Source organism: Heteronotia binoei, chromosome 1 (assembly GCF_032191835.1).
Source record: "Heteronotia binoei isolate CCM8104 ecotype False Entrance Well chromosome 1, APGP_CSIRO_Hbin_v1, whole genome shotgun sequence".
Taxonomy (NCBI): domain Eukaryota; kingdom Metazoa; phylum Chordata; class Lepidosauria; order Squamata; family Gekkonidae; genus Heteronotia; species Heteronotia binoei.
In genome coordinates, this window is record NC_083223.1 from 281,091,865 (window position 1) to 281,232,853 (window position 140,989).

Sequence of the window (140,989 nt, forward strand, 5' to 3'; positions counted from 1 at the left end):
GTTGTCCTTGAAAGGGCAGCTGCTGTGAGAGCCCTCTCCAGCCCCACCCACCTCACAGGGTGTTTGTTGTGGGGGAGGAAGGTAAAGGCGATTGTAGGCCGCTCTGAGACTCTGTCCTTGAAAGGGCAGCTGCTGTGAGAGCCCTCTCAGCCCCACCCGCCTCACAGGGTGTCTGTTGTGGGGGAGAAAGGGAAAGGAGATTGTAGGCCGCTATGAGACTTTGTCCTTGAAAGGGCAGCTTCTGGGAGTGCCCTCTCAGCCCCACCCACCTCACAGGGTGTCTCTTGTGGGGAGGAAGGGAAAGGAGATTGTAGACCACTCTGAGACTCTGTCCTTGAAAGGGCAGCTTCTGGGAGAGCCCTCTCAGCCTCACCCCCCTCATAGGGTGTCTGCTGTGGGGGAGGAAGCGAAAGGAGATTGTGAGTCGCTCTGCGTCTCTGAGATTCAGAGTGAAGGGCAGGGGTATAAATCCAATGTCATCTTTTTCTTCTAAGAAAACTCACGTTCCTGCGGATACACACAGATGGGGCGTCAATTAAGCCAGCCCGGGTCTCTTTTTATATTTATCAAAGCGTTTGCTCTTTAATTCCTATTTCCTGTCTCGCCGCTGACACCACTTCCAAAAGCACCGTCTGTGGAGAACTGCACAAAACATCTTCCGGGTGTTCCCTCAGGAAGGAAGGAAAAAAAGGGGGGGGGGGATCGCATCAAGAGAGAGCCGGTCCTGGAGGCTCCTCTTCATCAGAGTCAAACTCCACATTCTCGTCTTTCACCCACTTCCCGGAGCTCTCTTGGATCCATCCGGAGCTGCAGGAGGAAAAGCTCATGTCACTGATCATTGGCCTCTAGTGATCTATCTGCCCGGTAGGTTTCTCTCCCACCCTTCCTTGGTGAGGCAAATACAGAATTTCCTTCCCTCGTTTTATTTTAACAACCCTGTTGCGGAGAGAGAGAGTAACAGGGCGTATTTGCATGCCCGAGTGGCCCAAAATCTGGCACAGGGCGCACACAAACAAAAATCTGCCTTCTACTGGTCCATCAAAGTCAGTATTGTCTGCTCAGACTGGCAGCAGCTCTCCAGGGTCTCAAGCTGAGGTCTTTCCCATCACCTACTGCCTGGTCCTTGTAACTGGAGATGCCGGGGATTGAACCTGGGACCTTCTGCATGCCAAGCAGAGGCTCTGCCACTGAGCTATGGCCTCTCTCTATGGCTCTCCAGAGTCTCAGGCAGAGGTCTTTCCCATCACCTCCTGCCTGGTCCTTTTAGCTGGAGATGCCGGGGATTGAACCTGGGGTCTTCTGCATGCCGAGCAGATGCTCTGCCACTGAGCTATGGCCCCTCTCCAGGGTCTCAGGCTGAGGTCTTTCCCATCACCTCCTGCCTGGTCCTTTAACTGGAGATACTGGGGATTGAACTTGGGACCTTCTGCATGCCAAGCAGAGGCTCTGCCACTGAGCTATGGCCCCTCTCCAGGGTCTCAGGCAGAGGTTTTTTCCATCATTTTCTGCCTGGTCCTTGTAAGTGGAGATGCCGGGGATTGAACTTGGGACCTTCTGCATGCCAAGCAGAGGCTCTGCCGCTGAGCTATGACCCTTCTCTGTGGCTCTCCAGGGTCTCAGGCCAAGGTCTTTCCCATCACCTACTATTTGGCCCTTTTTAACTGGGAGATGCCGGGGATTGAACCTGGGACCTTCTGCATGGCAAGCCCCAGACCCTAGCTCTGAGCCACAGCTGGAAAGCAAGAACTCTCTTGGTTCTAATCCACCCTGATGGTTTTCTGCTCTTCAGACCCAGGTACGCCTGCCCACCTACCTTTTCAACCGCAGATAATGTTCCAGGGCCTGCCGCTTCTCCGGAGTGAGGTCTTCAGGCTCTGAAGCGGGCGTCGGGATGGAAGAGGCCTTCCCTTTGGGCGTCTTCTTGCACCTCCGAGAAGTTTCTTTCTGCAAACCTGGGATGGAGAGAGCGCCGGGTAAGAGGCCGGCTTCCCCCTGCAACAGCACAGCCCACGAGGTTCCGCCTGGAGCCGAGAGATATGCCAAACATGCCGCCGATTCCCTTGGCCCCTCTGATGTGCTCCTGCTCCTCCAGTCTCCGTGCAAAAGCAGGGCTTTTTTTGTGACAGGAACTTTGAGTCCTGACTAGTACTTAAGAGGGGAGACCACCAAGAAGTCCCTGCTGGTGAACCTCCAGATGGCTCCTGATTATTAAGTCTCTTGTCATAGGCAGGTTTCCTCTTGCCACAGGAGGTGGTGACAGCTGCAAGCATAGCCAGCTTCAAGAGGGGATTGGATAAAAATATGGAGCAGAGGTCCATCAGTGGCTATTAGCCACAGCATATTGTTGGAACTCTCTGTCTGGGGCAGTGATGCTCTGTATTCTTGGTGCTTGTGGGGGGTACAGTGGGAGGGCTTCTAGTGTCCTGGCCCCACTGGTGGACCTCCTGATAACACCTGGGTGTTTTTGGTCACTGTGTGACACAGAGTGTTGGGCTGGATGGGCCATTGGCCTGATGCCAAAAAACACACAAGGTCTAAAGGGAACACTCTGTCTGGGGCACTGATGCTCTGGCGTCTTGATGCTTGGGGGGGGGCAAGAGTGGGAGGGCTTCTGGAGTTCTGGCCCTGCTGGCGGACCTCCTGGTGGCCTCTGGGTTTTGGCCACTGTGGGAACAGAGTGTTGGACTGGATGGGCCACTGGCCTGATCCAACATGGCTTCTCTTATGTTCTTATGTCTGCAGCAGTGATGCTCTGTATTCTTGGTGCTTGGGGGGCAAGAGTGGGAGGACTTCTAGTATCCTGTCCCCACTGATGGACCTTCTGATAGTACCTGGGTTTTGGCCACTGTAGGATGCAGCCATTGGCCTGATCCAACATGGCTCCTCTTATGTTCTTATGTGACACAGAGTGTTGGACTGGATGGGCCATTGGCCTGATCCAACATGGCTTCTCTTATGTTCTTATGTCTGCGGCAGTGATGCTCTGTCTTCTGGGTGCTTGGGGGGCAAGAGTGGGAGGGCTTCTAGAATTCTGGCCCCACTGGTGGACCTCCTGGTGGCCCCTGGGATTTGGTCACTGTGTGACACAGAGTGTTGGACTGGATGAGCCATTGGCCTGATCCAACAAGGCTTCTCTTATGTTCTTAAGAGCAGATGTCCATTAATGGCTATTAGTCACAAGGTACAGTTGGAACACTCTGATAGGAGCAGTGATGCTCTGACTTCTTGGGGCTTGGGGGTTCACAGTGGGAGGGCTTCTGAAGTTCTGGCCCCACTGAGAGCACCTGAGTTTTGGCCACTGTGTGACACAGAGTCTTGGACTGCATGGGCCACTGGCCTGGTCCAACATGGCTTCTCTTGTTCTGAAACGAAGAAACCTATTTATTTATTTAATTTTTGCCCTTGCCTTTCTCCACCATGCAGACCCAAAGTGCCTTATGTCAGGCGTGGCCAAGGGTAGCTCTCCAGATGTTTTTTTTTGCCTACAACTCCCATCAGCCCCAGCCATCCTGGCTGGGGTTGATGGAAGTTGTAGGCAAAAAACATCTGGAGAGCTACCCTTGGCCGCCCCTGCCTTATTTCATTCACCTCTCCTCCAGTTTATCCTCACAACAGCCCCATGAAGTAGGCAGAGGGTCACCCTGTGAGCTTCCATGGCGCAAGTGAGTATTTGAACCTGGGGCCCCCAGATACCAGCCCCAACTCACTCAACCAGTACACCACACTGGCTCTCCAGCTGACCGAGAGAGCTGCCAGATTTTATTCGGAACCGAATTGTGGCTGCCGACAGGCAGATGGCGTCCCCTCTTCCCCAGCCAGTTTGCAGTAGTGGTTAAGTGTGCGGACTCTTAACTGGGAGAACCAGGTTTGAATCACCACTCCTCCCCTTGCAGCTGCTGGAATGGCCTTTTGTCAGCCATAGCTCTCGCAGGAGTTGTCCTTGAAAGTGCAGCTGCTGTCAGAGCTCTCTCAGCCCCACCTACCTCACAGGGTGTCACTTATGGGGGGAGAAAATAAAGAAGATTGTAAAGCCAGTTGGTGTAGTGGTTAAGTGTATGGACTCTTATCTGGGAGAACGGGGTTTGATTCCCCACTCCTCCACTTGCAGCTGCTGGATGGCCTTGGGACAGCCATAACTCTCATAGGAGTTGTCCTTGAAAGGACAGCTTCTGTCAGAGCTCTCTCAGCCCCACCTACCTCACAGGGTGTCAGTTGTGGGAGAAGAAGATAAAGAAGATTGTAAAGCCAGTTTGGTGTAGTGGTGAAGTGTGTGGACTCTTATCTGGGAGAACGGGGTTTGATTCCCCACTCCTCCACTTGCACCTGCTGGAATGGCCTTGGGACAGCCATAGCTCTCATAGGAGTTGTCCTTGAAAGGACAGCTTCTGTCAGAGCTCTCTCAGCCCCACCTACCTCACAGGGTGTCAGTTGTGGGGGAAGAAGATAAAGAAGATTGTAAAGCCAGTTTGGTGTAGTGGTGAAGTGTGTGGACTCTTATCTGGGAGAACCGGGTTTGATTCTCCACTCCTCCACTTGCAGCTGCTGCAATGGCCTTGGGTCAGCCATAGCTCTCTTATCTGGGAGAACCGGGTTTGATTCCCCACTCCTCCACTTGCACCTGCTGGAATGGCCTTGGGTCAGCCAGAGCTCTCTTATCTGGGAGAACTGGGTTTGATTCCCCACTCCTCCACTTGCAGCTGCTGGAATGGCCTTGGGTCAGCCATAGCTCTCTTATCTGGGAGAACGGGGCTTGATTTCCCACTCCTCCACTTGCAGCTGCTGCAATGGCCTTGGGTCAGCCATAGCTCTGGCAGAGGTTGTCCTTGAAAAGGCCAGCTTCTGTCAGAGCTCTCTCAGCCGCATCCACCTCACCTCTGTTGTGGGGGGAGAAGATATAGGAGATTGTAAGCCACTCTGAGACTCTGATTCAGAGAGAAGGGTGGGATATAAATCTGCGGTCTTCTTCAGTTTTCACTCACTTGTGGCTGTGTGAGCCAATCCGGGCAGATGTGCGCTGGAAGTGGCGTCCACCCCGATGGGTCCGTCTCTGTCCCTCTGAGTTGCACTGCTAGGTTTGCACAGCTCCGCTCCCTCTGGGGCTCTGACGTCAGGACTGGTCCCTGAACAGCCCAAGCCAGGATCACTTCCTGCAGACCTATCCCAAATGGCACATCAAAAATAGAGGAAGCTACAGGCTGTGTTGCCGTGGAGACAGCAACAGCATCCCTATATCCCACATGGGCCAACAGACCATTTAAACCAGGGGTGTCAAACATGCAGCCTGGGGGCCGAATCAGGCCCCCCAGAGGGCTCCTATCAGACCCTCGAGCAACTGGCTGTCATCTGCTTCCTTCTCCCTCTCTTTTGCTTCCTTCTGCATGCTTTGCCAGGCTTGCTCAATGGCACAGGGGCTACAGAGCAAAGTCTCTATTTTCTCCATTGGCTGAGGCTCCTCCCTTGGGGAGAGGAATAGCTTGCTTTGCCAGGCTTGCTCAATCGCACAGGAGCTACAGAGCAAAACCTCTATGTTCTCCATTGGCTGAGGCTCCTCTCTTGGGGAGGAAGGGGGGGGGAAGGAGAGCTTGCTTTGCCAGGCTCCCTCAATCGCATAGCAGAGCTACTGAGCCAAGCCTCTCTTCCTTCTATTGGCTGAGGCTTCTCCCTCTCCTGGTTCCCTGGGGAAAGAAGGAAAGAGCCAGAGCTTCCTTTGCCCAGTCCTCTAGATCCCATGGGAGAAATAATAATAATAATAATAATAATAATAATAATAATAATAATAATAATACAAAGAAATACAAAGAAAGCACCTTTAAGACCAACGAGTGCTAACGTTTTAAGCATATTTTAAGTTTTTAGAAAACAAAATATTTAATTGTGTTTGTCTGTGTCCTTTATAAAGTTTATATCTCTGCTACCTGATCTTAAATAGATACACACATGGCCCGGCCCGGCCCAACCCAATATGGCCCGGCCCAACCAGGTCTCATTTACATCAGATCCAGCCCTCATAGCAAATGAATTTGACACCCCTGATTTAAACATTTATTTATTAACACATTTATATCTTGCCTTTCCTGACGGTTCACTGGGCTGCTCCACATTCTCGTTTCCTGTTTCTTCCTTGCTGCGGTTCCGCACTGCATGCCTTTTGCTTCCTCTAGCCGTCGTTTCGGCATTACATCGATTTATGCCTGCCATTAAAACCTGCAGTTTAAACCCGCGGGGAGGATCTGCTGGACATACACTGATGTAATGCTGAATTGGCCACTAGAGGCAGCAAAGCACGCACAGAACAGAACGCCTCCCCGCCCCCCCACCAAGAAACAGGACCTTCCGTTGTGAGCTAAATGAGCCCTCAAAAATAAATAAATAAATAGGAACGCTTCATGAATTTGCATGTCATCCTTGCGCTGGGGCCATGCTAATCTTCTCTGTATCGTTCCAGTTTTTAGCATACGTGGTGCCAAAGCGAGCACACGAGCTAAATGAGAATGCGGAAAGGCCCAATAAGAGTTAAAAATATCTTTCGTTGAGACCAAAAATAAAACTGCCGCCCAACATCTGTTCCCTCCCTAACCCCTGAAAACAGCTGTCTCCAATCTTTTTGGCACCAGGGACCGGTTTGGCACCAGAAACCAGGGGGATGGTTTTGGGATGATATAACTGTGCAATTTATTTCGATTAGTTTGGTGTGGTGGTTAAGTGTGAAGGCTCTTATCTGTGAGAACCGGGTTTGATTTCCCACTCCTCCACTGCTGGAATGGCCTTGGGTCAGCCATAGCTCTCGTAGGAGTTGTCCTTGAAAGGGCAGCTGCTGGGAAAGCTCTCTCGGCCCCACTCACCTCACAGGGTGTCTGTTGTGGGGGAGGAAGGCAAAGGAAATTGTGAGCCACTCTGAGACTCTGGCATTTGGAGTGGAGGGCAGGATATAAATCCAGCAGCTGCTTTAGCTGCTGATTAAATAAGAGCCCTGTGGCCGTGGCGCAGAGTGTTAAAGCTGCAGAACTGCAGTCCTAAGCTCTGCTCATGACCTGAGTTCGATCCCCGGCGGAAGCTGGGTTTTCAGGTAGTCGGCTCGAGGTCAACTCAGCCTTCCATCCTTCCGAGGTTGGTCCAAGGAGTCCCCAGTTTGCTGGGGGGAAAGCTTAGTAGAGGACTGGGGAAGGCAATGGCAAACCACCCCTTAAAAAGTCTGCCGTGAAAACGTTGTGAAAGCACCGTCACCCCAGAGTCGGAAACAACTGGTGCTTGCACAGGGGACCTTTCCTTTCCTTTATTACTTATCTGTCAGAACGTCTATTGTTCATTTTGATTGTTTTATCATGTTGGAAGCTGCCCTGAGCCCACTATGGGAAAGGGCGGCCTACAAATCTACAGAAATAAATAATGTTGTCTTATTATAATAATTATTACTACATTGTAATATATAATGAAATAACTATACAACTCACGGACTGGTTGCTAACAGGCCACGGACCGGTACCGGTCCACGGACCAGGGCTTGGGGACTCCTGCCTTAAAAGACACCTGCTATTCAAACCTCTTTGGCTGTACCGTTCCCATAAATGGGCCTCCTGCTCAGCTCTCCTGAGAAAGGCACCTGTTCCGTCGACAGCAGCTGTTGTACGGCGCGGTTTTCAGCAAAGCATTCTGGGCTATTTTCTTGGTCTGCAGGAGCAAAGGAGCAGGGCCCGGGGCAGCCTAGAAAAAGGAAACACAGCGGCCACGATCCGGCATGGAAATTAACCCCTCTGGAATGCCCCAGGTCCGTACTGGACAGCAGGGCTGATTCTATCAAAGCGAACTGGAACACAGACGGGGGGCGGGCCCTTCTGGGGCCAGAGTGGAGCAAGAAATCACAGCGGCATGAACAGCCCCAAAGTCATCCCTATACAAAGAATCATAGAGTTGGAAGGGGTCCCTCATGGTCATCTAGTCTTACAAGGTGATGCATGGGATAGAGAAGGTAAAGAAAGAAGTCCTTTTCTCCCTTTCTCACAATACAAGAACTTGTGGACATTCAATGAAACGGCTGAGCAGTCGGATTAGAGCTGATAAAAGGAAGCCCTTCTTCACCCAAAGGGTGATTGACACATGGAATTCACTGCAAGCATCGACAACTTCAAGAAGGGTTTGGATAAGCATCTGGAGCAGAGGTCCATCAGTGGCTCTTAGCTACAGCTTATCGTTGGAACTCTCTGTCTGGGGCAGTGATGCTCTGTATTCTTGGTGCTGGGGGGGGGCACAATGGGAGGGCTTCTAGTGTCCTGGTCCCACTGATGGACCTCCTGATGGCACCTGGGTTTTTTGGCCACTGTGTGACACAGAGTGTTGGACTGGATGGGCCACTGGCCTGATTCAACATGGCTTCTCTTCTGTTCTTATGTCTGGGGCAGTGATGCTTTGTATTCTTGGTGCTTGGGGGAGCACAGTGGGAGGGCTTATAGGGTCCTGGTCCCACTGATGGATCTCCTGATGGCGCCTGGGTTTTTTTGGCCACTGTGTGACACAGAGTGTTGGAATGGATGGGCCACTGGCCTGATCCAACATGGCTTCTCTTATGTTCTTATGTGACACAGAGTATTGGACTGGAGGGGCCACTGGCCTGATCCAACATGGCTTCTCTTATGTTCTTCTGTGACACAGAGTGTTGGACTGGAGGGGCCACTGGCCTGATCCAACATGGCTTCTCTTATGTTCTTCTGTGACACAGAGTGTTGGACTGGAGGGGCCACTGGCCTGATCCAACATGGCTTCTCTTAAGTTCTTATGTGACACAGAGTGTTGGACTGGAGGGGCCATTGGCCTGATCCAACATGGCTTCTCTTATGTTCTTATGTGACACAGAGTGTTGGACTGGATGGGCCACTGGCCTGATCCAACATGGCTTCTCTTATGTTCTTCTGTGACACAGAGTGTTGGACTGGAGGGGCCACTGGCCTGATCCAACATGGCTTCTCTTCTGTTCTTATGTGACACAGAGTGTTGGACTGGAGGGGCCATTGGCCTGATCCAACAGGGCTTCTCTTCTGTTCTTATGAGACACAGAGTGTTGGACTGGAGGGGCCACTGGCCTGATCCAACATGGCTTCTCTTATGTTCTTCTGTGACACAGAGTGTTGGACTGGAGGGGCCATTGGCCTGATCCAACATGGCTTCTCTTAGTCCAATCCCAAGCACCATGCAGGAAATTCACAAGCACTTCCCCCTAAGGATCCCCGTTGCTGTCCGATAGCCATCTAGCTGCTGTTGAAAAACCTCCAAGGAAGGAGAGCCCACCACCTCCCGAGGAGGAAGCCTGTTCCACTGAGGAACCACTGTAACGGTCAGGAAGTTCTTCCTGATGTTTAGCCAGAAACTCTTTTAAGTTCAACCTGCTGGTTCTGGTCCTACATGAAGCTGCCTTCTACTGAATCAGACCCCCCTGGGTCCATCAAAGTCAGTATCTTCTACTCAAATTGGCAGCAGCTCTCCAGGGTCTCAAGCAGGAGTCCATCTCTTCACTCACTGCCAGATGCCGGGGATTGAACCTGGGACCTTCTGCATGCCAAGCAGATGCTCTGCCACTGAGCCACGGCCCCTCACCAAAACATGAAGCTGACTTCTACTGGATCAGACCATTGGTCCATCAAGATGAACATATAAACATATGAAGCTGCCTTCTACTGAATTAGACCCTGGGTCCATCAAAGTCAGTCTTGCCTTTTCAGACTGGCAGTGGCTCTCCAGGTCCTTGAGGTTTTTCACACCTACTTGCCTGGACCCTTTCTAGTTGGAGATGCCGGGGATTGAACGTGGGACCTTCTGCTTACCAAGCAGATGCTCTGCCACTGAGCCACAGTCCCTCCGCATGGTGAGGGGTCTGGAGACCAAGTCCTATGAGGAAAGTTAAAGAAGCTGGGCATGTTTAGCCTGGAGATGAGGCGGCTGAGAGGTGATAGGATCACCCTCTTCAAGTACTTGAAGGGCTGTCCTATAGAGGATGGTGTGGAATTGTTTTCTGTGGCCTCAGAAGGTAGGACCAGAACCAAGGTTGGACCTCCTTGGGAGGTGGTGGGCTCTCCTTCCTTGGAGGTTTTTATGCAGAGGCTAGATGCCATCTGACAGCAATGAGGATCCCGTGAATTTAGGGGGAGGTATTTGTGAATTTCGTTCATTGTGCTATTAAATCAGAAGAGTTTCTGGCTCAACATTAGGAAGAACTTCCTGACCGTTAGAGCGGTCCCTCAGTGGAACAGGCTTCCTCGGGAGGTGGTGGGCTCTCCTTCCTTGGAGGCTTTTAAGCAGAGGCTAGATGGCCATCTGACAGCAATGAGGATCCTGTGAATTTAGGGGGAGATATTTGTGAGTTTCCTGCATTGTGCAGGGGGGTGATACCCCTGGAGGTCCCTTCCAACTCCATAATTCTATGATTCTAAGATCTGCTTGGACCGGCAGCGGCTCTCCAAGGCCTTAGGTCCTTCACATTGTCTGGTACTTTGACCTGGAGATGCCGGGGATTGAACTTGGGATCCTCTCCGTGCCAAGGAGATGCTCTGCTCGTGGCCACAGCTTCCCCCTGCCTTTCTGACAGTGACTCAGCTGTAAAATATTTGGGAACATCAGGAAGTGTCTAAGACCCACCTGGGCGCCTCTTTCCTCTGCCTGGAGGTAGGCCTGGTGCTGGCGTTTCTGTACTTCGTTCTCAAGGGAACGTTTCTTCCCGTAGAACTTCTGCAAGCCTAGCAAAAAAAAAAAAAAAGAGAGAGGAGGAGGGAGAAAGACGCTGGAGGAGGACGCCGGATCACGTGCAGTTCTGGGTTCTAATCTCTGCTCAGCCAAGGACTTTGCCATTGCCCTCAGGAGGTCAAGTGTGGGCACAGGGTTTCAGAAGACTTACTAGCCAGGTGCTTCTTTCCAGATCGATGGACGGCGAGCATGTCAAGAGTGTCAAACACGGGCCTGTGGAAGCACATGGTGCAGGCGTACCTGTAAGGAGGGGGAAAGAGCAAAGGGAAGATAACTTAGAAGCTACCCTCGTGATACCGCAGCGATCCCCTCCCAATTCCCTTCCTAATAATCCCCAGCATAGCGCTGGCCTTTTTTTAATTGCAGTCGCACACTGTCTCGACATTTTCAATGAGCTCTCTACCATGTCTCCAAGATCTCTTTCTTGGTCAGTTATTGAATATATTTACAGTTAGGATTTTTGGCCGCGCTGGGCATGGCTTTGCACTTGGCCACGCTGAGCCTCAGTTGCCACACTGACGCCCAATCGTCCAGCCTAGACAGATCCCTCTGGAAACTGCTCAGCATTCGGGTTAGAACGGATGAAACGAAGTCCTTCTTCACCCAAAGGGTGATTAACATGTGGAATTCACTGCCATAGGAGGTGGTGGTGGCTACAAGCATAGCCAGCTTCAGGAGGGGATTGGATAAAAATGTGGAGCAGAGGTCCATCAGTGGCTGTTAGCCTCAAGGTCTAGAGGGAACACTGTCTGGGGCAAGTGAAGCTTTGTCTTCTTGGTGCTTGGGGGGCACAGTGTGAGGGCTTCTAGTGCCCTGGCCCCACTGATGGACCTCCTGATGGCACCTGGGTTTTTTGGCCACTGTGTGACACAGAGTGTTGGACTGGATGGGCCACTGGCCTGATCCAACATGGCTTCTCTCATGTTCTTATGTGACACAGAGTGTTGGACTGGAGGGGCCACTGGCCTGATCCAACATGGCTTCTCTTATGTTCTTATGTGACACAAAGTGTTGGACTGGATGGTCCATTGGCCTGATCCAACATGGCTTCTCTTATGTTCTTATGTGACACAGAGTGTTGGACTGGATGGGCCATTGGCCTGATCCAACATGGCTTCTCTCATGTTCTTATGTGACACAGAGTGTTGGACTGGAGGGGCCACTGGCTTGATCCAACATGGCTTCTCTTATGTTCTTATGTGACACAGAGTGTTGGACTGGATGGGCCATTGGCCTGATCCAATATGGCTTCTCTTCTGCTCTTATGTGTGACACAGAGTGCTGGACTGGAGGGGCCACTGGCCTGATCCAACATGGCTTCTCTTATGTTCTTATGTGACACAGAGTGTTGGACTGGAAAGGGCCATTGGCCTGATCCAACAGGGCTTCTCTTATGTTCTTATGTGACACAGAGTGTTGGACTGGATGGGCCATTGGCCTGATCCAATATGGCTTGTCATGTTCTTATGAGACATAGAGTGTTGGACTGGAGGGGCCATTGGCCTGATCCAACATGGCTTGTCATGTTCTTATGAGACACAGAGTGTTGGACTGGAGGGGCCATTGGCCTGATCCAACATGGCTTCTTTTATGTTCTTATGTGACAGAGTGTTGGACTGGAGGGGCCATTGGCTTGATCCAACAGGGCTTCTCTTATGTTCTTATGTGACACAGAGTGTTGGACTGGATGGGCTATTGGCCTGATCCAACATGGCTTCTCTCATGTTCTTATGTGACACAGAGTGTTGGACTGGATGGGGTATTGGCCTGATCCAACATGGCTTCTCTCATGTTCTTATATGACACAGAGTGTTGGACTGGAAGGGCCATTGGCCTGATCCAACATGGCTTCTCTTATGTTCTTATGTGACCCAGAGTGTTGGACTGGAGGGGCCATTGGCCTGATCCAACAGGGCTTCTCTTATGTTCGTATGAGACACAGAGTGTTGGACTGGGTGGGCCATTGGCCTGATCCAACATGGCTTCTCTTATGTTTATTTATTTTTATTTATTTATTTATTTAAGATTTATATCCCGCCCTTCCCACGAGTGGCTCAGGGCGGCTTCCAGTAGTAGATCCAGCAAAATTACAATATTTAAACATATAAAGGGATCAGCATTTAAAACAGATAAAAACAGATAAAACCATAGTTATCAATAAACATTAATAAATATTTCAACTGTATATAAAAGAAATCCGGCAAGTTACGTTAAAATTCTCAAGCTAGGTATAGGCTAGCCGGAAGAGGGTCGTCTTACAGGCCCTGCGGAACTGAACAAGGTCCCGCAGGGCCCTCACCTCTTCCGGCAGTTCTTACGTGACACAGAATGTTGGACTGGAGGGGCCATTGGCCTGATCCAATATGGCTTCTCTTATGTTCTTATGGAGCGCCCTGAACAACAAAACGTTGTCTGCTCTGACCTGCCATCTCTCAGAAGCAAGGCTTCGTCTTCCGGGATGTAATGAGCCAGAAGATCAGCAACTCTTCTTTTCTAGAAAAAAAGAAGAGGAGTAGAAAAGTGAATGTAATGCTCCTGAAGAACAATATTTCTCAAATCCCGAGAGACCCCCTTTGGACCATTTCCACACATGTAGATGACGCATATGAAGCTGCCTGAAAACTCAGACCATTAGTCCTGTCTGCTCTCCGCAGGGGTCTTCCACTTCAGCTCCTACCTGATCCTTTTGGCTGGAGATGCTGGGGATCAAACCTGGGACTTTCTGTGTGCCAAGCAGAGGCTCTACCACTGAACCATGGCCCTTCCCCACCCTTGGTGTCCAGAGGTCAGTATGGTCTACTCAGACTGGCAGCAGCTCCCCAGGGCCTCAGGCAAAGAACGTTCTTTTTCACAACACTTCCTGCCTGGTTCTTTTTAACTGGAGATGCTGGGGATTGAACCTGGGACCTTCTGCATGCCAAACAGACGCTCTGCCACTGAGCTATGGCCCCTCTCCATGGCTCTCCAGAGTCTTAGGCTGAGGTCTTTCCCATCACCTCCCGCCTGGTCCTTTTAACTGGGAGATGCCGGGGATTGAACCTGGGACCTTTTGCATGCCAAGCAGACGCTCTGCCACTGAGCTATGGCCCCTCTCCATGACTCTCCAGAGTCTTAGGCTGAGGTCTTTCCCATCACCTTCTGCCTGGTCCTTTGAACTGGAGATGCTGGGGATTGAACCTGGGACCTTTTGCATGCCAAGCAGACGCTCTGCCACTGAGCTATGGCCCCTCTCCATGACTCTCCAGAGTCTTAGGCTGAGGTCTTTCCCATCACCTTCTGCCTGGTCCTTTGAACTGGAGATGACTGGGATTGAACCTGGGACCTTCCGCATGCCAAGCAGAGGCTCTGCCACTGAGCTATGGCCCCTCTCCATGGCTCTCCAGAGTCTCAGGCTGAGGTCTTTCCCATCACCTCCTGCCTGGTCCTTTTAACTGGGAGATACTGGGGATTGAACCTGGGACCTTCTGCATGCCAAGCAGAGGCTCTGCCACTGAGCTATGGCCCCTCTCCATGGCTCTCCAGGGTCTCAGGCTGAGGTCTTTCCCATCACCTTCTGCCTGGTTCTTTTTAACTGGAGATGCTGGGGATTGAACCTGGGACCTTCTGCATGCCAAACAGAGGCTCTGCCACTAAGGTATGGCCCCTCTCCATGGCTCTCAGGCTGAGGTCTTTTCCACCACCTCCTGCCTGGTCTTTTTAACTGGGAGATGCCGGGGATTGAACCTGGGACCACGATCGAGTCCCCCCACCCCGGCAAGGCACCCATTTTCTCCAGGGGAACCCCTCCCTGTAGTCTGGAGACCAGTTTTAATTCCGGGAGATCTTCAGGGTGTCCCTTCCCCCAAGAAAAACTAATGTGATGCAGTGGTTAAGTGTGTCAGACTAGACAGTGGAGGCCAAATCTGGTTAAGGTAAGAGCCTCATAGAATAAACGTCAGATGTTTGAGAGAAGGAAGGAAGGAAGGAAGGAAGGAAGGAAGGAAGGAAGGAAGGAAGGAAGGAAGGAAGGAAGGAAGGAAGGAAGGAAGGGAGGAAGGGAGGAAGGGAGGAAGGGAGGAAGGGAGGGAGGGAGGGAGGGAGGGAGGGAGGAAGGAAGGAAGGAAGGAAGGAAGGAAGGAAGGAAGGAAGGAAGGAAGGAAGGAAGGAAGGAAGGAAGGAAGGAAGGAAGAGAGAGATGAGGAGAGAGTGGCGAAAAGAATGCAACTTTAAATGCATTCTCCAAGCCACCAGCTAGCTTGGCTTGGGTTCTAAAGAGAGAACTGCCTTCTCCAAACCAACTAATGGGGTAGTGGGGGCTTTGAGAGCCACACAATAAGTGTGAAAGGGCCACATGTGGCTCCCAAGCCACAGTTTGCCCACCCCTGTGGTGGTATCTGGGAGACCCAGGTTCGAATCCCAAGGAAGCTCACTGGGCGGCTTTGACCCGTCCCACCTTCTCGGCCTGGTCTACCTCCTGGGGTTGTTGTGAGGCTAAGAATGGAGGTGAGAGGAGGGGATTTCCTGCTGGAGGTTTGGGGCTGGAGCCCGGGTAAGGAAAGGACTTCCACCTGAGCCCGACTCCAAGGCAACCCTTTCTTCCAGGGGAAATTATCTCTGCAGGGCAGGGCTCAGTTGCCATTCCGGGAGATCTCTGGGCTCCACCTGGAGGTTGACAACACTACAGGGAGAAGCTCTTCCTGAGCCCCAGCTAGAGTTGCCAATCCCCAGGTGGGGGCAGGGGATCCCTTGGAGGCCCTCCCCCCACTTCAGGGTCATCAGAAGGCTGGAGGGGGGAGGGAAATGTCTGCTGAGACCGATTCCCATAGGGGATAATGGAGAATTGATCCACGGGTATCTGGGGCTCAGGGGAGGGGGGCTATTTTTTCAGGTAGAGGCAGCAAATTTTGAGGTAGAAGCATAGCATAGCTCTCCTCAAAACACCCTCCAATTTTCAAAAAGACTGGACCAGGGGGTCTAATTCTCTGAGCCCCCAAAGGAGGCGCCCCTCGCCTTCATTATTTCCAATGGAGGGAAGGCATTTCAAAGGCGCGAGGTCCTTTTCAATGTGCCCGCCAGAGCTCCCTTTGGAGTTCAATTGTGCTTGTCACACCCTTGCTCCTGGCTCCACCCCCCAAAGTCTCCTGGCTCCACCCCCAAAGTCTCCTGGCTCCATCCCCAAAGTCTCCTGGCTCTACCCCCAAAGTCCCCAGATATTTCTTGCATTGGATTTGGCAACCCTAGCCGCGGCAGCTTCTGAAGGTTTCAAGGGGTGCCCTTGCATCTCCAGGACCCCCCCCCCCCCATGCACCTGCCCATGCCGCTCACCTTGAGCACACTGAGCTGGCTGGAGTCGTCTCCTTCCCTCTTGAACGACATCCTTGCCTTCCTCTTGCACTGGTGGGTATGCCCGCCCGCCAGGACTACGACTCCCGGCATGCCCCTGGCACCACGCCCCTTCCCACCACCAATCAGGCCGCGCACACTACATTTCCCAGAGTGCCCTTGGGGAGAAAGGCATGGGAAACAGGGCTGAGTTTCCCAGCACGCTCCTGGCTAAGCCGCTCAAAGCGTTTCCCGGCGTGCTTCGCGACCAATAGCGCACGCTGATTTGCTAGAAAGTCTGCCCGCTGAGACTACATGTCCCAGAATGCTGTTGGTGTCCTCTTTGCTTTGATCTGGGGGCTGTTTTCGCAGGGTGCGTTGGGGATTCCCCAGTTTTGGGGGGCGAGGCGGGGCGGGAAGGCTGCACGTGAAACCGTTTGGCAATTCATTTGGATTTCCAGAGCTGGGTAATGGAGTGCAACCTAGGAGTTAGGGTTGCCAAGTCCAATTCGAGAAATATCTGGGGACTTTGGGGGTGGAGCCGGGAGACTTTGGGGGTGGAGCCAGGAGCAGGGGTGTGGCAAGCAGAATTGAACTCCAAAGGGAGTTCTGGCCATCACATTGAAAGGGACCACAATCCTTTTAAATGCTTTCTCTCCATTGGAAATAATGAAGGATAGGGGCACCTTATTTTGGGGCTCATAGAATTGGACCCCCTGGTCCAATCCTTTTGAAACTTGGAGGGTGTTTTGAGGAGAAGCATTGGATGCTATGCTGCAAATTTGGTGCCTCTACCTCAAAAAAACAGAGTCCCAGATAACCGTGGATCAATTCTCCATTATACCCCATAAGACTTGGCCTCTACTGGGAACAATGGAGTGCCCACTGCCCAGCAGACATTTCCCTCCCCCCTCGCTTTCTGATAACTCTGAAGTGGGGGGAGAGCCTCCAAATAGGGGGGGCGGGGTCCTCTGTTTCCACCTGGGGATTGGCAACCGTATTCTGATCTGGAGACTTCCCCCAAAATGCATTGTTGACTCTCCAGAGGAACTGGTTGGCCCCTGTGTGAGACAAGAGGCTGGACTAGATGGACCCTCCCTGGTCTGACCCAGCAGGGCTCTTCTGAGGTTCTTCTCAGGGGAAGGCCTCGGCCTCTCTGCCCTGTTGTTGGCCCTCCAGAGGGACTGGCTGGCCCCTGTGTGAGACAGGAGGCTGGACTAGATGGACCCTCCCTGGTCTGACCCAGCAGGGCTCTTCTGATGCTCTTCTCAGGGGAAGGCCTCAGCCTCTCTGCCCTGTTGTTGGCCCTCCAGAAGAACTGGCTGGCCACTGTGTGAGACAGGAGGCTGGACTAGATGGACCCTCACTGGTCTGACCCAGCGGAGCTCTTCTGATGTTCTTCTCAGGGGAAGGCCTCAGCCTCTCTGCCCTGTTGTTGGCCCTCCAGAGGAACTGGCTGGCCCCTGTGTGAGACAGGAGGCTGGACTAGATGGACCCTCCCTGGTCTGACCCAGCAGGGCTCTTCTGATGTTCTTCTCAGGGGAAGGCCTCAGCCTCTCTGCCCTGTTGTTGGCCCTCCAGAGGGACTGGCTGGCCCCTGTGTGAGACAGGAGGCTGGACTAGATGGACCCTCCCTGGTCTGACCCAGCAGGGCTCTTCTGATGTTCTTCCCAGGGGAAGGCCTCGGCCTCTCTGCCCTGTTGTTGGCCCTCCAGAGGAACTGGCTGGCCACTGTGTGAGACAGGAGGCTGGACTAGATGGACCCTCCTGGGTCTGACCCAGCAGGGCTCTTCTGATGCTCTTCTCAGGGGAAGGCCTTGGCCTCTCTGCCCTGTTGTTGGCCCGCCAGAGGAATGTAATGTGTTACATGTTTGAGCCCACCCCAGGGAGGTCGGGGTATAAATCGAATTAAACACAAACATAAATCAAACCCCTGAGAAACCTCTGCCCTCATTTTAACCCAGAGACTGAACAACAAAAGCATTACAACAGGCTCTCTATTTATTGCACTTCACTCCCAGGATAACTAACGGGATTTAGTCCATGGATATCAGTCTGCTTTATATTCCTTTTCGTTGTTGTTTCAGGCCAGTCAACACAAACTAACAATCACCAGACCCCCACCTTGTGATTCTTCTAATCTGCTCAAACACAGTTCCGTGACTCTGCATACTAACCAGTGTTCCCTCTAAACTGAGTCAGCGTGAGCTCGCTCACAGATTTTTAGCCTCCGGCTCAGATTTTTAGCCTCCAGCTTAGCTCAGGAAAGATGACCCCAGAGCGTTCTGATTTATGTAGCAGCTCACAACTTTCACACCAGTAGCTCACAACTTTAATGTTAGTGTGGCAGGAGGCTAAAATTATAGCTCACAAAGTAGCTTTTTTTGCTCACAAGACTCCGTAGCTTAGAGGGAACGTTGATACTAACTCACTGCCCTCTTTCTCTATATTTAGGACTGCTGGCCATTCCATACTATTGTCTGATGAAGTGTGCTTCGAGCACACAGAAGCTGACGTTCTGAATACAACTTTGTTGGTCTTAAGAGAGCCAGTTAGGTGCAGTGGTGAAGTGTGTGGACTCTTTATCTGGGAGAACCGGGTTTGATTCCTTACTACTCCACTTGCACCTGTTGGAATGGCCTTGGGTCAGCCATAACTCTGGCAGAGGTTGTCCTTGAAAGGGCAGCTGCTGGGAGAGTCCTCTCAGCCCCACCCACCTCACAGGGTGTCTGTTGTGGGGGAGGAAGGGAAAGGAGATTGTGAGCCACTCTGAGACAAGAGTAGTCCAAGTGGAGGGCAGAATATAAATCCAATGTCTTCTTCTTCTTCTTCTAACTGGACTCTTGCTTTCTTTGCAGTAAAACAGCTCCTTTGAGAACAAAGTGTAGAACCAAATTGTATTCTGGGTATAAGCTTTTCAGAAGTGTGCATGCACATGAAAGCTTATTTGCAGGATTAAACTGGGTTGACTTGGTTTGAAAGGGGCCCCTAGACTGCAGCAGAGAGGCTGTTTACCTGACACAAGAAGCCTCTTTGCCATTTTGCCAGGGGAGCCACGCCCCTTGCACCTTGGACTACAATTCCCAGCATGCCTTTGGGGGCATCCCCCCCCCTCCCTTCTCCCCTCCCCCTCTCCTTGGCACTGACTGTGAAATGTTGGAGGCAGCCCTGAGGCGGCTTCCAAAGCAAAATCCCTAAACCCGGACCGCCATCCACACGAGAAGGACCATGAAAATCTATCTGGTGGATTGCATCCCTCTCGCTCTCTCCCCTTTAAAGACGTTCACTAGCTTGGGGTTTTTTTTTTGCCCGTCAGGACTACGACTCCCGTCATCCTTTGCAAGAGGCCGGTTGTGCAGCGTGCATGCTGGGAAATGTAGTTTCCGCGCTGTTGTTTTCTTCCTTTCCCCCCCGCCTGGATTTGAGCGGGTGGGCGGCGCGTCTATACTTTCAAACTGCATTAACCTGTAAGTCGGAGAGAGAGGGAATTGCTCACGTTGCGCAGAGCTGCAGCAAGCAAATGGGAAGGAAAGGCTCTGTGCAAAACACAGACTACAACTCCCACGAGCCGTTGCGCGAGGGCGGGGCCCCGAGTCGGCAGGGTGCTGTTCAACTGTCTACCCGAGAATCGCAGCAGTTGGGTTCTAACTGCTAGATTCTTTTTTTTTTTTGCAGGCTGGTCTTTGCAAGAGAATTTCCTAGTCTGGCTTTGGAAGGAAGACGGGCGGAGAGACTGGCCTAGGGGGAGAAAGAGGATCCTTTGGGGGGGGGGGGGGTCCGCCACCGACCTCTGAGAGACGGGGCAGCCCCTCTGCTGGGCTTTCCTTTTTGGAAAGGGGCGAGCCAGCGTCAGGGACAGATCAGGGAGGCTGAGGGGTGGGGGGAGAGAACTTGGGGGTGGGGTTTGCAAGGAGGGAAGAGGCTGGAGGGAGGTGGCCCTAGAGATGGGGACCTGCACTGGTGGCAGAAGTGGGATCACCCCATAGAGGTCACCCTCCAGCTGTCAAGGTAAAGGGGGGGCACGGCAGCTTTTAAAGGGGGAGATGTCTTCCCCTTCAAAGCAAGGCTCCCCTGGGGGGGCGGGTCTCCTTCAAGGGAGCAGGACCCGATCCTACGGCAGCCTGGTGAAATCCCTGAGCTCTCCGGCGCGGGAGAGGCGCATCGAGCACTGCTTGGAACCCGGGGACACCTTGCCGGGGCTGGCGGTGAAGTACGGGGTCACGGTGAGTCTCCTGGGGCGACTGTGCTAGTTAAAGTGGGGGTGCTGTGGAGGGGGGGGGGTATTGGGGCTGGCTGCAGACCAGGGGGACTGAATTGAGCAGCTGTGGATTAAAAAGGTAATGTTATGTGTGTTAGAGACATCGGCACGCAGCTCTGGAATCTGGGGGAAGAACTGACCAGAGCAAAATAGGATTCAATATGTGACTTCCAGGGTAGAGTTACTTCTGGCTTGGAGACCCTGCACCTATTTTACCTCTTCTGTGCTGGAGCGTGAACCCAAGATGTGTGAAATGTCGTTACTTTATTTATACTCCATCATTCTCCTCAGTGGAGACCCATATTCCCTCTAAACAATGTTCCCTCTACGCTGCAAAAATTCTACTTTGTGAGCTACTGGCATTACGGTTGTCAGCGACTGCATCTACTAGTGTGCTCTGGGGTCACATCCTTCCTGAGCTAAGACAAAAATGTGTGAGCTGGAGGGTAAAAATCTGTGAGCTAGCTCACGCTAACTCAGCTTCGAGGGGACACTGGTGCGGACCCAAGGTGGCTTCCATCCTTCACCTCTCTTCCGTTTTATCCTCACAGCAATGCTAGGTGACTGTGTGACTGCGACCCAGGGGGGATTCGAACCCAGTTCTCCCAGATCCTAGTCTGACACTTGAACCACTACGCCGTACTGGCTCACAAGATGGCGGTGCCATTGGGCTCGTGCAGAGAATCGGCTGTAACCTTCTGGGGTTTAAAAATCCCGACGCTTGCTAGAGAAAGGGTTTGACCTTTCAAGGAGTGAGTTCCGCACGGGAGACGAATGTCAATGGGGGCTGTGTGAACACAACACTTGAAGCGGCTGACAATTTGCGGGTAAAACGAGTTAGAACAGGTTGCCCAAAGGAGGCAAATTACCAAATCATGTGACACTGAAGTCAGCGATAACTTTTGGAAAGCCGCTTTCACCTCCTTTGTGCAATCTGTCCCCAGCCGTAGGTCTTTCGTCCTGGCGTCTGTTTCTCTTTTCCTTTTGAAACAATTACGTTTGGACACCAGCAATATCGGAGCTTTCGCTCTCTGTTTCTCCTCGGTCGGAACGGAGACTCCTCTTTCCGTCATCTAGCCGAGGCTTTGCCGCGGCAATTGTGTTTAAAATGATTCCGTGGCTGTTTTTTTTTTTAGGAACGATGACTTGGCAGGGTTTGAAGTTGTCATTTTTGTACTTGATCCAGGATGGGGGAAAGGAGGTATTTCTTCTGGCTTTGGATTCTATCACTTGCCGAGTTGGCTAGAGGAGGTCGTACCACCGGCCCCGAGGTGAAGAAGACTTCACAAACCGAGAGAAATGCCAGCTAGATTAGATTTCGGCAACACTGTCAAGGCCAACGAGGTTTCCAGAGTATATGTTTTTGAAAGTAAAAGCACCCGTCGTTAGGGTTGCCAAGTCCAATTCAAGAAATATCTGGGGACTTTGGGGGTGGAGCCAGGAGACTTTGGGGGAGGAGCCAGGAGCAAGGGTGTGACAAGCATCATTGAACTCCAAAGGGAGTTCTGGCCATCACATTGAAAGGGACCGCATGCAGTTTTAAATGTCTTTCTTCCATAGGAAATAATGAAGGATAGGGTCACCTTTTTGGGGGGCTCATAGAATTGGACCCCCTGGTCCAATCCTTTTGAAACTTGGGGAGTATTTTGGGGGGAGGCATTGAATGCTATGCTGAAAATTTGGTGCTTCTACCTCAAAACACAGACCGCCCAGAGCCTCATATACCCGCAGATCAATTCTCCATTATTTCTATGGGAATCATTTTCCATAGGGAATAATGGAGTGCCCAGCAGACATTTCCCTCCCCTCCTTCTGCTTTCTGACGTTCTTCTCAGGGGAAGGCCTCAGCCTCTCTGTCCTGTTGTTGGCCCTCCAGAGGAACTGGCTGGCCACTGTGTGAGACAGGAGGCTGGACTAGATGGACCCTCTGTGGTCTGACCCAGCAGGGCTCTTCTGATGCTCTTCTCAGGGGAAGACCTCGGCCTCTCTGCCCTGTTGTTGACCCTCCAGAGGAACTGGCTGGCCCCTGTGTGAGACAGGAGGCTGGACTAGATGGACCCTCCCTGGTCTGACCTAGCAGGGCTCTTCTGATGTCCTTCTCAGGGGAAGGCCTTGGCCTCTCTGCCCAGTTGTTGGCCCTCCAGAGGAACTGGCTGGCCACTGTGTGAGACAGGAGGCTGGACTAGATGGACCCTCCCTGGTCTGACCCAGCAGGGCTCTTCTGATGCTCTTCTCAGGGGAAGACCTCGGCCTCTCTGCCCTGTTGTTGGCCCTCCAGAGGAACTGGCTGGCCACTGTGTGAGACAGGAGGCTGGACTAGATGGACCCTCCCTGGTCTGACCCAGCAGGGCTCCTCTGTTGTTCTTCTCAGGGGAAGGCCTCGGCCTCTCTGCCCTGTTGTTGGCCCTCCAGAGGAACTGGTTGGCCACTGTGTGAGACAGGAGGCTGGACTAGATGGACCCTCCCTGGTCTGACCCAGCAGGGCTCCTCTGTTGTTCTTCTCAGGGGAAGGCCTCGGCCTCTCTGCCCTGTTGTTGGCCCTCCAGAGGAACTGGTTGGCCACTGTGTGAGACAGGAGGCTGGACTAGATGGACCCTCCCTGGTCTGATCCAGCAGGGCTCTTCTGAGGCTCTTCTTAGTGCTATTATTAGTTTTGCCACGACAGACTAAAGTGTCCCCTCCTCTAAAATTAGGGGAGGGGAAGGGTTTGCATTGATGGAGAGTTAGACAGACGTATAGATGAACGGTCCAGCTAAGCTACTAGCCATGATACCATAATGGAGCCTCCACGTTCAGAGTTGGGTTGTTCAGTCCACCACGGCCTCCGGGGGGGAGTTGGCAACTCTACTCTGCACCATAGAGTCTTCCCTCCTAAATTGCTAGAGCGTCCGGCAAAACCATAGTTTTCTCGGAAGCTCCTAGAGCGGCGCAATGGCCTCACTGCATTAATTCACTGCTTAACTACGTCACAGGGATGTGTTGGGTGTTCCTTCTAAGTGGAGTTAGTTGTGAGCCTTTTTTAGCCTTTGTCTTAGCTCAGGAAGGTCGGCCTCAGAGCAAACTGATCTATGCAGCAGCTCCCAATTTTAATGCCTGCAGGCTCACAAAGGAAATTTTTTGCTCACAAGACTCAAGCAGCATAGAGGGAAGACTGGATGAATCCAGGCCTTGAATTCAGGAGGAGCTCACAGCTCTTGAACCTTTCGGAGGGTTCCCCCTGGAGCCGGTTTGGTGTCGTGGTGAAGTGTGCGGACTCTTATCTGGGAGAACCGGGTTCGATTCCCCGCTCCTCCCCTTGCAGCTGCTGGAATGGCCTTGGGTCAGCCAGAGTTCTCTTATCTGGGAGAACCAGGTTTGATTCCCCACTTCTCCACTTGCAGCTGCTGGAATGGCCTTGGGTCAGCCAGAGCTCTCTTATCTGGGAGAACCGGGTTCGATTTCCCGCTCCTCCCCTTGCAGCCGCTGGAATGGCCTTGGGTCAGCCAGAGCTCTCCTAGGAGTTGTCCTTGAAAGGGCAGTTGCTGTGAGAGTCCCCTCAGCCCCACCCAACTCACAGGGTGTCTGTTGTGGTGGGAGGAGATAAAGGAGATTGTAAGCCACTCTGAGTCTCTGATTCAGAGAGAAGGGCGGGGTATAAATCTGCAATTCTTCTTCTTCCTCCCCACCTACCTACCCTGTCCATCGACTAGTAGGTGCAGCTGCATAACAATCCCTGGATTAGGAGAGCGGGCAGCCAGCCAGCCACCAGGGGCTTTGCCACACCCTCAGCAGCCCTCATTAACCCCGAGAGAAGCCCGCACCACTCTTTCTCCACTTCTTATGTGATTTGGGGCAGGGGGGTGGCTTGCTGACCTTTTGACTGCAGGGGAGGGCGGCCCAGGAGAACCCCAGGCGAGCGAGGCCTGCTTGGACTGGCTGGATCTCTAGCCAGCCCAAGCAGGCCTCGCTCGCCCGGGGCTCTCCTTTCTTGTATCGGGTTGCTTTCGGCAGGCGGCAGGGTGGCCTATGCTAATGAGTGACGCTAATGAGTTCCGCCTCCTAATTTTCCTACAAAACGATTCCCGGATGTGTCCCCGCCATTGGTTCTGCTTCGGACGCTTGCAGCCACGAGGGCTGAACACGCGTGCTTTTGAAACATTAAAAATAAGTTTCTGGGGGAACGGAGCTGTGCCGCCCTGGGCAGCCTTGCTGACGGCCCCCTCCCTCCCGTTTTGATTCCCTTCCAGACGGAGCAGATCAAGCGGGCGAACCGGCTGTACACCAACGACTCCATCTTCTTGAAGAAGAGCCTCTATATCCCGGTGCCGATGGAGCCCCCAGGGCTGGCCAATGGGCTGGACCTGGAAGAGGAGGAGGAGAAGGCGGAGGGAGGCGGAGAGGAGGTGGCGGGCAGCCGGCCCGAGGAGGCCAAGCCGCAGAAGCCCCAGCGGAAGAACGGGGCCTCAGCCCCCGCCCCCAAGCACGACCTCTCGGCCGCCGACTTCCTCTTCAAGCTGGACTCTGAGATCCGCCGCTCCAAGCAGGTGGCCACCAAGAAACTACGGGAAGGAGAGGCTGCGTGAGTCTCCCTCTTGCCTTTCCCCGCAGCTCCCGGGGCTCACGTTCGTTTCCTTATTTAGGATCCCGTCTTTCTCCCTTCCTCTGCCTCGTCTTCTCAGCGACCGTGGGAGGAAGGTGGAGGCCGAGAGCCTGGGACTGGCCCAAGGTCACCCAGCAGGCCAGCCAGCCACCAGGGGCTTTGCCACACCTCCAGCAGCCCTCATTAACCCCTTGAAAGGGCAGCTTCTGGGAGAGCCCTCTCGGCCCCACCCACCTCACAGAGTGTCTGTTGGGAGGCGAAGAGATAAAGGAGTTTGTGAGCCGCTCTGAGTCTCTGATTCAGAGAGAAGGGTGGGGTATAAATCTACGGTCTTCTTCTTTCTTGCTTGCTTAATATTAGAGCCCTATAGAATAAATGTCAGATGTTTGAGAGCTGCAAGACATGAACATCGGATGTTTGAGGGGAGGGAGGGAAGGAAGGAAGGAAAATAGATGGGGGAAGGATGGGGGGAGAGGTGGAAAGAAAGCAACTTTAACTTTCAATGCATTCTCCAAGCCACCGGCTGGCTCGGAGAAGTGATTTAAAGAGAGAAATGCCATCTCCAAGCCGGCCAGCGGGACGGTGGAGCTTCAAGAGCCGCACAATATGTGTGAAAGAGCCACGTGTGGTTTGGCCACCCCTGCTTTTGACCATTTATACCACAGCTGGGCACCCCAACTGAGGAAGGATACGTATGTAAGGACTAAATAGGTTTAGTATATGTATCGGGATAGGAGACCGATATCCTTGTTAAGCCCCGGGAAGATTTTTGATCTGAGTATTGTAATAATTTGTAATTTGACAATTTCCCTTTCTAGCGTGTCATCATATATAACTCTCATGTAGCCACTGTTTGAGGTGAAGAAGAAGAAGAACGACAAAGACCGTAGATTTATACCCCGCCCTTCTCTCTGAATCAGAATCTCAGAGCGGGTTACAATCTCCTTTCCCTTCCTCCCCTGCAACAGACACTGCGTGAGGTAGGTGGGACTGATGGAAGCTGCCCTTTCAAGGACAACTCTGTGAGAGCAATGGCTGACCCAAGGCCCTTCCAGCGGCAGAGGAGTGGGGAATCACACCTGGTTCTCCCGGAGAAGAGTCCGCGCACTTCACCACTACACCAAACTGGCTCTCTGGTGATGTTGTTGCAGGTCCATCCCTCTGACCCCGACAGTGATTTATCTGGTGGAGTACCAAATCTGGAGTATCTGGACCCATCAAATTCACACGTAATCATGTTCTTCCCATTCCTGCTACTACATTGAAAAGGAGTCTAGGGTTCCCTGCCTGGATTTTGAGTTCTCGAGGAGAGCCAGTTTGGTGTAGCGGTTAAATGTGCAGACTCTTACGCGGGAGAACCGGGTTTGATTCCTCATGCACCTGCTGGAGTGACCTTGGGTGAGTCATGACTCCCTCAGAGCTGTTCCTCTCACGAGCAGTTTCTGTCCGAGCTCTCTCAGCCCCACCTGCCTGACAGGCGTCTGTTGTGGGGAGGGGAATGTGATTGCAAGCTGCTCTCTGAGACTCCTTTGGGTAGCGAAGGGTGGGGGTATAAACCCAATCTCTTCTTCTTGAGTATGCCATTGAAACAGCTAGGGTTGCCACGTCCAATTCAAGAAATATCTGGGTACTTTGGGGGTGGAGTCAGGAGACATTCAGGCGGAGCCAGGAACAAGGGTGTGGCAAGCATAATAGAACTCCAAGGGAGTTCTGGCCATCACATTTAAAGGGACAGCACACCTTTTTAAATGTCTTCCTTCCATAGGAAATAATGAAGGATAGGGGCACCTTCTTTTGGGGCTCATAGAATTGGACCTCCTGGTCCAATCATTTTGAACCTTGGGGGGTACTTTGGGGAGAGGCACTGGATACTATACTGAAAATTTGGTGCCTCTACCTCAAAAAACAGCTCCCCCAGAGCCCCCAAAACCTCCAGATCAATTCCCCATTATACTTATGAGAATAGATCTCCTCATAGGGAATAATGAAGTGCTCAGCAGACGTCCCCCCCGTTTCTGGCGAGTCTGAAGCAGGGGACAGGCTTCCTCGGGAGGTGGTGGGCTCTCCTTCCTTGGAGGTTTTTCAACAGACCCTAGATGGCCACCTGACAGCAATGAGGTCATCTCACAGAGGTCTGGGAGGAGCAGAGCAGAGCAGCTCTGATAGCTGAGACAGCTGGAGAAATTGCTGAGAATTTCTGAGTTTTGAAGGACTACATTCTAAGGTTTGTGGGGCTGCCTAAAATTCTAAGGTGTGATAGCTGGGGAACTGCTCTTTGTTTGGTTGACTGCTCTTTGTTTGGTTGACTGCCTTAAGGGTGAAAGAGATTGAGAGTGATTGCTGCTGATTGAGAGTGATTGCTGAGGAGTGCCCTGCTCCACCTCTTTGCATTTTAAGCTGCGCCTTGCCAAAGGCTGAGCACATCTCACAGAGGTCTGGGAGGAGCAGAGCAGAGCAGCTCTGATAGCTGAGACAGCTGGAGAAATTGCTGAGAATTTCTGAGTTTTGAAGGACTACATTCTAAGGTTTGTGGGGCTGCCTAAAATTCTAAGGTGTGATAGCTGGGGAACTGCTCTTTGTTTGGTTGACTGCTCTTTGTTTGGTTGACTGCCTTAAGGGTGAAAGAGATTGAGAGTGATTGCTGCTGATTGAGAGTGATTGCTGAGGAGTGCCCTGCTCCACCTCTTTGCATTTTAAGCTGCGCCTTGCCAAAGGCGCGAGCCTTTGGCGCGAGCCGAAGGGCGAGAGCTAAAGGGCTCTTGGCCTGTGGCTCTTCGCCTAGGGGCTCTCTAAGGAGCAGGAACCCAGATCCCTGGCTTCTTTGTTCTCCAAATAAGGTAAGTTCCCAATAAGGTAAGTTTAGGTAAGTTGACCCGCCAGAAGGGGAGCCACTTAAACAGCATTTAAAGAGGACTGTATATTTTAATATATATATATATACAATGAAGATAGAATGCCAGCAGGGGGTTGGGGGCTTTCCAGTGTTTTGCACTGAGTGTCACATGTATGACTATCTGCCCAAAGGACAGAAGTCTTGGGTGTGTGCTCGATGCAAGGAGCTCCTGGTCCTCAGGGAACGAGTTCGTACCCTTGAGGCCGAGGTGACTGCCCTGGAGAAGCAGAGACGGTCAGTTAGGCACTTGGGGAAGACTCTCGGGGGCGTATTAGATGAGCCCCGCTCTGAACGTAGCAGCCCCGTTGCTGCCAGAGAGCGTGAGGGTCGAGAGGGAACAGGGCACCGTGCTGAGGATAAGGGGAATGCGCCCTCAGAAGGGACCTCTTCTTCGGTCGGTGAGCGGGAATCCTTTCGCGCCAAGGAACCATCCCTGAGCAGGGGGAGAGGGGGGGTATTGGTAGTTGGTGATTCGATCATTAGGCAAGTAGACAGCCGGGTGGCGAAACCGCGTACTGACCGTATGGTGACTTGCCTGCCTGGTGCGAAGGTAGCGGACATTACGCGTGTAGTAGATAGACTGATAGACAGTGCTGGGGAGGAGCCTGTGGTCGTGGTGCATGTTGGCACCAACGATGTGGGGAAATGCAGTCGTGAGGTCCTGGAGGAAAAATTTAGGCTGCTAGGCGGGAGACTTAAGGCCAGGACCTCCAAGGTAGCCTTCTCGGAAGTGCTACCTGTTCCACGTGCAGGGCAGGAGAGACAGGCACAAATTAGAAGTCTCAATGTGTGGATGAGACGATGGTGTAAGGAGGAAGGGTTTAAGTTTGTTAGGCACTGGGATGCTTTCTGGAACAAGCCGGAACTGTACAAAAGAGACGGTCTCCACTTGTCTCCGGATGGAACCAGGCCTGCTGGCGCTTAAAATCAAAAAGGTGGCAGAGCAGTTTTTAAACTAAATCTTGGGGGAAAGCCGACAGGAGATGAAATGTCTCTGGTTCGGGAGGACTCGTCTCAAAGAGATGAAGGGTTAGCTGCTATTTTTCTACCGGGTAACGGACCAGAGTTGTCCACTGTGAAGGTGACAAACAATATGGACTGTCTGCCAGAGTCTCGAGGCAGCAGGAGGAAGGTGGCGGGCCTAGCTCGCCTGGGAAATTATAGATGTTTGTATGCAAATGCTAGAAGTGTTCAAAGTAAAATTGGTGAATTGGAATGTTTAGTGTTGGGAGAAAACATAGACATTGTGGGAATTTCAGAAACTTGGTGGAATGAGGAGAATCAGTGGGACACGGTGATTCCTGGATATAAGCTATATCGGAAGGATAGGGAGGGAAGGGTTGGAGGTGGGGTGGCTCTGTATGTCAGAGAGGATATACGGTCCAGTAAGGCTGAGATCAGAGAATTAGATTCACTTTTAGAAATGCTTTGGGTTGAAATAGAGGGCCCAAAAGGAAATTTAACTATGGGAGTTTGTTATCGCCCACCAAATCAAAAGAGAGAGGACGATTATAATATGATGGAAGGCTTAAAGATAGCGGCTAAACGTAAAAACTGTGTTGTAATAGGTGATTTTAACTACCCGCAGATTGATTGGGTCAATATGTGTTCTGGTCGAGAGAAAGAGATTGAGTTTCTTGATGCTCTCAATGACTGTGCTATGGAGCAGATGGTCTCAGAACCTACAGGGGTGGGGCGATCCTGGATTTGGTCCTAAGTAATGCCCAAGACTTGGTGAGAGATGTAAAAGTGATTGCGCCGCTTGGGAGCAGTGACCATAATGTTATTGATTTCACCGTTTGTATAAATAGGGAGTTGTCCAAAAAGACCACCACAACCACGTTTAAACTTTAAAAGGGGTAAATACACTGAGATGAGGAGGCATGTGAGGAAGAAACTGAAAGGAAAGGTACATACGGTCAAAACCCTTGAGAAAGCTTGGACGCTATTTAAAACTATAATCCTAGAAGCTCAGATAAAATACATACCACAAGTTAGGAAAGGCACAAACAGGCATAAGAAAAGGCCTGCGTGGTTAACAAATAAAGTAATGGAAGCTGTAAAAGGTAAGAAGGACTCCTTTAAGCGGTGGAAAACCAGTCCAAGTGAGATTAGTAAAAGGGAACACAGGCTGTGGCAAATCAAATGCAAGACTGTGATCAGGCAGGCAAAAAGGGACTATGAGGAGCATATTGCAAAAAACATAAAGACCAACAATAAAACTTTCTTCAAATATATTAGAAGTAGGAAACCAGCCAGGGAGGCAGTGGGGCCCTTGGATGACCATGGGGTAAAAGGATTACTGAAGGAGGATAGGGAAATGGCTGAAAAGCTAAATGAATTTTTTGCCTCCGTCTTCACTGTAGAAGACGAGAACTTTTTGCCCGCCCCAGAACCACTAATTTTGGAAGGGGGTGTTGAAAGACCTGAGTCAGATTGAGGTGACAAATGAGGAGGTCCTACAACTGATAGACAAATTAAAAACTAATAAGTCACCGGGTCCGGATGGCATACATCCGAGAGTTCTGAAGGAACTCAAAGTTGAACTTGTGGATCTTCTAACAAAAATCTGTAATCTTTCATTGAAATCTGCCTCCATTCCTGAGGACTGGAAGGTAGCAAATGTCACCCCCATCTTTAAAAAAGGTTCCAGAGGAGATCCGGGAAACTACAGGCCAGTCAGTCTGACTTCAATACCGGGAAAGTTGGTAGAAACCATTATCAAGGACAGAATGAGTAGGCACATTGATGAACACGGGTTATTGAGGAAGACTCAGCATGGGTTCTGCAAGGGAAGATCTTGCCTCACTAACCTGTTGCATTTCTTTGAGGGGGTGAACAAACATGTGGACAAAGGAGACCCGATAGATGTTGTTTACCTTGACTTCCAGAAAGCTTTTGATAAAGTTCCTCATCAAAGGCTCCTTAGAAAGCTTGAGAATCATGGAGTAAAAGGACAGGTCCTCTTGTGGATCAAAAACTGGCTGAGTAATAGGAAGCAGAGAGTGAGTATAAATGGGCAGTCTTCGCAGTGGAGGACGGTAAGCAGTGGGGTGCCGCAGGGCTCGGTACTGGGTCCCATGCTTTTTAACTTGTTCATAAATGATTTAGAGTTCGGAGTGAGCAGTGAAGTGGCCAAGTTTGCGGATGACACTAAATTGTTCAGGGTGGTGAGAACCAGAGAGGATTGTGAGGAACTCCAAAGGGATCTGTTGAGGCTGGGTGAGTGGGCGTCAACGTGGCAGATGCGGTTCAATGTGGCCAAGTGCAAAGTAATGCACATTGGGGCTAAGAATCCCAGCTACAAATACAAGTTGATGGGGGTGTGAACTGGCAGAGACTGATCAAGAGAGAGATCTTGGGGTCATGATAGATAACTCACTGAAAGTGTCAAGACAGTGTGCGTTTGCAATAAAAAAGGCCAATGCCATGCTGGGAATTATTAGGAAGGGAATTGAAAACAAATCAGCCAGTATCATAATGCCCCTGTATAAATCGATGGTGCGGTCTCATTTGGAGTACTGTGTGCAGTTCTGGTCGCCGCACCTCAAAAAGGATATTATAGCTTTAGAGAAGGTGCAGAGAAGGGCAACTAGAATGATTAAAGGGCTGGAGCACTTTCCCTATGAAGAAAGGTTGAAACACTTGGGACTCTTTAGCTTGGAGAAACGTCGACTGCGGGGTGACATGATAGAAGTTTACAAGATAATGCATGGAATGGAGAAAGTAGAGAAAGAAGTACTTTTCTCCCTTTCTCACAATACAAGAACTCGTGGGCATTCGATGAAATTGCTGAGCAGACAGGTTAAGACGGATAAAAGGAAGTACTTCTTCACCCAAAGGGTGATTAACATGTGGAATTCACTGCCACAGGAGGTGGTGGCGGCCACAAGTATAGCCACCTTCAAGAGGGTTTAGATAAAAATATGGAGCACAGGTCCATCAGTGGCTATTAGCCACAGTGTATGGAGCACAGGTCCATCAGTGGCTATTAGCCACAGTGTATGGAGCACAGGTCCATCAGTGGCTATTAGCCACAGTGTATGTGTGTATATAACATTTTTTGCCACTGTGTGACACAGAGTGTTGGACTTGATGGGCCGTTGGCCTGATCCAACATGGCTTCTCTTATGTTCTTATGTTCTAATGAGGATCCTGTGAATTTAGGGGGAGGTATTTGTGAGTTTCCTGCATTGTGCAGGGGGTTGGACTAGATGACCCTGGAGGTCCCTTCCAACTCTAGGATTCTATGACTGTTAAGAGCGGTTCCTCAGTGGAACAGGCTTCCTCCTCGGGAGGTGGTGGGCTCTCCTTCCTTGGAGGTTTTTCAACAGAGGCTAGATGGCCATCTGACAGCAATGTGGATCCTGTGAATTTAGGGGAGGTGTTTGTGAGTTTCCTGCCTTGTGCAGGGGGCTGGACTAGATGACCCTGGAGGTCCCTTCAACTCTTAGGATTCTATGACTGTTAAGAGTGGTTCCTCAGTGGAACAGGCTTCCTCCTCGGGAGGTGGTGGGCTCTCCTTCCTTGGAGCTTTCCAAACAGAGGCTAGGTGGCCATCTGACAGCAATGAAGATCCTATGAATTTAGGGGAAGGTGTTTGGCTCTCCTTCCTTGGAGATTTTTCAACAGAGGCTAGATGGCCATCTGACAGCAAAGCGGATCCTGTGAATTAGGCAGATCACGAGAAGGTGGGTAGGAAGGGTTGCATCGGTGCTTAGTTCTCCTGGCTCTTTCTTACACACCCAGGGAGATGTTGATCGCCAATTTGGGTCAGGAAGGAATTTTCCTCCAGGCCGGATCAGCCCACAAATGCTGGAAGTTGTGTGCTTTCCTCTGGACATAGAGCAGTTGTCACTGGGGGAGTGAGAAAGTAGCATTGTGCAGGGGGTTGGGCAGATGACCCTTAAGGTCCCTTCCAGCTCTATATTTCTGGGTTTCTCCATATTGTCTCTCAGAGAGTACAAAAGGCCCTGAAAGACTAGCAGGGCTGCCCTTCTTCCCTCCTCCGCCCATTGATCCAGGCTGTGACGTCTTCAAAGCGAAGAGAAGGGAGGAATTTGCTGCATATTCTCTTTAGACGGCTCACACAAGTGAGCCAAGCTGCATGCTCATATTTTGATATAGGTAATGCCTGGATACTCTGGAGATGTCGGTGGTGGAGGCTTCTGCAAGCAGCGTAGACACTCCTGGGTAGCGTTGGGGTAATTGGATCACCCACCCTGTTCCTTGCTTCATTAATGTTCTTTTTACAGCTGAGAAAACAAAACCTATAATTTGGAAGGGCTCAGAGTGGGCTAAAGTGTAGAGGACTGGGGAAGGCGAGGGCAAACCACCCCGTAAAGAGTCTGCCAAGAAAACATCGTGCTGTGACGTCAACCCGTGGGTCAGTAACGACTCTGTGCTTGCAAAGGGGACTGCCTTTACCTTTGAAGAAGAAGAATTGTAGATTTATACCCCGCTCGTCTCCCTGAATCAGAAACTCAGAGCAGCTTACAATCTCCTATGTCTTCTCCCCCCACAACAGACACCCTGTGAGGTGGGTGGGGCTGGAGAGGGCTCTCACAGCAGCTGCCCTTTCAAGGACAACCTCTGCCAGAGCTATGGCTGACCCAAGGCCATTCCAGCAGCTGCAAGTGGAGGAGTGGGGAATCAAACCTGGTTCTCCCAGATAAGAGAGCTCTGGCTGACCCAAGGCTATTCCAGCAGCTGCAAGTGGAGGAGTGGGGAATCAAGCCTGGTTCTCCCAGAGAAGAGAGCTATGGCTGACCCAAGGCCATTCCAGCAGCTGCAAGTGGAGGAGGGGGGGAATCGAGCCCGGTTCTCCCAGAGAAGAGAGCTATGGCTGACCCAAGGCCATTCCAGCAGCTGCAAGTGGAGGAGTGGGGAATCAAGCCCGGTTCTCCCAGAGAAGAGAGCTATGGCTGACCCAAGGCCATTCCAGCAGCTGCAAGTGGAGGAGTGGGGAATCAAGCCCGGCTCTCCCAGAGAGAGAGCTATGGCTGACCCAAGGCCATTCCAGCAGCTGCAAGTGGAGGAGTGGGGAATCAAATCCGGTTCTCCCAGATAAGAGTCCGCGCACTTATCCACTTCACCAGACTGGCTCTCAAAAGGTACGTGGGGCTGAGAGAGCTCTCAAAGCAGCTGCCCTTTCAAGGACAACCTCTGCCAGAGCTATGGCTGACCCAAGGCCATCCCAGCAGCTGCAAGTGGAGGAGTGGGGAATCAAACCTGGTTCTCCCAGATAAGTGTCCGCGCACACTTGACTACTACACTTTGTAGTGGGGAAACAGAACGAGGTCTGCTGATTTTATGGCATGCGGTTTTTAGCAGGACTTGATTTCTTAGACTTAGACTCAGGACTTAGAGCATATGGTCTTTGGAGTTGGATTTCAGATTGTGAAAGGCACTCTGTGCATGCTCAGGGCTAAGTGAGCCAGTTTGGTGTAGTGGTTAAATGCACGGACACTTATCTGGGAGAACCAGCTTTGATTCCCCACTCCTCCACTTGCAGATGCTGGAATGGCCTTGGGTCAGCCAGAGCTCTCTTATCTGAGAGAACGGGGTTTGATTTCTCCACTCCTCCACTTGCAGATGCTGGAATGGCCTTGGGTCAGCCATAGCTCTGGCAGACGTTGTCCTTGAAAGGGCAGCTGCTGTGAGAGCCCTCTCAGCCCCACCCACCTCATAGGGTGTCTGTTTGTGGGGGGAGAAGATATAGGAGATTGTAAGCCGCTCTGAGTCTCTGATTCAGAGAGAAGGGCGGGGTATAAATCTGCAATCATCATCTTCTAGTGGTTAAGTGTGCGGACTCTTATCTGGGAGAACCGGGTTTGATTCCCACTCCTCCACTTGCACCTGCTGGAATGGCCTTGGGTCAGTCAGAGCTCTCTTATCTGGGAGAACCGGGTTTTGATTCCTCCCTCCTCCACTTGCACCTGCTAGCATGGCCTTGGGTCAGCCATAGCTCTGGCAGAGGTTGTCCTTGAAAGGGCAGCTGCTGTCAGAGCTCTCTCAGCCCCACCCACCTCACAGGGTGTCTGTTGGGAGGGGAGAAGATATAGGAGATTGTGAGCCACTCTGAGTCTCTGATTCAGAGAGAGAAGGGCGGGGTATAAATCTGCAGTCGACGTCTTCTTCTCCTCCTCCTCCTCCGACCTTCTCCCTGGCATCGTGAAATAGGCCTATTCACCAAACTCTGAGAGTTAAAAGGCCACGTGCTTGTGCTGAACGTAGTGGCCACTGGGGGGCACTGTTGCTCCAGCAGGATGTCGGGTCTTTCTTTCATTCGCTCTGAAAAGGGCGTCTCGGTTTCATTTCACTTTGCTGAGTTTCTGCAATCCTGTGCCAGCGTATTCTAGCGAGACAGTAATTTTGAAGAGCCCTGGGGAGCGGGCCAACCAGCCTGCCGAGTCACATTTTTGTTTTGTCTCTTGCACATCCGAGAGCCCAAAAGAAGGTGTGCAGCCGTAAAAGAATGGTGAAATACAGAGGTCGTTTTGTAGAAAAATAGGTGGCGGGGCTCATTAGCATAACTCATTAGCATATGCCACCCCCTCACCAGCCAAAAGCAACCTGATGCAAGAAAGGAGAGCCCCGGGCGAGCGAAGCCTGCTTGGGCTGGCTAGAGATCAGATACCTGGGGCTCTCCTTAGCCACTCACACCACCCCCCCCCCCGTCAAAAGGCCAGCAAGCCACCCAAAATCACATAAAGAAGTGGAGAAAGGGTGGTGTGGGCTTCTCCAGGGGTTAATGAGGGTTACTGGGGGAGTGGCAAAGCCCCTGGTGACTGGCTGGCTGCTCGCTCTCCTAATCCAGAGATTGTTATGCAGCTGCACCTCCTATTCCAGGGACAAGGTAGGTGGGGAGGGAAGGCGCCCTCAGAAAGGTTCAGGAGCTGTGCTCCTGTGGAGTGGGGAATCAAACTCAGTTCTCCCAGAACCACGACACCAAACTGGCTCTCAGGAACTACACCAAACTGGCTGTGCAAGAGCTATGGCTGACCCAAGGCCATCCCAGCAGCTGCAAGTGGAGGAGCGGGGAATCGAACCTGGCTCTCCCAAATAAGAGTCCGCACAATTCACCACGACACCAAACTTCCTGCTTCAGAGGAAGCCAACCTCTGATTCCTAGTGCCAGGAAGCACCCTCTTGGAAAGGCCTCGGCCTCTATCCCCTATTCTGGGACATTCAGGGGAACTGGATGACCTCTGGGTGAGATGCTGGTCTGGATGGATCACTGGTCTGATCCAGCAAGACTCTTCTGGTGTTTTTGTGTGGGTCAACAGAGGCATCCGGCCAGTCTAGGAAGCTGAAGTTAAGCCAGAAGAACCTCCGTCCTGTTCCACAACACCCTCCTCAGGAACTCCATGTTCTCTTTTTGGGAGCCGGTGTGTAGTGTGCGGACTCTTATCTGGGAGAACCAGGTTTGATTCCCCAATCCTCCGCTTGCAGCTGCTGGAATGGCCTTGGGTCAGCCATAGCTCTCGTAGGAGTTGTCCTTTAAAGGGCAGCTTCTGTCAGAGCTCTCTCAGCCCCACCTACCTCACAGGGTGTCTGTTGTGGAGGGAGAAGATAAAAGAGATTGTGAGCCGCTCTGAGACTCTTATTCAGAGAGAAGGGTGGGGTATAAATCTGCGGTCTTCTTCTTCTTCTCCGGGCCCCTAAACTCCAGCCATAAGCTTCACCTCCCCAGACCTGACATCTTGTATATTTCTCTTTTTTCCCCACTCCAGGGTTCCCGAGAACGAGCCAGGATCTAGCCCCGTCCCCTCCTCCTCCTACCAGAACGAGCCTTCTCCTCGCACCCAGCAACGCGCAGTCCTGGGGCCCGTGCCCCTTACCAAAATTGCCCAGGCCGACACCCTGCGGGATCAAGAGGATGAAATCTTCAAGCTTTGATGGCAATTGCTTCCCCCGTCCGCCAGGCGATCTCTGGGACGCCGTCTCCACCTGGGATCTCTGGGGACATCACATCCCCCTTTCGCGAAGGCCTCCCCCCTTCCCGGTGTTTTCCCCCCACCACCCCCAAGGGCATCAGGCCTCTCGAAAGGGTCACAGAGTTTGGTTCCCTTGGGATTTCCAGTGGGACTCGCAAGGCCGCGAGGAGGCTCTCGGAAGCGGGGGGGGGGGGGGAGAAAATCGGGCCAACGACGGTCATATCGGCTCCGGCCGGGATCCCCCAGGACAACGACCGGGCTTCTGCCCTGCCGCTCCCGCAGAGCCGTTCCACTTTTTCGTGCGCCTCCTTTTCCTTCTTTGCGCCGAATTTTGTGTGTGTGTGTGTGTTCTATTTATTGCCTCTGTAACCCAAGTGCTTTCTGACCCCTCCGGGCTGCCGTCCTTGCCTGTCCTCGAGCCCGAGAAGAAACGTCCCACGATCCTCGCCGGTCGGCCGCAGCTTCGGTGGGGAGATCGGCTTCATCAGAACTGGGGGGGGGGCGTGTAGAAAATGGGGGGGGGGGACAGTCCCCTGTTCTTGTTTGGGAAGGGGGGAGGGTGGGGACAATCAAGGGGAGATGCTGCCGTCTTCGTGTGATGTTCTCAGGTGGGCCCGGGTCAAGGTGAGGGGTGGGTGCCCCTGTCTTTGGATTGGGGACCCTCCGTTTTTTGGGCCCTGTGTGTTTTCCATCTTCCTAGGGAGACCTGGGAATGCTTTTGTCGCACACCCTGTGATTAAATGACCAGCGAGTCTTGCTGACCTCTGACTGCTTTTGGAGTTTATTCCCCGCTCCCCAAGGACGAACGCCTCTTCGATTGAGAGCTGAGCTACTCGGGGTCTGCCAGAAAGAAAATTGTTAACTAATTCTAGGACGCTTTTGGCTTTCCTGTGAAGGAGCCTGCCTGTCGTGTCTCTGTGATTTCCTGCCTTGCCTTTCCCCCATTCCTCTGGAATGTGTGCGGCTGGGTAATTCTATCATGTCTCAGCTTGGAGTTCATTTCCACTCTCAGGCGAAGAAGCTGTGCTTGGAAAAGACAGGCTGCTGTGTCTCTGCATGAGTCTCTGCTGTGGCCTTGGCCCTTGAGATAAATCCAGGAAAGAGACCCGTGCTAGGCTTTCCAGTATCCAGGTCCAAGATCTTTTGATTTTGCAGGCTTTTTCCCGCCCCCAGCCAGCTGGCTGGCAGGGGGAAGCCCCGCCCCCACAGCACCCACGTCCCTTTCCACTTTGGAAGGCTTTAAGAAAACGCTTGGGAACATTTTGCTTTTAGAAAGGTGTGTGTGCCTTTACAATATGCCTGTTGTGAGAAAGGAAAGGGAAGCCTTCGTTTGTTTTATAGTTCCTCCAGGAGCCGTTTGCATAGAAAAACAGTAGATAATAAAGTAGAGCCTCAGGTTTCCCTGTGTTAGTCTGAAGAACTTGGTTGAGTACATAGCATTCAACAACTCCCATGGTGAGTAAATTGCCCCATTGAGACCACCAAGTGTGTGCTTCCACACTGTGTTTATTTTGGCTGCTCCCTGTGTGTATGTGTACATGAGAGAGAGAGAGAAAGTACAGTCAGCTGCTGGGGATGAGGGAATGAAGAGTATTCAGGGGAACTGCACTCTTCTTTCTTTGTTTCGTTTTGTTTATCAATATTTATGTTAGGGAATGGGATAGTCTCCAGGCTCCGCCCCCAAAGTCCCCTGGCCCCACCCCCAAAGTTCCCAGGTCTTTTCTGAATTAGACTTGGCAACCCTAACCAATGTTCCCTCTAAGCTGCAGAGTCTTGTGAGCAAAAATTCTACTTTGAGAGCTATTGGCATTAAAGTTGTGAGCTCCCGCATACGTTATTGTGCTCCGGGGCCATTTTTTCCTGAGCTAAGACAAAAATGTGTGAGCCAGAAGCTTAAAAACTGAGCTAGCTCACACTCAAGCTTAGAGGGCACAGTGACCCTAACTCCTGCAGAATTATAGGAGGCATGTTCCTTGGGGGACTGGTGTTTCTGGGTTTTAAGCGCACCGAATCAAAATGTGGCCCCATAAGGTCGGACCAGAACCAATGGGTCGAAATTAAATCAGAGGCATTTCCGGCCTTCCCCACCTGTTTTAGAAAGCCGTTGCCAACCAGGCTTATCTGGCAGGTTGAAACCAGAGTTTGCTTCTAGAAGGCGCCTCTACTCTCCATCTGGATTACTTCTTACCAACCCCTCTTACAAAAAATGGGAACACCATGGTATTTAAAAAAGGGAAGGGTGGGGGCAAAAGAGTTTATTTGCAATCTCTGCATTCCCTGAGCCAAGTTTTGGAAGAAGGCCCCCGTCCAACAGCGTTCCCGGAGAGAGTTTCCAAAAAAAGGTTAAGAAAGAAATCTGCTAAAAAAGGCAAATGCAGTTTTGAGTTGTATCGACAGAAGTCTAGTGTCCAGATCACGTGATGTGATGGTATCGCTTAACTCTGCTCTGGTAAGACCTCACCTGGAGTCTTGTGTTCAGTTTTGGGCACCACATTTTAAGAAGGATATCGACAAGCTGGAACGGCTCCAGAGGAGGGCGATGAAGACGGTGAGGGGTCTGGAGACCAAGTCCTATGAAGAAAGGTTGGAGGAGCTGGGGATGTTTAGCCTGGAGAGGAGGCGGCTGAGAGGTGATCTGATCACCATCCTCAAGTCCTTCAACGGCTGTCCTCTAGAGGATGGTGTGGAATTGTTTTCTGTGGCCCCAAAAAAGTAGGACCAGAACCAAAGGGTTGAAATTAAAAGAGCTTCCGACTCAACATGAGGAAGAACTTCCTGACAGTTAGAACGGTTCCTCAGTGGAACAGGCTTCCTCCTCAGGAGGTGGTGGGACTTCCTGCAGATTCCCTCCCCACTGAACACGTAAGGTCAGGCCTCATAGGTTGCGGACCAGATGCAAGGAGACTTCGGGGTGCATTAAAGCCCCAACGCCTTTCACTCATAAAGATTCCGCTCAGCAGGGAAGCGACCAAATGAGCCGGCAGAGAGAACGTTGGGTGCAGTTGGAATTAGCGTTGCCAACTCTGGGTTGGGGGAATCCTGGAGATTTGGAGGTAGAACCTGGAGAGGGCATGGTTTGAGGAGCAGAGTGAGCTCAGCGGCCATTTTCTCCAGGGGAATGGGTCACTGTTGCCTGGAGGCCAGCAGTAGTTCCTGGAGATCCCCAGGCCCCACCTGGAGGCTGGCAACCCAAGCCGAATCTCTGAAAATGAGCTGTGCTTACGGACCAAGTGCACGAAAGGAAACCCTTCCTTGCACTGATATGGAAACAGAGAAAGGGATCTTGGGGTCGCGTCTGGTGTTCTGGAAAGGAGGGGAAGCGCTTTGGTTTGCGACGAGGGCAAGTTTCTAGTTCTTATGTTCTTTAGGGCCCCCAAGCCAGCTCCCCCCCCCCATTTCCCCCCTGCTTGCAGCCCTCCCAACCTGCACACGCAGCCAGCAGCTGAGCCGCTCTTTGCCCGGCTTGCCCGGTGCGGCTGCTGCTGGCGTCGTCGCCAAGTTTGCCTCTTTCTGCCTCTCCCCTGCAGCTTTGTCAAAGGGGCTTTTGAGAAGGGGCCTGCAGGCTGCAGCGGGGGGTGGGTGGTGGTGGGCGCTTAGACGCTGAGATAATTTGCAAGGGGCCCCCGAGATCTGAATGCCTAGGGGCCTCCGTAGGGTTGGTTCCGGCACTGGCAATCGGGGAGGAAAGGAAAGCCACTGCTGCTGCCCTCAAGGGGTGGGATGGGGATGGTGGAGGACAGGGTCACAGCAAGAGGCTGGCACGGTCAGGTGGCACGTGGCCCAGGCTGACTGCTGAGAGCAAAAAGTTACCGGCCTGAGAAGGAAAGCTTGCAATCTTGGCTCTTGCATGAAGCGGGTTCGTCCTGCAATTATTCCACCTTCTAGCTGGAAGGAACGAACCGCAGGGGCTCGAGCAAAGGACTTTCCCACACTGAGTGCCTGAGATCCTTTAATTGAGGGTGCTGGGGAAGGGGGTGTAGGACTCGGACCTTCTGCATATGAAGTGAGGGCTGTCCCTTTGAGCCCTGGGCCCCAGCTAGAATCAACTGTGCCCATATCTTGTTTGTCAGAGAGAGGAGGGAGTTTTTTTTCGTCTAAAAAAGCAGCCGTGGCTTGCTAGCAAAGCGGCCTGCTGACTGGCTACCGACCGGGTATCTATCTCCCCTCCTCCCAACGCAAGAAAGCAAAAGATGAAGCTGTAAATAGCGTGCAATATAACAAAATCTGATTTCTTCTCATGAGAGGTGATCCAGGGTGATTTGCAGCGGAGCTGGCGAGCGACGCGTACCCAAGCAGAGATTAAATTGGGCTGTCCAAAGTTCCCCTCGCCCCGCTCTGCTTAGTGCGTTAGGAAACCCTCTGCTTTCATTTCTGTTTACACATTTTGCAACAGTGTTTAAATGTCTTGATTTTTTTCCCACCGGTTGCAAAGACTAGCTGGAATGGAGAAGGGGCGGTAAGCGATCCGAAAGGCTCCGGTAAAGGGTCGGGGGTAGCTTCTACGGACTATGGTGGGAGATTCTCCAGAATTCGGTGGAGAATACTGGCCAGATTTGAAGCCGGCAGCATCAGAAGCCAAGAAGATTTTTTTCGGAATCCAGTAGCGCCTTAAAGAACAAAATTTGGGACAGCTTATGAGCTTTTGTAAGTCGCTGCTCATGAGTCCTCTACAGGGTGGGCGGGATATGAATCTAACACAATAAAATAAACGGTAGCTCATTTACAAATTTGGTTCGTCTTTAAATAAAGCAATGACTTAGACTGCTAATGGTCTTTTAGACTTTTAGTCTTTTAGAGGTCCGTCAGTGGCTCTTAGCCACATGGTATTGTTGGAACTCTCTGTCTGGGGCAGTGATGCTCTGTATTCTTGGTGCTTGGGGGGCAACATTGGGAGGGCTTCTAGTGTCCTGGCCCCACTGGTGGACTCCCTGATAGCACCTGGTTTTTTTTGGCCAATGTGTGACACAGAGTGTTGGACTGGATGGGCCACTGGCCTGATCCAACATGGCTTCTCTTAGGTTCTCCTGATGGCCCCTGGGTTTTGGCCCCTGTGTGACACAGAGAGTTGGACTGGATGGGCCACCGGCCTGATCCAACATGGCTTCTCTTAGGTTCTCCTGATGGCCTTTGGGTTTTGGCCCCTGTGTGACACAGAGAGTTGGACTGGATGCACCACTGGCCTGATCCAATATGGGTTATCTTAGGTTCTCCTGATGGCCCCTGGGTTTTGGCCCTTGTGTGACACAGAGAGTTGGACTGGATGGGCCATTGCCTGATCTGACATGGCTTCTCTTATGTTCTTATTTTTAAGGTGTTTGTGTTTGATGTATTTCAGTTTGTAATGAGGCTGACGATGAGTCCTTAAAAGCTTTAAACCCTTTAAAAATAATGTATTTTGGATGACATCGAAGTTATATATACCAGGGGAGGCCAAGGGTAGCTCTCCAGATGTTTTTTGCCCACAACTCCCATCAGCCCCAGCCATCGGCCATGCTGGCTGGGGCTGATGGGAGTTGTAGGCAAAAAAACATCTGGAGAGCTACCCTTGGCCACCCCTGATATATACTGTTTTTAACAAATGGCCTTCGGTTTGGTTTGTACTAACCTTTTTGGTTCTTGATTTCAATATTTTTGGGTTAAATTCCCCTCCCCCCCCTTTGTTTCCTTTTTAGTCTTTAAGGTGCTCCTGGATTTGCTGTTTTCTGCTGCCACAGACAGATTAACACGGCCACCCGTCAAGATTTTTCAGAGGTCGAACTTTCAAGTATCAAAGTTCCCTTCATCAAAAGGGAGTTTTGACTCATCAGATATCTGACGGAGGGAGGTTGGGCTCTTCAAAGCTCATCCTCTTAAAAAAACTCCTTGGTCAGCTACTGGACTGAAACTGAGCTGTTCCTCTGCAGACCACCACGGCAGCCCTCTGGAACGATATTCATACTGGCTGGGGTGATCTGTGTGGTGGTGGGCGAAAAAGGGGTAACGGCCCACTGAGAAGAGCCTTGATAGCATCGCAAGTCCGGTTGGCCTTTCCCCGGGGCGTGAACTTTGTAAATCTTCCACGTAGCCAAGTTCGAAACCTGGGTCGCAGTGTAACATCTGTACGGGTACAGTGGCTCCCCTCCTTTATCAGGTCGGGCCTCCCTGCCTAATTTCTCTAGTGGCAAAGATTTTTGTGATGTGATTTCCTGAGTCGTCCTTTCCTGTCTCCTGTCCCAGCTGCCTTCACAATTTCCCTTCATCGATGAGCTTGTTCAACCCCTCACAGATCTTTTTCAAGCGAGGCTGGTACGGTTCCCCGGGGCTGTACAGCTGGGTCAGGAGTTCCGTATCGGCAAAATGGTCAAAGACGTGGCGGATGCGCCCGAGGGATTTGGGCGTCAGGTGCTTCTCCACCAGCCTCAGCAGCAAGTCTCGACATTCTTGGAGCAGCTGGGCCAAGACGCCCTTCTCGAAGGTGAAGTCCACCTCGTGGAAGCTGATGGCCGTCATGGCCCCTTGGTGGAGTTTTTGTTTAAATTCTTCCGCCAGGCACAACTCCTCGTCGCTGAAGCAGTTGTTGCGGTAGAGGACGGAGATCTTGACGGTCATTTTGATGAGGTTCTTGATAACCTTCTGAGATTCGGCTCGGTTTTGGGTGTACTCCTTGGAGATCCGGTACATCTCGTCCAGGATCTCGCTGCTCGTGTCGTCGATGAACATGTTGGCCATGGATTTGCTGGCCATTCGGCTGAGGATTTTCTTCTCGGCCTGTATGGCCAGGTTACGGGAGCTGAAGGTCTCCATCTCGGCTGTGGGGAAAACAGAAAAGAAACACAGCTGGTTAAGGCTCGGTTAGGCCTCTGATTTACCTAGCATCCCTTCCCTGGTTGAAATTAAAGTCAGAGAAAGTTAAATGTGGAGTAATATCACTCCCATGGGAGAACCAGTTTGGTGTAGTGGTTAAGTGAGCGGACTCTTATCTGGGAGAACCAGGTTTGATTCCCCACTCCTCCACTTGCACCTGCTGGAATGGCCTTGGGTCAGCCAGAGCTCTTGTAGGAGTTGTCCTTGAAAGGGCAGCTTCTGGGAGAGCTCTCTCAGCCCCACCCACCTCACAAGGTGTCTGTTGTGGGGGAGGAAGACAAAGGAGATTGTGAGCTGCTCTGAGACTCTGAGATTCAGAGTGGAGGAAAGGATACAAATCTAATGTTGTCGTCTTCTCCTCCTCCTCCAAATTGAGTTAGTGAGAGCTAGCTCAGTTTTTTAGCCTCCAGCTCACCAATTTTTTCTTAGTTCATGAAAAATGGCCCCAGAGCAAACTAATTTAATGCAATAGTTTGCAACTTTAATGCCAGTAGCTCATGAAGCAGAATTTCTGCTGTTCCAAAGTAGAATTTGGAGAGCCAGTTTAGTGGTTAAGTGTGCAGACTGTTATCTGGGAGAATGGGGTTTGATTCACCACTCCTCCACTTACAGCTGCTGGAATGGCCTTGGGTCAGCCATAGCTCTGGCAGAGTTGTCCTTGAAAGGGCAGCTGCTGGGAGAGCCCTCTGAGCCCCACCTACCTCACAGGGTGTCTGTAGTGGGGGGAGATGATATAGGAGATTGTAAGCCGCTCTGAGTCACTGATTCAGAGAGAAGGGTGGGGTATAAATCTGCAGTCTTCTTCTTTTTCTGAAACAGACCTGGAAATTAGGAGTCTCTATGTCTGTTCTAAAGTAGTGCATTAGCCATAAAACCCCAGCGAAAACCCTGCATTCCAGTCAAAGATCGCTCAGTGTTATCATTTAAGGCTTTTATTTAAAAGGACTCTGATCATTCTTAAAACGATTAGAAGACATTGGATTTATATTCCGCCCTCCACTCAAGAGTCTCAGAGCGGCTCACAATCTCCTTTCCCTTCCTCCCCGACAACAGACACCCTGTGAGGTGGGTGGGGCTGAGAGGACTCTCCCAGCAGCTGCCCTTTCAAGGACAACCTCTGCCAGAGCTATGGCTGACCCAAGGCCATTCCAGCAGCTGCAAGTGGAGGAGCGGGGAATCGAACCCAGTTCTCCCAGACCAGAGTCCGCGCACTTAACCACGACACCAAACTGGCTCTCTTTATTAAATATAAAAGAACCACAACGATACAAAAGCCACTAGCATATGCTAATGAAATTGGAAATAAAGAAGCAAACATGCCACCTATCTTATCCTACCCATCTTAAATTTAAAATATATAAAATACAGTTTCCACAATCTTCCTTTAAGTTCTTTCAAAAAGATATCCCAAATCTGAGCAATTTGGGGTATTTTTATTGTGCGGTTACCTTACCTGTGTCCTGTTACAATCGGTTCACATGATTATGAACCAACCACATGTATTGTTTCCTCTGGAGGCGTGAGGTAAGGCGTGAGGAAACGGCTGGCCGTTTCCCAAGAAATACTTGTTTCAAAGCTGTGTTGTGCTCATCCCACTCTTTGTAAGATTTAATCTTTTGCAAAGACAGAACAGGTTTGCTTTGTTCAGTAATCTATACCATTAGCAGTCTCTGTCATTTATTTATTTAACGCACGTATTCGCTGCCTTTCTTCCTTGCGGAACGCAAGCCAGATTATACAGGTAAACACACAGAATAAAACTAAAAACAAGAATTTAAAACCATGACTCTGGAGTGCTAGTAAACTTAATCAAATGCAGTCCTAATTAAAACTGACTTCAACGGCTTCCTAGAGATCACGTGACGTGATGGTATCACTTTACTCTGCTCTGGTAAGACCTCACCTGGAGTCTTGTGGTCAGTTTTGGGCACCACATTTTAAGAAGGATCTAGACAAGCTGGACGGGTCCAGAGGAGGATGACGAAGATGGTGAGGGGTCTGGAGACCAAGTCCTAAGAGGAAAGGTTGAAGGAGCTGGACATGTTTAGCCTGGAGAGGAGGTGGCTGAGAGGTGATAGGATCACCATCTTCAAGTACTTGAAGGGCTGTCCTAGAGAGGGTGGTGTGGAATTGTTTTCTGTGGCCACAGAATGGAGGACCAGAACCATTGGGTTGAAATTGAATCAAAAGAGTTTCCGGATCAACGTTAGGAAGAACTTCCTGATCGTTAGAGCGATTCCTCAGTGGAACAGGCTTCCTCCTTGGGAGGTAGTGGGCTCTCCTTCCTTGGAGGTTTTTAAACAGAGGCTAGAGGGCCATCTGACAGCAAGGAAGATCCTGTGAATTTAGGGGGAGGTCTTTGTGAGTTTCCTGCACTGTGCAGGGGGTTGGACTAGATGACCCTGGAAGTTTCTTCCAATTCTATGATTCTATGACTGTTAAGAGCGGTTCCTCAGTGGAACAGGCTTCCTCCTCGGGAGGTGGTGGGCTCTCCTTCCTTGGAGGTTTTTCAACAGAGGCTAGAGGGCCATCTGACAGCAAGGAAGATCCTGTGAATTTAGGCTGAGGTCTTTGTGAGTTTCCTGCGCTGTGCAGGGGGTTGGACTAGATGACCCTGGAGGTCCCGTCCAGCTCTATGATTCTATGAAAAAGAAGGGAGCCAGGCACACCCCTCTGGGGAGGTTGTTCCAAAACTGTGGGGCTACCACTGAAAAGACCCTTGTTCATGTGTCATAAATCCCACCTTGGGACTTTAAGTGTGTTGACATATGTGTAACATGTTCATGCACACGCATTATATGTTTTTTTGCCTACAACTCCCATCAGCCCTAGCCAGCAGGGCCAATTTGCTGGGGCTGATGGGAGTTGTAGGCAAAAAACATCTGGAGAGCTACTGTTGGCCACCCCTGCACTAGAGCACAAAATGGAAAAAAAAAAACCCCGACCGTCGTGCTTAGTGGTTATGCAGCTCTAAGGAAAAGAACAGGAAAACCATATCACGAAGCTAAATTTAACTACGGACCTCTGATATCCCACCCTGGGCTTCCATTGAGCAAAATGAAAATGTCAAGACAGTGTGCGTTTGCAATAAAAAAGGCCAACGCCATGCTGGGAATTATTAGGAAGGGAATTGAAAACAAATCAGCCAGTATCATAATGCCCCTGTATAAATCGATGGTGCGGTCTCATTTGGAGTACTGTGTGCAGTTCTGGTTGCTGCACCTCAAAAAGGATATTATAGCATTGGAGAAAGTCCAGAAAAGGGCAACTAGAATGATTAAAGGGCTGGAACACTTTCCCTATGAAGAAAGGTTGAAACGCTTGGGGCTCTTTAGCTTGGAGAAACGTCGACTGCGGGGTGACATGATAGAGGTTTACAAGATAATGCATGGGATGGAGAAAGTAGAGAAAGAGGTACTTTTCTCCCTTTCTTACAATACAAGAACTCGTGGGCATTCGATGAAATTGCTGAGCAGACAGGTTAAAATGGATAAAAGGAAGTACTTCTTCACCCAAAATGTGATTAACATGTGGAATTCACTGCCACAGGAGGTGGTGGTGGCCACAAGCATAGCCACCTTCAAGAGGGGGTTAGATAAAAATATGGAGCAGAGGTCCATCAGTGGCTATTAGCCACAGTGTGTGTGTGTGTATATATATAATTTTTTTTGGCCACTGTGTGACACAGAGTGTTGGACTGGATGGCCCATTGGCCTGATCCAACATGGCTTCTCTTATGTTCTTATGTTCTTAAATGCAAATTCTGATCCCCCATTTGCTCCATGCAAGGGAACCAATTTCTTGCATTTGAACAATGCTATCTCGATGTTTCCACTCATTTAACCCTTCTTGCTTTTTTTTGGCAGGAAACCTTTTTACCCAGCCCTATGTGGGAAGGTGGACCTGTAAAGGACAAAGCATGTTGTGACGGCAGATGCCAGCCTTCTAAGACCCCTCCTCTTTGGCCCTGCAGAGGGTTAATCTCTAGCCTTGCAGGGTAGAGCCGACAGCTGCAGGGAATTAAGCCGGAGGCTGCCTTATAGGCAGGTGGTGAGCTGGAGAGCCAGGCCCTCAGAGCTGGAGTAGAAATTTGGGGGAGAGGAGACGACGCAGCGGGTGCCCATGAGATATCTGCAGGTTATCTTATTTTAATTGTCGGACAGGGCTCTCCTCAGAATATGGTGACGAATGTATTGAAGAAGATGAAGAAGATATTGGATTTATATCCCACCCTCCACTCCGAAGAGTCTCAGAGAGGCTCACAATCTCCTTTACCTTCCTCCCCCACAACAGACACCCTGTGAGGTAGATGAAGATATTGGATTTATATCCCGCCCTCCACTCCAAAGAGTCTCAGAGAGGCTCACAATCTCCTTTCCCTCCCCCCCCCCCACAACAGACACCCTGTGAGGTAGATGAAGATATTGGATTTATATCCCGCCCTCCACTCCAAAGAGTCTCACAGCGGCTCACAATCTCCTTCCCCTTCCTCCCCCACAACAGACACCCTGTGAGGGAGATGAAGATATTGGATTTATATCCCGCCCTCCTCTCTGAAGAGTCTCAGAGCGGCTCACAATCTCCTTTCCCTTCCTCCCCCACAACAGACACTCTGTGAGGTGGGTGGGGCTGAGAGGGCTCTCACAGCAACTGCCCTTTCAAGGACAACCTCTGCGAGAGCTATGGCTGACCCAAGGCCATTCCAGCAGCTGCAAGTGGAGGAGTGGGGAATCAAACGCGGTTCTCCCAGATAAGAGTCTGCACACTTAACCACTACACCAAACTGGCTCTCCTTGAAGGCTTGGAACTGTTATTGTGGTAACTATTGGGAAGTGTACCTGGACTAGTTATCGTTATTTTGACTTCTTGCCTCACCCCCCAGCTTCACTTGGTTCTTGGAATTTACCCAATAAATATATATACCCAATATATATAATTTTTTTTTGGCCACTGTGTGACACAGAGTGTTGGACTGGAGAGGCCATTGGCCTGATCTTACATGGCTTCTCTTATGTTCTTATGTCTGTGTGCTTATCCGAGAGCTACTGTTTGCTGATGATGCTTCACTCGTCTCCCACTCGGTATCAGCTCTGCAGCATATGACGTCCTGCTTTGCAGAGGCTGCCAAGCTATTCGGCCTAGAAGTTAGTCTGAAGAAGACAGAAGTTCTCCACCAGCCTGCACCCCAGGAAGATTATCACCCTCCCTGCATCACTGTGGGTGAATCAGTTCTGAAGACAGTCCAGCAGTTCAGCTACCTGGGGTGCATCATCTCCTCAGATGCCAAGATCGACAAGGAGATTGACAACAGGCTGGCAAAGGCAAACCGTGCATTTGGCCGACTGCACAAAAGAGTGTGGAGCAACAAGCATCTGAAAAAAGGCACAAAGATCAATGTTTACAAAGCGGTTGTGATGACAACCCTCATCTATGGCTCCGAATCGTGGGTTTTATACCGTCATCACCTGCGACTCCTTGAGCGCTTTCATCAGCGCTGCCTTCGCACCATCCTCAACATCCACTGGAGTGACTTTGTGACCAACACTGAAGTCCTCAAGCGGGCAGAGGTTACAAGCATCGAGGCACTGCTGTTGAAGACGCAGCTGCGCTGGGCAGGGCATATTTCCAGGATGGAAAACCACCACCTTCCCAAGATTGCCCTGTATGGCGAACTTTCCACTGGCCATCGAAATAGAGGGGCACCAAAGGAGAGGTACAAGGACTCCTTGAAGAAATCCCTTGGCACCTGTCGCATCAACCATCACCAGTGGTCTGACCTAGCCTCAGATTGCAAAGCATGGAGGCACACCATCCACCAGGCTGTCTCTTCCTTTGAGAATGCACGCATAGCTGGTCTTGAGGACAAAAGGAGATTGAGGAAGAATCGCACTGCTACAGCACCAACCCCAAATCAGACTTTTCCCTGCAGCCACTGTGGCCGGATCTGCCTGTCCCGCATTGGTCTTGTCAGCCACCAGTGAGCCTGCAGGAGACGTGGACTACTGCACCTTTCTTAAATCTTCGTTCGCGAAGCCAAGCCGAGAGATAGAGAGATTGGAATAAGGAGTTCCCTTCCTTGTGCAGCAAACAGCCCACAGCCGGGTGGGAGAGCCATCTGGAGGAGCAGCCTTCATTACAGGACCCCAATCTTCAAGTCAACTGAAGGCGCACGTTCCACACGCCTCAATACCCAGATCGTGTTTTAAAACATCCGTCCACCTTGCCCATCTTGACAGGCAGAGCAAATGATTATCTCTGCTCTCTGACCTCTTGGTGCATTTTATGGCTCTATTCCCTGGGAATGCCTGGTGAGCTACAAAGCACCTTATATCTCCAGGGCATGACGTGTACCTGCTAAGCAAGCTTCTTCGATTGATGGAACAGTCACACCCTTTCCCTGTGATCTTAGTTCCAGAAGGTGGGGTTTGGGGAGGCGAAGGACCTCAGTGGAGTAGAGTGCCCTAGAGTCCATCCACCAGAGCAACAGTTTCCGTTTCATTGCTGTCAAATGGCCGTCTAGCCTCTGTTGAAAAACCTCCAAGGAAGGAGAGCCCACCACCTCCCGAGGAGGAAACCTGTTCCACTCTAACGGTCAGGAAGTTCTTCCTAATGTTGAGCTGGAAACTCTTTTGATTTAATGTCAACCCATTGGTTCTGGTCCTACCTTCCGGGGTAGGACCACATGACACCATCCTCTAGATGACAGCCCTTCAAGTACTTGAAGATGGTGATCAAAGTCAGTCTTGTCTACTCAGACTGGCAGCTGCTCTCCAGGGTCCCAGGCTGAAGTTTTTCACGCCTACTTGCCTTGACCCTTTTGAGTTGGGATGCCGGGGATTGAACCTGGGACCTTCTACTTACCAAGCAGATGCTCTAGCACTAAGCCACCGTCCCTCCTCTAACTGGCAGTGGCTCTCCAGGATCTCAAGCTGAGGTTTTTCACGCCTATTTGCCTGGATGCTTTTGAGTTGGAGATGCTGGGGATTGAACCTGGGACCTTCTGCTTACCAAGGAGATGCTCCGCCGCTATGCAGCTGCAGCTACTAGTCAATGGACAAAGTAGGTGGGGAGGAAGAGGGGGAACCATCCGAAAGGTTCAGGAGCTGTGCTCCTGTGAGCTCCGGCTGAATCTGTGGCCTGGTTGTGGGGAAAGGAAGGGAAAGGTGGTTGTAAGCTGCTCTGAGACTCCTTAAGGTAGAGAAAAGCAGGGTATGAAACCCAACTCTTCTTCTTCCAAATCCCACCCACCTCAGAAGATCTTCAGACATCGGTTAGGAATGTTATAGCCCTGGATTGCCTACAGAAACTTGGAACAGGTGGCCCGCACAGAGTCGCCAACGTTGGGTTGGGAAATTCCTGGAGATCCGGGGCACGGAGCCTGAGGACAGACCTCAGAGGGACAGAATGTCATAGACCCCCCCCCAAAGGGTATTGGTCACTGCAGATCCCTTGTAGTTCCATGAGGTCAATGCTAGGAACACATGGCCTCTTCCAACTTGAAGAATCTTAACTTGGAGAGGAGAAGGAGGAGGAGGAGGAGAAGTGCAGATTTATACCCCGCCTTCTCTCTGAATCAGACTCAGAGCGGCCTACAATCTCCTTTATCTTCCTCCCTTACAACAGACACCCTGGGAGGCGGGCAGGCCTGAGAGGGATCTCCCAGAAGCTGCCCTTTCAAGGACAGCGGCTCAGAGCAGCTCACAATCTCCTTTGTCTTCCTCCCCCACAATAGACGCCCTGTGAGGTGGGTGGGGCTGAGAGGGTTCTCCCAGAAGCTGCCCTTTCAAGGCTCAGAGCAGCTTACCAATCTCCTTTATCTTCCTCCCCCACAACAGACACCCTGGGAGGCGGGCAGGGCTGAGAGGGCTCTCCAGAAGCTGCCCTTTCAAGGACAACTCTGCAAGAACTCTGGCTGACCCAAGGCCATTCCAGCAGCTGTAAGTGGAGGAGTGGGGAATCCAACCCGGTTTTCCCAGATAAGAGAGCTATGGTTGACCCAAGGCCATCCCAGCAGCTGCAAGTGGAGGACTGGGGAATCAAACCCGGTTCTTCCAGATAAGAGTCCACGCACTTCACCACGACACCAAACTGGCTTGAAAAATAGAGAAATGCCTGTGTTTTAGGTTAGCGCGTGCTTCTGGCTTCTGAGGAAGTGCTTCGCAGTTCACAGAAGCTGCCGACACTGCAAATCTGGTTGCCTCAAAAGGCCTCGCCGCTTTTCCATCCGCAAACCTTTTAAGCGGGTGCCACGCAAGGCAGAATTTGCACACGCTTTAAACTCTGTTGAGGCTGTTCCCCGGAGGGCTGCCAGCCTCCAGGTGGGATCTGGAGATCTCCTGGAATTACAACTGAGCTCCAGATAGAGATGCCAGTCTTCAGTGCAGACCTGGGAATCCCCCAGGATCACAGGGCTCATCCCCAGACTTCAGAGATCCGAGCTCTTGGAGTAAAGGGATGCTTTGGAAGGTGGGTTCTATGGCCTTCTACCTCCCCCCCTGCTGAGGTCCTTGTTCTTCCCAAGGTCAGCCCCCACAATTCCCCAGGAATTTTCCCAACTTGGATTTGGCAACCCTACGCCCCCCCCCCCCAAGTCCCCTTGAAAGAAATGGCTGCTTGGGAGGGAGGACTGTATAGCATTTGTACCAGGGGTGTCAAACATGCAGCCCAGGGGCCGTGTCAGGCCCCTCGAGGGCTCCTATCAAGCCTCCGAGCAACTGGTGGTCATCAGCTTCCTTCTCCCTCTCTCTTGCTTCCTTCTGCATCACAGCTTCCTCTGCAAGGCCTGCTCAATCGCACAGCAGAGCTACAGAGCAAAGCCTCTATTTTCTCCCAGGAGAGCCAATTTGGTGTGGTGGTTAAGTGCGCGGACTCTTATCGTGGAGAACCGAGTTTGATTCCCCACTCCTCCACTTGCACCTGCTAGCATGGCCTTGGGTCAGCCATAGCTCTGGAAGAGGTTGTCCTTGAAAGGGCAGCTGTGGTGAGAGCCCTCTCCAGCCCCACCCACCTCACAGGTTGTCTGTTGTGGGGGAGGAAGGGAAAGGAGATTGTGAGCCTCTCTGAGTCTTTGGAGTGGAGGGCAGAATATAAATCCAATATCATCTTCTTCTCCTTTGGTTGAGGTTCCTCCCTTGGGGAGGAAGGGGGGGAAGACACAGCTTGTTTTTCCAGGCTCTCTCAGTTGCACAGCAGAACTACTGAGCCAAGCCTCTCTTCCTTCTATTGGCTGGGGCTCCTCCTCCTCCTGGTCCCCTGGGGAAGGAAGGAAAGAGCCAGAGCTTCATTTTGCCCAGTTCCCTGGATCCCGTGGGAGAGATACAAAGAGAGCACCTTTAAGACCAATGAGTACTAATGTTTTAAGCATGTTTACAGTTTTTTTTAAAAATATATATATTTCTGTTTGTCTGTGTCCTTTATAAAGTTAATACTAGGAATAAGAACATAAGAACATAAGAGAAGCCCTGTTGGATCAGGCCAATGGCTCATCCAGTCCAACACTCTGTGTCACACAGGGGCCAATATATATGTGTGTGTGTGTATACACACACACACATATACATACACACACACACACACATATACATACATACACACACACACACACACATATATGTGTGTGTATATATATGTCTGCTGGGCACACCATTAGGGAGGGATGGTGGCTCAGTGGTAGAGCATCTGCTTGGTAAGCAGAAGGTCCCAGGTTCAATCCCCAGTATCTCCAACTAAAAAGGGTCCAGGCAAATAGGCGTGAAAAACTTCAGCTTGAGACCCTGGAGAGCCATGAATGGGGCTGTGGCTCAGTAGTAGAGCATCTGCTTGGTAAGCAGAAGGTCCCAGGTTCAATCCCCGGCATCTCAAACTAAAAAGGGCCCAGGCAAATAGGCGTGAAAAACCTCAGCTTGAGACCCTGGAGAGCCGCTGCCAGTTAGGGGAGGGACGGTGGCTCAGTGGTAGAGCATCTGCTTGGTAAGCAGAAGGTCCGAGGTTCAATCCCCAGTATCTCCAACTAAAAAGGGTCCAGGCAAATAGGCGTGAAAAACCTCAGCTTGAGACCCTGGAGAGCCATGAATGGGGCTGTGGCTCAGTGGTAGAGCATCTGCTTGGTAAGCAGAAAGTCCCAGGTTCAATCCCCGGCATCTCCAACTAAAAAGGGTCCAGGCAAATAGGTGTGAAAAACCTCAGCTTGAGACCCTGGAGAGCCACTGCCAGTTAGGGGAGGGATGGTGGCTCAGTGGTAGAGCATCTGCTTGGTAAGCAGAAGGTCCCAGGTTCAATCCCCAGTATCTCCAACTAAAAAGGGTCCAGGCAAATCGGCGTGAAAAACCTCAGCTTGAGACCCTGGAGAGCCATGAATGGGGCTGTGGCTCAGTGGTAGAGCATCTGCTTGGTAAGCAGAAGGTCCCAGGTTCAATCCCCGGCATCTCCAACTAAAAAGGGTCTAGGCAAATAGGTGTGAAAAACCTCAGCTTGAGACCCTGGAGAGCCACTGCCAGTTAGGGGAGGGATGGTGGCTCAGTGGCAGAGCATCTGCTTGGGAAGCAGAAGGTCCCAGGTTCAATCCCCGGCATCTCCAATTATAAAGGGTCCAGGCAAATAGGCGTGAAAAACCTCAGCTTGAGACCCTGGAGAGCCACTGCCAGTTAGGGGAGGGATGGTGGCTCAGTGATAGAGCATCTGCTTGGTAAGCAGAAGGTCCCAGGTTCAATCCCCAGAATCTCCAACTAAAAAGGGTCCAGGCAAGTATGTCAGACACTGGAGAGCTTTCTTGTCATAATATGATGTTATATGTAGACTGCAATGTGTAGCTTGACCTAACTGACTCCATTTTAGAACGTTTGATACTAACCCTGAAACAGGAACCTTAAATATCAAAGCAGAAGCAAAGATGCTACTAACCCCTGCTGTGAATTCCTGTCCTTGGTACTAACAAAGCAACAACCCTTTGAAGATGAAATGCCTCAAGGGAAGCCAGCAGGGCTGTTCCGTGAGAACAAGAACCGCAGTGAGATAAGGGAAGTCTAAGGTGTTAAATGTATCGCTCTATTGTGGGAATGCCGCTTTGTTTAGAAAGCCTTTGATGTATTGTGGAGAAAGCATCTATGCTCCCTTCAGAAAGTATCAGTTCCAATGTATCATTGCTCAGAACCTTTGGGTTATCAAAATAAAACCTTAACATTGTAACCAATGGAAGTCCGCTTACTCTGAACCTCCACCGTCTGACAAAGGAGGCGTGAAAGACCTCAGCTTGAGACCCTGGAGAGCCTCTGCCAGTTAGGGGAGGGATGGTGGCTCAGTGGTAGAGCATCTGCTTGATAAGCAGAAGGTCCCAGGTTCAATCCCCACTGACATCTCCAACTAAAAAGGATCCAGGCAAAAAGGCATGAAAAACCTCAGCTTGAGACCCTGGAGAGCTGCTACCAGTTAGGGGAGGGACGGTGGCTCAGTGGTAGAGCATCTGCTTGGGAAGCAGAAGGTCCCACGTTCAATCCCCAGCATCTCCAACTAAAAAGGGTCCAGGCAAGGAGGCATGAAAAACCTCAGCTTGAGACCCTGGAGAGCCATGAATGGGGCTGTGGCTCGGTGGCAGAGCATCTGCTTGGAAAGCAGAAGGTCCCAGGTTCAATCCCCGGCATCTCCAACTAAATAGGGTCCAGGCAAGTAGGCGTGAAAAACCTCAACTTGAGACCCTGGAGAGCCACTGCCAGTCTGAGTAGACAAGACTGAATTTAGAGAGGGATGGTGGCTCAGTGGTAGAACATCTGCTTGGTAAGCAGAAGGTCCCAGGTTCAATCCCTGGTATCTATAGTGGATAGTGACAAATTGATCTGTGGGTATCTGGGACTCAAGGGGGGGGGCTGTCTTTTGAGGTAGAGGCACTGAATTTTCAACCTAGCAACTGGTAGCTCTCCTCGAAATTGCCTCCAAGTTTAAAAAAGATTGGACCAGGAGGTCCAATTCTATGAGCCTCCAAAGAAGGTGCCCCTATCCTTCATTATTTCCAATGGAGGGAAGGCATTTGAAAGATGTGCAGTCCCTTTTACATGTGATGGCCAGAGCTCCCTTTGGAGTTCAGTACTTGTTGTCACACCCTTGCTCCTGGCGCCACCCCCAAAGTCTCCTGGCTCCACCCCAAAGTCTCCTGGCTCCACCCCCAAAGTTCCCAGCAGTGTTCCTGCTAAGCTGAGTGAGCGTGAGCTAGCTCACACATTTTTGTCTTTGCTCAGGAAGGAGAACCCCAAGGAGCAAACTGATTGATGCAGCAGCTCCCAACTTTAATGCCACCAGCTCACAAAGTAGAGTTTTTGCTCACAAGGCTCTGCAGCTTAGAGACTCCCCAGATATTTCTTGCATTTATCCCAAAAGCCTGCTCTCCCTAAGCCCCGCCCTCCAAAAATCCAGGAATTGCCCAACCCAAAGTTGGCAACACCTTTGCTTCTCGCCCTTCTTTGCAATCTTAAAAAAAAAAAAAAATCTGTGGGCTTTGCAGAGATGTGGCCGGGACCCTGTCACATCCTTGGTGTGATCCAGCCATGTGCTTTGGCCGGAGACCGGATTGGGTCCCTTTTTGCTGGAATTCACCAATGCGTGGCTAAGGCGGGGGAAAGCCCCTAGCTGCCTCTGGAAGGGGCCATTCCCATCTGTCTGATTCCCTTCGAGGCCCGGCCTTGATGAGGCTTGAATCAGAGAATCATAGAGTTGGAAGGGACCTCCAGGGTCATCTAGCCCAACCCCCTGCACAAGGCAGGAAACTCACAATCACCTCCCCCTAAATTCACAGGATCTTCATTGCTGTCAGATGGCCATCTAGCCTCTGCTTAAAAACCTCCAGGGAAGGGGAGCCCACCACCTCCCAAGGAGGAAGCCTGTTCCACTGAGGAATAGCTCTTAACAGTCATAGAATCCTAGAGTTGGAAGGGACCTCCAGGGTCATCTAGCCCAACCCCCTGCACAAGGCAGGAAACTGACAGACGCCTCCCCCTAAATTCACAGGATCTTCATTGCTGTCAGGTGGCCATCTAGCCTCTGTTGAAAAACCTCCAAGGAAGGAGAGCCCACCACCTCCCGAGGAGGAAGCCTGTTCCACTGAGGCACCGCTCTTAACAGTCATAGAATCATAGAGTTGGAAGGGACCTCCAGGGTCATCTAGCCCAACCCCCTGCACAATGCAGGAAACTCACAAACCCCTCCCCCTAAATTCACAGGATCTTCATTGCTGTCAGGTGGCCATCTAGCCTCTGTTGAAAAACCTACAAGGAAGGAGAGCCTGCCACCTCCCTAAGAGGAAGCCTGTTCCACTGAGGAACCGCTCTTAACAGTCATAGAATCCTAGAGTTGGAAGGCACCTCTAGGGTCATCTAGTCCAACCCCCTGTACAATTCAGGAAACTCACAAACAACCCCCCCCCCCCTAATTCACAGGATCCTCATTGCTGTCAGATGGCCATCTAGCCTCTGTTGAAAAACCTCCAAGGAAGGAGAGCCCACCACCTCCCAAGGAAGCCTGTTCCACTGAGGAACTGCTCTTAACAGTCATAGAATCCTAGAGTTGGAAGGGACCTCCAGGTTCATCTAGTCCAACCCCCTGCACAATGCAGGAAACTCACAAATCCCTCCCCCTAAATCCACAAGATCTTCATTGCTGTCAGGTGGCCATCTAGCCTCTGTTGAAAAACCTCCAAGGAAGGACAGCCCATCGCCTCCCGAGCAGGAAGCCTGTTCCACTGAGGAATCGCTCTAACGGTCAGGAAGTTCTTCCTAATGTTGAGCCGGAAACTCTTTTGATTTAATTTCAACCTGTTTTAGACACAGGCCACCCGTTTCCGTCTCTCCTTTCTCCCCAAACCCCACCCCCTCAAGATGTCACGCAGTTTCCTGTTTTTATCCTTTTGTCTTGGCTTGCGAACCTCGGGGTTTCCGGAAGCTCCTCTTCTGAGGGCGTGCGGATCATTCTTTCTCTCCAGCTCCCTATTGTCCTGGACATAATTTCCTTTTAAAGAATGAATGGGAGGTACAGCTTTGGATAGGGCTGCCAACCTCCAGGTGGCCCCTGGAGATCTCTTGATATTACAATTGCCAGTGCGTCCTGGATAGATCCTCACTCAGTTCTTCACAAGTTGAGTGTGAACTAGGAGAACTGAAGCACTATTATGAATGACTGAGAGCTTTCTCGCCCGAGTAAGGAAATGTATGAAGCACTGGTTCTGTTTTAAGTCGTGGCCGGAAGAAGGATTTATAGAAACATGAAATTAGGATTCATGTTGCCGCTCTTGATTTTGGAAAAGAAAAAAAAGAGTTGGCTGTGTCAACACACAGCCACTAGGCACACAACCGAAAAACGCTGCAAAAAACTTGTTCAGGAATTGTGAAAAATCAACGACACATTTAATACCGCATGCTGGCTCGCAAGTAAACCGAACAAACAACCATTAAACAGTTCATAAGGAGCACCCGCTCCATTTCAAAACAATTTTTTTTCACACATTCTAAGGGCACCGTGGAGCTCCAATGATCCAAGAAAGAGTCCAGAATTCCCTTGGAGGTGGAACTGCACGACAGTACACCGGCAGATATTCGTTTCCCTGTTCGCTTCTTCAGGCATTCTGAGCATTTGGAGACACAAGCGGTCCGTGCTTGACTCAATGAACTTGATGTGATTGTATCGCTTGTTTCAGTTCGTCCGAACACACAAGCGCTTGAAGAAGCAAACAGGGAACAGCATAGCATCCAGTGGCTCTCCTCAAAAGACCCTCCAAGTTTCAAAAAGATTGGACCAGAGGGTCAAATTCTATGAGCCCCCAAAGAAGGTGCCCCTATTCTTCATTATTTCCAGTGGAGGGAAGGCATCTGAAAAGGTGTTCAGTCCCTTTAAATGTGATGGCCAGAACTTCCTTTGGAGTTCACTTGTGCTTGTCGCAACCTTGCTTCTGGCTCTGTCCCATGTCTCCTGGCTCCACCCCCAAAGTCCCCAGATCTTTCTTGAATTGGACTTGGCATACCTGGGAGGTTGGCAGGCTCTAACTGAAGCGGGTATCTCGTACGATACGGGTGAGCCCCCATCTCTGGTTTCCACCTGGGGGCATGAGGGCAAGTAAATGACAACCGTTCCCGAATTCTTGCGGGTAGCATTTCAGGCAGTGGCGAGAAACTGAACCCAACAGGGAAGGGGAAACAAGAACGAATCTGGCTCAACCGAGACCAGGCTGACATTGAATAAAGGTTGAGCTCCGGAACCTCTTTGCCAGTGCCAAACTGTAGTCCCGGAATGTTTGGAATTGGGACTGACTGCTTCTGAGCATATGCAGAGAGCCCTGCAAAGTATAGCCTCAGTTATTGCCTTGGAGATGGCTCAGCCCTGCAGATAGACCAGGCAGTTGTCTAGGGCAGCACACTTCAAAAGCCCCTGGCTAGCCAGGTTTAGGGTTGCCAATCGCAAAGTGGGGCCTTGAGACCTCTTGGGATTACAACTGATTGCCAGACCATTGAGATCAGCTCCTCTGGAGGAAATAAGAACATAAGAGAAGCCATGTTGGATCAGGCCAATGGCCCCTCCAGTCCAACACTCTATGTCACATAAGAACATAAGAGAAGCCATGTTGGATCAGGCCAGTGGCCCATCCAGTCCAACACTCTATGTCCCATATGAACATAAGAGAAGCCATGTTGGATCAGGCCAGTGGCCCCTCCAGTCCAACACTCTATGTCACATAAGAACATAAGAGAAGCCATGTTGGATCAGGCCAGTGGCCCATCCAGTCCAACACTCTATGTCCCATAAGAACATAAGAGAAGCCATGTTGGATCAGGCCAGTGGCCCATCCAGTCCAACACTCTATGTCCCATAAGAACATAAGAGAAGCCATGTTGGATCAGGCCAGTGGCCCATCCAGTCCAACACTCTATGTCCCATAAGAACATAAGAGAAGCCATGTTGGATCAGGCCAATGGCCCATCCAGTCCAACACTCTGTGTCCCATAAGACCATAAGAGAAGCCCTGTTGGATCAGGCCAATGGCCCATCCAGTCCAACACTCTGTGTCACATAAGACCATAAGAGAAGCCCTGTTGGATCAGGCCAATGGCCCATCCAGTCCAACACTCTATGTCACATAAGAACATAAGAGAAGCCCTGTTGGATCAGGCCAATGGCCCATCCAGTCCAACACTCTATGTCCCATAAGAACATAAGAGAAGCCATGTTGGATCAGGCCAGTGGCCCATCCAGTCCAACACTCTATGTCCCATAAGAACATAAGAGAAGCCATGTTGGATCAGGCCAATGGCCCATCCAGTCCAACACTCTATGTCCCATAAGAACATAAGAGAAGCCATGTTGGATCAGGCCAGTGGCCCATCCAGTCCAACACTCTATGTCCCATAAGAACATAAGAGAAGCCATGTTGGATCAGGCCAATGGCCCATCCAGTCCAACACTCTGTGTCACATAAGACCATAAGAGAAGCCCTGTTGGATCAGGCCAATGGCCCATCCAGTCCAACACTCTGTGTCACATAAGACCATAAGAGAAGCCATGTTAAATCAGGCCAATGGCCCATCCAGTCCAACACTCTATGTCACATAAGAACATAAGAGAAGCCCTGTTGGATCAGGCCAATGGCCCATCCAGTCCAACACTCTGTGTCACATAAGAACATAAGAGAAGCCCTGTTGGATCAGGCCAATGGCCCATCCAGTCCAACACTCTGTGTCACATAAGACCATAAGAGAAGCCATGTTGGATCAGGCCAATGGCCCATCCAGTCCAACGCTCTGTGTCACACAGGGGCCAAAACCCAGGGCACATCAGGAGGTCCTTCAGTGGGGCCAGGACACTAGAAGGCTTCCCACTGTTTCTCCCTCCAAGCACAAATTGGATGTCTTGTGGGGATGCCAGCCTCCAGGTGGGACCTGGAGATCCTGTAGATTTACAGCTCATCTCCAGACTGAAAAGGTCAGTTTCCCTGAGAAAATGGATGCTTTGGAGGGTGGACTCTAGGGTATTGCATCCCACAGAAGTTAGGGTTGCCAGCTTCAGGTTGGGAAATACCTGGAGGTTAGGGTTGCCAAGTCCCCTGCAGCTGCCATTTTCCCGGTCGCTCTAGCAATTTGGGAGGAAAAACTCTATGGTACAATAGGTACCATGGAGTTTTCCCTCCCAAATTGCTAGAGCAGCTGGGAAAACCATAAGAGTTTTCCTGGAAGCTCCTACAGTGACCGGTGCATGATGTCACTGGCGTGATGATGTCACTGCGGGCCGGCGGGTTGGGAACCTCCGGGGTGGGAACCCTCGTCCGGCCCGGGAATTTGGCAGCCCTACTGGAGATTTTCTGGGTGGAGCCTGAGGTAGGAGGTAGAGACTCCTATGTGGTATAATGGTGGAGAGTCCACCATCTTAAGCATTCATTTTTTCCCCAAGGGAACTGATCTCTGTCACCTGGAAATGAGTCATAATCCCAGGAGATCTCCAGCTAACCTTCTGGAGGTTATAAAGCAGAAAAAAGTCATAAGAACATAAGAGAAGCCCTGTTGGATCAGGCCAGAGGCCCATCCAGTCCAACACTCTGTGTCACAGAAGAACATAAGAGAAGCCCTGTTGGATCAGGCCAGTGGCCCATCCAGTCCAACACTCTGTGTCACATAAGAACATAAGAGAAGCCCTGTTGGATCAGGCCAATGGCCCATCCAGTCCAATACTCTGTGTCACATAAGAATATAAGAGAAGCCCTGTTGAATCAGGCCAATGGCCCATCCAGTCCAACACTCTGTGTCACAGAAGAACATAAGAGAAGCCCTGTTGGATCAGGCCAATGGCCCATCCAGTCCAACACTCTGTGTCACAGAAGAACATAAGAGAAGCCCTGTTGGATCAGGCCAATGGCCCATCCAGTCCAACACTCTGTATCACACAGTGGCCAATAATTTATATATATATATATACACACACACACACTGTGGCTAATAGCCACTGATGGACCTCTGCTCCATATTTTTATCTAACCCCCTCTTAAAGCTGGCTATGCCTGTAGCCGCCACCACCTCCTGTGGCAGTGAATTCCACATGTTAATCACCCCTTGGGTGAAGAAGTACCTTCTTTTATCTGTTCTAACCCAACTGCTCAGCAATTTCATCGAATGCCCACGAGTTCTTGTATTGTGAGAAAGGGAGAAAAGCACCTCTTTCTTTACCTTCTCCATCCCATGCATAATTTTGTAAACCTCTGTCATGTCACCCCGCAGTCGACGTTTCTCCAAGCTAAAGAGCCCCAAGCGTTTAAACTTTTCTTCATAGGGAAAGTGTTCCAAACCTGTAATCATTCTAGTTGCCCTTTTCTGCACTTTTTCCAATGCTATAATATCCTTTTTGAGGTGCGGTGACCACACGGACAGAAGGTTTACAAATAAGTGTTAACTCCGTGTAGAAAAACGCCTCTTCTCCAACGTACAATATTTCTCAGATGCCCAATAAAGATGCTCTCTTCAATAATCATGGAAAATTCCATCTCTTTACTCATATCAGAAGTTCATATCCCATGCACAATAATTCCGGATTCACTCTCTGTATGCACAGGTAACTTAATTTCATTTTCCAAGTACCATTAGTTTAGAGATGTAACCGGTCTGAACTTCTGTCGTTGTGGAGGAACCAGTATGAAATGCCCAGTATGAAATTCCAGCTTGGATAAAGCAGTAATGTGAAACAGGAAGTTCAGACCGGTCATGCCTGTAAACTGATGGCACTTGGAAAACAAAATTAAGTTACCTGTGCATATAGAGAGCGAATCCGGAATTATTGTGCATGGGATATGAACTTTTGATATGAGTAAAGAGACGGATTTTTCCATGATTATTGAAGAGAGCATCTTTATTGGGCATCTGAGAAATATTGTACATTGGAGAAGAGACATTCTTTACATGGAATTAACACTTTTTTGCTAACCATTTGGGGGTTGGCAGGCACAACCCTATCACAAGCCCCTGTTCTCTCCAGGCTCCATCCCTAAATCTCCAGGATTTTCCCAACCTGGATGTGACAACCCACACCCATCAGAGGCTGGGGGAAGGGAGGAGACCCGGCAAGAAGAAGATGATATTGGATTTATATCCCGCCCTCCACTCTGAATCTCAGAGTCTCAGAGCGGCTCACAATCTCCTTTGTGAGGTGGGTGGGGCTGAGAGGACTCTCACAGCAGCTACCCTTTCAAGGACAACCTCTGCCAGAGCTATGGCTGACCCAAGGCCATTCCAGCAGCTGCAAGGGGAGGAGTGGGGAATCAAACCTGGTTCTCCCAGATAAGAGAGCTATGGCTGACCCAAGGCCATTCCAGCAGCTGCAAGGGGAGGAGTGGGGACTCAAACCCAGTTCTCCCAGATAAGAGTCCATGCTCTTCACCAGGACACAAAAACTGGCAACCCTCCCCAAACTCCCTTTTCTCCAGGCTTTGTCCCGAAATCTCCAGAAATTTCCCAACCCACAGCTGGCAACCTCAAGCTCTGGACACTTCAAACTGCCCCCTTCCTGCCTGGAATTCAGGAAGCGGGACCTTCTGGGCAGGAGGCGACGCCTTTTAAGTTCCGGCACCTGCCATTTGAGAAACTGGGTGAGCCAGAAAAATGCACTGAACAGTTGCTCTCTTGCACGAACATCTGAATCTATCACACTTCCGTTCAGGGCCGAATTAACAATTAGGCCAAGTAGGCACTGGCTTATGGGCCCCCACGCCTTCAAGGGCCCTGGGCTGGCTCCCCCCCCGCCTGGTTTTCCCCCTGCTTGCAGCCCTCCCAGCCTGCACACGCAGCCGGCAACTGAGCTGCTCTTGGCCCGACTGGAAATGACAGAAAAGATACTCACCGTGTTACAAAACAATATCAAAATATAATTACAATACTTTTCATTCACAACATAGTATTACAACAAGAAGATATTCGATTTATATCCTGGCCTCCACTCAGAGTCTCAGAGCGGCTCACAATCTCCTTTCCCTTCCTCCCCCACAACAGACACCCTGTGAGGTGGGTGGGGCTGAGAGGACTCTCACAGCAGCTGCCCTTTCAAGGACAACCTCTGCTAGAGCTATGGCTGACTCAAGGCCATTCCAGCAGCTGTAAGTGGAGGAGTGGGGAATCCAACCTGGTTCTCCCAGATAAGAGTCTGCACACTTCACCACTACACCAAATTGCCTTTCAATGTAAATTTCAGTAACAAATTCAGTGACAAATACCATCCAAAGCACAGAACTTCACTAACGTCCATAAGGTGATATCAAGTTCTTTCCAAACAATACAGTCCGACGATGCAAAAGCGGTCCGTTCTCATTTTGGATCTTATGATCCTTCCTCTGGGACCGTCTTATTAATTTTGAATGCAGTAGTCTGATGGTGACTTATTTCTTTACTACACAGTTTCCCAGACTTTCTCGAATTTATTTCATTACTAGAACGCTACTGTTCTTTCTCCATCTTTCAGCATTTCATTGCATGAAAAGAACATATGAACATATGAAGCTGCCTTCTACTGAATCAGACCCCCCTGGGTCCATAAAAGTCAGTCTTGTCTACTCACACTGGCAGCGGCTCTCCAGGGTCTCAAGCTGAGGTTTTTCACACCTTCTTGCCTGGACCCTTTTTAGTTGGAGATTCCGGGGATTGAACCTGGGACCTTCTGCTTCCCAAGCAGATGCTCTACCACTGAGCCACCGTCCCTCCACTAACTGGCAGCAGCTCTCCAGGGTCTCAAGCTGAGGTTTTTCACACCTCTTTGCCTGGACCCTTTTTTGGAGATGCCGGGGATTGAACCTGGGACCTTCTGCTTACCAAGCAGATACTCTACCACTGAGCCACAGTCCCTTCCCTAACTGGCAGCAGCTCTCCAGGATCTCAAGCTGAGGCTTTTCACGTCTATTTGCCTGGACCCTTTTGAGTTGGAGATGCCGGAGATTGAACCTGGGACCTCCTGCTTCCCAAGCAGATGCTCTACCACTGAGCCACCATCCCTCCCCTAACTGGCAGCAGCTCTCCAGGGTCTCAAGCTTGAGGTTTTTCACGCCTACTTACCTGGACCCTTTTTATTTGGAGATGCCAGGGATTGAACCTGGGACCTTCTGCTTATCAAGCAGATGCTCTACCACTGAGCCACCGTCCCTTCCCCAAAACGCAATGAAATGCTGAAAAATGTTGAAAAATGCTGAAAGATTTCTAGGAACTCAATGAAATGCTGAAAGATGGAGAAAGAACTGTAGCGTTCTAGTAATGAAATAAATTCAAGAAAGCGTGGAAAACTGCATAGTAAAGAAATAAGGCACCATCAGACTGCCGCATTCAAAATTAATAAGACGGTCCCAGAGGAAGGATCATAAGGATCCGAAACGTGAATGGACCAGTTTTGCATCGTCGGACTGTATTGTTTGGAAAGAACCCAATATCGTCTTATGGACAGTAGTGAAGTTGTGTGCTTTGGATGGTATTTGTCACTGAATTTGTCACTGAAACTTACACTGAGAGACAGTTCGGTGTATTGGTGAAGTGTGCAGACTCTTATCTGGGAGAACCGGGTTTGATTCCCCACTCCTCCACTTGCACCTGCTGGAATGGCTTTGGGTTAGCCATAGCTCTCGTAGGAGTTGTCCTTGAAAGGGCAGCTGCTGTGAGAGCCCTCTCAGCCCCACTCACCTCACACCACTTACATTGTAATACTATGTTTAGAATGGAAAGTATCGTCATTATATTTTGAGCATTGTTTCGTAACACGGAGAGTATCTTTTCCTGTCATTTCCTGATCGTCAACCTCTGCAGCCTCGGCATTGTTCGACTTTGCCCAACCGGTGCAGCTGATGCTTTTTTTGTATTGTCAGGTTTGCTTCTCTCTGCCTCTCCCCCGCAGCTTTGTCGAAGGGGCTTTTGAGAAGGTGCCTGCAGGGGTGGGCCATGGGTGGCAGGGCGGGGGCTCCCATTCGGAGGTAATCTGCGAGGGGCCTCCCAAGACTTTGACTGCCTCGGAGCCTCCACAGGGTTTAATCCGGCCCTTCTTTTGTTGCCTTCCAGCAGGGAGGTAGTTCATGAGCTGCAAACTGTTGTTTGGCATCTACTCACTGCCCCAGGAGGTGGCGGCGGCTACAGGCATAGCCAGCTTCAAGAGGGGGTTAGATAAAAATATGGAGCAGAGGTCCATCAGTGGCTATTAGCCTGTTAATGACATGGAGGGAAAACCGGATGGAGGACATGCATCAAGGGCAGCCGCCTTCCCACGGAATAGCTTCGGGGAGACTCATTTCCCGACAGGTTTGTTTCGGTGCCCAACTGGCTCGTCTCTTTCAGCCTCGTCAGGGAAGGGAGTCTTTGCTTTGGAGAGCTGTCCGAAAGGGAGAAATCCAACAGGCAAAGTTTGGCCCGGAATGCCTTCTGCTGTATCGGATCCTTGGATAGGGTTGCCAAGTCCAATTCAAAAAATATCTGGGGACTTTAGGGGTGGAGCCAGGAGACTTGGGGGGGGAGAGCCAGGAGACTTTGGGGGTGGAGCCAGGAGACATTGGGGGTGGAGCCAGGAGCAAGGGTGTGAGAAGCGTAATTTTCCTCTGGTCTGAATACGAAAACTGTGAGCTCTAATTAGTTGAGTTTGATTAACTGGATTTCTTAATAGAATATTGGGACAGTTCTTTGTACATCCCTACAGTAGAATCGAGTCAATAGAATGTATTTTCAGTATAATTGTATGCTCTTCAGTATAATTGTATGACCACTCCTTGGTTCTGTTTTATGGATGACTCTTTCTTTTTCCTGTTTTTTTTTTAATTTGTTTATTATATCCTCACTAAGGCTGCATTATTTGAGAAGATAGATTACAGTGTTCTTTACTGTAAACTGAAAATCTGTTAATAAAAATCTGATTAATTAAAAAAAAGAAAGAAAAATGAAGCATAACTGAACTCCAAAAGGGGGTTCTGGCCATCCCATTTCAAGGGACCGCACACCTTTTCAATGCCTTCCCTCCACTGGAAATGATGAAGGATAGGGGCACCTTCTTTTGAGGATCATAACATTGAACCCCCTGATCCAATGCTTTTGAAACTTGGAGGGTATTTTGGGGAGAGGCCCCAGACACTGTGCTGTAAATTTGGTGCGTCTACCTCAAAAAACAGCCCTCCCAGAGCCCCAGATACCCACGGATCAATTTTCCATTGTACCATATGGGAATCGGTCTCCATAGGGAATAATGGAGTGCCCAGCAGACAGTTCCCTCCCCTCCCCCCTGCCTGGGGATTGGCAACCCTAGTAAAGGCCAAAGGTCACACTGGGAGGTCTGGGACCTAGTGATGCCAACCTCCAGGGGGTGGCTGGACAGCTCCTGCCATCACAACTGATCTCAAGAAGACAGAGATCAGAGAAAATGACCCCTCTGGACGGTGGATTCGATAGTGTTGTAGCCAGTTAAGTCCCTCTCCTCTCCAACCACCCCCCCAAGCTCCGCTCCTAAATTCTCCAGATGTTTCCCAACCTTGAGAAGTCACCCTACTACCTGTCCTCTTCAGAAGGGCTGGCAAATTCATGGAGGAAAGATTTCTACACAGCTAACAGCCCAGATAACTACATGGATCCTTTCTGCAAAAATACCTCTGAATACCGGATTCCAGGTCAATGACAACCGTCAGTTCTGCCTCTGCTTCTTGGAGGTGGGGAATCGAAGGGGAAAAGATTTGCTTCCTGAAGGCATCCGGCTTGCTTCTTCCTGAAACAGGATTCTGGCCAGATGGCCCCTTTTGTTCTGACCTCGCTTCTTAGGCAGATACGCCGTAAGGACTAGAAACTTGCCCTCGTCCCAAACCAAAGTGCTTCCCCTCCTTTCCAGAACACCAGACGCGACCCCAAGATCCCTTTCTCTGTTTCCATATCAGTGCAAGGAAGGAAGTGTTTCCTTTCGTGCGCTTGGTCCGTAAGCACAGCTCATTTTCAGAGATTCGGCTTGGGTTGCCAGCCTCCAGGTGGGGCCTGGGGATCTCCAGGAACTACAGCTGGCCTCCAGGCAACAGTGACCCATTCCCCTGGAGAAAATGGCCGCTGAGCTCACTCTGCTCCTCAAACCATGCCCTCTCCAGGTTCGACCTCCAAATCTCCAGGAATCCCCCAACCCGGAGTTGGCAACGCTAATTCCAACTGCACCCAACGTTCTCTCTGCCGGCTCATTTGGTCGCTTCCCTGCTGAGCTGAATCTCTAGGAATGAGAGGCGTTGGGGCTTTAATGTGCCCCGAAGTCTCCTTGCTTCTGGTCTGCAACCTCTGAGGCCTGACCTTACGTGTTCAGTGGGGAGGGAAATTAGGGTCCACAATCCGCAGGTGGAGGCAGGAGAATCCCCTGATTTGAAGACCCTCCCCCCCACTTCAGGGTTATCAGAAAGCAGCGAGGGGAGGGAAATGTCTGCTAGGCACTCCATTATTCCCTATGGAGAGTGATTCCCTTAGGCAATAATGGAAAATTGATCTGTGGGTATCTGGGGCTCTATGGGGGCAGTTTTTTGAGGTAGAGGCACCAAATTATCAGCATAGCATCCAATGCCTCTCCTCAAAATACCCTCCATGTTTCAAAAGGATTAGACCAAGGGGTCCAATTCTATGAGCCCCCAAAGACGGTGCCCCTCTCCATTATTTCCAGTGGAGAGAAAGCATTGAAAAGGATTGTGGTTCCTTTAAATGTGATGGCCAGAACTCCCTTTGGAGTTCCATCGTGCTTGTCACACCCTTGCTCCCGGCTCCACCCCCAAAGTCTCCTGGCTCCACTCCCCAAAGTCAACAACAATGCATTTTGGGTAAAGTCCCCAGATCAAAATAGGGTTGCCGATCCCCAGGTGGAAACAGAGGACCCCCCCCCCCCCCTATTTGGAGGCCCTCCCCCCACTTCAGAGTTATCAAAAAGTGGTGGTGGGGGGAGGGAAATGTCTGCTGGGCACTCCATTGTTCCCTGTAGAGACCAAGTCTCCTGGGGTATAATGGAGAATTGATCCACCATTATCTGGGGCTCTGTTTTTTGTGATAGAGGCACCAAATTTGCAGCATAGCATCCAATGCCTCTCCTCAAAACACCCTCCAAGTTTCAAAAGGATTGGACCAGGGGGTCCAATTCTATGAGCCCCAAAAGAAGGTGCCCCTCTCCTTCATTATTTCCAATGGAGAGAAAGCAGTGAAAAGGACTGTGGTTCCTTTAAATGTGAGGGCCAGAACTCCTTTTGGAGTTCCAGTGTGCTTGTCACACCCTTGCTCCCGGCTCCACCTCCAAAGTCTCCCGGCTCCACTCCCCAAAGACCCCAAATATTTCTTGATTCGGATTTGGCGACCCTAAGGGAAATGCAGTCTGCACATGCACCAAGGCCCCTGTCTTTTGCCGAGCTCCAGCCTAAGGAGCCGGCACTCCGCGATCAGGCCGAGGGAATCTGGGCGCCAACTCAGCCCGGCCTCTTCGTTTGCAGCCGCGCCACTTCCCCATTTCTTACCATCTCCGTGACTCAACCCCAGCTTGCCTGTCGTGACACGCCGGGAGGAAAAATGAGTTTCATCCAGCCACGAAAACAAACCGGCGAGTGCCCCACTCCACACCTGTCTTCCTCCCCACTCTGAAACAGGGGTGCCCTCGCTGCCACCCAAACGTCTGCCTCCTCTCCCTTGCCGAAAGCCGCAGGTCACTCACCGTGCCCCCTGAGGTCAGGCAGCGCATACGAACGGCCCCTTGCGAAGCGCCGGACGTCGAGGAGGAGGAAAAGAAGAAGTGAGAGAGAAAAAGAGAGAGCGCAACAGTGCCGAGGCGAGGTTGTCCAGCAGCTTCACGGAGACTTCCTCGAGGCGGCCCGCCCCGTCAGCTGACAAACCGTGACTTAATGCTCCAGCACCAGAAATAACAGCTGCATGCTTACAAGGTACCCAGAGGAAGGCAGCTGGACAGGCTGCATACTTGGTGCGCTGAGCAATCCACAACAGTGCCCTGCAGGGCGGTGCTCTGCTTGACTGGACGGTTCAGTTCTCAGCTTGACCCGACGAGGCCTCTGGGAGGATTGGGTGGCGGTGCCCGGAAAAGCTTGGAGGACCGTCGCCTGAGGGCTGGGGTGCCCGGTGGCAACGTTGGCATAATGAGTCTCCGCCATCGGCATCTTGTGATGTGGACTGGATAGGCGGGCTGGGAAGAGGCCATGCCGACGAGCATTTTGGGAAGCGGCTGAAGGGTTTCGCAGAATTAAGCACATCTCTGGTGTGTGTATGTGGAATGTAAAGGACCTTTATTCCAGCAAAGCACACGTAGATACATGAACATACTCAGGGGTCGTTCTGTAGGAAAATAGGTGGTGGAGCTCATCAGCGTAATCATTAGCATATGCCCCCCCAGCCAAAAGAAACCTGATGCAAGAAAGGAGAGCCCCGGGCGAGCGAGGCCTGCTTGGACTGGCTAGAGATCTAGCCAGCCCAAGCAGGCCTTGCTCCCCCAGGGCTCTCCTGGGCTGCCCCCCCCCAAGTAAAAAGGTGAGCAAGCCACCTGCCGCCCAAAACCACATAAGAAGTGGAGAAAGGGTGGTGGGGCCTTCTCCAGGAGTCAATGAGGTCTGCTGGGGGCTGGCCGCCCGCTCTCCTAATCCAGGGATTGTTCTGCAGCTGCACCTCCTATTCCATGGACAAGGTAGGTGGGGAGGAGGAGGGGGAACCCTCAGAAAGGTTCAGGAGCTGCGCTCCTGTGAGCTCCTGCTGAATCTGAGGCCTGGATATACTGAATCAGACCCTCAGTTTGTCAAGACCTGCTTAGATTGGCAGCTGCTCTCCAGGGTCTCAGGTTGTCTTCTACCTACCCAAAGGGCGATTAGCACATGGAATTTACTGCCACAGGAGGTGGAGGCAGCTGCAAGCATAGCCAGCTTCAAGAGGGGATTGGATCAACATCTGGAGCAGAGGTCCATCAGTGGCTATTAGCCACAGCATATTGATGGAACTCTCTGTCTGGGGCAAGTGATGCTCTGTATTCTTGGTGCTTGGGGGGAGGGGGGGCAACTGATGGATCTCTTGATGGCATCTGTTTTTTTGGCTGCTGTGTGACACAGAGTGTTGGACTGGATGGGCCATTGGCCTGATCCAACATGGCTTCTCTTATGTGTGGCACAGAGTGTTGGACTGGATGGGCCATTGGCATGATCCAACATGGCTTCTCTTATGTTCTTTTTTCTGGGGCAGTGATGCTCTGTATTCTTGGTGCTTGCACGGGGACACAGTGGGAGGACTTCTATTGTCCTGGCCTCGCTGATGGACCTCCTGATGGTGACTGGGTTTTTTTGGCCACTGTGTGACATAGAATGTTGGACTGGATGGGCCATTGGCCTGATCCAACATGGCTTCTCTTATGTTCTTATGTGACACAGAGTGTTGGACTGGATGGGCCATTGGCCTGATCCAACATAGCTTCTCTTATGTTCTTCTGCGACACAGAGTGTTGGACTGGATGGACCATGGGCCTGATCCAACACGGCTTCTCTTATGTTCTTATGTGACACAGAGTGTTGGACTGGATGGGCCATTGGCCTGATCCAACATGGCTTCTCTTATGTTCTTTTGTGTGACACAGAGTGTTGGACTGGATGGGCCATTGGCCTGATCCAACATGGCTTCTCTTATGTTCTTCTGTGACACAGAGTGTTGGACTGGAGGGGCCATTGGCCTGATCCAACATGGCTTCTCTTATGTTCTTATGTGTGACACAGAGTGTTGGACTGGATGGGCCATTGGCCTGATCCAAAATGGCTTCTCTTATGTTCTTCTGTGACACAGAGTGTTGGACTGGATGGGCCATGGGCCTGATCCAACATGGCTTCTCTTATGTGACACAGAGTGTTGGACTGGAGGGGCCACTGGCCTGATCCAACATGGCTTCTCTTATGTTCTTATGTGACACAGAGTGTTAGACTGGATGTGGCATTGGCCTGATCCAACATGGCTTCTCTTCTGTTCTTATGTGTGACACAGAGTGTTGGACTGGATGGGCCATTGGTCTGATCCAAAATGGCTTCTCTTATGTTCTTCTGTGACACAGACTTCTCTTATGTTCTTATGTGACGCAGAGTGTTGGACTGGAGGGGCCACTGGCCTGATCCAACATGGCTTCTCTTATGTTCTTATGTGACACAGAGTGTTAGACTGGATGTGCCATTCGCCTGATCCAACATGGCTTCTCTTCTGTTCTTATGTGTGACACAGAGTGTTGGACTGGATGGGCCACTGGCCTGATCCAACGTGGCTTTTCTTATGTTCTTATGTGACACAAAGTGTTGGACTGGATGGGCCATTGGCCTGATCCAACATGGCTTCTCTTCTGTTCTTATGTGTGACACAGAGTGTTGGACTGGATGGGCCTTTGGCCTGATCCAACATGGCTTCTCTTATGTTCTTATGTGACACAGAGTGTTGGACTGGATGGGCCATTGGCCTGATCCAACATGGCTTCTCTTATGTTCTATCTACCTACCTTCCTACCTACCCAACCCCACCCACCCACCAACTCACTCAACCAACCAATCAACCAACCAACCAACCATGGCTACCCTTTCTGGAATTTTTGATTTCCTTGTCCTTGATATTACATATTTATAATTTATTTTATTTAGAACATTTTTATGCCATTTTCCCACCCATTGCAGGAGCCCCAAGGAGGTGAATGTTGAAAACCATTAAAGCAATTTTTTTTAAAGTATATATTATAAAAGCAATTTGAACCGACAATTAAGCAAAGCCCATTAACAGTTCAAACACCTACACTATTGAAATGCATAAACAGGAAGGAAAGGCAGTCAGACAACGCCAGACAAAATAAAACAAAAGTCCTCAGCTGCTGGCAGAAGGCGACATCAGGGACAGACAAATTTCATTGGAAAGGGAGTTCCAAAGTTTCGGTGCCACAACCGAGAAGTCCCTTTTTTGGTTTGTCACCTGTCTAGCCTCAGAAGGTGGGGACACTGAAATCCGGGCCTCTGAAGATAACTGTAGTGGAAAGGGAGGTTCATAAAGGAGAAGGCAGTCCCTCGGGTATGTTGGTCCCAAACCATATAGGGCTTTAAAGGTCAGGACCAGCACCTTGGATTGTGTCCGGAAACAAACTGGGAGGTTGCATATTTGGGTCAAGAGTGGAGTGATGTGGTGTCTGTGGCCCATTCAGCTTTAGGGTTGTCCAGTCGCCTGTGTTCTCCAGCAGGGGACTTTCATGCGTGTGTGACGCAATGACATCACCTGGAAATGACGTCATTGCACTGGTGACGTTGCTTGCAGCCTCTCTAGGCACTTCTGGGAAAACTCTGCGGTTTTCCTGGACGCTCTAGCCACTTGGGAGGGAAAAACTCCATGGTACCTATTGTACCATAGAGTTTTCCTTCCAAAATGGCAAGAGGGTCTGAGGAAACAGCAGAGTTTCCCCAGAAACGCCTAGAGAGGTCCAATGTGCTCCATCACCGGTGTGATGATGTCACTTCCGGGTGACGTTACTGCGCCGACAATGTCGGGGAAGGTTCCCTCCGCCAGCCCAATGTGGACCGGCGGGTTGGGAACCTCCCAGGCGGGGCAACCCCTGCCCAGACCTGGGGATTGGCAGCCCTACTCAGCTTCTTGGCCCCAGCATTCTGTAGAAGAAGACTACAAAGAAGAAGAAGATGAAGAAGACAAAGAGGAAGAAGAAGACAAAGAAGAAGAAGACAAAGAAGAAGACAAAGAAGAAGAGAAAAAAGAAGAGAAAAAAGAAGATGAAGAAAACAAAGAAGAAGAAGATGAAGAAGACAAAGAAGAAGAAGACTACGAAGAAGACAAAGAAGATGAAGACGACAAAGAGGAATAAGAAGACAAAAAAGAAGAAGAGAAAAAAGAAGAAGATGAAGAAGACAAAGAAGAAGAAGAAGAAGTGTGATGCCATTGCAAAAAAGGCAAATCCAATCCTGGGTTGTATCGAAAGGGCTATAGCATCAAAATCACAGGGGGCCGCAGCTCCGCTGTCTACTGCCTTGGTCAGGCTACACCTGGAATCCCGTGTACCGTTCTGGAGGCCTCACTTCAAAAACGATGTGGACAAAACGGAGCGGGTGCAGAAGAGAGCAGCGAGGATGATCAGGGGCCTGGAGGAAGAACCCTCTGAGGAAAGGCTGAGGGCCTTGGGAAGGTTCAGTCTGGAGAAGAGGAGACTGAGGGGGGACACGATGGCTCTCTTGAAATATTCGAAAGGCTGCCAGTTAGAGGAGGGCAAGAAGCCGTTCCACTCGGCAGCCAGCCGAAGCAATGGGCTCAAATGACAAGCAGAAAGGTGCAGGCTGGAGATTAGGCAAAAGTATTTTACGGTCAGAGTAGTTCAGAGGGGGAACCAGCTGCCTAGGAAGGGGGTGGTGAGCTCGCCTTCAATGGCAGTCTTCAAAACGCGGCTGGATGATTATTTCTCAGAGATGCTTTAGGCCAGGGGTGATCAAAGTTGCTTAATGCAAGAGCCACACAGAATAAACATCAGATGTTTCAGAGCCACAAGGAAGGAAGGAAGGCAGGAAGGAAGGCAGGGAGGGAGGGAGGAAAATAGATGGGGGAGGGAGAGGTGGAAAGAAAGCAATTTTAACTTTAAATGTATTCTCCAAGCCACCGGCTAGCTTGGCTTGGATAAATGATTCAAAGCTGGCTGATGGGGCAGTGGGGCATGGAGAGCCACACAGTATGTGTGAAAGAGCCACATGTGGATCCCGAGTCACAGTTTGGCCACCCCCTGCTTTAGGCTGATCCTGCATGGAGCAGGGGGTTGGACTAGATGGTCTGTGCGGCCCCTTCCAAGTCTAGGATTCTATGGAGGAGGAGGAGGAGGAGAAGAAGAAGAGGACTGACCGGATTTATACCCTGGTCTTCACTATCTGAAGGAGTCTCAGAGCCGTCACGATCTCCTTCCCCTTCCCAGAAAAGACACCCTGTGAAGTAGGTGGGGCTGAGAGACCTCCGGCAGAAGCTTCCCTTTTCAAGGACAGCTCTGCCAGAGCTGTGGCTGACCCAAGGCCATTCCAGCAGCCGCAAGTGGAGGAGAGGGGGAATCAGACCCGGTTCTCCCAGATAAGAGTCCGCGCATTTAACCGCGACACCAAACTGGCTCTCCTGTATGAGTACCCAGATCCCTGGTTTGCTTTTCATCAGTGCGAATGGAACCAGTGACTTTCTCTTCTCGTGCCATTTTCGCACCGATTTCCCCCTATGCTGTATACACAATTTCAAAAGCATTCGTAGGAGAACAAGTCTGCTGTATCTTGCATGTAAACAGGGGCGGAATTCTAGCAGGAGCTCCTTTGCATATTAGGCCACACCCCCCTGATGTAGCCAATCCTCCGAGAGCTTACAAAAAAGAGCCTTGTGTGCTCTTGGAGGATTGGCTACATCAGGGATGTGTGGCCTAATATGCAAAGGAGCTCCTGCTAGAATTCCACCCCTGCGCGTAAATGAGAAACTTGGTGTTGGATCCTGTCTATCCATTCTGTGAATAATGGCGACACTTTTCCTTGGCTCAAAGACAGCCTCTCCTATCAGGGGACATGTCCTTGAGTTGGGGGGAAAGCACGGCGAGTTTGTGAGGCAGGTCCATGAGAGTCAACCCTAAGAATGCAATATAGACTGCACATATAAAGCACCTGCTATGTGTTGGTGGTAGAAATAAATCGACAGTGAAAAGCAGAGAACAGGACAAAAAGGATCAAACGGAGCTATTCTGGTGTAGTGGTTAGGAGAAGCAGACTCTGATGTGGGGAACCAGGTTTGATTCCCAACGCCTCCTCCACATACAGCCAGCTGGTTGACCTTGGGCCAGTTTGGTGTAGTGGTGAAGTGTGCGGACTCTTATCTGGGAGAACCGGGTTTGATTCCCCACTCCTCCACTTGCACCTGCTGGAATGGCCTTGGGTCAGCCATAGCTCTGGCAGAGGTTGTCCTTGAAAGGGCAGCTGCTGTGAGAGCCCTCTCAGCCCCACCCACCTCCCAGGGTGTCTGTTGTGGGGGAGGAAGGTAAAGGAGATTGTGAGCCGCTCTGAGACTCTTCGGAGTGGAGGGCGGGATATAAATCCAATATCTTCTTCTACCTCACAGGGTGTCTGTTGTGGGGGAGGAAGGGAAAGGAGATTGTGAGCCGCTCTGAGACTCTTCGGAGTGGAGGGCAGGATATAAATCCAATATCTTCATCTTCTTCAGTGGGGGGCCGCAATAGAGAAGGCTCTTTCTCTAATAGCCTTCAATCTCACCTCCCTCGGCCTGGGGATTACTAATAGGTTGTGCAATCCAGATCTAAGTACCCTCTGGGGAATATATGGGGAGAGACGGTCCCTAAGGTAGACAGGTCCTCGGCCATATAGGGCTTTAAAGGTAATAAACAGCACCTTGTAGCGAATCCGGAATACTATCGGCATAGTATTAAAAACAGATACAATAAAACCATTAATAATAATAATAATAATAATAATAATAATAATAATAATAATAATAATAATAATAATAATAATCATCATCATCATCATCACATTTTATTTGTATCCCGCCCTCCCCACTGAAGCAGGCTCAGGGCGGCTCACAATTTAACAGTTCAAAACAATTTAAAATATAAGATAACAATAAATTAAATGTCTCTATGTGAATATGTCATGTAAGATGCGCTTTCTGTTTTTGTAAGTAAAAGTTCTTTCTCTTGTGACCGCTGGAGTCAGATCGTCTTTGTAATTGATTTCAGCAGCATTTCCCCTTAACCAGGAAATGTGGAGCATCAGGAATACTGCTTAACGCAGGGGTTTCAAACTCATATTTTATGAGGGCCGGATCTGACATCAATGGGCTCTTGTCCGGCTGAGCCTTGTATGTCATAAAATCTAATGCCAGGTAGCAGAGATATAAACTTTATTAAGGACATGGACAAACACAATTAATTTTTTTAAAAACTTAAAATAAAACATGCTTAAAACATTAGCACTCTGGCTTTAAAGGTGCTTTCTTTGTATCTCTCCCATGTGACCTAGGGAACCGGGCAAAGGAAGCTCTGGCTCTTTCCTTCCTTCCCCAAGCGACCAGGAGGGGGAGGAGCCTCAGCCAACAGAAGGAAGAGAGGCTTGGCTCAGTAGCTCTGCTGTGCGATTGAGAGAGCCTGGCAAAGCAAGCTCTCCCCCCCCTTTCCTCCCCAAGGGAGGAGCCTCAGCCAATGGAGAAAATAGAGGTTTTGCTCTGTAGCTCTTGTGCGATTGAGCAAGCCTGGCAAAGCAAGCTGTGATGCAGAAGGAAGCAAGAGAGGGGGAGAAGGAAGCAGACGACAGCCAGTAGCTTGGGAGCCTGATAGGAGCCCTGATTCAGCTCCCAGGCCACATGTTTGACACCCCTGGCCTAGAGCTTCTGTGCTTCCAAGGCAAATGATTTTTTTCTTTTACATTTAACCCAAAAATGTGGGGCCTTTGGTCTCATTCAGCAGGGCTCCTCTGATGCTCTTATCTTCTCATCCTGGATGTGTTTCTTCAAATGGCCGCCCTTTTGGTGTAGTGGGCCAGTTTGGTGTAGTGGTGAAGTGTGCGGACTCTCATCTGGGAAAACCGGGTTTGATTCACCACTCCTCCACTTACACCTGCTGGAATGGCCTTGGGTCAGCCATAGCTCTGGCAGAGGTTGTCCTTGAAAGGGCAGCTGCTGTGAGAGCCCTCTCCAGCCCCACCCACCTCACAGGGTGTCTGTTGTGGGGGAGGAAGGGAAAGGAGATTGTGAGCCGCTCTGAGACTCTTCGGAGTGGAGGGCGGGATATAAATCCAATATCTTCATCTACCTCACAGGGTGTCTGTTGTGGGGGAGGAAGGGAAAGGAGATTGTGAGCCGCTCTGAGACTCTTCGGAGTGGAGGGTGGGATATAAATCCAATATCTTCATCTACCTCACAGGATGTCTGTTGTGGGGAAGGAAGGTAAAGGAGATTGTGAGCCGCTTTGAGACTCTTCAGAATGGAGGGCGGGATATAAATCCAATATCTTCATCTACCTCACAGGGTGCCTGTTGTGGGGGAGGAAGGGAAAGGAGATTGTGAGCCGCTCTGAGACTCTTGGAGTGGAGGGCGGGATATAAATCCAATATCTTCATCTACCTCACAGGGTGCCTGTTGTGGGGGAGGAAGGGAAAGGAGATTGTGAGCCACTCTGAGACTCTTCGGAGTGGAGGGCGGGATATAAATCCAATATCTTCATCTACCTCACAGGATGTCTGTTGTGGGGGAGGAAGGGGAAGGAGATTGTGAGCCGCTCTGAGACTCTTCGGAGTGGAGGGCGGGATATAAATCCAATCTCTTCTTCTTCTTTCGAGTTGGCCAAAGTAATGGCTCCGTTGGCCTGTGCTGAACCAGAGAGCGTCTGAATCTCCTGCTGTTGGGACGGGCAGATCAGAAGAACCAATTTCGAAGCGAAGAAAGGAAGGAAAAAAAACAACAACGCCCCAGTCAAATAGATGATTTCTGAAAACTCTGCACATCTCCCTTATCTCCCCTCGGCCCCTGGTTCTCCCCCTCCACTTCCTTTCCAGCCTGATGCGGTTGAGAGAAGCGCTTCCTCTCTTCAGTTCCCCCCTTGAGTTTCAGGCCGGATTTCTTCAAAACCACTTCTCAACTGCAAAACCAGCGAACGGGAAATGGGGAGGGGGGGGCTCGGCCAAAAAGGGTGAGCTGGGAAGGCCTCTAATTTGGGGCGACAAGCCTTCCTCTACGCCCCCTCTCCTTTGTCGGCAACAGAGAAGGACTCCGAGTTCCTCGGCCACTCTCTGGTTTTAGAATCTTCCTCATTCACTTTTACCTCTCAGAACCTTTCCCTTTCATGTGTAGAGGTTGCCAATTCTGGTTTGGGATGTCCCTAGAGATTTGTGGGAGGAGCCTTGGGCTGCCACACCCCGAGGTTCACAACCCGTCGGCCCACATTGGGCCAGCAGGGGGACCCTCCCCCTACGTTGCTCGCGCGATGCTGTCACCCAGAAGTGACGTCATCATGCTGGTGATGTCATGCAGTGGTCACTCGAGGCGTTTCCAGGAAAACTATGGTTTCCCCAGACGCTCTAGCCATTTGGGAGGGGAAACTCTATGGTACCATAGAGTTTTTCCCTCCCAAATGGCTACAGCGTCCGGGAAAACCATATACCGTATTTTTCGCTCCATAAGACGCACCTGAGCATAAGACGCACCTAGTTTTTAGAGCCGTTTGTGTGAATTTATAGGCATTTTTGTGAATTTTTTGCAGTATTCGCTCCTTAAGACGCACACACTTTCCCCTCCACTTTTTTTTGGGGGAAAAGTGAGTCTTATGGTGCAAAAAATACTGAAATTTTCCCGGAAATGCCTAGAGCGGCCACCGCGCAACATCGCCAGCATGATGACATCACTTCCGGGTGTTGTCATCACGTCGTGTGTGCGCGAAAGTACCCTCCCCCCCCAGAGAACGCAGAGGACTTGGCAACCCTAGCGAAGTTGAAAAAGGGGGAAGTTCAGAGAGAGGCGGGACCTTGTCTGGGGATCAAAGGGTCCAATTGCTTTGAATCTCGGAGGGTCTTTTGAGGAGACGCACCAGATGCTATGCTGCAAATTTGGTGCCTCTACCACAAAAAACAGCCCCTCCCAGAGCCCCAGATACCCGCAGATCAATTCTCCATTATACCCTATGGGAATCGGTCTCCACAGGGAACAATGGAGTGTCCAGCAGACATTTCCCTCCCCCCCCGTGCTTTCTGATGACCCTGAAATGGGGGGAGGGACTCCAAAGCGGGGAATCCCCTGCCCCCACCTGGAGATTGATAAGATAAAGAAAGGACACTGTGAAATGGACAAGCTTTGAATAAATGCAGCGCGGTCCTTTGAAACGCCCAGTTCATTGGAACTTTCCAAAATATTTTTTCAACAGAATTTAAGTGACGTAACCGAGCTCAAGATCCAGAAATTATATCAATGGTTCCAAAAAAGTCCATGTTCAACGCTGTAAGAAATTGGTAACATACCCTGCTGTCTGTACGTCCCATTTCCTGAAAGACGCAGGAGTACCGTATGTTCAAATGGTGTAGAGGTAGCAGTCCTCCGTCCAACAGGTGCGGCTACACGAGTCCAAGGTTCCATTCTTGTTTCATTTGCCACTGCCACTTCCACTGGCCCCCTGTATTTTTATCAGGAACCCGCGCTAAGGCAACGGCTCCCACACAATAGCTCCCACACAATCCATATTTATTAATGTGTATTAATAACTAAGGTTTTATCTGTTTTATCTGTTTTATCTGGTTTAAATATGGATCCCTTTATATGTTTAATTATTGTAATTTTGTTGGATCTACTATTGGAAGCCGCCCTGAGCCACTTGTGGGAAGGGCGGGATATAAATCTTAAATAAATAAAAAAAATAAAAAAAAAATAGCTTACATCTCTGGTTTGCACCATCGGTTCTCTGTCACCTGGCGATTGGCAACCTTCTATCTTAATCTGTCTGAAGAAGTGAGCAGCGACTCAAATATGAACATATATATGAAGCTGCTTTCTACTGAATCGGACCCTGGGTCCATCAAAGTCAGTCTTGTCTACTCAGACTGGCAGCGGCTCTCCAGGGTCTCAAGCTGAGGTTTTGCAGACGTATTTGCCTGGACCCTTTTTTGGAGATGTCAGGGATTGAACCTCGGACCTTCTGCTTCCCAAGCAGATGCTCTACCACTGAGCCATGGCCCCTCTCCACCCTGGGTCCATCAAAGTCAGTCTTGTCTACTCAGACTGGCAGCGGCTCTCCAGGGTCTCACGCTGAGGTTTTTCACACCTATTTGCCTGGACTCTTTTTAGTTGGAGATGTGGGGGATTGAACCTGGGACCTTCTGCTCACCAAGCAGGTGCTCTACCACTGCGCCATGGCCCCTCTCCACCCTGGGTCCATCAAAGTCAGTCTTGTCTACTCAGACTGGCAGTGGCTCTCCAGGGTCTCACGCTGAAGTTTTTCATGCCTATTTGCCTGGACCTTTTTTAGTTGGAGATGCCGGGGATTGAACCTGGGACCTTCTGCTTACCAAGAAGATGCTCTACCACTGAGCCACTGTCTCTACCCAAAGATTATGAACATATGCAGCTGCCTTATACTGAGTCAGATCCTTGGTCCACCAAAGTCAGTCTTGTCTACTCAGACAAGCAGATGCTCTACCACTGAGCCACAGCCCCATTCATGGCTCTCCAGGGTCTCAAGCTGAGGTTTTTCACGCCTATTTGCCTAGACCCTTTTTAGTTGGAGATGCCGGGGATTGAACCTGGGACCTTCTGCTTACCAAGCAGATGCTCTACCACTGAGCCACAGCCCCATTCATGGCTCTCCAGGGTCTCACACTGAGGTTTTTCACGCCTATTTGCCTGGACTCTTTTTAGTTGGAGATGTGGGGGATTGAACCTGGGACCTTCTGCTTACCAAGCAGATACTCTACCACTGAGCCACCCTACCACAAATGTTGTTAGACTTTACGGCACTTTTGGACTCTGGCTCTTTTTGATGGCTAAAAAAACCAAAAAAGGTAAAGGTAGTCCTCTGTGCAAGCACTAGTCGTTTTCGACTCTGGGGTGACGTTGCTTTCACAACGTTTTCACGGCAGACTTTTTACGGGGTGGTTTGCCCTTGCCTTCCCCAGTCATCTACACTTCCCCCCCCCCCCAGCAAGCTGGGTACTCATTTTACTGACCTCAGAAGGATGGAAGGCTGAGTCAACCTGGAGCCGGCTACCTGAACCAGCTTTCGCTGGGATCGAACTCAGGTCGTGAGCAGAGGGCTCCGACTGCAGTACTGCAGCTTTACCACCTTGCCTTGAAAATCTGGTTTGTCTATAAGGTGTTTCTGGACTCAGTTCTAGCTGCAAGGCTGTAAACACCTCGTGGGCAAGGACTGGCCTTTCTCGTTTTGTTTTCCTGCTCCCCAAACTCTAGACTGCTGTGCACACAGAAAGGTATGGGCTAAAGAACCTGCTCTAATAGAACAAGGCAGGTATTTCTTATCAAGGACAGCCTTTATAGGGTCACCAGCTCTGGGTTGGGAAATACCTGGCGATTTCGGGGGTGGAGCTGGGAAGGGTGAAGTTTGGGGAGGGGAGGGATCTCCGTGGGGTAGAACAGGGGTCCCCATCCCCCGGGCCGTGGACCAGTACTGTGGTTTGTAATTCACAGACGCACACTTGAACAATGCCTGAACAGCATACTCAAGATTGCTACAGCACAGACCAGGTTCTCAGATTTTGATGCAATGATTCAGAGCAAGAGGGGTCAGTTATCAGAGACTGTCAAATAAACAAAATATTTTTTGTTGTTGTTCAGTCACACAGTTGAGTCCGACTCTTTGCGACCCCATGGACCAAGTCCCGCCAGGCCCTCCTGTCTTCCACCATCTTCTGAAGTCTGCTCAAATTTGTGTTAGTTACATCAGTAACGCTGTCCAGCCATCTCCTCTTTTGCCATCCCCTTCTTCTTTTGCCTTCTGTCTTTCCCAGCATCAGGATCTTCTCCAGGGAGTGGTCCCTTCTCATTGGGTGACCAAAGTATTTGAGCTTCAGCTTCAGCATCTGACCTTCCAGGGAACAGTCTCGGTTGATTTCCCTTAGGACTGACTGATTGGATCTTCTTGCAGTCCAAGCGACTCTCAAGAGTCTTCTCCAGGGAGTGCTCCCTTCTCATTTGGTGGCCAAAGCATTTGAGCTTCAGCTTCAGCATCTGACCTTCCAGGGAACAGTCTGGGTTGATTTCCCTTAGGACTGACTGATTGGATCTTCTTGCAGTCCAAGGGACTCTCAAGAGTCTTCTCCAGCACCACAGCTCAAAAGCATCTATTCTTCTGCGCTCGGCCTTCCTTATGGTCCAGCTCTCACAGCCATACATTACTACTGGGAATACCATCGCTTTGACTATACGGACTTTTTTTGACAGTGTGATGTCTCCACTTTTTATTATACTGCCCAGGTTCGCCATAGCTGTCCTCCCAAGGAGCAAACGTCTTTTAATTTCATGGCTACAGTCACCATCTGCAGTGATCTTGGATCCCAGAAATGTGAAGTCTGTCACTACTTCCATGTCTTCCCCTTCTATTTGCCAAGGAGTGATGGGGCCGGATGCCAGGATCTTAGTTTTTTTGATGTCGAGTTTCAAGCCTACTTTTGTGCTCTCCTCTTTCACCCTCAGCAAGAGGTTCTTTCGGTCCTCCTCCCTTTCTGCCATTAGAGTGGTGTCATCTGCACATCTGAGGTTGTTGATGTTTTCCCCGGCAATCTTCATTCTGGCTTGTGCTTCATTCAGGCCAGCGTTCTGCAAAATATTGCAAGAGTGCTAATCTTTTAAATATAGGTTATTTTGAAGTTCTTTTTTTAAAAAAAAAGCTAATTATATGTTGTCGAAGGCTTTCACAGCCAGAATTCATTAGTTGTTGTTGTAGATTTTCTAGGCTTTATGGCCCTGGTCTTGGCACTGTGAGACCTGACATTTCGCCAGCAGCTGTGACTGGCATCCTCAGAGGTATTTTCTCTGGGTTATACCTCTGAGGATGCAGTCACAGTTGCTGATGAAACATCAGGTCTCACAGTGCCAAGAACACGGCCATAAAGCCGTGCCAAGGTCTCACTGGCCACAGGCCACAGTCACACAGCCTGGAAAATCTACAACAACTAAACCTTTAATTGTGTTGGGATCTGTTGAGGCTGGGCGAGTGGGTGTCAACGTGGCAGATGAGGTTCAATGTGGCCAAGTGCAAAGTAATGCACATTGGGGCCAAGAATCCCAGCTACAAATACAAGTTGATGGGGTGTGAACTGGCAGAGACTGCCCAAGAAAGAGATCTTGGGGTCGTGGTAGATAACTCACTGAAAATGTCAAGACAGTGTGCGATTGCAATAAAAAAGGCCAACGCCATGCTGGGAATTATTAGGAAGGGAATTGAAAACAAATCAGCCAGTATCATAATGTCCCTGTATAAATCGATGGCACGGTCTCATTTGGAGTACTGTGTGCAATTCTGGTCACCGCACCTCAAAAAGGATATTCTGGCATTGGAGAAAGTCCTGAAAAGGGCAACTAGAATGTTTAAAGGTTTGGAACACTTTCCCTATGAAGAAAGGTTAAAACGCTTGGGGCTCTTTAGCTTGGAGAAACGTCGACGGTGGGGTGACACGATAGAGGTTTACAAGATAATGCATGGGATGGAGAAAGTAGAGAAAGCAGTACTTTTCTCCCTTTCTCACAATACAAGAACTCGTGGGCATTCGATGAAATTGCTGAGCAGTCAGGTTAAAACGGATAAAAGGAAGTACTTCTTCACCCAAAGGGTGATTAACGTGTGGAATTCACTGCCACAGGAAGTGGTGGCGGCTACAAGCATAGCCAGCTTCACGAGGGGTTTAGATAAAAATATAGAACAGAGGTCCATCAGTGGCTATTAGCCACAGTGTGTATATATATATATTTGGCCACTGTGTGACACAGAGTGTTGGACTGGATGGGCCATTGGCCTGATCTAACATGGCTTCTCTTATGTTCTTATGTGTTCATGTCCCTTATAAAGTTTATATCTCTGCTACCTGGAATTACATTTTATGACAGACGCGGCCCGGCCCAATAAGGTCTCATTTATGTCAGATCCGGCCCCCATAGTTAATGATTTCAGCACTCCTCTTAGGGTTACCAACCCCCAGGTGGGGCCTGGAGATACCTCACTATTACAACCAGTGTTCCCTCTAAGCTGAGTTAGCGTGAGCTCGCTCACAGCTTTTCAGCCTCCAGCTCACACATTTTTGTCTTCGCTCCGGAAGGATGGCCCCAGAGCGAGCGAATCGATGCAGTAGCCAAATCGCTTGCTCTCAGCTTTCATGGCAGTAGCTCATGAAGTAGAATTGTTCCTCACAAGACTCCGTAGCTTAGAGGGAACATTGATTACAACTGAGCTCTAGGCGACAGACTTCAGTTTCTCTGGAGAAAATGCCTGCTTTGCAGGGTGGCGTTATACTAGCGGCTGCCAAAATCCAATTCAAGAAATATCTGGGGACTTTAGGGGGCGGAGCCAGGAGACATTAGGGGTGGAGCCAGGAGCAAGGGCGTGACAAGCGTAATTGAACTCCAAGGGGAGTTCTGGGCATCACATTTAAAGGGACCGCACACCTTTTCAATGCCTTCCCTCCACTGGAAATAATGAAGGAGTGGGGCAATTTCTTTTAGGGCTCACAGAATTCGACCTCCTGGTCCAATCTTTTTGAAACATGGTGGGATTTTGGTAAAAAGGCATTGGATGCTGAAAATTTGGTGTCTCTATCCTAAAAAACAGCCCCCCTCAGAGTCCCAGATACCCACCGATCAGTTCTCCATTATACCAAATCCAATGCTTAGTTATAGGATGGGGGAGACTTGCCTTAGCAGTAGTGTGTGCGAAAAGGATCTCAGGGGCTTAGTGGATCATACGCTGAACATGAGTCAACAGTGTGATGCGGTGGCTAAAAAGGCAAATGCAATTTTGGGCTGTATCAACAGAAGTCTAGTGTCCAGATCATGTGATGTGATGGTATCGTTTTACTCTGCTCTGGTAAGACCTCGCCTTCAGTTTTGGGCACCACATTTTAAGAAGGATATAGATAAGCTGGAACGGGTCCAGAGGAGGGCGACAAAGATGGTGAGGGGTCCGGAGACCAAGTTCTATGAGGAAAGGTTGAAGGAGCTGGGGATGTTTAGCCTGGAGAGGAGGCGGCTGAGAGGTGACAGGATCACCATCTTCAAGTCCTTGAAGAGCTGTCCTATAGAGGATGGTGTGGAATTGTTTTCTGCGGCCCCAGATGGTAGGACCAGAACCAATGGGTTGAAATTAAATCAAAAGACTTTCCGGCTCAACATTAGGAAGAACTTCCTGACCGTTAGAGCGATTCCTCAGTGGAACAGGCTTCCCTCTTGGGAGATGGTGGGCTCTCCTTCCTTGGAAGTTTTTAAACAGAGGCTAGATGGCCATCTGACAGCGATGAAGATCCTGTAAATTTAGGGGGAAGGTATTTGTGGGTTTCCTGCATTGTGCAGGGGGTTGGACCAGATGACCCTGGAGGTCCCTTCCGACTCTATGATTCTATACTCTTTGGGAATTGGTTTCCCTAAGGAATCATGGAGTGCCCAGAAGACATTCCCCCCTGCTTTCTGAGGATCCTGAAGCGGGGGGAGACCCTCCAAACTGGGGGATCCCATGCCTCCACCTGGGAATTGGTAACCATACGTTATACCCCACTGAGGGCCTTCTCCTCCCCAAACCCTGCCTTCCGATTGAGGTTCCACTGCCCAAATCACCCCTCCCCGCCAAAGCTGGCAACAACCCCAGCTCCCCTTTGAAAGGCTTCCGAGAGATCAGCCCATGACCACATCCTGTGGCAGCGCGTGCCACAAACTCATTACGCACTGCGTGAAGAAATCCTTCCTCTTGTCTGTCCTGAACCTTTCTCCCCTTTCAACTTCAGCGGAGGAATTCGGAGGCTAGTGTTAAGGGTGAGGAAGGAAAGCTTCTCCCAGGTGCACGTTGGGAAATACCTGGAGGCTTTGTGGGTGGAACCTGAGAAGGGCGGGGGTTGGGAAGGGGTGGGGCTTCAATAGCATGTAATTCCATGGAGTTAGGGTTGCCAAGTCTGACTTAAGAAATATCTGGGGACTTTGGGGGTGGAGCCAGGAGCAAGGGTGTGGCAAGCATGACTGAACTCTGAAGGGAGGTCTGGCCCTCACATTTAAAGGGACTGCGCACCATTTAAACCCCTTCCCTCCATTAGAAATAATGGAAGATGGGGGCACCTTCTTTCAGGGCTCATAGAATTGGACCCCCTGGGCCAATCTTTTAGAAACTTGGGAGGTGTACTGAAATCTGGATCTGAGCTGATTCAGCAGGGTTCATCTGATGTTGGCCCTCCAGAGGACCTGGTTGGGAAGGCCTCAGCCTCCATTCCCTGTTGTTGGCCCTCCAGAGGAACTGGCTGGCCACTGTGTGAGACAGGAGACTGGACTAGATGGACCCTCACTAGTCTGACTCAGCAGGGCTCTTCTAATATTCTTCTCAAGGGAAGGCCTCGGCCTCTCTGCCCTGTTGTTGGCCCTCCAGAGGAACTGGCTGGCCCCTGTGTGAGACAGGAGGCTGGACTAGATGGACCCTCCCTGGTCTGACCCAGCAGGGCTCTTGTGATGTTCTTCTCAGGGGAAGGTTTCGGCCTCTCTGCCCTGTTGTTGGCCCTCCAGAGGAACTGGCTGACCCCTGTGTGAGACAGGAGGCTGGACTAGATGGACCCTCCCTGGTCTGACTCAGCAGGGCTCTTCTAATATTCTTCTCAAGGGAAGGCCTCGGCCTCTCTGCCCTGTTGTTGGCCCTCCAGAGGAACTGGCTGGCCCCTGTGTGAGACAGGAGGCTGGACTAGATGGACCCTCACTGGTCTGATCCAGCAGGGCTCTTCCGATGTTCTTCTCAGGGGAAGGCCTCGGCCTCTGTGCCCCGTTCTTGGCCCTCCAGAGGAACTGGCTGGCCTCTGTGTGAGACAGGAGGCTGGACTAGATGGACCCTCCCTGGTCTGACCCAGCAGGGCTCTTCTGATGTTCTTCTCAGGGGAAGGCCTCAGCCTCTCTGCCCTGTTGTTGGCCCTCCAGAGGAACTGGCTGGCCACTGTGTGAGACAGGAGGCTGGACTAGCTGGACCCTCCCTGGTCTGACCCAGCAGGGCTCTTGTGATGTTCTTCTCAGGGGAAGGCTTCGGCCTCTCTGCCCTGTTGTTGGCCCTCCAGAGGAACTGGCTGGCCACTGTGTGAGACAGGAGGCTGGACTAGATGGACCCTCCCTGGTCTGACCCAGCAGGGCTCTTGTGATGTTCTTCTCAGGGGAAGGTTTCGGCCTCTCTGCCCTGTTGTTGGCCCTCCAGAGGAACTGGCTGACCCCTGTGTGAGACAGGAGGCTGGACTAGATGGACCCTCACTGGTCTGATCCAGCAGGGCTCTTCTGATGTTCTTCTCAGGGGAAGGCCTCGGCCTCTCTGCCCCGTTCTTGGCCCTCCAGAGGAACTGGCTGGCCTCTGTGTGAGACAGGAGGCTGGACTAGATGGACCCTCCCTGGTCTGACCCAGCAGGGCTCTTCTGATGTTCTTCTCAGGGGAAGGCCCTGGCCTCTGCCCTGTTGTTGGCCTTCCAGAGGAACTGGTTGGCCACTGTGTGAGACAGGAGGCTGGACTAGATGGACCCTCCCTGGTCTGACCCAGCAGGGCTCTTCTGATGTTCTTCTCAGGGGAAGGCCTCAGCCTCTCTGCCCTGTTGTTGGCCCTCCAGAAGAACTGGTCAACCACTGTGTGAGACAGGAGGCTGGACTAGATGGACCCTCCCTGGTCTGACCCAGCAGGGCTCTTCTGATGTTCTTCTCAGGGGAAGGCCCTGGCCTCTGCCCTGTTGTTGGCCTTCCAGAGGAACTGGTTGGCCACTGTGTGAGACAGGAGGCTGGACTAGATAGACCCTCCCTGGTCTGACCCAGCAGGGCTCTTCTGATGTTCTTCTTAGGGGAAGGCCCTGGCCTCTGCCCTGTTGTTGGCCTTCCAGAGGAACTGGTTGGCCACTGTGTGAGACAGGAGGCTGGACTAGATGGACCCTCCCTGGTCTGACCCAGCAGGGCTCTTCTGATGCTCTTCTCAGGGGAAGGCCTCGGCCTCTCTGCCCTGTTGTTGGCCCTCCAGAGGAACTGGCTAGCCCCTGTGTGAGACAGGAGGCTGGACTAGATAGATTATTGGTCTTATAATGTGGAGGTTCCATTAATTCAGCATGGCTAGTGGCCAGTGATAGATCTATCCTCACCAAATTCACAGAGTTGTTGTGAGGACTGAACAGGGTAACGGAGACCCATGTACCTTGCTAAAAGCTCTTTGGAGAAAACGCACAGTGGCCAGCCAGTTCCTCTGGAGGGCCAACAACAGGGCAGCGAGGCCGAGGCCTTCCCCTGAGAAGAAGATATTGGCTTTATATCCACTCTGAATCTCAGAGCAGCTCAAAATCTCTTGTATCTTCTTCCCCCCGCAACAGACACCCTGTGAGGTGGGTGGGGCTGAGAGAGCTCTGGCAGAAGCTGCCCTTTCAAGGACAACCTCTGGGAGAGAGCCATGGCTGACCCGAGGCCATTCCAGCAGCTGCAAGTTGAGGAGTGGGGAATCGAATCCGGTTCTCCCAGATGAGAGTCCGCACACTTAGCCACTACCCCAAAAAGGCTCTCTCTAGCATTGTACTCAGCTGAGGTCTTTCCAAGCTCCATCCTCCTCATACTCCGTCCACAAATCTTGGGGATTTTCCTGAACCAGAGCTGATGCAGCATTCTGGCGGTGCTGTATGCTGGAGGAAGTCAGAGGAAGGTCTGCTTGTCAGACAGCCAGCAGAGAACCAGTTTGGGGTAGTGGTGAAGTGCGAGGACTCTTATCTGGGAGAACCAGGTTTGATTCCCCACTCCTCCGCTTGCAGCTGCTGGAATGGCCTTTGGTCAGCCAGAGCTCTCTTATCTGGGAGAACCGGGTTGGATTCCCCACTCCTCCACTTGCAGCTGCTGGAATGGCCTTGGGTCAGCCAGAGCTCTCCTAGGAGTTGTCCTTGAAAGGGCAGCTTCTGTCAGAGCTCTCTCAGCCCTACCCACATCGCAGGGTGGTTAAATGCATGGGCTTTTATCTGGGAGAACCAGGTTAGATTCCCCACTCCTCCACTTGCAGCCGCTGGAATGGCCATGGGTCAGCCAGAGCTCTGGCAGAGGTTGTCCTTGAAACAGCAGCTGCTGTGAGAGCCTTCTCAGCCCCACCCACCTCACAGGGTGTTGTTGTGGGGGGGAGAAGATAAAGGAGATTGTATGCTGCTCTGAGACTCTGATTCAGAGGTCGTTTTCGCACTCACCTCCAGCAGGCGTGACCCCCCTCTTCACCGCGCAGGATCTGCGCGGATTTCGCACTAAATGCCGCGGAGCAGCCTTTTGCGCCGGAAACTCCCGTCGCAAAAGCCGCGCAAACGCCAAACTGCTTTTTGGCGATTTACGTTTGAGCAGCTTTTGCGACGGGAGTTTCCGGCGGAAAAGGCTGCTCCGCGGCATTTAGTGCGAAATCCGCGCAGATCCTGCGCGGTGAAGAGGGGGTCGCGCCGGCTGGAGGTGAGTGCGAAAACGACCAGAGAGAAGGGTGGGGTATAAATCTGCAATTCTTCTTCTTCTTCATGCAGATTTTATAGGCCCTGAAGTTAAGGCTGCCAGCTCCGGGTTGGGAAATACCTGTATATTTGGGGGTGGAATTTGAGGAGGGGAAGGATATAATGCCATAGAGTCCACCCTCCAAAGCAGCCATTTTCCCCAAAAGGAACTGATTTCCGTTGCTTGGAGATCAATTGTAATTAGGGCTGTCATGTTCCTGGGCCGGGTAGGGATTCCTCTGCCCTGAAGGTTCCCAACCTGCCGGCTCACATCGGGCCGGCGGGGGGATTGTCCCCTGACATTGCTGGCATGGTGACGTCACTTGGAAGTGATGTCATCGCTCCAGTGAGATTGCACACCGGCCGCTCTAGGAGCATCCAGGAAAACTCGATGGTTTCCCTGGACACTCTAGCAATTTGGGAGGGAAACACTATGGTGCCATAGAGTTTCCCCTCCCAAATTGCTAGAGAGTCCGGGCAAAAGCATAGAGTTGTGGACGCTCCTAGAGTGGCCGGAGCGTGACATTGCTGGCGCGATGATGTCACTTCCGAGTGACATCATCACGTCGCATGCGTGGGGGTCTGGGTAACCCTAGTTGTAATCCTAGGAAATCTCCAGCTACCACCTGGAAGGTGGTAACCTACCTGAAGTCCTGCCTAACCACAACAGCAAGTCAGATTATCTAACCCTTTATCATGAGGTCTAGAAACCCATGCAAGAAAAGCAACAGACCTATCTCTGTTGTTTTCATTTTGGGGGGAGAGAAGGGCTCCTTTGCCACAGGAGGGAGATGGGTTTTCGGCAGAGGCAGACCAACAAAAATCCGCCTCCTGGCAGTCGCCCAAGTGGAACATTTGCCCAGCCGGTGCCGGAGCCTCTTTCCTGATGGAGTTTCTTCTGGGAGGAAACTGGGGAAGCAGACAGGAAAAAACAGGCAGCTAAGTTGTCCGGAGTACCTTGAGACAAAGAGAGTGGAAGGGATGGGAGGACACACACCTGTGGGGTGGAGTTGTGTGTGTGTCATAAGGGAAGGAGTCTGTCTTGTTGCAAACGCCTCCATTTCTGTGATAAGAACATAAGATCCCAGCTGGATCAGACAAGCGGTCTATCCAGTCCAGCGTCCTGTCTCACACAGTGGCCTCAACCAGCTCCTCTGGAGGGCCAACAACAGGACAGAGAGGCCAAGGCCTTTCCCTGAGAAGAACCTCAGAAGAGCCCTGCTGGGTCAGACCAGTGAGGGTCCATCTAGTCCAGCTTCCTGTCTCACACAGAGGCCAGCCAGTTCCACTGGAGGGCCAACAACAGGGCAGAGAGGCCGAGGCCTTCCCCTGAGAAGAACCTCAGAAGAGCCCTGTTGGTCAGACCAGTGAGGGTCCATCTAGTCCAGCTTCCTGTCTCACACAGAGGCCAGCCAGTTCCACTGGAGGGCCAACAACAGGGCAGAGAGGCCGAGGCCTTCCCCTGAGAAGAACCTCAGAAGAGCCCTGTTGGTCAGACCAGTGAGGGTCCATCTAGTCCAGCTTCCTGTCTCACACAGAGGCCAGCCAGTTCCACTGGAGGGCCAACAACAGGGCAGAGAGGCTGAGGCCTTCCCCTGAGAAGAACATCAGAAGAGGCCTGCTGGATCAGACCAGGGAGGGTCCATCTAGTCCAGCCTCCTGTCTCACACAGTGGCCACTCAGTTCCTGTGGAGGGCCAACAACAGGGCAGAGAGGCTGAGGCCTTCCCCTGAGAAGAACATCAGAAGAGCCCTGCTGGATCAGACCAATGAGGGTCCATCTAGTCCAGCCTCCTGTCTCACACAGTGGCTAACCAGTTCCTCTGGAGAGACAGAGAGGCCCTGAGAAGAACCTCAGAAGAGTCCTGCTGGATCTGACCAGGGAGGGTCCATCTAGTTCATCCTCCTGTCTCACACAGTGGCCAGCCAGTTCCTCTGGAGCCTCATGCGGCTGTTTCACGCTTATTATGTGACTCACGGAGGCTGAGAAGCATCTCAGTGCAGACTTACTCTTAAGTAGGTGTGCTCAGTATTGGGACCTCAATCAGCCTCTGGACACTGACCCATAGGTAGGTGACTATTTCTGCTGTGTGTCAAGTGGGGCAGGAAGGGGAAATAGGCTTGCAAGATCTCCTCCTCCACCACAGAGGTCGCCTGGAGACCTAGAGCAGGGGAACAGCACAACAGCTGAGGGAGCCACTGGAAGGAGGGATAGAATTAAAGAGGGTGGCTCAGGGTTCCCCCTTAGTTTCATTGCTCTTTTAGGAGCTGCATTGATTAACCTTGGTGTCAAGGCAAAAAAAGATGCATAATGATGCGAATGGTGGTCAGTGATTTATATGGTACATGTGCGTTTTCTTCTCCCATCAGTGGAAAAAAATAATTTCCCTAACCTTTTCCTGTGTTGGTCTTGTGGGGACTGTTATTCCCAATTTTTGAATTTTAAAAAGTCTTCTTCTAGCATAGTCATGTTGTAAAGTGCATACGGACGTATTTTATCCTTCTGTGCAGTAAAGAAAGTATTAAGAGTTTCAGTAAGGACATGTGTGTAATATTTGTTCATGTCTTGCAGCTCTCAAACATAAGATGTTCATTCTATGTGGCTGTTACGTGAAGCAAGTTTGGCCACCCCTGGGTTAGACAGACACCTCTTGCAAGCAATACCCCAAAGTGGCCACAAAGGGGCACCCTCACTCTAGTTTCTAAAAACAAAACCAAAATAAATTTGCTTCGGAGAGTGCGCTCAGATTAGGAAATGGTAGGACTGAAGACATGCCCCGGAGCTCAAATCTTCATGGGCATTGAATTCCCAGGCGCTTGGCTCCAACAGCTGCCCAAGTGGCTGGGTCATCGTTAGCTCAATCAAGAACATAAAAGAAGCCATGATGGATCAGGCCAACACTCTGTGTCACACAGTGGCAAAAAAAAAATTACACACACACACACACACACTGTGGCTAATAGCCACTGATGGACCTCTGCTCCATATTTTTATCTAACCCCCTCTTGAAGCTGTCTATGCTTGTGGCCACCACCACCTCCTGTGGCAGTGAATTCCACATGTTAATCACCCTTTGCGTGAAGAAGTACTTCCTTTTATCCGTTTTAACCTGACTGCTCAGCAATTTCATCGAATGCCCACGAGTTCTTGTATTGTGAGAAAGGGAGAAAAGTACTTCTTTCTCTACTTTCTCCATCCCATGCATTATCTTGTAAACCTCTATCATGTCACCCTGCCTGTCTCGAGTAACCTTCTGTTTGCAAGAACAAAATACTAAAGTATTATCAATTCATAAATGCGCTTAGAAGAAGATATTGGATTTATAACCTGCCCTCCACTCCAAATCTCAGAGTCTCAGAGCGGCTCACAATCTCCTTTACCTTTCTCCCCCACGAAAGACACCCTGTGAGATGGGTGGGACTGAGAGAGCTCTCCCTTTCAAGGACAGCTCCTGCAAGAGCTCTGGCTGACCCAAGGCCATCCCAGCAGCTGCAAGTGGAGGAGTGGGGAATCAAACCCGGTTCTCCCAGATAAGAGAGCTCTGGCTGACCCAAGGCCATCCCAGCAGCTGCAAGTGGAGGAGTGGGGAATCAAACCCGGTTCTCCCAGATAAGAGAGCTCTGGCTGACCCAAGGCCATTCCAGCAGGTGCAAATGAAGGAGTGGGGAATCAAACCCGGTTCTCCCAGATAAGAGTCCGCACACTTAACTGCTACACCAAACTGACTCTCTTAAAGAAATGGGGCGGGTAAATTAAGGCGCCCTCACGGAATTGCAAGCAGAAAAAAAAATATTCTAGGTTCTCTTGTTTCTTCCAAACTAAGATCCCTTGTTTGTGCAGCTCAGGTTGCCAATCTGGGTTTGGAGATTCCTGGAGATTTTGGGGGTGGAGCTTGGGAGGGAAGCCATGGGGAGGGGAATAAGTAGGGCAGATTGCCCTACATGAGTCCGCCTTCCAAAGCAGCCATTTCCCCCCAAGGGGACTGAGCCCTGTGCTTGGAGATGAGTTCTAATTCGGGGAGAAAGAAAGGTTGAAGGAGCTGGGGATGTTTAGCCTGGAAAGGAGATGGCTGAGAGGTGATAGGATCACCATCTTCATGTCCTTGAAGGGCTGTCCTTTAGAGGATGGGGTTGGATTGTTTTCTGTGGCCCCAGAAAGTAGGACCAGAACCAATGGGTTGAAATTAAATCAAAAGAGTTTCCAGCTCAACATTAGGAAGAACTTCCTGACCGTTAGAGCGGTTCCTCAGTGGAACAGGCTTCCTCCTTGGGAGGTGGTGGGCTTTCCTTCCTTGGAGGTTTTTAAGCAGAGGCTAGATGGCCATCTGACAGCAATGAGGATCCTGTGAATTTAGGGGGAGGTGTTTGTGAGTTTCCTGCATTGTGCAGGGGATTGGACTAGATGACCCTGGAGGTACCTTCCAACTCTAGGATTCTATGACTGTTAAGAGCGGTTCCTCAGTGGAACAGGCTTCCTCCTTGGAAGGTGGTGGGCTCTCCTTCCTTGGAGGCTTTTCAACAGAGGCTAGATGGCCATCTGAAAGCAATGAGGATCCTGTGGATTTAGGGGGAGGGGTTTGTGAGTTTCCTGCATAGTGCAGGAGTTGGACTAGATGACCCTGGAGGTCCCTTCCATCTCTAGGATTCTATGACTGTTAAGAGCGGTTCCTCAGTGGAACAGGCTTCCTCCTTAGGAGGTGGTGGGCTCTCCTTCCTTGGAGGCTTTTCAACAGAGGCTAGATGGCCATCTGACAGCAATGAGGATCCTGTGGATTTAGGGGGAGGGGTTTGTGAGTTTCCTGCATAGTGCAGGGGTTGGACTAGATGACCCTGGAGGTCCCTTCCATCTCTAGGATTCTATGACTGTTAAGAGCGGTTCCTCAGTGGAACAGGCTTCCTCCTTAGGAGGTGGTGGGCTCTCCTTCCTTGGAGGTTTTTAAGCAGAGGCTAGATGGCCATCTGACAGCAATGAGGATCCTGTGGATTTAGGGGGAGGGGTTTGTGAGTTTCCTGCATTGTGCAGCGGGTTGGACTAGATGACCCTGGAGGTCCCTTCCAACTCTAGGATTCTATGACTGTTAAGAGCGGTTCCTCAGTGGAACAGGCTTCCTCCTTAGGAGGTGGTGATCTCCTTCCTTGGAGGTTTTTAAGCAGAGGCTAGATGGCCATCTGACAGCAATGAGGATCCTGTGGATTTAGGGGGAGGGGTTTGTGAGTTTCCTGCATTGTGCAGGGGGTTGGACTAGATGACCCTGGAGGTCCCTTCCATCTCTAGGATTCTATGACTGTTAAGAGCGGTTCCTCAGTGGAACAGGCTTCCTCCTTAGGAGGTGGTGGGCTCTCCTTCCTTGGAGGTTTTTAAGCAGAGGCTAGATGGCCATCTGACAGCAATGAGGATCCTGTGGATTTAGGGGGAGGGGTTTGTGAGTTTCCTGCATTGTGCAGGGGGTTGGACTAGATGACCCTGGAGGTCCCTTCCATCTCTAGGATTCTATGACTGTTAAGAGCGGTTCTTCAGTGGAACAGGCTTCCTCCTCGGGAGGTGGTGGGCTCTCCTTCCTTGGAGGTTTTTAAGCAGAGGCTAGATGGCCATCTGACAGCAATGAGGATCCTGTGGATTTAGGGGGAGGGGTTTGTGAGTTTCCTGCATTGTGCAGGGGGTTGGACTAGATGACCCTGGAGGTCCCTTCCATCTCTAGGATTCTATGACTGTTAAGAGCGGTTCCTCAGTGGAACAGGCTTCCTCCTCGGGAGGTGGTGGGCTCTCCTTCCTTGGAGGTTTTTAAGCAGAGGCTAGATGGCCATCTGACAGCAATGAGGATCCTGTGAATTTAGGGGGAGGGGTTTGTGAGTTTCCTGCATTGTGCAGGGGGTTGGACTAGATGACCCTGGAGGTCCCTTCCAACTCTAGGATTCTATGGTTCTGTGAGATTTCTGGTCTGTCCCTGGAGGCTGGGAACCTGACCACTTCTCCTTGAGGTGGAGAGAGCTGACAGAGAAATTTTTTCTCCCTCTCCCAAAAAACAAGAGCTGAAGGGCATTCAATGAAGCTGATGGGCACAAGGTTCGAGACGGACAAAAGGAAATACTACTTTGCACAGAGAGTGACGAAGATGTGGAATTTGCTGCCAGAGGATATAGTGATGGCCACAGGAAACAACAGCTTTAAAAGGGGATTTGTTAGATTTGTGAAGGGGAGGTCTGTCAGTGGCTACTAACCACGGTGACAGTCAGTCTCTGAATCCGGGTGCCAGGTGCCAGCACAAGGGGAAGGCTTTCGACTTCTCTGCCCTGTTGTTGGCCCTCCAGGGGAACTGGCTGGCCTCTGTGTGAGACAGGAGGCTGGACTAGATGGACCCTCCCTGGTCTGACCCAGCAGGGCTCTTCTGAGGTTCTTCTCAGGGGAAGGCCTCGGCCTCTCTGCCCTGTTGTTGGCCCTCCAGAGGAACTGGTTGGCCACTGTGTGAGACAGGAGGCTGGACTAGATGGACCCTCCCTGGTCTGACCCAGCAGGGCTCTTCCGATGTTCTTCTCAGGGGAAGGCCTCGGCCTCTCTGCCCTGTTGTTGGCCCTCCAGAGGAACTGGTTGGCCACTGTGTGAGACAGGAGGCTGGACTAGATGGACCCTCCCTGGTCTGACCCAGCAGGGCTCTTCTGAGGTTCTTCTCAGGGGAAGGCCTCGGCCTCTCTGCCCTGTTGTTGGCCCTCCAGAGGAACTGGCTGGCCACTGTGTGAGACAGGAGGCTGGACTAGATGGACCCTCCCTGGTCTGACCCAGCAGGGCTCTTCTGATGTTCTTCTCAGGGGGAGGCCTCGGCCTCTCTGCCCTGTTGTTGGCCCTCCAGAGGAACTGGTTGGCCACTGTGTGAGACAGGAGGCTGGATCCTCACTGGTCTGATCCAGCAGGGCTCTTCTGAGGTTCTTCTCAGGGGAAAAAGAATATCTTCTTGGCCTCTCTGCCCTGTTGCTGGCCCTCCAGAGGAACTGGTCTAACTGGATCCTCACTGGTCTGACCCAGCAGGGCTCTTCTGATGTTCCTGATTCCAAAAACAAACCAGACCTTCTTTCGAGAAACATATGAATGGTCACCCGTGTGCCTGCTTTCTTCAATTCTGGATAGGATCCTGATAGACTCTTTGATTCCACTCTGTTTGAGTAGAATTTATGGCAGGGTAGGATTCCCCCCCAGAGATGGTAAAGCTCTGCACCTTTTGCTGGTTGCTGGGGGGGGGCAGGCGGGGGCTTGGAACCCTAAAAACACTCCAACACTTTTCTTTTTCTTCTTGTCTGCCTCCTCCTTGTTCTCCTCCTCCTCTTTCTCCTCCTCCTCCTCCTTCTCCTCCTCCTTCTCCTCTTCCTTCTCCTCCTCCTCCTTCTCCTTCTTTCTCCTCCACCCTCTCCTCTTTTCTTCTCCTCCTTTCTCCTCCTTCTCCTCTTCCTCCTCCCCCTTTTCCTATTTTTCCTCCTCCTCCCCCTGCTCCTTCTGCTATTTCTCCTCCTCCTTCTTTTCCTTCTTCTCCACCTCTTCCTTTTCTCCTCCTCCTTCTTGTCGTTGATGTTGTCTTCTTCCTCCTCCTTTGTTAGTCTAGCCATGACAGGTAAATGGAACCTCCATGTATCCCTATTTCCAGAACTGTTCTATAACCACAAAGCCCCTACCTATCTGGCCACAAAAGGAAAATACATTATAGCCGTGCAGATCTTCTCTGTGTTGGCCTTTGAGTGTGGAGTATGGGGTTGTCTTCCTTCAAAAATGCTATGTTGCCGCATCTCCATACAAAGGAACCGTGGGCGCTTTCACACATGCTAAATAATGCAGTTTTGATCCACTTAAGCAACTGCTTGCAGGTGTATTTTGCCATGTCACAAAATAGAATCCAGTTGCAAAATTCATTGTAAGTGGATTGAAAGTGTTATTTAGTGTGTGTAAAAGCTTCCATATAAAGTTGAAATAATAGAATCCTAGAGTTGGAAGGGACCTCCAGGGTCATCTAGTCCATCCCCCTGCACAATGCAGGAAACTCACAAACACCTCCCCCTAAATTCACAGGATCTTCATTGCTGTCAGGTGGCCATCTAGCCTCTGTTGAAAAACCTCCAAGGAAGGAGAGCCCACCACCTCCCAAGGAGGAAGCCTGTTCCACTGAGAAGCTCTAACGGTCAGGAAGTTCTTCCTAATGTTGAGCCGGAAACTCTTTTGATTTAATTTCAACCCATTGGTTCTGGCCCTAACCTTCCTGGGCCACAGAAAACAATTCCACACCCTCCCCTATATGACAGCCCTTCAAGTACTTGAAGATGGTGATCCTATCACCTTTCAGCCGCCTCTTCTCCAGGCTAAACATCCCCAGCTCCTTCAACCTTTCTTCATAGGACTTGGTCTCCTGACCCCTCACCATCTTCGTCACCCTCTCCTGGACCTGTTCCAGCTTGTCTAGATCCTTCTTAAAATGTGGTGCCCAAAACTCTACTAATGATCCTCATGATCCACTAAGACCCCTTGTAGAGAAAAAGGGTATTTCTGACCATGGGATTTTACCCAGCATAGTTCTAAGTTTACCAAAGCTTGCCTTTCTGAAGTCCAACCTATAAGTCTTGCCTACGTATAGCTCCCATGATCACTGTATCCCTTCTCTTCTCTTGGAGAACTTTGCAATCTGCTGTAGAAGTATCTCATCCAAGTCCTCTGCCTGACTTGGTGGTCTATAGCAGACCCCCCACAATAATATCACTGTTATTTCTTAATCCTTTTATTTTTACCCAGAGACTCTCAACTGAGCTGCCATGCTCAGATTCACATATTTCCTCACAAGTATATACGTCCTTCACATATACTGCTACGCCTCCGCCCTTTCTCATTTGCCTGTCCCTTTTAAATAAGTTGTACCCCTGAATCCTAATATTCCTGTTGTGAGTGTCATCCCACCAAGTTTAAATAAGGCCTATTATGTCATAGTCTCCTTCCTTTATTAAGACTTCCAGTTCCTCCTGTTTGTTTCCCATACTCTGTGCATTAGTGTAGAGACATCAGCATCCATGTTTTTTGCATCCCGGGGGTTTAGTTTCCATACAAGCCTACAAGTTAACATTACCTAGCGTATGCGCCACTCTTTTGCAAATCTTTAATGTTCTTATCCCCAGTTTCTGGCATCATACAAGGCATTGAATTATTGTCTCACTCCCCCATACAATTTAGTTTAAAGCCCACCTTATTAGGTTAGCAAGGCTGTTACCAAACACCCTTTTTCCTACCGCCGTAAGGTCTTCTCCTGATAGAAGACCACCTTCTCAAAAGGGTAAGCCATGGTCCAGAAATCCGAATCTTTCCTGATGACACCATCGACGTAGCCAGTCACTTATTTGAAGTATTCTTCTTTCCCGTCCTAAGCCACGGCCTTCAACAGGAAGCACTGACGAGAACACAACCTGTGTGCCCAGCTCCTTCACCTTCTCACCCAGAGCCACATAAACTTTTCTAATACGTTCAGGGCTATGACGGGCAGTTGCTCTCTTTCTCTCCCCCCCCCCCTTCTTGAATAAAACTTTGTTGGCCTTAAAAATGCTTTGTATTTCTCCCTGCGATCCAGGGAAGTGGGCAAAGGAAGCTCTGGCTTTTTCCCTCCTTCCCTAGGGTATGATGATGATGAGGAGTTTCAGCCGATAGAAGGAAGAGCGACTTGGCTCAGTAGCTCTGCTGTGCGATTGAGAGAGCATGGCAAAGCAAGCTCTTTCCCTTCCTCTCCAAGGGAGGAGCCTTAGCCAATGGAGAAAATGGAGGCTTTGCTCTGTAGCTCCTGTGCGATTGAGCAAGCCTGGCAAAGCAAGCTCTTATGCAGAAGGAAGCAAGAGAGGGAGAAGAAAGGAAGCAGATGACAATGAGTTGCTCGCGGGCCCGATAGGAGCCCCCAGGCCGCGTGTTTGACACCCTGGTTTAGAAAATCAATAGCCCAGTACAGATGATATAGAAAGTAACACACACACACGAAGTGGAAAGATTGGGAAAAGACATGCTGGTCCATCCCTGCTTACAACTGAGTACCTGACTGTACAAGGGTTGCCAAGTCCCTTGCAGTCTCTGGCAAGGGATTTTTTTCGCGCGCGGGGCATGACGACATCACCCAGAAGTGACGTCATTTCTTCGTCGATGTCTTGCGGTGGCCACTCTAGGCGTTTCCGGGAAGACTCTCTGGTTTTCCCGGACGCTTTAGTCATTTGGGAGGAGAAAACTCTATGGTACCTATTGTATCATAGAGTTTTCCCTCCCAAATGGCTAGAGCATCTAGAGCAGAGATCCATCAGTGGCTATTAGCCACAGTGTGTGTGTGTGTGTGTATATAGATCTCTGCTCTAGATGCTCTAGCCAATATATATATATTTGGCTGCTGTGTGACACAGAATGTTGGAATGGATGGGCCATTGGCCTGATCTAACATGGCTTCTCTTATGTTCTTATCTGGGAAAACCTTAAAGTTCCCCTGGAAACGCCTAGAGTGGCCACTGTGCGACATTGCCGGCGCGTTGACGTCACTTCCGGGTGACATCATTGCGTTGGCGACATCGGGGGAGGTTCCCCCTGCTGGCCAAATGTGGGACGGCAGGTTGGGAACCTTCTTGGCGGAGAACACCCCTTCCTGGACTGGGAGTTTGGCAGCTCTAGGCTGTAACCCTCAACTCTGTGTAGCCCCTGTCTCCTGTTGGATTTTCCTCGTTCCCTGTCGCCTTCCACTTTTCCTAGCACGATTGTCTTTTCCAGGGTGTCATCTCATGATGTGACCAAGTACAATAGCCTCAGTTTGGTCATTTCAGCTTCTAGAGAATTTCAGGCTTGCTTTGGTCTAGGAGCCACTGATTTGTCTTTTTGGTAGTCCGTGGTATCTATAAAACTCTCCTCCAACCCCACACTTCAAAAGAATCAACTTTTTTCTTGTCAGCTTTCTTCAGTGTCCAACTTTCCCTCTGGTACACAGCCCTGGGGAAGATTACGGCCTGAATTCTCTCGATCGTTCGGCGCAGCGGTGACCTGTTTTTGCCAGCTGCGCACCTGTGACTTTTTTTCTTCCCCCCCGTAATTATTAAAATCACAGCAATATCTTATTCCCCTGGCCCAAGCTCCAGGGACCGTCGGCAAAGATAACGACTAAAGCAAATAACATATCCGCCGGGATCTGGAGCAACTGGAGGGAACTTCTTGCATGATTCAAGCCGCTGCGTAAATACCTCCCGCACACCTGTCCGCTTTGGATGGAGACTGAGGACACACGCTGGTCTGAAGGTTCATTAAGCAGGGTGATTTGGCGTCTTCGAATGAGGTGAATCAGTCGCTGACAGCCCTCTCCGGGAAGGGACTGAAAAAGCCGGGCTTAGCATGCTGCCACTCTTCCTGGTCTTCTTGTTGCTGCCACCGGGCGCTGCCTGCTGGACACAGAAGCCCAAATGCTTGTTGAACTTGCCAAGGGACACCATAGAACCTGTGAATCATTACAGGTCAGGAGACTACCTCATTAGCGGGGTGGTCTCTCCGACACTTGCTTTCCCCTTGCATTATCTTTTCCGGGAACCACCTGTTATCAGATATGAGCTGTAAGTAATTCTAGAAGAAGCGTTGGTTTTTATACCCTGCTTTCCTTTACTCTGAGGAGACTCTCAGTGGCTTGCTCTCCACTCTAAGGAGTCTCAGAGTGGCTTACGATTGCCTTCCTTTCCTCTCCCCACAACAGTCATCTTGTGAGGTAGGTGGGGCTGAGAGAGCTCTGAGAGAAACTGCTCTTGAGAGAGCAGCTCGGAGCGAACTGTGACTGACCCAAGGTCACCAGGTAGCTGCATGTGGAGAAGCGGAGGATCACACCTGTTTCTCCCAGATTAGAAGAATAACGTAGATTTATACTCCACCCTTCTCTCTGAATCAGTCTGAGAGCAGTTTATAATCTCCTGTATCTTCTTCCCCCACAACAGACACCCTGTGAGGAGAGTGGGGCTGAGCGAGCTCTCCCAGAAGCTGCCCTTTCAAGGACAACTCTGCCAGAGCTATGACTGACCCAAGGCCATTCCAGCAGCTGCAAGTGGAGGAGTGGGGAATCAGACCTGGTTCTCCCAGATTATATTGGATCCCACCTGTCACTCTGAATCTCAGAGCAGCTCACAATCTCCTTTAACTTCTTCCCCCACAACAGAGACTCTGTCAGGTAGGTGGGACTGAGAGCTCTGCCCAGAAGCTGCCTTTTCAAGGTCAGCTCTGCGAGAGCTATGGCTGACTCAAGGACATTCCAGCAGGTGCAAGTGGAGGAGTGAGGAATCAAACCCAGTTCTCCCAGATAAGAATCCGCACACTTAACCACTACACCAAACTGACTCTCCACCACTAGAGTCTGCTGCTCTCCACCATTATGCCATGCAGGATCTCATTGTCAGGGGTCCCCAAACCTTTTGAGCCTGTCAGCACCTTTGGAATTCTGACCAGGGCTGAGGACACTACCACAAAATGGCTGCCACCACAGATAAAACCAATCACAAAATGGCTGCTGCAGGAGACAAAATCAACCCCAAGAAGTCAGGTATTGAGTTTATACATGACCTTAATAGTACCTCTTCAACATTTCAGGAATAAGTCCTGTCTAACAGGACACTTTTTAATCCACACAGTTCTTTGAGGGGGTGAACAAACATGTGGACAAAGGGGACCCAATATATGTTGTTTACCTTGACTTCCAGAAAGCTTTTGATAAAGTTCCTCATCAGAGGCTCCATAGTAAGCTCGAGAGTCACGGATTAAAAGGACAGGTCCTCTTGTGGATCAAAAACTGTCTAATTAATAGGAAGCAAAAAGTGAGTATAAATGGGTGGACGGTAAACAGTGGGGTGCCCCTCCATATACTTCTCCAACTTTGAGAAGGCAGCCAAACGGTGGGGAATTGCAGAGGAAGACTATATGTCTTAGCTCTGTAGCATCCTGACTGGAGAACTTGCAGCCATCTATCACCGCATGCCTATGGAAGATGGGGGGATAACTTTTGCAACCTATAAAGCCACTGTCTTTAAAAGGTTTAAACTGGGGGCAGACCACTTCCGAAAGCAGTTCAGGGGTTTAGCCCCACCAGAATGTAAATCTTATGCTGAATTTGGGGTAAAGCTGGGGGATCTTGGGAAGAGATGGGTAGAGGAAGAAAAAGCCCAGGATTTTAAGGCTTTGTTTCAGTTGTTGATTTTAGACCAGTTCTACTTCAGACTTCCCAAAGAGTTGAAATGCCTGGTAAAAGATAGGAAACCTAAAACCATTACAGAGGCCTCAGAACTGGTGGACGAGCTGGTGCTGAACAGAGAGGGGTGGAATTGGATCCCTTCCCAGTTGGGAAGGGGACAAAAGGGGTCCCTAAGGGGTGGGAAGGAACACCCGTCACCCAAAAGGGAAGGGAAACCTGCCCAGGGAGAGGGTAGGAAATCCCCTGATTTGGCTAATCAGGATCGGCCCCAGATTCGAACGTGCTACAACTGTGGAAAGGCTGGACACCTAAGGTCAGCCTGCCCAGAGCTGCAAGCTGATACCCCCAAACTAGGGTTGCCAAGTCCAATTCAAGAAATATCTGGGGACTTTGGGGGTGGAGCCAGGAGACATTAGGGGTGGAGCCAAGATCAAGGCTGTGACAAGCATAATTGAACTCCAAAGGGAGTGCTGGCCATCACATTTAAAGGGATGGCACACCTTTTCAACTCCTTCCTTCCATAGGAAATAATGAAGGATAGGGACACCTTCTTTTGGGGCTCATAGAATTGGACCCCCTGGTTCAATCGTTTTGAAACTTGGGGGGTATTTTGGGGAGAGGCACTAGATGCTATCCTGAAAATTTGGTGCATCTACCCCAAAAAACATCCCCCCCAGAGCCCCAGATACCCATGGATCAATTCTCCATGATTTTCTATGGGAATAAATCTCCATAGGGAATAAGAGTTCCCAGAAGACATTTCCCTCCCCCCCCCCCGCTTTCTGAGGACCCTGAAGCGGGGGGAGGACCTCCAAACTGGGGGATCCCCTGCCCCCACCTGGGGATTGGCAACCCTACCCCAAACACACAACAAAAGCACCAGTTACTCCAAAGGTGAAGGAGGAGTATGTGGCCGTGGTAAGCCATGAATGTCTTTTCACCAGAATGGAGCCTGCGGAGGCCTGGAGTGATTTTGTTGAACCAGTAAGGCTTAAGGACCGGTTGATTTTGGGATATGCTGACACTGGCTCTTCAGTCACCCTTGTGAGGGCAGATCTGGTGTCAGAAGCTGACATTGTCCCCGATATGGCATTCAGAATCAAGGGGGTTCTTATGTGACACAGAGTGTTGGACTGGATGGGCCGTTGGCCTGATCCAGCATGGCTTCTCTTATGTTCTTATGTGATGCAGAGTGTTGGACTGGATGGGCCGTTGGCCTGATTTAACATGGCTTCTCTTATGTTCTTATGTGACACAGAATGTTAGACTGGATGGGCCATTGGCCTGATCCAGTAGGGCTTCTCTTATGTTCTTATGTGACACAGAGTGTTGGACTGGATGGGCCATTGGCCTGATCCAACATGGCTTCGCTTATGTTCTTATGTGACACAGAGTGTTGGACTGGATGGGCCATTGGCCTGATCCAACAGGGCTTCTCTTATGTTCTTATGTGACACAGAGTGTTGGACTGGATGGGCCGTTGGCCTGATCCAGCATGGCTTCTCTTATGTTCTTATGTGATGCAGAGTGTTGGACTGGATGGGCCGTTGGCCTGATTTAACATGGCTTCTCTTATGTTCTTATGTGACACAGAATGTTAGACTGGATGGGCCATTGGCCTGATCCAGTAGGGCTTCTCTTATGTTCTTATGTGACACAGAGTGTTGGACTGGATGGGCCATTGGCCTGATCCAACATGGCTTCGCTTATGTTCTTATGTGACACAGAGTGTTGGACTGGATGGGCCATTGGCCTGATCCAACAGGGCTTCTCTTATGTTCTTATGTGACACAGAGTGTTGGACTGGATGGGCCACTGGCCTGATCCAACATGGCTTCTCTTATGTTCTTATGTGACACAGCGTGTTGGACTGGATGGGCCATTGGCCTGATCCAACAGGGCTTCTCTTATGTTCTTATATAATTCTGCTCAACCAGGCTATGGTTTTATGCCCTTCCATTTATCCTGTTTGACCTGGTTTCCCTTTTCAGACCTTGGTGCTTATTTCCCCCTTATTTTAAGAAAAGGTAGAGGCCGCAGTTCTCTACCCGCAGGGCACGACCTGCCACTTCCAATGTATAATATCAAGAAGCTCACAGTATATAGAGACCATTAAAAACTTGAAAGTGCTGGGAGCAAACTGCAAATGTTAACTGTATTTCACCGAAATGATTAAATTATACAAATATATGCCGTTTGTGTCAGAGTCTCTGTAGTGACAGAAGATGAAGAGAACTGCAGAGCCTCTTGGTGGATTGCAGGGGGGTGGGGGGGTCTGTCTTGGGAACAATTTACAATGTTGGAAATAACGTCCTACCGACACGTGTTACATGCTAAGTTTATATTGCTATCAAGATGGAACTTCTCATGCGTACAGCGCTGAGAGTTTTGCTGTTACCCAAGAACCGATGCGAACGACGTGCATTTGTATAATTTAATCATTTATTTGAAATACAGTTAACATTTGCAATTTACTCACAGCGCTTTCTAGGTTTTTTTTATGGCCATTGCAAACGCTGAGAAGGCTTTGAACGGTTGTTTTGAATGATGAGATTTGAATGCAAGATGCCATTCAGGGCTTTTCTAGCACAATCTGAACGAAAACAAACAAACAAAACCCTTTCTTTGCTTCCAAACCCTGGGATCAGAATGTGGATGGGAGACACAAAACCAGATTATTTTAAAGGTGATATTCATACAGGGTCAAAATTGTTAAGAACATATGAACATAAGAGAAGCCATGTTGGATCAGGCCAATGGCCCCTCCAGTCCAACACTCTGTGTCACACAGTGGCCAAAAAACCCCAGGTGCCATCAGGAGGTCCACCAGTGGGGCCAGGACACTAGAAGCCCTCCCACTGTTGCCTCCCCCAAGCACCAAGAAGACAGAGCGTCACATGCCCCAGATGGAGTGTTCCATGTACACCTTGTGGTTAATAGCGACTCATGGATCTCAGCTCCATCTAAGGATATAAGAGAAGCCATGTTGAATCAGGCCAATGGCCCACCCAGTCCAACACTGTGTCACACAGTGGCCAAAAAACCCAGGTGCCATCAGGAGGTCCACCAGTGGGGCCAGGACACTAGGAGCCCTCCCACTGTGCCCCCCTCACAAGCACCAAGAATACAGAGCTTCACTGTCCCAGACATAAGAACATAAGAGAAGCCCTGTTGGATCAGGCCAATGGCCCATCCCGTCCAACACTCTGTGTCACACAGTGGCCTAAAAACGCAGGTGCCATCAGGAGGTCCACCAGTGGGGCCAGGACACCAGAAGTCCTCCCACTGTAGAGAGGGATGGTGGCTCAGTGGTAGAGCATCTGCTTGGGAAGCAGAAGGTCCCAGGTTCAATCCCTGGCATCTCCAAAAAAGGGTCCAGGCAAATAGGTGTGAAAAGCCTCAGCTTGAGACCTTGGAGAGCCGCTGCCCATCTGAGAAGACAATACTGACTTTGATGGACCAAAGGTCTGATTCAGTATAAGGCAGCTTCATATGTTCATATGTTCATACGTGCCCACCCCCACAAGGACCAAGAATACAGAGCATCACTGCCCCAGACAGAGAGTTCCAACAATACGCTGTGGCTAATCTCCCCATTTTTTGGTGGGGAAAAACATTAGAAAGTTTGTTAAATCTCAGAGTTCAGCAAAATTCTCACAGGAGGGGTTGAACAATGATGCCCAGAAGCAAGTATTTTGGAGGGTGGATAAGAAAGAAAGGCAGCCCTATGCCACAGAGTGGTAAAGCTGCAGTCCAAGCTCTCTGCTCACGACCTGAGTTTGATCCTGGTGGAAGCTGGGTTCAGGTAGCCGGCTCAAGGTTGACTCAGCCTTCCACCCTTCTGAGGTCGGTCAAACGAGTACCCAGCTTGCTGGGGGGAAAGTGTAGATGACTGGGGAAGGCAAGGGCAAAAAGTCTGCTGTCAAAACGTCGCGATGCGACATCACCCTAAGTCGGAAATGACTGGTGCTTGCACAGGGGACTACCTTTGCCTTTTTTAAAACAGAAAGAGCACAGGAATATGGCCCGTTGGTTTCATTGGAAATGTAACTTCTATATTTCCTTGTAGATCAGCAACCGAATCTCACTGGCTCGTTCTGTCCTTCTTGTTTGCCATTCGTGAGGTCAACCGAGACCCCAGCCTCCTACCCAACGTCACCCTGGGCTACAGCATCTACGAAAACTTCGGCAGTGTGAGAATGACCTACGATGCCATGATGGATCTGGCATCTCCCGGGCAGGCAAATATTCCAAACTACTCCTGTGGGCGACAGAATACCGTGTTGGCTGTTCTGGAAAACGCTCCCACTGAAATCTCCATCCTGATTTCAAACGTGATGGGCCTCCGCAAAATCCCACAGGTATTCAGAAGGGGAGGGTGTGGGGAAGCGAAGCATTACTCTGCTTTGCGGTTTCTCTAGAGCAGTGGTCCCTAACCTTTTTGGTTTTGTGGAAGACAGTTTTTCCACAGACCGGCATGGGGGTGGGGCATGATTTCGGGATGATACAATTGTGCACTTTATTTTGGAGTGATGGTTAAGTGTGTAGACTCCTATCTGGGAGAACTGGGTTTGATTTCTCACTCCTCCGCTTGCAGCTGCTGGAATGGCCTTGGGTCAGCCATAGCTCTCACAGAGCTGTCCTTGAAAGGGCAGCTTTTGGGGAGAGCTCTCTCAGCCCCACCCACCTCACAGGATTTCTGTGGTGGGGAAGGAAGGTAAAGGAGATTGTGAGCTATTCTGAAATTCAGAGTGGAGGGCAGGATATAAATCCAATGTCATAGAATCATAGAGATGGAAGGGACCTCCAGGGTCATCTAGTCAAACCCCCTGCACAATGCAGGAAACCCACAAATACCTACCGCAAATTCACAGGATCTTCATCGCTGTCAGATGGCCATCTAGCCTCTGTTTAAAAACCTCCAAGGAAGGAGAGCCGACAACCTCCTGAGGAAGCCTGTTCCACTGAGGAATCGCTCTAACGGTCAGGAAGTTCTTCCTAATGTTGAGGCGCAAACTCTTTTGATTCTATTTCAACCCATTGGTTCTGGTCTGAACTTCCGGGACCGCAGAAAACAATTCCACCCCATCCTCTATAGGACAGCCCTTCAAGTCCTTGAAGATGGTGATCCTATCACCTCTCAGCCGCCTCCTCTCCAGGCTAAACATCCCCAGCTCCTTCAACCTTTCCTCATAGGACTTGGTCTCCTGACCCCTCACCATCTTCATTGCCCTCCTCTGGATCCTTCTTCTTCTTCCTCCTCCTCTTCTTCTTCTTCTTCTTCTTCTTCTTCGTCTTCTTCTTCTTCTTCTTCTTCTTCTTCTTCTTCCTCTTCTTCCTCTTCCTCTTCTTCTTCTTCTTCCATTGTAATATATAATGAAATAATTATACAACTCATGGTCTGGTTGCTAACAGGCCACGGACCAGTTACCGGTCCACGGCCCGGGGGCTGGGGCCCCCTGCTCTAGAGAAGTTAAGGAGGGGCAGGGCTTTTCTTTGTAGCATGAGCTCCTTTGCATATTAGGCCACACCCCCCTGATGTAGCCAATCCTCCAAGAGCTTACAGTAGGCCCTGTACTAAGAGCCCTGTCAGCTCCAGGAGGATTGGCTACATCAGGGGTGTGTGGCCTAATATGCAAAGGAGCCTCCTGCTACAAAAAAAAGCCCTGAGGAGGGGGATGTTGGGTGTCAATGATTGAAGCCAGAGAGAGATCAGCCAGAGAGAACTTCAGAAAGTTATAAACATCTGGAACAGAGGTCCATCAGTGGCTATTAGCTGCAGGGTGTTAATGGAACTCTGTCTGGGGCAGTGATGCTCTGTCTTCTTGGTGCTTGGGGGGGGGGTCAGTGGGAGGGCTTCTAGTGTCCTGGCCCCACTGGTGGACCTCCTGATGGTGCCTGGTTTTTTTGGCCACTGTGTGACACAGAGTGTTGGACTTGGGGGGCCATTGGCCTGATCCAACATGGCTTCTTTTATGTTCTTATGTGACACAGAGTGTTGGACTGGAGGGGCCATTGGCCTGATCCAACATGGCTTCTCTTATGTTCTTATGTGACACAGAGTGTTGGACTTGGGGGGCCATTGGCCTGATCCAACATGGCTTCTTTTATGTTCTTATGTGACACAGAGTGTTGGACTGGAGGGGCCATTGGCCTGATCCAACATGGCTTCTCTTATGTTCTTATGTGACACAGAGTGTTGGACTTGGGGGGCCATTGGCCTGATCCAACATGGCTTCTCTTATGTTCTTATGTGACACAGAGTGTTGGACTGGATGGGCGATTGGCCTGATCCAACATGGCCTCTCTTATGTTCTTATCCCTAGTCTAGAGAGATCAGTCCCCCTGGAGCAAATGGATGGTTTGGAGGGTGGAGTGTCTGGCCTTGTACTCAGCTGAAGTCCCTGTCCTCCCCAGACTCCATCCCCAAATCTCCAGGAGTTTCCCAACCTGGATCTGACCACCCGTATGGTGGTTTTTCGGGGGGTGGCATTTGGAGAGGTATGACTTTGTAGGTCTTCGTGTCATAGACTAGAACAAAGAAGGCGAAGGCAGTGGGTGAGAGGTCACAGGAAGCAATCGTATACATTTAACTAAGCGCTGGTATTCCGGCTGCCCTCTGATCGGAGACACCCCCCCCCTCCAAAACTGAAACGCTTAAATGTAAAAGGAAAATAATGAAAGCGGAACAGTGGCAGGCGATCGGAAGACTCTAAAACTCTGGATCCAACTGAATGTAAAAACACCCAAAGAGAACTTTTTCTCCCTCTCCCAAAAGACTAGAAGTCGAGGGTATCCAATGAAGCTGGTGGGCAGGAGGGGCAGGACGGACAAAAGGAAAGAATTCCCTACGCAGTGAGTGACTGCAGCGTGGAATTCCGTGCCAGAGGATGTAGTGATGGCCACAAGCGTAGACGGCTTTAAAAGGCGGTTCGATATTTTCATGGAGAAGTCCATCGGTGGCTACTAGCTTTGAGGAGGAAGGGGAACCTCCGCATTCAAAGGCAGTCGACTTCTGAACCCTAGCACCAAGATGCAACACCAGGGGAAGGCTGCGGCCTCCATGCCCTGTTGTGGGCCCTCCAGAGGAACTGGCTGGCTGCTGTGGGAGAAGCCTAATCTAGGGAGTCTTTTCCCAATCGCAAATGGCCAGTTTGTCTGGCATCATGTGTATGGGAGTATGAGGGCATCGTCTCTTCAGGAGAGACTTACAGAGACTTGTGTCTCCATGGAAGGCCATGTGAGAGAGGGAGAGGACAAAAGGAGAGAGAGAGAGAGAGGTCAAAGGGCAGCTCCCAGGTTAAGACAAAGAGAGGCATCCCATTCAAGGAGATAATACCTATACCCCCTCTGAGTGATGTAGCACAGGGGTGTCAAACCTGCAGTTCAGGGGCCAAATCAGGCCCTCAGAAGGCTCCTATCAGGCCCTCGAGCAACTGGCTTTCATCTGCTTCCTTCTCCCTCTCTCTTGCTTCCTTCTGCGAGACAGCTTGCTTTGCAAGGCTTGCTCAATTGCACAGGAGCTACAGAGCAAAGCCTCTATTTCCTCTATTGGCTGAGGCTCCTCCCTTGGGGAGGAAAGGGGACGCGGGAGAGCTTGTTTTGCCAGACTCTCTCAATCGCACAGCAGAGCCAAGCCTCTCTTCCTTCTATTGGCTGAGGCTCCTCCCCCGCCTGGTCCCCTGGGGAAGGAAGGAAAGAGCCAGAGCTTCCTTTGCCCGGTTCCCTGGATCCCATGGGAGAAATACAAAGAAAGCGCTTTTGAGACCAACGAGTGCTAATGTTTTAAGCGTGTTTTAATTTGTCAAAAAATACATGTGTTTGTGTTTTTTTTTATAAAATTTGTATCTTTGCTACCTAATCTTAAATAGGTACACACATGGCCCGGCCCAATATGGCCCAGCCCAACGAGGTCTCATTTATGTCAGATCCGGCCCTCATAACAAATGCGTTCGACACCCCTGAAGCACATCCACCTTCCCATGTCGAGGCATTCCAACATTCCCTCTTGTCACAGATGGGGGAGGGGGGTTTACACTCTTCAAAATGCATTTTGATAGTGCAAGTGAATAAATAATCTGCACAGAGGAGGCAATGATAAACCACTTCTGACCTATACTTATTTGAAAAAACCCTGTGATGGTGATGATGAAGAAGAAGAAGATACTGGATTTATACCCCGCCCTTCACTCTGAATCTCAGAGCGCCCTATAATCTCCTTTACCTTCCTTTCCCCGCAACAGACACCCTGTGTGGTAGGTGGGGCTGAGAGAGCTCTCCTGCGAGAGCTAGAGCTGACCCAAGGCCATTCCAGCAGCTGGTTTTCCCAGATATCATTGGCCATGCTGGCTAGGGCTGATGGGAGTTGTAGGCAAAAAAACATCTGGAGAGCTACTGTTGGCCACCCCTGATCTAGTTCAACCCCTGCACAATGCAGGAAACTCACAAACACCTCCCCCTAAATTCACAGGATCCTCATTGCTGTGAGATGACCATCTAGTCTCTGTTTAAAAAAGGAGAGCCCACCAACTCCCAAGGAAGCCTGTTCCACTGAGGAACCGCTCTAACGGTCAGGAAGTTCGTCCTAAGGTTGAGTCAGAAACCCTTTTAATTTAATTTCAACCCATTGGTTCTGGTACTACCTTCCGGGGCCACAGAAACCAATTCCACACCCTCCTCTCTATGACAGCCCTTCAAGTCCTTGAAGATGGTGATCCTATCACCTCTCAGCCGCCTCCTCTCCAGGCTAAACATGCCCAGCTCCCTCCTCATAGGACTTGGTCTCCAGACGCCTCACCATCTTCGCCGCCCTCTTCTGGACCCGTTCCAGCTTGTCTAGATCCTTCTTAAAATGTGGTGCCCAAAACTGAACACAAGACTCCAGGTGGGGTCTTACCAGAGCAGAGTAAAACACTCATGCCTGCCTTTCTTTGCTAGATCAGTTATGCTCTTGTGTCTCGCGTTCTTCGTGATGAAGCACGGTTTCCTTTTTTATACCGGATGCTCCCAGACGAGGAATATTTGTACCCTGGAATCCTGGAACTGCTCCTGCATTTCCGATGGACGTGGGTGGGTCTGATTGCTGCAGACAGCGACAACGGAGAAAGGTTTATGAGAACTTTGATGCCGATGCTCACCAGGAATGGCATTTGCGCCCTCTTCTCCCTCATCCTCCCAGTGAACGTGGTGGAGAACTTTTTGGAAGACGTTCTAAGCCCCGATTTTAATTCCAAGTGGAAACAGGTCAATGTAGTCATTCACTACGCGGAAGCCGAATTGTCGTTCACCGAAGGGTTATTCCACGCGCAATTCATAGCTACGGAACATTTCGGATTGATCGAGGGGAAAGTTTGGATCACGACCGCTTGGTGGGATCTCTCAGCAGCATTATCCAGGTCTCCTGTGCTTCAGGAAGACGTAAACACTTTTTTCTCCTTCTTACTGCGGACAAACAACAGAGTAAAACAGGACCAATATCTTCCCTTTCACATCTCCGCCGAAGAGTTTTGGAAAAACAATTTTCAGTGTTTCTATTCGAAGCACGGGTTGGCTGTGAGAGGTTGGATGAGATGCGTGGAGAAAGGGGAACTGGTGATTGTTCCTGAGGATATTCGTGGTAACGTAGTCCACACTGGACATGGACATAGTATCTACAAGATTGTCTACGCTGTGGCACACATCTTAAATGCTTTCTACTTATCCACAGCCAAGAGTATGGTCACAGCAGGCAGAGAGAAGGGGGGACACCGAAGGATACAGAACTGGAAGGTACTGAAATGAATGAATGTCTCAGGGAAATGAAATGGAGCCACTATGATTCTCCAAGACATAGTTCACGGCCCTGCACAATTAAAAGATTAGAGTTTAAAGCAGGCGGAGCTGAGATATTCAAACTGGTTCCTGTTGCTGAAATTCCACAGCTCCTCTTGCTATTTGGTGTAGTGGTTTGGTGTAGTGGTTAAGTGTGCGGATGCTTATCTGGGAGAATTGGGCTTGATTCCCCACTCCTCCACATGAAGAAGAAGAAGATATTGGATTTATATCCCGCCCTCCACTCCGAAGAGTCTCAGAGCGGCTCACAATCTCCTTTACCTTCCTCCCCCACAACAGACACCCTGTGAGGTAGATGAAGATACTGGATTTATATCCCACCCTCCACTCCGAAGAGTCTCAGAGCGGCTCACAATCTCCTTTCCCTTCCTCCCCCACAACAGACACCCTGTGAGGTGGGTAGGGCTGGAGAGGGCTCTCCCAGCAGCTGCCCTTTCAAGGACAACCTCTGCCAGAGCTATGGCTGACCCAAGGCCATGCTAGCAGGTGCAAGTGGAGGAGTGGGGAATCAAACCCGGTTCTCCCAGATAAGAGTCCGCACACTTAACCACTACACCAAACTGGCTCTCCTTGCAGCCACTGGAATGGCCTTGGATCAACCATAGCTCTGGCAGAGGTTGTCCTTGGAAGGGCAGCTGCTGCAAGAGCTCTCTCAGCCCTACCTACCCTCAGGGTGTCTGTTGTGGGGGAAGAAGATAAAGAAGATCGTAAAGCCAGTTTGGTGTAGTGGTTAAGTGTGCAGACTCTTATCTGGGAGAACCAGGTTTGATTCCCCACTCCTCCACTTGCAGCTGCTGGAATGGCTTTGGGTTAGCTATAGCTCTCGCAGAGCTGTCCTTGAAAGGGCAGCTTCTGTTAGAGCTCTCATCCCCACCTACCTCACAGGGTGTCTGTTGTGGGAGGAGAAGATACTGTAAGCCACTCTGAGTCTTTGATTCAGAGAGAAGGGCAGGGTTTAAATCTGCAGTCTTCTTCTATTCTAGATTTACCATTTTCTGAAAACCTTCTGGATGTACAACACTTCTATGGATGGAGTGCATTTCGACGAGAAGGGGGAACTAGACGCTGACCTGGATATTGTGAAGTCTGTGCTGTTTCCCAACAAGTCTGTTGAGACAAGGACAATTGGGAATACGACCAAACGGGCATCTCAAAGCCTTCTGTTCCAGATTGAGCAGGATGACAAGGTCTGGCCTAGGTGGATTCATAAGGTACCGAGACCCCTTAATTTGATTTTTATTCCCATTTCCTGTCTCTTACGTTGTAACACTGTGATGGGTTTCCTGTTGCACACTGGCTTCTTCAATGAAGCATTTCTGCCCCGAAGCAAACTGCCGGTCCTGGCTTTCCTCTGTCTCATTAGAGGAGGGGTGATGATCTCATTTGTTATGAGGGCTAGATCTTCACCTTGTTGGACTGGGCCACGTATGTCATGAACTGTAATGCCAGGTAGCAGAGACAGAAACTTTATAAAGGACACAAACACACCATTAAAGATTTTTAAAATGAAAAATGCTGAAAAGATTAGCACTCTTGCAACATTTTGTTTAACAGTGCCTGATAACTGACACCTCTTGTTCTGAATTATTGCATCAACATTTGGAGACAAAGTCTGTGCTATAGCAATCCTGATTATGCTGCTCAGGTGTGTATCTGAAAGTTGCAAACCTACTTTTTTATAGTGACATAGTTCAGTTTGGTGTAGTGGTTAAGTGTGTGGACTCTTATCTGGGAGAACCGGGTTTGATTCCCCAGTCCTCCACTTGCACCAGCTGGAATGGCCTTGGGTCAGCCGTAGCTCTGGCAGAGGTGGTCCTTGAAAGGGCAGCTGCTGTGAGAGCTCTCTCAGCCCCACCCACCTCACAGGGTGTCTGTTGTGGGGGAAGAAGATATAGGAGATTGTGAGCCACTCTGAGTCTCTGTCCTTGAAAGGGCAGCTGCTGGGAGAGCCCTCTCAGCCCCACCCACCTCACAGGGTGTCTGTTGTGGGGGAGGAAGGGAAAGGAGATTGTGAGCCGCTCTGAGACTCTTCGGAGTGGAGGGCGGGATATAAATCCAATATCTTCATCTACCTCACAGGGTGTCTGTTGTGGGGGGGGGGGAAGGTAAAGGAGATTGTGAGCCGCTCTGAGACTCTGTCTGTCTGTCTGTCTGTCTGATCATCATCTCCTCTGTGTGTGTGTGTGTCTGTCCATCTGTCTGTCTGTCTGTCTGTCTGTCTATCTATCTATCTATCTATCTATCTATCTATCTATCTATCTATCTATCTATCTATCTATCTATCTATCTATCTATCTATCTATCTATCTATCGTCTGTCTGTCTGTCGATCCATCCATCTATCCATTTATCCGCCTGTCTGTCTTTCTGTCTGTGTGTCAGCTTCAGTAAACTTCTCAGATGAGTCCATTGGCAAAGGCTTGATTAAAATTGAAGATCAAAGCTGATACATGGACAGCTCTTGTCAGGACTAACCATAATGGCCATGTCTCTACTTTTACATGCAACGCCAATCTACCCTGCCAGAATGTCCCCGCTCAAAAGTCTGTTCAAACTTTTCCCCATCCAGATGTCTCCCAGCAAACTATTTTTAGTACCTTCAAGGCCAGCTGGCTTGGAGGAGAAATCTTGGCAGAGAAGGTAGTAGTTACTATGCCAACCTGATAAGCACCCTAGCTGCAAAAGCAACATTCATATGTGAAGCTCGTGAGGCTGATTCCCCCCCCCCCCTTTAAGTATGTAGGCATACAGTATAGAAAGAGAGTGATACAGGGTTGGAATAACTACATATAGCTAAAAACCAGAGATGTCCACACAACTCTGGAACTAGAAAATTATGGCAGGAACGCTTTCCTGACACTACCATCTCTCTGGGTGTTTTCGCATTAGCGTTTACTCCGGGGTGGCATCCCATTTACCTCCGGAACTTTTGCTCGATTTCGCACATGTTGCTCCGCGGTCACGGTTTGATCCGGGGCTTCAGCAGTTTCACCCCGCAGTATCTGGATGTCAGTAGCAAACGCTAAGTGCGAAAACGCCCTCTATCTCCTATGTTTGCTTTTAGACTGTGCCTCGTTCCAGGTGTAGCAAAAGCTGCCTCCCAGGGCACACCAAGGCGATTCAGGAAGGAAACCCGGTCTGCTGCTACGATTGTCACCGGTGTGCAGAAGGGACAATTTCCACTCAGGAAGGTGGGTGACACCAGAGTAAATGATTGTCTTTGTGGAATGGGCCCATTACTCTCGATCTTTAGGAGGTAGCTGAAGGCAGGGCCGGGGCCTTTTTGGTCCAGGCCCCTTTTTGGTGGAATGAGCTACCCTTGGAGATTTGAGCCCTGCAGGACGTGTCAAAGTTCTATAGGGCTTGCAAGATGGAGCTCTTTCGCCAGGCCTTTAACTGAAGAAGAAGAAGAAGACATTGGATTTATATTCCGCCCTCCACTCAAGAGTCTCAGAGCGGCTCACAATCGCCTTTATCTCCCTTCCCCACAACAGACACCCTGTGAGGTGGGTGGGGCTGGAGAGGGCTCTCATAGCAGCTGCCCTTTCAAGGAGAGAGTCTCAGAGCGGCTCACAATCTCCTTTCCCTTCCTCCCCCACAACAGACACCCTGTAAGGTGGGTGGGGCTGAGAGGGCTCTCACAGCAGCTGCCCTTTCAAGGAGAGAGTCTCAGAGCGGCTCACAATCTCCTTTCCCTTCCTCCCCCACAACAGACACTCTGTAAGGTGGGTGGGGCTGAGAGGGCTCTCACAGCAGCTGCCCTTTCAAGGACAACCTCTGCCAGAGCTATGGCTGACCCAAGGCCATTATAGCAGCTGCAAGAGGAGGAGTGGGGAATCAAACCCGGTTTTCCCAGATAAGAGTCCGCACACTTAACCACTACACCAAACTGGCTCTCTGATCCAGTGGGCATCCTTTTGAACATTATCACTTCCTCGCATACCCTTTTACACTCATGGTGCTCATACAGAGCTGACAGCCGTTGGCCATAGGAGCTGTTATACGTTTGCTGCTTATGCCTGAATTAATGTCTGTCTCTTCTGAATATGCTGTTCTGATTTATCGAAATTGTTTTATGATGTTTTAATTTTGATGCTCGTTTTTACTGTCATAAGCCACCCCGAGTCCGCTTGTGGGATAGGGTAGGATATAATTTTTTAAAAAAATAAATTAAATTCATTACGGTATTTGATAAGAATTTTTTTTTTTTGGTCTACTGGAAGTTTTAAGCTTTTAAACGAGTGGTTTTTAATGTACACGTACAGTTCCACTATGAGATTTGCTGTTCTATTGCCAATCAATACATCTCAGCCTAACGTACCTTTCAAAGATGCTGTTTCTTTGATAAATAGAAGTGCGAATGATTCTGGTCATGTGTATTCTTTTCAGATGCAGACCACTGTGACAAATGTCCAGATGTTCGGTACGCAAACGTCAACCGAGACCAGTGCGTCCCCAAAGTCACAACCTTCCTGTCTTACGAAGAACATCTAGGCCTCGTTTTGGCTCTCTCTGCACTTGCCCTATCTCTAAGCACAGCCTTTGTGTTTGGAATCTTCATTAAATACCGAGAGACTCCAATCGTCAGAGCCAACAACCGAAACCTCACCTACGTTCTCCTCGTTTCCCTCCTACTTTCTTTCCTCTCCTCCTTGGTCTTTATTGGCCGGCCAAATAAAGTCACCTGCCTTCTCCGACAAGCACTTTTCAGCGTTATCTTCTCCGTCGCCGTCTCTTCTATATTGGCCAAAACGATCACTGTGGTGGTGGCGTTCGTGGCCACGAAGCCAGGGAACAGGGTGAGGAAATGCCTGGGGAAGGGTTTGGCCAACTCCATCGTCATTGCTTGTTCCACCCTCCAACTTGTCATCTGTGCCGTCTGGCTGATGGTCTCTCCCCCCTTCCCAGAGTCTGACCTGCACACCCAACCTGGGCACATCATCTTGCAGTGCAACGAGGGGTCTGCCTCCATGTTTTACGTCGCCCTGGGTTACATGGCCTTCCTAGCCACCATCTGTTTCACGGTGGCTTTCCTGGCCAGGAAGCTGCCCGGGGCGTTCAACGAAGCCAAGGTGATCACCTTCAGCCAGTTGGTGTTTTGCAGTGTTTGGTTGTCCTTTGTGCCCTCCTACCTGAGCACGAAGGGGAAATACACGGTAGCTGTGCAGATCTTCTCTATGCTGGCTTCCAGCTGTGGGTTACTGGTTTGTATTTTCTTTCCCAAATGCTACATTATTGTCTTGAGGCCTCGACTGAATGTGAAAAAACATATCAAGATTAATGGTGGCAACTGATTTGTAGTATATTATTATCACAGTTGAGTCCACATATATTGAGCAGTGTAGGAAAGATGCCTCAACTGTTGCTCTTGGGCCTTTTAAAATTTCTTTCCCCTCCCTCCCTCATATGAACATATGAAACTGCCTTCTACTGAATCAGACCCTCGTTGGTCCTTCAAAGTCAGTCTTGTCTATTCAGACTGGCAGTGGCTCTCCAGGGTCTCAAGCTGAGGTTTTTCATGCCTACTTGCCTGGACCCTTTTTAGTTGGAGATGCCGGGGATTGAACCTGGGACCTTCTGCTAACCAAGCAGATGTTCTATCATTGAGCAACCGTCTCTCCCTAAAGTCAGTCTTGTCTACTCAGACTGGCAACGGCTCTCCAGGGTCTCAAGCTGAGATTTTTCATGCCTAGTTGCCTGAACCCTTTTTAGTTGGAGATGCCAGGGATTGAACCTGGGACCTTCTGCTTACCAAGCAGATGCTCTATCATTGAGCAACCGTCTCTCCCTAAAGTCAGTCTTGTCTACTCAGACTGGCAACGGCTCTCCAGGGTCTCAAGCTGGGGTTTTTCATGCCTACTTGCCTGGACCCTTTTTAGTTGGAGATGCCAGGGATTGAACCTGGGACCTTCTGCTTACCAAGCAGATGCTCTATTATTGAGCCACCATCTCTCCCTAAAGTCAGTCTTGTCTACTCAGACTGGCAACGGCTCTCCAGGGTCTCAAGCTGAGGTTTTTCATGCCTACTTGCCTGGACCCTTTTTAGTTGGAGATGCCAGGGATTGAACCTGGGACCTTCTGCTTATCAAGCAGATGCTCTATTATTGAGCCACCGTCTCTCCCTAAAGTCAGTCTTGTCTACTCAGACTGGCAATGGCTCTCTAGGGTCTCAAGCTGAGGTTTTTCATGCCTACTTGCCTGGACCCTTTTTAGTTGGAGATGCCAGGGACTGAACCTGGGACCTTCTGCTTACCAAGCAGATGCTCTATCATTGAGCCACCGTCTCTCCCTAAAGTCAGTCTTGTCTATTCATACTGGCAGTGGCTCTCCGGGGTCTCAAGCTGAGGTTTTTCACGCCTACTTGCCTGGACCCTTTTTAGTTGGAGATGCCGGGGATTGAACCTGGGACCTTCTGCTTATCAAGCAGATGCTCTACCACTGAGCCACTGTCCCTCCCTCCCTTTCCAAAGCTATCACGTTATGCAGTGTGATTCTAGTTCTCATATTCTGTTCCTCTGTTAAAGAGGCCCACATTTATTGGAAAGGATGTGTAATATTGTTACAGTTACGGACTACTTAGCCGTTCTAAGCCTCAAAAGATTTCCAGATTGATCTCTGACAGACTCATATCAGCCTAGAGCAGGAAAAAGAGGTGCCTGAACTCTCAAAAGGGAAATGAAAGAGCAACACATGGGTGCCCCCTCATGAACCTTTGAAACATGTTTTGAGAATTTTGTTTGCACAAAGACGTTCCGGAACTTGGTTCCGCCGCGTTCCCCCAGAAAGAAATGCCCTGGCCTGGAGCTTGAGTCAGCCTGGGGAACGATGCCCGCATTTCTGAGGAACTGGTGTCTTGTGAAAGGTCAGGATGCCCTCTTGTGAAGTCTGACTTTATTGCTTGACAGTGTTTGGCCGGAAGACACGACAAATTTTACTTAGGAAAACTGTTTTTCAGAGGGAGAGAGAGAGAGAGCCTGCGATGCTTTCCTAGCTATTTTTGCAATGCTTTCCTAGCTATTTCTAGGGTTGCCAAGTCCAATTCAAGAAATATCTGGGGACTTTGGGGGTGGAGCCAGGAGACATTAGGGGTGGAGCCAAGATCAAGGCTGTGACAAGCATAATTGAACTCCAAAGGGAGTTCTGACCATCACATTTAAAGGGACGGCACACCTTTTCAATTCCTTCCTTCCATAGGAAATCATGAAGGATAGGGGCACCTTCTTTTGGGGCTTATAGAATTGGACCCCCTGGTCCAATCTTTTTGAAACTTGGGGGGTATTTTGGGGAGAGGCACTAGATGCTATACTGAAAATTTGGTGCCTCTACCCCCAGAAACAGCCCCCCCAGAACCCCAGATACCCACGGATCAATTCTCCATGATTTTCTATGGGAATAAATCGCCATAGGGAATAACAGAGTTCCCAGCAGACATTTCCCTCCCCTCCCCGCGCTTTCTGACGACCCTGAAGCGGGGGGAGGGCCTCCAAACCGGGGGATCCCCTGCCTCCACCTGGGGATTGGCAACCCTAGCTATTTCCTAGCTACGTTTTCTAGCTATTCTTGTATCTTTTCCTGCCATTTTGTTTCGTTTAATTTCTTAGAATAAAAATTTGAAGGATGAAATGCTTTGAACTCTCTTCTATTACTCTGCAGGGGAATAATCCTATTGATAGATCTTCCTCCATTTTTCTGGTAGACGGTTTGGGAAGTGAAAGTCAAAGTTTCTGCGGCTTCCGAGACCCTACTTTCAATAGACTCCCCAGTACCGTTGTGATAATATGCTGATAATATGTGGAAAACTTCTGAGAAAGAAATCCCTTCATTTTGATCCAGGCTTATAAACAACAGAGTGATTAGGAGACGTTCTCACATTTTTACATGTTGCTGTTTGGTTAGTTTCTCGCGCTCGTGCTACCCAGATCAAAGGTTTGCTCAATTTATTAATTTTACTATTCTGTCATTGGATTTTAAATTTGTACCATTTTGCATTCTGAAACGCTGCCTACCAGCTCTATGTAGCTCTGCTCACCGTACCCGATTCCTCGTCTGATGAAGTGTGCTTAGAGCACACGAAAGCTTACGTTCAGAATAAAACTTTGTCGGTCTTAAAGGTGCAACTCGACTCCTACTTTGTTCTAATGCTGACCAAAGTAATCTTAAAAAAAAACAAAAACCCCAATGAATATTGTGTTTTGCTGTAGCTTTGTCAGGGGATAGGAAACATGATTTTAAAAAAAGAACCTAAATAAAGTCATATGGGAAACAATGAAAATACAAGATATTAAAATGCATTCATAGAATCATAGAGTTGGAAAGGATCTCCAGGGTCATCTAGTCCAACCCCCTGCACAAGGCAGGAAACTCACAAACACCTCCCCCTACATTCACAGGATCTTCATTGCTGTCAGATGGCCATCTAGCCTCTGTAGAAAAACCTCCAAGGAAGGAGAGCCCACCACCTCCCGAGGAAGCCTGTTCCACTGAGGAACAGCTCTAAACTCAAAAATACCTCCCCCTACATTCACAGGATCTTCATTGCTGTCAGATGGCCATCTAGCCTCTGTAGAAAAACCTCCAAGGAAGGAGAGCCCACCACCTCCCGAGGAAGCCTGTTCCACTGAGGAACAGCTCTAAACTCACAAACACCTCCCCCTACATTCAAAGGATCTTCATTGCTGTCAGATGGCCATCTAGCCTCTGTAGAAAAACCTCCAAGGAAGGAGAGCCCACCACCTCCCATGGAGGAAGCCTGTTCCACTGAGGAATCGCTCTAAAAGTTCTTCCTAATGTTGAGCCGGAAACTCTTTTGATTTAATTTCAACCCATTGGTCCTCTCTTTTCTGGTCCTCCCTTCTGGGGCCACAGAAAACAATTCCACACCATCCTCTATAGGACAGCCCTTCAAGTACTTGAAGATGGTAATCCTATCAGCTCTCAGCCGCCTCCTCTCCAGGCTAAACATGCTCAGCTCCTTCAAGCTTTCCTCACAGGACGGTCTCCAGACCCCTCACCATTTTCATCACCCTCCTCTGGACCCGTTCCAGTTTGTCTAGATCCTTCTTAAAATGCGGTGCCCAGAACTGAACACAAGACTCCAGAAACTGCAGTGTACCCGATTAGCAAACACTAGAAATCAACCGCTGCGTTTTTATATTCCAAATAAATGCTTATGCAATTTCTTTCATAATGATGCAATTACATTGTTATCACCACAAACCAAAATTCATTAAATGTTCATAGAAAAATCACAAAGTTATTTCACACTGCTCTTGTGAGGTAGTACTTTCAAAATCAGAATGTTATTTCACATCACTCTCGTAAGGTAGTACTGTAAAGTCCATTGTCTCAGTTCTCATAAGAACATAAGAGAAGCCCTCTTGGATCAGGCCAGTGGCCCCTCCAGTCCAACACTCTGTGTCACATAAGAACATAAGAGGAGCCCTGTTGGATCAGGCCAATGGCCCATCCAGTCCAACACTCTGTGTCACATAAGAACATAAGAGGAGCCCTGTTGGATCAGGCCAATGGTCCCTCCAGTCCAACACTCTGTGTCACATAAGAACATAAGAGGAGCCCTGTTGGATCAGGCCAATGGCCCATCCAGTCCAACACTCTGTGTCACATAAGAACATAAGAGGAGCCCTGTTGGATCAGGCCAATGGTCCCTCCAGTCCAACACTCTGTGTCACATAAGAACATAAGAGGAGCCCTGTTGGATCAGGCCAATGGCCCATCCAGTCCAACACTCTGTGTCACATAAGAACATAAGAGGAGCCCTGTTGGATCAGGCCAATGGTCCCTCCAGTCCAACACTCTGGGTGTTTTCGCACTCACGTTTTACTGGCGCCACGACCCTCCTGACGCCGGCGAATCTGCATGGATTTCGCAACAGAAGCGCCGGCGCTCCCAGAAGCGCCGGCGCTTTCCGTCGCTAAGCCAGCGCAAACGTTTTCCTGCATCTTTGCGATTTCCGTTTGCGCTGGCTTAGCGACGGAAGTAGCCGGCGCTTCTGGGAGCGCCGGAGCTTCTGGTGCGAAAGCCATGCAGATTCGCCGGCGTCAGGATGGTCGTGGCGCCAGTAAAACGTGAGTGCGAAAACGGCCTCTGTGTCACATAAGAACATAAGAGAAGCCCTGTTGGATCAGGCCAGTGGCCCATCCAGTCCAACACTCTGCGTCACATAAGAACATAAGAGAAGCCATGTTTGATCAGGCCAGTGGCCCATCCAGTCCAACACTCTGTGTCACATAAGAACATAAGAGAAGCCATGTTGGATCAGGCCAGTGGCCCCTCCAGTCCAACACTCTGTGTCACATAAGAACATAAGAGAAGCCATGTTGGATCAGGCCAGTGGCCCATCCAGTCCAACACTCTGCGTCACATAAGAACATAAGAGAAGCCCTCTTGGATCAGGCCAGTGGCCCCTCCAGTCCAACACTCTGTGTCACATAAGAACATAAGAGAAGCCATGTTGGATCAGGCCAGTGGCCCATCCAGTCCAACACTCTGCGTCACATAAGAACATAAGAGAAGCCATGTTGGATCAGGCCAGTGGCCCATCCAGTCCAACACTCTGCGTCACATAAGAACATAAGAGAAGCCATGTTGGATCAGGCCAGTGGCCCCTCCAGTCCAACACTCTGTGTCACATAAGAACATAAGAGAAGCCATGTTGGATCAGGCCAGTGGCCCATCCAGTCCAACACTCTGTGTCACATAAGAACATAAGAGAAGCCATGTTGGATCAGGCCAGTGGCCCCTCCAGTCCAACACTCTGTGTCACATAAGAACATAAGAGAAGCCATGTTGGATCAGGCCAGTGGCCCATCCAGTCCAACACTCTGTGTCACATAAGAACATAAGAGGAGCCCTGTTGGATCAGGCCAATGGTCCCTCCAGTCCAACACTCTGGGTGTTTTCGCACTCACGTTTTACTGGCGCCACGACCCTCCTGACGCCGGCGAATCTGCATGGATTTCGCAACAGAAGCGCCGGCGCTCCCAGAAGCGCCGGCGCTTTCCGTCGCTAAGCCAGCGCAAACGTTTTCCTGCATCTTTGCGATTTCCGTTTGCGCTGGCTTAGCGACGGAAGTAGCCGGCGCTTCTGGGAGCGCCGGAGCTTCTGGTGCGAAAGCCATGCAGATTCGCCGGCGTCAGGATGGTCGTGGCGCCAGTAAAACGTGCGTGCGAAAACGGCCTCTGTGTCACATAAGAACATAAGAGAAGCCCTGTTGGATCAGGCCAGTGGCCCATCCAGTCCAACACTCTGCGTCACATAAGAACATAAGAGAAGCCATGTTTGATCAGGCCAGTGGCCCATCCAGTCCAACACTCTGTGTCACATAAGAACATAAGAGAAGCCATGTTGGATCAGGCCAGTGGCCCCTCCAGTCCAACACTCTGTGTCACATAAGAACATAAGAGAAGCCATGTTGGATCAGGCCAGTGGCCCATCCAGTCCAACACTCTGCGTCACATAAGAACATAAGAGAAGCCCTCTTGGATCAGGCCAGTGGCCCCTCCAGTCCAACACTCTGCGTCACATAAGAACATAAGAGAAGCCATGTTGGATCAGGCCAGTGGCCCATCCAGTCCAACACTCTGTGTCACATAAGAATATAAGAGAAGCCATGTTGGATCAGGCCAGTGGCCCATCCAGTCCAACACTCTGTGTCACATAAGAACATAAGAGAAGCCATGTTGGATCAGGCCAGTGGCCCCTCCAGTCCAACACTCTGTGTCACATAAGAACATAAGAGAAGCCATGTTGGATCAGGCCAGTGGCCCATCCAGTCCAACACTCTGTGTCACATAAGAACATCAGAGAATCCCTGTTGGATCAGGCCAGTGGCCCCTCCAGTCCAACACTCTGTGTCTCATAAGAACATAAGAGAAGCCCTGTTGGATCAGGCCAGTGGCCCCTCCAGTCCAACACTCTGTGTCACATAAGAACATCAGAGAAGCCCTGTTGGATCAGGCCAGTGGCCCCTCCAGTCCAACACTCTGTGTCTCATAAGAACATAAGAGAAGCCCTGTTGGATCAGGCCAGTGGCCCCTCCAGTCCAACAATCTGTGTCACATAAGAACATCAGAGAAGCCCTTTTGGATCAGGCCAGTGGCCCATCCAGTCCAACACTCTGTGTCACACATAAGAGCATAAGAGAAGCCATGTTGGATCAGCCCAATGGCCCATGCAGTCCAACATTCTGTGTCACACATAAGAGCATAAGAGAAGCCATGTTGGATCAAGCCAATGGCCCATCCAGTCCAACACTTTGTGTCACATAAGAGAAGCCATGTTGGATCAGGCCAATGGCCTATCCAGTCCAACACTCTGTGTTACGCAGTGGCCAATATATGTGTGTGTGTGTATACACACACACACACAAACAAACAAACACACACACACACACACACACACACACATATATATATATATACTGTGGCTAATAGCCACTGATGGACCTCTGCTCCATATTTTTATCCAATCCCCTCTTGAAACTTGCTATGCTTGTAGCCGCCGCCACCTCCTGTGTCAGTGAATTCCACATGTTAATCACCCTTTGGGTGAAGAAGGACTTTTATCCTTTCTAACCCGACTGCTCAGCAATTTCATCGAATGCCCACGAGTTCTAAAGCCAATTGCTCACACAATATGAGCAACGGCTCATATATTACAATACAATGTTACTTTGCAGCTTTGCATTGTATTGTAATGTGTGAGCCATTGCCTTCAGCGCGGGTTCCAAAGCTCAAAGAAAAGCGGCCAGAGGAAGGTGAACGAAACACAGAACCGAACCTAGGACCTGTGTAGCCGCCACACCTGTCAGTCTTCAGTCTGCTACCCATAGGAGGAATCATATACAAGCGTGGTACAGTCTACGGCCGTTTTCCCACTGAGCTTACCTCGGAGCAACGTCCCTCTTCACCGCGCAGCGTCTGCACTGATTTCCCACCAACTGCTCCGAGGCTGCTCCGAGGAAGCAGGAAGTTCCCGACCTTTTCCGTCGCAAATGGAAACCGCTAAAAACCAGTTTACGCTAGCGACGCAAAAGCCGCTACTCTACTTGGTTACTCGGAGCAGCCTCGGAGCAGTTGGTGGGAAATCCGCGCAGACGCTGCGCGGTGAAGAGGGACGTCGCTCCGAGGTAAGCTCAGTGGGAAAATGGCCTATGTCTTTCAAGCAAAGGAGAACTGAGACAGTGGATTGCGAAGTACTACCTTACAGGAGTGATGTGAAATAACATTCTGATTTTTCTATGGACATTTATTGAATTTTGGTTGGTGATGATAACAATATAATTGCATCATGATGAAAGAAATCGCTTAAGCATTTATTTGCAACATGAAAACGCAGCGGTTGATTTGCTAGTGTTTGCTAATCCTCAGGTGGGGGCAGGGGATGCCCTGGTTTGGAGGCCTTCCTTTTAAAGGGACCGCACACCTTTTTAATGCCTTCCCTTCATTTGGAAATAATGAAGGATAGGGGCACCTTCTTTCGGGGCTCGTAGAATTGGACCCCCTGGTCCAATCTTTTTGAAACGTGGAGGGTGCTTTGACATCGGAGGCTATGCTGAAAATCTGGTGCCTCCACTTCAGAAAACAGCTGCCCCAGAGCTCCAGATACCCACAGATCAATTCTCCAATATACCCTATGGGAATCAGTCTCCATAGGGAATAATGGAACGCCCAGCAGGCATTTCCCTCCCTTTCCCCTCACACCACTTTCTAATGACCCTGAAGTGGGGGGAGGGCCTCCAAACTGCGGGATCCCCTCCCCCTACTTGGGGATTAAAAAATACAGGAACTGGGGGAGTATCAGACGAAATTACCCAAATTTGGTCCTCACCTGGGGATTGGCAACCCTACCTGAAGTGGCATGCTGGAAGGTGGAGGGGGTACCCTATGGCCAGGTGGTGCCCTAGGCAGCAGCCTACCTGGTTTTCTGGGTAGCACGGGCCCCGCCTGTCCTAGGCGGTTTCGGTCACAGCAGGCTCTGGAAAAAGAGATCTGGTCGTGTTTGGAAATCTCATTCATTCCATTGACTGAATGTCAAGAGTTTGTTGGCCCGCCAAAGACAGGGAGCTGCATTCATAGAATCATAGAGTTGGAAGGGACCTCTAGGGTCATCTAGTCCAACCCTCTGCACAATGCAGGAAACTCACAAACACCTCCCCCCTAAATTCACAGGATCTTCATTGCTGTCAGATGGCCATCTAGCCTGTTTAAAAACCTCCAAGGAAGGAGAACCCACCACCTCCTGAGGAAGCCTGTTCCACTGAGGAACAGCTCTAAACTCAAAAATACCTCCCCCTACATTCACAGGATCTTCATTGCTGTCAGATGGCCATCTAGCCTCTGTAGAAAAACCTCCAAGGAAGGAGAGCCCACCACCTCCCGAGGAAGCCTGTTCCACTGAGGAACAGCTCTAAACTCACAAACACCTCCCCCTACATTCAAAGGATCTTCATTGCTGTCAGATGGCCATCTAGCCTCTGTAGAAAAACCTCCAAGGAAGGAGAGCCCACCACCTCCCATGGAGGAAGCCTGTTCCACTGAGGAATCGCTCTAAAAGTTCTTCCTAATGTTGAGCCGGAAACTCTTTTGATTTAATTTCAACCCATTGGTCCTCTCTTTTCTGGTCCTCCCTTCTGGGGCCACAGAAAACAATTCCACACCATCCTCTATAGGACAGCCCTTCAAGTACTTGAAGATGGTAATCCTATCAGCTCTCAGCCGCCTCCTCTCCAGGCTAAACATGCTCAGCTCCTTCAAGCTTTCCTCACAGGACGGTCTCCAGACCCCTCACCATTTTCATCACCCTCCTCTGGACCCGTTCCAGCTTGTCTAGATCCTTCTTAAAATGCGGTGCCCAGAACTGAACACAAGACTCCAGGTGAGGTCTTTCCAGAGCAGAGTATAGGCAGACGGGCAGGGCTGGAATTCTAACAGAAATTCCTTTGCATATTAGGCCACCCCCCCCCCCCCTGTAGCCAATCCTCCAAAAGCTTACAAAAAAGAGCCTTGTAAGCTCTTGGAGGATTGGCTACATCAGGGGTGTGTGGCCTAATATGCAAAGGAGCTCCTGTTAGAATTCCACCCTTGCTGACGGGTATTAAGAATCATGAAGACGCCAACTGCTGAAGCCGTTTGGGCTGAATTGGAAATGCTGCATGCGAAATCCTCCTTAAAGAACCGGCTGCATCTTCGGAAACGCTAGTTTAACATGGGAATGCCAGGAAGTGCTAACCTCCGGCAGCATCTTGAGAAGATGCTGGAATTAGCTGCAGGAAAGGAATTCCCAGACGCGGATACGCTTGTGCTAATTTTAAGCAGCCTGCCAGAAGCATACGAACATCCTTGGGTTGCCAATCCCCAGGTGGGAAACCGGAAACTGCAGTGTACCCGATTAGCAAACACTAGAAATCAACCGCTGCGTTTTTATATTCCAAATAAATGCTTATGCAATTTCTTTCATAATGATGCAATTACATTGTTATCACCACAAACCAAAATTCATTAAATGTTCATAGAAAAATCACAAAGTTATTTCACACTGCTCTTGTGAGGTAGTACTTTCAAAATCAGAATGTTATTTCACATCACTCTCGTAAGGTAGTACTGTAAAGTCCATTGTCTCAGTTCTCATAAGAACATAAGAGAAGCCCTCTTGGATCAGGCCAGTGGCCCCTCCAGTCCAACACTCTGTGTCACATAAGAACAGAAGAGGAGCCCTGTTGGATCAGGCCAATGGCCCATCCAGTCCAACACTCTGTGTCACATAAGAACATAAGAGGAGCCCTGTTGGATCAGGCCAATGGTCCCTCCAGTCCAACACTCTGTGTCACATAAGAACATAAGAGGAGCCCTGTTGGATCAGGCCAATGGCCCATCCAGTCCAACACTCTGTGTCACATAAGAACATAAGAGGAGCCCTGTTGGATCAGGCCAATGGTCCCTCCAGTCCAACACTCTGTGTCACATAAGAACATAAGAGGAGCCCTGTTGGATCAGGCCAATGGCCCATCCAGTCCAACACTCTGTGTCACATAAGAACATAAGAGGAGCCCTGTTGGATCAGGCCAATGGTCCCTCCAGTCCAACACTCTGGGTGTTTTCGCACTCACGTTTTACTGGCGCCACGACCCTCCTGACGCCGGCGAATCTGCATGGATTTCGCAACAGAAGCGCCGGCGCTCCCAGAAGCGCCGGCGCTTTCCGTCGCTAAGCCAGCGCAAACGTTTTCCTGCATCTTTGCGATTTCCGTTTGCGCTGGCTTAGCGACGGAAGTAGCCGGCGCTTCTGGGAGCGCCGGAGCTTCTGGTGCGAAAGCCATGCAGATTCGCCGGCGTCAGGATGGTCGTGGCGCCAGTAAAACGTGAGTGCGAAAACGGCCTCTGTGTCACATAAGAACATAAGAGAAGCCCTGTTGGATCAGGCCAGTGGCCCATCCAGTCCAACACTCTGCGTCACATAAGAACATAAGAGAAGCCATGTTTGATCAGGCCAGTGGCCCATCCAGTCCAACACTCTGTGTCACATAAGAACATAAGAGAAGCCATGTTGGATCAGGCCAGTGGCCCCTCCAGTCCAACACTCTGTGTCACATAAGAACATAAGAGAAGCCATGTTGGATCAGGCCAGTGGCCCATCCAGTCCAACACTCTGCGTCACATAAGAACATAAGAGAAGCCCTCTTGGATCAGGCCAGTGGCCCCTCCAGTCCAACACTCTGTGTCACATAAGAACATAAGAGAAGCCATGTTGGATCAGGCCAGTGGCCCATCCAGTCCAACACTCTGCGTCACATAAGAACATAAGAGAAGCCATGTTGGATCAGGCCAGTGGCCCATCCAGTCCAACACTCTGCGTCACATAAGAACATAAGAGAAGCCATGTTGGATCAGGCCAGTGGCCCCTCCAGTCCAACACTCTGTGTCACATAAGAACATAAGAGAAGCCATGTTGGATCAGGCCAGTGGCCCATCCAGTCCAACACTCTGTGTCACATAAGAACATAAGAGAAGCCATGTTGGATCAGGCCAGTGGCCCCTCCAGTCCAACACTCTGTGTCACATAAGAACATAAGAGAAGCCATGTTGGATCAGGCCAGTGGCCCATCCAGTCCAACACTCTGTGTCACATAAGAACATAAGAGGAGCCCTGTTGGATCAGGCCAATGGTCCCTCCAGTCCAACACTCTGGGTGTTTTCGCACTCACGTTTTACTGGCGCCACGACCCTCCTGACGCCGGCGAATCTGCATGGATTTCGCAACAGAAGCGCCGGCGCTCCCAGAAGCGCCGGCGCTTTCCGTCGCTAAGCCAGCGCAAACGTTTTCCTGCATCTTTGCGATTTCCGTTTGCGCTGGCTTAGCGACGGAAGTAGCCGGCGCTTCTGGGAGCGCCAGAGCTTCTGGTGCGAAAGCCATGCAGATTCGCCGGCGTCAGGATGGTCGTGGCGCCAGTAAAACGTGCATGCGAAAACGGCCTCTGTGTCACATAAGAACATAAGAGAAGCCCTGTTGGATCAGGCCAGTGGCCCATCCAGTCCAACACTCTGCGTCACATAAGAACATAAGAGAAGCCATGTTTGATCAGGCCAGTGGCCCATCCAGTCCAACACTCTGTGTCACATAAGAACATAAGAGAAGCCATGTTGGATCAGGCCAGTGGCCCCTCCAGTCCAACACTCTGTGTCACATAAGAACATAAGAGAAGCCATGTTGGATCAGGCCAGTGGCCCATCCAGTCCAACACTCTGCGTCACATAAGAACATAAGAGAAGCCCTCTTGGATCAGGCCAGTGGCCCCTCCAGTCCAACACTCTGTGTCACATAAGAACATAAGAGAAGCCATGTTGGATCAGGCCAGTGGCCCATCCAGTCCAACACTCTGCGTCACATAAGAACATAAGAGAAGCCATGTTGGATCAGGCCAGTGGCCCATCCAGTCCAACACTCTGTGTCACATAAGAACATAAGAGAAGCCATGTTGGATCAGGCCAGTGGCCCATCCAGTCCAACACTCTGTGTCACATAAGAACATAAGAGAAGCCATGTTGGATCAGGCCAGTGGCCCCTCCAGTCCAACACTCTGTGTCACATAAGAACATAAGAGAAGCCATGTTGGATCAGGCCAGTGGCCCATCCAGTCCAACACTCTGTGTCACATAAGAACATCAGAGAAGCCCTGTTGGATCAGGCCAGTGGCCCCTCCAGTCCAACACTCTGTGTCTCATAAGAACATAAGAGAAGCCCTGTTGGATCAGGCCAGTGGCCCCTCCAGTCCAACACTCTGTGTCACATAAGAACATCAGAGAAGCCCTGTTGGATCAGGCCAGTGGCCCCTCCAGTCCAACACTCTGTGTCTCATAAGAACATAAGAGAAGCCCTGTTGGATCAGGCCAGTGGCCCCTCCAGTCCAACAATCTGTGTCACATAAGAACATCAGAGAAGCCCTGTTGGATCAGGCCAGTGGCCCATCCAGTCCAACACTCTGTGTCACACATAAGAGCATAAGAGAAGCCATGTTGGATCAGCCCAATGGCCCATGCAGTCCAACATTCTGTGTCACACATAAGAGCATAAGAGAAGCCATGTTGGATCAAGCCAATGGCCCATCCAGTCCAACACTTTGTGTCACATAAGAGAAGCCATGTTGGATCAGGCCAATGGCCTATCCAGTCCAACACTCTGTGTTACGCAGTGGCCAATATATGTGTGTGTGTGTATACACACACACACACAAACAAACACACACACACACACACACACATATATATATATATATATACTGTGGCTAATAGCCACTGATGGACCTCTGCTCCATATTTTTATCCAATCCCCTCTTGAAACTTGCTATGCTTGTAGCCGCCGCCACCTCCTGTGTCAGTGAATTCCACATGTTAATCACCCTTTGGGTGAAGAAGGACTTTTATCCTTTCTAACCCGACTGCTCAGCAATTTCATCGAATGCCCACGAGTTCTAAAGCCAATTGCTCACACAATATGAGCAACGGCTCATATATTACAATACAATGTTACTTTGCAGCTTTGCATTGTATTGTAATGTGTGAGCCATTGCCTTCAGCGCGGGTTCCAAAGCTCAAAGAAAAGCGGCCAGAGGAAGGTGAACGAAACACAGAACCGAACCTAGGACCTGTGTAGCCGCCACACCTGTCAGTCTTCAGTCTGCTACCCATAGGAGGAATCATATACAAGCGTGGTACAGTCTACGGCCGTTTTCCCACTGAGCTTACCTCGGAGCAACGTCCCTCTTCACCGCGCAGCGTCTGCACTGATTTCCCACCAACTGCTCCGAGGCTGCTCCGAGGAAGCAGGAAGTTCCCGACCTTTTCCGTCGCAAATGGAAACCGCTAAAAACCAGTTTACGTTAGCGACGCAAAAGCCGCTACTCTACTTGGTTACTCGGAGCAGCCTCGGAGCAGTTGGTGGGAAATCCGCGCAGACGCTGCGCGGTGAAGAGGGACGTCGCTCCGAGGTAAGCTCAGTGGGAAAATGGCCTATGTCTTTCAAGCAAAGGAGAACTGAGACAGTGGATTGCGAAGTACTACCTTACAGGAGTGATGTGAAATAACATTCTGATTTTTCTATGGACATTTATTGAATTTTGGTTGGTGATGATAACAATATAATTGCATCATGATGAAAGAAATCGCTTAAGCATTTATTTGCAACATGAAAACGCAGCGGTTGATTTGCTAGTGTTTGCTAATCCTCAGGTGGGGGGCAGGGGATGCCCTGGTTTGGAGGCCTTCCTTTTAAAGGGACCGCACACCTTTTTAATGCCTTCCCTTCATTTGGAAATAATGAAGGATAGGGGCACCTTCTTTCGGGGCTCGTAGAATTGGACCCCCTGGTCCAATCTTTTTGAAACGTGGAGGGTGCTTTGACATCGGAGGCTATGCTGAAAATCTGGTGCCTCCACTTCAGAAAACAGCTGCCCCAGAGCTCCAGATACCCACAGATCAATTCTCCAATATACCCTATGGGAATCAGTCTCCATAGGGAATAATGGAACGCCCAGCAGGCATTTCCCTCCCTTTCCCCTCACACCACTTTCTAATGACCCTGAAGTGGGGGGAGGGCCTCCAAACTGCGGGATCCCCTCCCCCTACTTGGGGATTAAAAAATACAGGAACTGGGGGAGTATCAGACGAAATTACCCAAATTTGGTCCTCACCTGGGGATTGGCAACCCTACCTGAAGTGGCATGCTGGAAGGTGGAGGGGGTACCCTATGGCCAGGTGGTGCCCTAGGCAGCAGCCTACCTGGTTTTCTGGGTAGCACGGGCCCCGCCTGTCCTAGGCGGTTTCGGTCACAGCAGGCTCTGGAAAAAGAGATCTGGTCGTGTTTGGAAATCTCATTCATTCCATTGACTGAATGTCAAGAGTTTGTTGGCCCGCCAAAGACAGGGAGCTGCATTCATAGAATCATAGAGTTGGAAGGGACCTCTAGGGGTCATCTAGTCCAACCCTCTGCACAATGCAGGAAACTCACAAAGAACCTCCCCCCTAAATTCACAGGATCTTCATTGCTGTCAGATGGCCATCTAGCCTGTTTAAAAACCTCCAAGGAAGGAGAACCCACCACCTCCTGAGGAAGCCTGTTCCACTGAGGAACCGCTCTAACGGTCAGGAAGTTCTTCCTAATGTTGAGCCGGAAACTCTTTTGATTTCATTTCAACCCATCGGTTCCGGTCCTACCTTCCGGGGCCACAGAAAACAATTCCACACCATCCTCTATAGGACAGCCCTTCAAGGACTTGAAGCTGGTGATCAGATCACCTCTCAGCCGCCTCCTCTCCAGGCTAAACATCCCCAGCTCCTTCAACCTTTCTTCATAGGACTTGGTCTCCAGACCCCTCACCATCTTCGTCGCCGTCCTCTGGACTCATGCCCAAAACTGAACACAAGACTCCAGGTGAGGTCTTCCCAGAGCAGAGTAAAGCGATACCATCACATCACGTGATCTGGACGCTATACTTCTGTTGATACAGCCCAAAATTGCATTTGCCTTTTTAGCTAGCGCATCACACTGTTGACTCATGTTCAGCGTATGATCCACTAAGACCCCTAGATCCTTTTCGCTCATACTACTGCTAAGACAAGTCTCCCCCATTCTATAACCATGCATTGGATTTTTCCTACCTAAATGAAGAACTTTATATTTATCCCTGTTAAAATTCATTTTATTGATTTTAGCCCAGTTTTCCAGCCTGTCAAGGTCATCCTGTATCTTGTTTCTGTCTTCTGTATTTGCAACCCCTCCCAATTTAGTATCATCTGCAAATTTAATAAGCATTCCCTCTATTCCTTCATCCAAATCATTGATAAAGATGTTGAACAAAACAGGTCCCAGGACAGATCCTTGAGGCACTCCGCTTGTCACTCCTCTCCAAGAGGATGAGGAACCATTCACAAGCACTCTTTGGGTGCAATCTGTCAACCAGTAACAGATCCACCTAACGGTAACAGGATCCAAACCACATTTTACCAACTTGTCAACAAGGATAGTATGTGGAACCTTATCAAAAACCTTACTGAAATCAAGATAAACAATGTCTACAGCATTCCCCCGATCCAGCAAGGTAGTCACTTTCTCAAAAAAAGAGATCAGTTTAGTCTGACATGACTTGTTCTCGAGAAACCCATGCTGGCTCTTAGTAATCACATCCATTCTTTCTAAATGTTCCAGGACCGACTGTTTGATGATTTGTTCCAAAACTTTTCCAGGTATAGACGTCAAGCTGATGGGTCGGTAGTTACCTGGATCATCTTTTTCCCCCTTCTTGAAGATGGGGACAACATTCGCCCGCCTCCAATCTTCTGGCACTTCTTCTGTTCTCCAAGAATTCTCAAAAATAATAGCCAGAGGCTCAGAAATTACACCCACAAGCTCTTTTAGAACTCTTGGATGCAATTCATCTGGCCCTGAGGACTTAGTTTCATTTAAAGAAACTAGGCGTTTATGTACTACCCCTATGCTGATCCTAGGTTGGAACTTCATACCCTTGTTATATGTTTTGTTTTTGCCATGTTGAGCACCGTTCCCCTCAGAAGGGAAGACTGAGGAAAAGTAGGAATTGAGCAGTTCCGCCCTCTCGTCATTACCTGTTACAATTTCACTTTCTTGCCCTCGCAATGGGCCTACCGTGTCCTTGCTCTCTTTCTTACTCTGAACATAGGAAAAGAACCCTTTTTTGTTGTTTTTAGCATCTTTGGCCAGCCTAAGCTCATACTGAGGTTTAGCTTTCCTAACTTTTTCTCTACAAACACTGGTGATTTGTTTATATGCATCCTTGTTTATAAGGCCCTCCTTCCAAGTCCTAAAGGAGTCTTTTTTATTTCTCAAGTCTTTAGAGAGCTGTTTATGGAGCCGCTTTGGCTTCTTTAGGCTTTTCCCCCCATTTTTTCTTCTCATAGGATTCGTCTGTGATTGCGCTTTCAGTATTTCGCTTTTAAGAAACTCCCACCCCTCTTGAACCCCCTTCCCCTTCCTCCTGAACCCCCATGAGACCGCAGACTCATTTTCTACCTCAGAAGCTCCAGTCTGATTTCTCTCTCTTCCCTCTGGGGCTGCCTGTGATTTCTTAAACCTCTAGCTATTATTTCCATGGATTGCCCACACAGAGGCGCTTGAGAAGGTGAATTGCTCCTGGGGAGGGCTCGAAGTACAATAATCTTATCTGGCGGATACCTGTTATTTTTCAATTAACGCCATCCCTTTTTGCAGAAGGCGTCCTTCTCCAGCAGAAAGAAGGTCTCGTCAAAGTCCACAAGGGAAGGGATCGGGGGACGTCTCATCAAATGACAGAGCCGTTGCCTAATCACCATAATGACAAAATTGCATGTGAAGTATCTTTTTGGAGCACGCTGGGATGCTCTGTTTTGACAACTGAAGAGCGGGCAGAATTTAGGGTTTGTAGCTGCTAATGCTACAGCCAGTAACAGCTTTGCGTCAGCTTGTCCTTTTCTGAGATGAGTCTCTCGGCGGGAGAAAGATGGCGATTCCATGGAATTCACTGCCACAGGAGGTGGTGGCAGCTACAAGCATAGACAGCTTCAAGAGGGGACTGGATAAGCATCTGGAGCAGAGGTCCATCACTGGGTATTAGCCGCAGCGTATCGTTGGAACTTTCTGTTTGGGGCAAGTGATGCTGTGTATACTTGCTGCTTGCGGGGGGGGTGGGGATAGTGTGAGGGCTTCTAGTGTCCTGGTCCCACTGATGGACCCTCCTGATGGCACCTGTATTCTTTGGCCACTGTGTGACACAGAGTGTTGGACTGGATGGGCCATTGGCCTGATCCAACATGGCTTCTCTTATTTTCTTATGTCTGAGGCAGTGATGCTCTGCCTTCTGGGTGCTTGGGGAACGGCAGTTAAGAGTGTGAGGGCTTCTAGTGCCCTTGTCCCACTGATGGACCTCCTGATGGCACCTGTATTCTTTGGCCACTGTGTGACACAGAGTGTTGGACTGGATGGGCCATTGGCCTGATCCAACATGGCTTCTCTTATGTTCTTATGTCTGGTCAGTGATGCTCTGTCTTCTTGGTGCATGGGGGGGTGGTTAAGAGTGTGAGGGCTTCTAGTGCCCTTGTCCCACTGATGGACCTCCTGATGGCACCTGTATTCTTTGGCCACTGTGTGACACAGAGTGTTGGACTGGATGGGCCATTGGCCTGATCCAACATGGCTTCTCTTATTTTCTTATGTCTGGGGCAGTGATGCTCTGTCTTCTTGCTGCTTGGGGGAGGGCCGTTAAGAGTGTGAGGGCTTCTAGTGCCCTTGTCCCACTGATGGACCTCCTGATGGCACCTGTATTCTTTGGCCACTGTGTGACACAGAGTGTTGGACTGGATGGGCCATTGGCCTGATCCAAGATGGCTTCTCTTATGTTCTTATGTCTGGGTCAGTGATGCTCTGTCTTCTTGGTGCATGGGGGGGTGGTGGTTAAGAGTGTGAGGGCTTCTAGTGCCCTGGTCCCACTGATGGATCTCCTGATGGCACCTGTATTCTTTGACCACTGTGTGACACAGAGTGTTGGACTGGATGGGCCATTGGCCTAATCCAACATGGCTTCTCTTATGTTCTTATGTGACACAGAGTGTTGGACTGGATGGGCCATTGGGCTGATCCAACATGGCTTCTCTTATGTGTTTTGCCATAATTGTGTAGAGTGGGGAGGCCTACTTTTATACCTTGTATTAGTTGCCTGCATTTGCTTTGCACTGTCCTTTCTGGTACTTTTTAACAAAACATAAATAGCCATTCCACCGCAGCCAGCAAAACACATTCTTTTGAGAGATGCAAAGGCCGTCTGTTATCCCTCCGGCTGGAACTCTGAACTTTCTCACTTGGAGAAAAGACTGCGAACTGGTGTGTGTGTGTGTGTGTGCGTGCGTGTATGGTATTGTTAAGGTGTCTGTCTTTGAATATTAGCCCACCAGGATTTATGTGCCTAAATCACTGCGGAATTAATGGCTGGTTGTAAACTATAAAGGTGTGGACTAAACAATGCCACTCAGTTCAGCAAAGTCGGTTCTTTGCTGCGTATTAAGCGTTTCCTACCTAAATGCAGAACTTTACATTTATCCCTGTTAAAATTTATTTTATTGATTTTAGCCCAGTTTTCCAGCCTGCCAGGGTCATCCTATATCCTGTTTATGTCTTCTTCTGGTGTTTGCAACCTCTTTGCTGTGTATAAGTATAGAGCCAGTTGGTTGTAGGGGTTAAGTGTGCGGTCTCTTATCTGAGAGAATCGGGTTGATTCTCCACTCCTCCACTTGCAGCTGCTGGAATGGCCTTGGGTCAGCCATAGCTCTGGCAGAAGTTGTCCTTGAAAAAGCAGCTGCTGTGAGAGTCCTCTCAGCCCCACCCACCTCAGAGAGTGTCTGTTGTGGGGGAGGAAGGGAAAGGAGATTGTGAGCCACTCTGAGACTCTTCGGAGTGGAGGGCGGGATATAAATCCAATATCTTCATCTACCTCACAGGGTGTTTGTTGTGGGGGGGGAAAGGAAAGGAGATTGTGAGCCACTCTGAGACTCTTCGGAGTGGAGGGCGGGATATAAATCCAATATCTTCATCTACCTCACAGGGTGTCTGTTGTGGGGGAGGAAGGGAAAGGAGATTGTGAGCCACTCTGAGACTCTTCGGAGTGGAGGGCAGGATATAAATCCAATTTCTTCATCTACCTCACAAGGTGTCTGTTGTGGGAAGGAAGGAAAAGGAGATTGTGAGCCACTCTGTCCTTGAAAGGGCAGCTGCTGTGAGAGCCCTCTCCAGCCCCACCCACTTCACAGGGTGTTTGTTGTGGGGGAGGAAGGGAAAGGAGATTGTGAGCCACTCTGAGACTCTTCGGAGTGGAGGGCGGGATATAAATCCAATATCTTCATCTACCTCACAGGGTGTCTGTTGTGGGGGAGGAAGGGAAAGGAGATTGTGAGCCACTCTGAGACTCTTCGGAGTGGAGGGCGGGATATAATCCAATTTCTTCATCTACCTCACAAGGTGTCTGTTGTGGGGGAGGAAGGAAAAGGAGATTGTGAGCCACTCTGTCCTTGAAAGGGCAGGCTGCTGTGAGGGCCCTCTCCAGCCCCACCCACTTCACAGGGTGTCTGTTGTGGGGAGGAAGGGAAAGGAGATTGTGAGCCACTCTGAGACTCTTCGGAGTGGAGGGCGGGATATAAATCCAATATCTTCATCTACCTCACAGGGTGTCTGTTGTGGGGGAGGAAAGGAAAAGAGATTGTGAGCCGCTCTGAGACTCTTCGGAGTGGAGAGTGGGATATAAATTCAATATCATCATTGTCATCATCATCTTTCAGAAATAAAACGTAATTTGATTTCCATCAAAGAGGTGGAATTGTTGAGTGCGGCACAGAACTCGACACCTTTAAGAAGAAGAAGAATATATTTGATCTATATCCCGCCCTGTACTTTGAGTCTCAGAGTCTCAGAGTGGTCACAATCTCCTTTACTATGAGGAATATCTAATGTGTTAGCACCAAGTTGTATGTTGTTTTAATCTATGTGTTAACATATATTTAAGTGGTTTTATTGTTTTATGCCTGTGATCATAGCATGCTATGAGTTTCATTTAAACCGCCCTGAGTCCGCCTCGTCGGGAAGGGCGGGGTATAAGTTGAATAGAATAAAATAAAATGAAATAATAAAATACCTCCCCCCCCCACAGCAGACACCCTGTGAGGTGGGTGGGGCTGAGAGGGCTCTTCCAGAAGCTGCCCTTTCAAGGACAACTACACAGTTTGGTGTAGTGGTTAAGTGTGCGGACTCTTATCTGGGAGAACCGGTTGGATTCCCCACTCCTCCACTTGCACCTGCTGGAATGGCCTTGGGTCAGCCATAGCTCTGGCAGAGGTTGTCCTTGAAAAGGCAGCTGCTGGGAGAGTCCTCTCAGCCCCACCCACCTCACAGGGTGTCTGTTGTGGGGGAAGAAGATCTAGGAGATTGTAAGTATTGTCTTCAGTTTTGGGCACCGCATTTTAAGAAGGATCTAGACAAGCTGGAATGGGTCCAGAGGAGGGCAACAAAGATGGTGAGGGGTCTGGAGACCAAGTCCTATGAGGAAAGTTGAAGGAGCTGGGGATGTTTAGCCTGGAGAGGAGGCGGCTGAGAGGTGATAGGATCACCGTCTTCAAGTACTTGAAGGGCTGTCCTATTGAGGATGGTGTGGAATTGTTTTCTGTGGCCCTGGAAGGTAGGACCAGAACCAATGGGTTGAAATTAAATCAAAAGAGTTTCCGGCTCAACATTAGGAAGAACTTCCTGACCGTTAGAGCAATTCCTCAGTGGAACAGGCTTCCTCCTTGGGAGGTGATGGGCTCTCCTTCCTTGGAGGTTTTTCAACAGAGGCTGGATGGCCATCTGACAGCAATGAGGATCCTGTAAATTTAGGGGGAGGTGTTTGTGAGTTTCCTGCATTGTGCAGGGGGTTGGACTAGATGACCCTAGAGGTGAGGTCTCTTCCAACTCTATGATTCTATGATTCTAATAGCCACAAACATAGATAGCTTTTAAAAAGGGGTTAGATAGTGTTATGTATGTAGACTAAGGTTGTGTATAATTAATGGCGTTCCTGCCTGGCTTATTGGAGCCTGTGAGATTGAGCTTGGGGACTTTGGAACAATGGCCAGTAGGATCCAAAATCCTTGCTTCCCTGCTCCAATCACAGCCCCCCTGCCGATTTGAATGAACCAATGGCATCCTTGCTCAGGAACCTTGACGTGTATGTAGTTGGCCCCGTTCTTCAGTCTTAGAGTTCAGCAATTACCATGCTGTACTTAATAAAAGAGCTATGGCCACTTCAACAGCGTCTCCTCCTTGCATCAAACCCACTACATCAGGGGTGGCCAACGGTAGCTCTCCAGGTGCTTTTTTTGCCTACGACTCCCATCAGCCCCAGCCAGCATGGCCAATGGCTGGGGCTGATGGGAGTTGTAGGCAAAAAAAACCATCTGGAGAGCTACCGTTGGCCACCCCTGCACTATATTATAGATAGATTCATGGAAGAGAGGTCTATCAGCGGCTGCTGGCCACCAGGACGCCAACCTCTGAAGTGTGCGTGCACACAAAAGCTGATCCTCGGAATAAAACTTTGCTAGTCTTAAAGGTGACGCTGGATTTAGACTTTATCCCTCCTGACTGGGACACATTTTGGGGTCTGGAGTTTGGAGAAGCGGAGATCTCTGCAAAGTAAGGCGAGGGCGACCCCTTGTGCCCATGCTAGGGGACTGCAGCAGGAGGTAACATGGACTCTGCCCACACTTTTCATTAGAGCTGGCAGAAACCAGTTCCTCTTGGGCAGGGGGGGGGGGGCAAACTTGCTTAACTAAGGGCCGCAGAGAGTAAATGTCAGATGTCTGAAAGCTGCAAGACGTGGACATCAGATCTTTGTGAGAAGGAAGGAAGGAAGGAAGGAAGGAAGGAAGGAAGGAAGGAAGGGAGGGAGGGAGGGAAAGAAAGAAAGAAAGAAAGAAAGAAAGAAAGAAAGAAAGAAGAAGAAGAAGAAGAAGAAGAAGAAGAAGGAGAAGAAAGAAAGGAAAGAAGGAAGGAAGGAAAAGAAAGAAAGAAAGGAAGGAAGGAAGGAAAGATGGAAGGACGGAAGGAAGGAAAAGAAAGGAAGGAAGGAAGGAAAAGAAATAAAGAAAGAAAGGAAGGAAGGAAAAGAAAGAAAGGAAGGAAGGAAGGAAGGAAGGAAGGAAGGAAGG

The 140,989-nt window shown here is 50.2% G+C and overlaps 4 protein-coding genes and 2 non-coding genes across 6 annotated transcripts; 2 read left to right on the forward strand and 4 right to left on the reverse strand.

The window, feature by feature from the left end:
* Positions 1-554: 554 nt before the first annotated feature.
* SCNM1 (sodium channel modifier 1) lies at positions 555-16,231 on the reverse strand. Its single transcript, XM_060256353.1, has 8 exons — positions 16,033-16,231; positions 13,151-13,221; positions 10,880-10,968; positions 10,624-10,721; positions 7,601-7,701; positions 4,980-5,155; positions 1,814-1,952; positions 555-807 (listed from the first exon to the last, which is right to left on the reverse strand). Exons 1-8 carry the CDS (start codon positions 16,141-16,143, stop codon positions 708-710), a joined length of 885 nt encoding a protein of 294 aa, XP_060112336.1. The 5' UTR covers positions 16,144-16,231; the 3' UTR covers positions 555-707.
* LOC132589221 (U6 spliceosomal RNA) lies at positions 6,369-6,476 on the reverse strand. The gene has a single exon (XR_009556559.1). It is a non-coding gene; the product is annotated as a U6 spliceosomal RNA (small nuclear RNA).
* A 3,818-nt stretch (positions 16,232-20,049) lies between the features above and the next one.
* LYSMD1 (LysM domain containing 1) lies at positions 20,050-37,459 on the forward strand. Its single transcript, XM_060261271.1, has 4 exons — positions 20,050-20,252; positions 24,514-24,845; positions 36,495-37,164; positions 37,307-37,459. The coding sequence occupies exons 1-3, from the start codon at positions 20,073-20,075 to the stop codon at positions 36,658-36,660; spliced, it is 678 nt and encodes a 225-aa protein (XP_060117254.1). The 5' UTR covers positions 20,050-20,072; the 3' UTR covers positions 36,661-37,164; positions 37,307-37,459.
* A 4,617-nt stretch (positions 37,460-42,076) lies between these two features.
* Positions 42,077-69,243, reverse strand: TNFAIP8L2 (TNF alpha induced protein 8 like 2). Its single transcript, XM_060261281.1, has 2 exons — positions 69,210-69,243; positions 42,077-43,486 (listed from the first exon to the last, which is right to left on the reverse strand). The coding sequence occupies exon 2, from the start codon at positions 43,479-43,481 to the stop codon at positions 42,921-42,923; it is 561 nt and encodes a 186-aa protein (XP_060117264.1). The 5' UTR covers positions 43,482-43,486; positions 69,210-69,243; the 3' UTR covers positions 42,077-42,920.
* Positions 64,608-64,674, reverse strand: TRNAI-GAU (transfer RNA isoleucine (anticodon GAU)). Its single transcript has one exon. It is a non-coding gene; the product is annotated as a tRNA-Ile (tRNA).
* A 31,836-nt stretch (positions 69,244-101,079) lies between the features above and the next one.
* Positions 101,080-118,034, forward strand: LOC132587318 (vomeronasal type-2 receptor 26-like). Its single transcript, XM_060259630.1, has 6 exons — positions 101,080-101,294; positions 106,980-107,271; positions 111,848-112,678; positions 113,725-113,928; positions 115,805-115,931; positions 117,130-118,034. Exons 1-6 carry the CDS (start codon positions 101,080-101,082, stop codon positions 118,032-118,034), a joined length of 2,574 nt encoding a protein of 857 aa, XP_060115613.1.
* Positions 118,035-140,989: the final 22,955 nt, after the last annotated feature.

Bases quoted from the DNA above. Each gene is read 5' to 3' on its own strand.
- SCNM1 (XM_060256353.1), bottom strand. From the start codon at position 16,143: ATGCCGGGAGTCGTAGTCCTGGCGGGCGGGCATACCCACCAGTGCAAG. The intron at 10,969-13,150 runs GTCAGAGCAGAC...CCCTCCTTACAG, and splicing joins TTGCTTCTGAGAGATGGCAG to GTACGCCTGCACCATGTGCT. The intron at 10,722-10,879 runs GTAAGTCTTCTG...TTTTTTTGCTAG, and splicing joins TGGAAAGAAGCACCTGGCTA to GCTTGCAGAAGTTCTACGGG.
- TNFAIP8L2 (XM_060261281.1), bottom strand. From the start codon at position 43,481: ATGGAGACCTTCAGCTCCCGTAACCTGGCCATACAGGCCGAGAAGAAA.
- LYSMD1 (XM_060261271.1), top strand. From the start codon at position 20,073: ATGTCTTCCCCTTCAAAGCAAGGCTCCCCTGGGGGGGCGGGTCTCCTT. The intron at 20,253-24,513 runs GTGAGTCTCCTG...ATTCCCTTCCAG, and splicing joins CGGTGAAGTACGGGGTCACG to ACGGAGCAGATCAAGCGGGC. The intron at 24,846-36,494 runs GTGAGTCTCCCT...TCCCCACTCCAG, and splicing joins CTACGGGAAGGAGAGGCTGC to GGTTCCCGAGAACGAGCCAG.
- LOC132587318 (XM_060259630.1), top strand. From the start codon at position 101,080: ATGCTGCCACTCTTCCTGGTCTTCTTGTTGCTGCCACCGGGCGCTGCC. The intron at 112,679-113,724 runs GTACTGAAATGA...CTTCTATTCTAG, and splicing joins GAAGGATACAGAACTGGAAG to ATTTACCATTTTCTGAAAAC. The intron at 115,932-117,129 runs GTGGGTGACACC...TATTCTTTTCAG, and splicing joins GACAATTTCCACTCAGGAAG to ATGCAGACCACTGTGACAAA.